Source organism: Dasypus novemcinctus, chromosome 8, assembly GCF_030445035.2.
Source record: "Dasypus novemcinctus isolate mDasNov1 chromosome 8, mDasNov1.1.hap2, whole genome shotgun sequence".
NCBI lineage: Eukaryota > Metazoa > Chordata > Mammalia > Cingulata > Dasypodidae > Dasypus > Dasypus novemcinctus.
The window spans coordinates 26,925,924-27,070,102 of NC_080680.1; the positions used below are offsets into that span (position 1 = coordinate 26,925,924).

At 41.8% G+C, this 144,179-nt stretch overlaps 1 protein-coding gene across 9 annotated transcripts; it reads left to right on the forward strand.

Annotated features, from left to right (window-relative positions):
- Window positions 1–20,952: 20,952 nt before the first annotated feature.
- On the forward strand, window positions 20,953–106,850 carry TLE1 (TLE family member 1, transcriptional corepressor). 9 transcript variants are annotated; one of them, XM_004477504.4, is made up of 20 exons: window positions 20,953–22,439; window positions 23,258–23,358; window positions 24,813–24,876; window positions 25,003–25,047; window positions 48,756–48,818; window positions 51,228–51,302; window positions 63,149–63,353; window positions 64,099–64,115; window positions 76,084–76,200; window positions 79,292–79,345; window positions 80,083–80,235; window positions 82,564–82,708; window positions 83,748–83,938; window positions 85,514–85,590; window positions 96,418–96,667; window positions 98,062–98,309; window positions 101,989–102,136; window positions 104,901–105,051; window positions 105,997–106,073; window positions 106,216–106,850. In XM_004477504.4, the coding sequence occupies exons 1-20, from the start codon at window positions 22,416–22,418 to the stop codon at window positions 106,321–106,323; spliced, it is 2,313 nt and encodes a 770-aa protein (XP_004477561.1). In that variant the 5' UTR covers window positions 20,953–22,415; the 3' UTR covers window positions 106,324–106,850. The 9 variants fall into 9 exon arrangements, with proteins under 9 accessions (XP_004477561.1, XP_004477559.1, XP_012374701.1 ...); XM_004477502.4 differs by having other exon boundaries at window positions 20,983–22,439; window positions 51,228–51,332; XM_012519247.3 differs by having other exon boundaries at window positions 20,987–22,439; window positions 63,152–63,353.
- Window positions 106,851–144,179: the final 37,329 nt, after the last annotated feature.

The window sequence follows — 144,179 nt, forward strand, 5'->3', positions numbered from 1 at the left end:
CCGCCTCTCGCCACCGGGGCCTGCACCGGCCGCGCCTGGCTCCGTATGCCGCCGCGGCCCGGCCCGCACACCACCGCGGTCGGGCTCGGCCCTGCTCGGCCCCGCCCGGCCCCGCCCTCTCTTAAGTATCCTAATATTTCTATCTGTTAGAGTTCCTCACACTGGGCCTTATAGCAGCAGTTCTCAAAGTGTGGTCCTAGGTCTAATAGCATCAATTACCTGGCACCTTACTAGAAATGTAAATTATAGGACCCAAACTAGGACCTCAAAAATCAGAAACTCTGGGACCCAGTAATCTGTGCTTTAACAAGCCTTCCAGGTGGTTCTGATACAAACTCAAATTTAAGAGCAAATGCCTGATAAGAGGTTTGGTTGTTTGTTTTTTAAGGAGGTACCAGGGATTGAACCCAGGACTTCGTATGTGGGAGGCAGGCACCCAACCCCTGAACTACATCAGTTCCCTGATAGGAAGATATTGCTTATTAAATTCTTGTTGATTCCTTGAGGAGGTAACTAGTTATTTGCAATCTGGAAAAGGCATAATCGAGGAAATGATACCTGAAGTTTTTATTAGGCTCGATTTTCTGACATGATATTTCAAACCTGTTTTAGAAAAGGCTCTCTTTCGTATGCATTTAAAAGCAAGATTGATTCTCTTTTGCCCAGGCTTAGGTGTGGTCTGGCTGAAGGGCAGAGGTTTGGACAAAATAACCTCACCAGTGCCTTTCAGCATTCAGATTCTCTGCTTCTAGAATATTATATATACTAGGAAAGAAATATAAGTTAGGCAGTAGGGCATTATTGCTCGGGGACTTTGGGCTTTCAACCCTCAAGGAAGTATATGCATTTTTCTCCTCCGAAGGTGACTCTTTGCCAGTCTATACTCATAAAAAGAGATGACCAGAACCTTTTGAGAAAGGTAATTGTTTGTTTTTAGGTCATAAAAATGAATCCTTGCTTTGTTTTCAAAAGAACACGCTCTTCACGCAATCTTTAAAAACTGAATGACAAGGAGGTGAGGTCCAAGATTGGAAAGATAAAACTTCATTTGTTGATTTTGGGCCTACAGCTGAAACAATGGGACAAAGGAGTGGCTTGTTGGGATAAGCTCTACAAAACACAATAATGTTAGTCATGTAAACAGAAGAAAACAGGAGAGGCTTAATGAGATAAATTACACCAAGTCACCACATTAGGGCTGAAAATATTCTGATTGAGCCAACACTAAACAATCCAGAAGAAAGGGTACAAGGAAGAGCGATAATTCAGATCCAGAAAACAATGGGTCTTTCTATCTCAACTGTTTAACAAGGGGAGATTTTAGAGGCTGCCTAGGCAGATTGTGAGTGCCCATTTAGATCCCACTTTCATCCAAAAAAAAAATCACCCTCTTCTCAAACCCCTGGCAGACAAAGCCAACACATTCCTTTCTTCTTTTCTTCCCTATTCTTTCTCCCCCCTACACAACCTCAGAACAATCTATTTTGCTATATAAGTCTGTGAAGGGAATAAAAGCACTCCAGGTTTCTAACTCTTCATTTGCATTCCCGAGATTTGTTGGCCTGACTTCCAGAATGTGACTCCGCCTCTCTTCTCAAGCAGAGGGGAAAAGAGCCAACTTATCAATGTTTAAGACTAGCCATGTACCTGTGTGAACAGTAACTTTTTCATAACTGCTTGTATAAGAACATTGGAACAACGGAAGGCTTACGTACAGATCTGTACTATTTAAACTAATAGTCACTGCCATGTCTTGAGTCAATACTATATATGTATATAGTTCTCTTCTTTAAAATATACATCTATAACTAGGAAGATATAAAACTTTTTCAAAACTTAGAATGTATAAACTCTCACTGGCTCACATATCCATAAACTTTTTGGCAATGGTGATGACCACAAGGCTGCCAAAGACCAGTGGGTATTTAAAAAAAAAAACCCAAAAATAATAACAACAAAACAACCAGGCTACCAGACCTCAAACCAGGTTACCAGCTGACAATCAGCCTGGCCATCAAAACTGAGCCTGGCTGGGAGCAGATGTGGCTCTAACAGTTGGGCATCTGTCTCCCACATGGGAGGTCTCAGGTTCGGTTTTCAGTGCCTCCTAAAGAAGAGGAGCAGAGACAACAAGCAGACACAATGAGCAGAGACAATGAGCAGAAACAAATAGCAGAAACAATGAGCAGACAACAAGCAGACAGATGAGGAAGCCATCTGTGGGAAGGGAAGCAAAATAAAAAAACAGTTGTGTTAGTTAAAAAAAAATAACTGAGCCTGTGAGTTTTAAAAATAAGTTTTTGCTGGTTTCCTTGTTTCTTTAAAAGTTATATTGGAAAATAGACTTGGCCCAGTGGCTAGGGTGTCCTTCTACCACATGGAAGGTCCGCGGTTCAAACCCTGGGCCTCCGTGTCTCGTGTGGACCTGGCCCATGTGCAGTGCTGATGCGTGCAGGGAGTGGCATGCCACGCAGGGGTGTCCCCCGGGTAGGGGAGCCCCACGTGCAAGGAGTACGCCCGGTAAGGAGAGCCGCCCAGTGCGAAAGAAAGTGCAGCCTGCCCAGGAATGGTGCCACCCACACGGAGAGCTGACACAGCAAGATGACGCAACAAAAACAAACACAGATTCCCGTTCCACTGACAACAACAGAAACGGACAAAGAAACAAGATGCAGGAAATAGACACAGAGAACAGACAACCGGGGTGGAGGGGGAGGGGGGAAGGGAGAGAAATAAATAATCTTAAAAAAAAATTATATCTATGCATTTGTTATGGCAAATATATAAAAATGCAAAAAATATTAAAGAAAAAAATTTAAACAGCCTGTGATCATATCACTTAAACCATTATTTCCTTCTAGGCTCTTTGTCTATGCTTATAGGAAAATATACACAAATAGAACTGTTATCAATGTCAATATCATACTGTATATATACCATCGTATAACCTACTTTTTTCATTTAGTGATTATAACATTTTCTTGGTGATACAAATTTTAAAGGAAAAATGGTACATTTTTGACCAACACAGTGTTTACCTGCATGCGGTTGAGGGGCTACAGATACCGAGAAAAGGGCCTGTGTTCGGTGGTTCACTGCATCAAGGGTTGCTCACTATTGTTCTCCTTCTGAGACTGTCAGTTATTATTTACAATTTCATTTGCACTGTCTTTATTGTTTTAATAACAGAATTAAGAGGGAAGTGAAATAATGCTTCTCTCCATGTCTCTGCATTCTGTCCAGCCTATGTCACTCCCTTCTGCTACTGCTCAACACTCAGGTTTAAAAGCTATTTTTGTTTGTTTGTTTGTTTGTTTGTTTGTTTGAGGTACTGGGGGCCAGGGATTGAACCCAGGACCTTGTACGTAGGAAGCCGGCACTTGACCACTGAGCCACATCGGCTTCCCTGAGTTGGTTTCCTCATTTGTTTTTGCTTGTTGTTCATTTTTTTGGTTTTCTTTTGTTTTTTTCAGGAGGCATGGGGCACTGAACTCAGGACCTCCCATGTGGAAGATGGGAGCTAAGCCGCTTGAGCCAGTTCAGCTCCCAGAGCCTTTTCCTAAAACCTGCTTTGTAAAGGCTTTAGAAAAATAGCATTATCCTACTATTATATAATTTATTTAACCGAACTTCTGCCATTGGACATCCAAGTTGTTTCAAGTCTGCTGATATTATCAATCAATATTATTGATTGATAAGTGTGAAAAGACACACTGGAAGGAGCATCTTTTTATGTGAATGGAAAAGATGACTTCCTAGAAGCAGACTTGCTTTGAAAAAGGGTAGGAATATTTTTAAAACTTTTGGTGTAGACTTCCAACTGCCTTTCAGAAAAGTTGAACCACATATGTTGCTACTAACAGTGGATGGCTTTGCTCTTTTCCCTGGTTCTCCATGCGGTAGTGTTACTCTGCTTTTAGGTAAAAGTATGTACCAGTTTGGGGAGATAAAACTGGCATTTCATTTATATTTTAATATCTATTTCATCTTCAATTTTGACAGACTGACAATAGTATTTTCTTTGGTAATGGTGTAGTCATGTGTTTGCGAAGTTTTCTTTTGAGGTAGTCACAGTTTTCTGAATGAATTATAGAAGCGCAACATATTAATGATATTAAACTTTACTTAATCACATATGGTGTAAGCTCTCCCCATAATTTCTCATGTTATTTAATATTTCCTAGCATTTTCTTTGATGTGCTTAAGTATTGAACATTAATGCAGTCAAATCTGGCAATAAATGTTTTCTTCCCAGGGTTTTAGGTTTACAACGTACTCTATCGTGTGATCAGGTATAAATGTACCTGTATTTTCCTCTTGTTCTTTCATGGCTTCCCTTTTTCCATTTAGCCTCTGTTATCCCTCTTGCCATCTCAGCAACGTTTCCCCCAGCTCTTGGTGAAACACTCCCCTGGCTATGGGCACCCTGTTCTCTTACTTTTCCTTCCCGAACTCTTCCCAATTTCCTATAGTGGCGCCTCCTATTTTCATTGTCCTTTAGATGAATATGTCTTAAATGAATGTGTTCCTTAAAAAAATCATTTGGGGAAGTTCTTTAAAATGCAGTTTCCTATTCACTGAGGTGGGTTCCAAAAAGTTGCAATTCAACAAGCATCTGAGAGAATCTTCTGCCAAGTCATGCGAGGACCTCTTCAGCCCTACTATCTGTGTGTGTTCTAGCTGCAGCACTGACGTTATCCACAGCTTCTTTACCACCTACATCTGGATCTGGATCCACATCCACACACAGGCCTGTAGCCACATCCAAGTCTACACAACACCCACTGAACCTCTCCCATCTCCTGGGTATTGCAAACTCAATCCAAAGCAGAATTCACTCTCTCTCCTTCCAGCTCTGTTCATCCTCTAAGCACGATTTGACTTTCTGACACACAAGAGGTTTCCCTGCCCCAGATCTGAATCAGCCATTTCTCCAAGGAGCCCTAGTATCTTTTAGTGGATAATGATATTTAAAGAGTAAGATCTGGGCACTAGGAATACTTATAATTATCTTGTCTTACTTTGAATTGTTTCCTCAGGATACAGTTCCAACGGTAGTATTACAGGATTACAGAAGATGAAATATTTTATGGCTATGGAGCCAATGTTGCCAAAGGTACGGTCAGCCTTTTCTTGGGCTCTGTTGGGCTGCTGTGTACTTCTGTCCACTCCTCCTCTAGCTAGCGTCAGCCATAGATGTTAAAGCAGTAGTATTACCTAACACTGTCCTCCTCCTATTAGAGTTTAGGCAAGCGTCTGGACGTTCAGCTCTCACTGCCTTTCTCCCCCCCAGTTTCCAGGGTTCTTTGCTGAAGAGGAGAACAGATATATTCCGGAAAAGAGCCAAACGGGGAAGAAAGAACCAGCTGGGCAAGTGCTCTCACTTCCATCCCGTTCCCAATCGGCACATCTCTGCGTCTTTTGTAGAGGAAGATGTAGCCAAGAGGCTTCCTACTTCTACCCTTCCTCACCATCAGAATATATATAAGAAAGGTTAGCTTGCTCCTTTAGGGAGTGACAAGAGAGAAAGAGGGAGCGTGGTTTCTGATCTTTATTGAACAGTAATGATACCTACCAATAAGCGTGGCCCAAGCCAGGACACTGTGGAGGGGGCTGGGGGATGGACGATGCTGAGGAAGGCAGCCAGGTCCAGAGCTAGGAAGAGGGCAGAAGCGGGAGCGTGGGACTCTCCTAGAGGCACCGCTTCTGATGGGGCAGAAGAAGTGTGCTCTCTTAGATCCTCGACCAGGCAAATGCTCCTGCCAGGCTCACACTCCCTTCTGGTGCTAAAGCCCACATCTGCCCACTTGAATTAACCCCTGACGTGACTGAAGGGGCCCTTGGAAGAAACAGGTCTTGCTCCAAGCTGTTTCAATTTCCTTAAGGACCAGAAGTGAAGAAGAAGATGCCGGGTAAAAATCAGTGCAGATATCGGTCCAGAACGTGCCAGTGTGATGCAGTTACTATCGCCCATGAACTCCTCTCTTCCTTCTGGGGCTTTAATGACGCTCCTGGGCAACAGGAGCTCCTAACACTTCCGAATTAGACTTTTCTAAATCCAACGCCTTCAGTTATAGCCAGAGGTTATGCCTTAGCTCACAGGAGTAGTCAGGCATCTACAGGAGAGGTGGCATGCATTCTGGCTAAGAATGCTGCTTCCGCAGTCGCTTTCGGGAGTGGAGGTGGTCAAGCGGTTGAGCATCTGCTTCCCACAGGGGAGGTCTGGGTTCAGTTCCTGGTGCCTCCTTAACTACAAAAACAAACAGCAAGCAAAACAGATGAAAAGGCCAACTCAGGGAAGTCAATGTGGCTCAGTGGTTGAGCACCGTCTTCCCACATATGAGGTCCTGGGTTCGATAAAAAGAAAAAAAAAAGAGTGGCTCTGCTTCTCGCTAGCTATGGGATTTGGGGCAAGCTGTTAACAATCTGTGCCTCAGTTTCTTCCATGTGTAAAATGGAGATAATAATAGTATTGATTTATAGAGTCATTGTGAGGATCGAATGAATCTATAATAAAGCACTGCAAACAGTGACCTCGGTAATGATGGCTAGAAAATGATGATGATGATGATAGAGGTACCAAAAAACACCTTACCTGCCAAAGTAATTGAACTTCTTTCCTCTGACCACTCCTTTAGTTTGAAAATGGCCTCCAAACTCGGCTTTAGGAGCTGGATCATTTATAGCTAAAATTTAACATTAGCTGCCTACCCCCACCCCCATTTCCCACCAACTGCAGACCAACTTTGTTAACAGATAGAATTTTTAAAATTTGAATATTCATCCATAAGTTGTTAAGCCTTTCGTGATGGTGAATATTGGCATGGGAAACAAATAGTATTGGAAAAACTCAGAAACAGCTATCTAGGACTAGCTCAATAGATTATTTTTCATGAACATACACTCCTTAGTTTTATTTGTATATGCAATAATAAACTATTTTGCTACTTGGTTGTGCTCCAGGGCTCGGTGCTTCCTGAACAAATCTGTGAGCTATCGAAGGCCTTCATGATATCATCTCCAGTCACAGGGTCCATTAACTCCTACAGGACTCACTGACCATAGTTCTCATTCACCCTTGACATATACAGACTTATAGTTTTTATTATTAGTCGTTATTCAAAGTATAAGTTTTGACTTCCTAGTTACACTCTATACTATTTGGAGTAAGGAATTAACTTTTATAGAGTTGCTTATGTCCTCAATGCCTAGAATAGAACTCTAGGCATGTGTATCTTGGTAGACCTCAATATACGTATTGGTTAATAATTTGTTACCTGGGAAAGCTGATATTTCAAGACTTTAACTTCCATTAACTCCTTTTCCCCCAATATGGGACATGGGGCAGCTAAGTCTTAATGCATAAGGACTTAGAAAATGTCCACCTACTAAGGACCTACACCGGAGGAGAATATGTCTTAGGTGGACAATGAGAGGTCCATTTCCAGAGCTTCCTGAGTAGAGCATTAGCCCCAGAACAGTTGATGGGGCTTATGAAAAAAGAGAGCTTCACCTAGAAATTCCACTCACTTAAGGCATGCTGGAGGCTATCCCTAGCAAATTGCAAACTATTAGCATCTTTCTGGGTTCCAAAGACAATTATTGAAGAGGATGCTTTACTACCGATTCCTTCTTGATGTGGAAGAATTACTTTTGCTTTCTACGTAGACCACTGAGCTAAACTCAGTGAAACTAAATCTAGCATGGATCCTTACTGGATTTTTGTTGAGACCGTGGAACTATACTTCTCTGATTAGAACGCTTTCCAAGAAATACGAATGATCGTGTTCACAGATGGAACAGATCAGACTCTTTTTTGCAACGGAAATAAAAATCCCCAACACCAACCTCTCCCACCCACTACCACCTCCCTCTCACCTGTCCTCAATACCATCTTGGCTACTATCCTCAAACAAAGAGGATGATGGTAAATGAGAATATTTCATTTCTATAAAAGCATTTTCCTAAGTCCTAGCCAAGTGTTAACTGTTACCTCCCACTCTACGCTGGTCCTAATGTGTACTAACGGATACTATAAGAACATGGCATATAGAAAAAGAGGGGTGTATTTTGAAGGCTTTTTTGAAGACAGTGGCTAGGTAGACTGCAAATTCTAGATCTGCCTCCCCATAGACCCTGAATTCCTATACTGTGTGAAATTTAGGAAGAATTAAGTACCCCCTTATTCTCCCTACCTTCACCCCTGGAGCTAGACACTCTTCCCGTCATAAAGATAGGCTTTGTTCTTTCTTCCCAAATAGAACTTTTCCTTAAATGACTGCAGGGTGGGAGGGGGAAATAGCTATGTAAACCCTGGTAGACTTGATTTATGTAGACAGTAATGCTGAGCATACAATGTGCCATAAATCTTGGGGCGGTGGGGGGGGGGGGGGAGCCTGCTCTGAGTAGCCAAGATTGTTAACTAATGTTCTAATTGTTCCTTATTAGAATTAAACCAAATCTAGAGAGAAAAATCCCTTCTCTTTTTCTCTCACTTTCCTCATAAATGAAGATTTTGTATTTCCTTTTTCCTTTTGCTTTTTTGGTCTTTCTAAAGCTGTCTTGATTTCAAATGAAAGATTTCAAATGAAGAAAGACATACAGAAGAGGTTCTAAAGAGTCTCTCGGTAGACAGAGGATTGTTGAATTTAAAGATAATTGAATTTGACTTCTACCATATAACAGCAACCCACAGCCATTAGGATTCTTATTTAACCAAGGCTCATCAATTTTCACTAAACCTTATTCGCAGATTTGAGACCTTGGCCATCACTAATAAAATACATGTTAAAGGAACGTCTCCGGGAGGAAAATGGAAGTTCCTGGTTCAGAAATAATCCTAGATCAGATCACATTCGCAAAGCTGATATCTAATTGACTTCCTAATTTCTCGATGTGTTTCACAAGGTCGCTCTAACACAGTTTCATATTCATTGGGTGAAATGGCATGACCTTCAAGAGAAGCATATTTGAGACTTAATTCCATTAATTTCTCACTGGTTAGTCACATTTTTTTCTTGTTATATCATCGAAATGGGGTATTCAGGGCATTCAGACACCAGAAAATAGCCGTTTTGTATTGGTCATTGTTTCATAACCTTCCTACCCTCAAATTGCATTTCTGTTTCCAAAAAGACTGTTACTTGTGCTATTTTATCATGAGTATGAAGCAGACTCTGAATGAGTGAGTGTGGGGGACAAAAACACTCAAGGGTGGTGACTCCTGCCTTTCCTTGACTGAGATGCATGTATCTTGCCCTTGAGAAACAGTGATGATCTATATCTTGGGCCCCAGAGTACACTCTGGGAATCTGTGTTGCTGTCAGATTTTCCATGTTGTAGAACAGGTGGTATTACCCCAGCTCTCAGTGACCTGGGGCAGGGCCTCCTCACACCCCCAGATCAAAAGGGAGGGGAACAAGTTCTTCAGGCCAAGCACTGGGTAAGTACTTTAAGTACTAGGTAATCTCTTCTGGTCCAGGCAACTACCTTGAGAGATCTGCTAATGTCCTAATGTGACACGTGAGGAAACAGCGCAGAGAGAAGTGTTGTGGCAGGTGGGGATTCTCTTTCAGGACTCTGCCTCTGAGGCTGGCGCTCTTTTCATTGTACTGCTGTAAGGTTGGGGTCTCTGTAAGGGCAGGGCAGTGGGATAAGGTGTGCCATGGGCAGCTGAGGGAAGGGCTGGGAGTACTAAGAGGGCAAGGGCAGAAAAAGCAAAAAAGGCAGAAAAGGGCTGGCAGAGAAGAAGGCAGCAAGAGAATTATTCAAGAAGTTATCTGAAGAACTTTCAATCTTCCTAATTTGGAAATTAGACATTGCAAAAACTGTAAAGGAAAGATGCTTTAATGTTATTCAGCAGACTCATGACGCCACTTTTCATGAGAACAGAGTTTGACGGACAATGATGTTTCTTAAGTCAAAGGCTAATAATTTGAATTGAAAAATTCTACAGTATCACTTAAAGCAGTGTGTGTGTGTTTAAATTGTGTGTTGCAACTTGTATACGTGTGTGTTAATGAGAACTGGGTTGAGATTTTAAAAATATATTTCTTACTATGATTAATGGTGAAAGGTGTAGGAAAGTCAATGCTCTCAAAAGGGCTTTGAAAGATAGAAACAAATGCATTACATTAAATAGACCAAATTATTACAGATGTGTAACCAGAACCAAGATTGCACACCTACTGTAGCCAGGGTCATCCAAAACCATTAGTTATATGTTTTCCCTTTTTTAAGAAATCATCTGTGAAATTAGCGATCAGGACAATTGCTTTTCTATCCTAGGTGAAATTAAAACTTGCCGACTCCCTCGCTCCTCTGCTTTGGCGGCCCTACAGAGTCCTTCCTTTATTTGCTAAACTGCTATTTTGGGGTCATAGGTCAGGAATGGCCAGAAAGCTCACTACTGAAGGTGACTGCATTTCTCTGGAAGAGGACACAATTCCAGAGCCCTGAGGCAGCTGTTAGCTCTGTTTGCTGGATTAGAAATTCCTAACCTAGCAACCTCCCCTCGGACATACAGTATGAAGAGAAATCTTATGTAGCTTGTGGGCAACATACATGCATATGTTTTTCTACCCCTAGATCAATGGTCATGTGATCTGGTGAGGCCAGAGTGAGAAATGGCACGCTAAAGGGTAACTAATTACTCACCAGTGGCTAGTGGCTGCTAGTGTGCTCTCTAAGTGCCTGGGTTCCAATCCCAGCCCCAGCCCCCTCACCTGTGGCCCTGGGCAGGTACTGGGGCTCAGGTTCCTTATCAATAAAGCAGGATGATAACAGTGCTTACTTAATAGAAATGCTGTGAAGTGAGGTAATGCAAACACATAAAGCACTTAGAACAGCATCTGGCACGGAACAAGTGCTCAGTCTCATAACAGGATGGTCAGTGATAAGAAATACACAGGATGAGAATCCACTATAAAACCAGTGCATAAAAAAAAGGGATCCTATTGGCTTTCTAACCTTTCTTTTTTTCTTTTTTAATTTTCAGCTGTTAAAGACTTAAGTATGATGGGATCCCCTCTCTCCAGCAAAGGCAAATAACTTGTCTAGAAATACTCAATTACTTGAAGATACCTGTCTCCACAGAAATGCTAATTGAAAAACCAGTTTTCTTAAGAAAGGTATTATTCCTTGAGGCAGGCTGTTTACATTAATCAACATTTCTCTAATACTTGTCAGTGTTTTGTAACACTTTTTCAAGTGCCAATTGTAGCTTGCCAGTTCTTCTGAAGTGTGCAGACTGTGAGTGGGGGAAGACAGAATGGTAACTGCATTCCCTTGGGGCTCTTTCTATCCTGGTGTAGTGGAAGTACTTTTTATCATTTATCATCTCATTTTACATAATCATTGGTTATGTGGGTGATGGCTACCAGTTCTAAACAGACTGATGAGTCACTGTGTGTAAAAGTCTTGGTTTCCCTTTATTTTCAGTTGCCTCATTTTAAGGCACTCAAGTTTTTCACTGAAAATTGTGGATTTAATCTTTCACATGCAAACTAGATTCTGCTTACCAATGTCACCATAATGTCTCCCTTCAATAAACATAATGGTGACAGGAGAAACAAAAACATGCTCAATAGCTATGATTAAAGGGGAATGGAAGGTCGGAGCACCCCAACTGTCAACCCTCAAATTATGCCTTGTCACTTTTCACAACTTCTCTGGAAAACTCTCTCTTTGTAGCATATGATGAATATGTGCCTCTGTGATTCTGGGCGAGCATCACATCAGTGTCCAAAATTTGTGCTATTTTCATTTCTTTTCAAGATTAACAATTAAAGTTAAGCACACAGACCTATAACCAGTTTCAACAATATATTCCAAATATTAAGGAAATTTAAAAATCAAACTACCTATTTATGGCTTTTTCAAGTACGTTCAAGTGACAAAAAGGCCAGCAGAACCATTATTCAGAATGGGAATGAAGAAATTAAAATAACATTTATTTGTTACTGTCTTATTCTTAACATATAAGCAGTTTTCCTCTTTATTTTATAATACATTTGCTTGTAATTCTGTGCTTGATGGCCCACGAAACGATGCATTAGAGGATTGCTAATGAAATGTCTTAGTTTATTTAAAGATTTCCATTTTATATTAAGTGATATCTAATGGACATTTAAGGATGCAGAAAAATGAACAAATAAAATAGCTTAAGTAAAATAAAATAACTTAAAAATCCTGATAAAAACACTGGGTAATAGTTTGGTTATCAGTGTGATAGATTTTCTGTGATCAGAAAAAATTTTTTATAAGCTCCACACTTTGCCCCTAAGTTCTACAACTTTTAACATTTTGCCAAATTTGCTTTCTCTTTCTCTCTCCACACACATAGCCACACTTTTTATTTGCAGTTTCAGATGTCATTTGAAGTTGCATGCTTCACCATGCTTCTTCTCAGAATTAGAACATCCTCTTGCATAACCACAATGTAATCACATTTAAAAAAATATATTCCCATATCACCTAATATCCAGTATACATTAAAACTGCCCCAAAAGTTACATGGAAAAAATATACCAAGTGTGCGCTATGGACCATAGTTAGTAATAATAGTCTGATCATGTTCTTTCATAATCTGTAACAAATGTTCCACAACAATGTAAGGTGTTGGTGGGGGAAGGATGTATAGGAATTCTGCATATTATGCAGGATTGTTTTGTAAGCTCACAACTTCTCTAATAAAAAAAATTGCCCCAAGAATGCCTTATCTAGGGTGTTTTTTTGTTTGTTTGTTTGTTTTTGATACAGGAGCCGGAAGTATCTCATATTGTATTTTCATTATCTTTGTTTTTATCTCAAACAGTCCTCCTCCTTCCCCGCCCCCCCCCCCCCCACACCGACTGTTTCAAAGGCCAAGGCCAGTTGTCTTGTGGAATGCCCCATATCCGGAATTTGTGTCATTTAACTTGTTCATCTAGGCCAAGACTTCATTTTAGAAACCCTGAAGGTATTTGCAATGTCTTCTAACTCTCCAACCCCAGAGCTGCTGTGTCCTCAACTAAGAAAATGACCCAGAGATTTTTGATGAGCGGAACTCAAGATTTAACCCTTCAGAGAAAGTGCTAGCTTAAGTGAGAAACAGTATATAAATGATACTGCTAAATCAAAAGCTTTTAATCTGAAAAGAATAGGTGTCTTTGTTTAATGTTGATTTCACAGCAAGCCTTGGGTCCACTGCCCAGAATATTAAGGAAAGGGTTTGCTCTTGTTAGGCAAACGTTAGGAAGCAGCATCAAAGGTGCTTCACCTAACTATGTTTTTCTTTTGTTACCTATGGTTGAGCTAAATGCTAAACTAAAGGAAGAAAAAAAAGTGTATTATATCAACTCTTATCAGACTTTAGAATGGGTTAAAAAAAAAAAAAAAGGAGGGAGTTGGGAGTGAGGTTGACTAAATTGACTGGGTCCCAAGATTATGGTCTGAGCTTCAGGCAGTAAAATTGAAGATGCCCCCAAAACACTGTCCTTGCTTTTCTAGGATATCTCACTGGCAGATGTTAAAAGCTCTCACAGAATCCTGCTCCGCTTGAACTGTTTCAAGGAAACTAATCATGAATCTATTCCATTGGTAAGAAAATCCCAAGTTAATCAGGCTTACGCATAGGAATGTGCCATCCATGTGTATGAAATGTAAGCAAGCTGATGAGGGGGTAGATAGAAGAATGTGCTACAATGGCATCTGTCCTTCCACTTTTATAATTGTTTATGAGCACATGCTATTTTGGATTAGAAACTGGAGTCAAAAAACAGACTCCCATCAGCAAAGGCTGGGCCCTGGGTAAACTGGTGTTCTTTGGCTGGCCCCTGAGGCAGTCTAGCATCTTTTTAAAAAAGTGATTGGCCGGGGAAGAAGTTTCTCCCGCTGGTGCCTCAAATTCTCAAACAGTTTATTTGAAAACAGAGTGAATGACTAATCTCCTACAAGTTTTTAGGCTTTACCAAGGTAAACAAATGAGTGGGCTGTGAAAGTAAACACTTCATTTCCTCCCCGGCTCATCCTTGTCTCCGAAATTCCTCTCCCTCCTTTCACTATCCTCAGCCTTCCTATTCCCAAGCTTGGATTCTTGAATCCTGTAAAAGTACTGAAATTGCAAAGGAGACATTTTTAATTATAAGTACTACAGTAATGAATTCAAGTACACTCGTTTATCATAAAGGGCTTCCCCATCTGTCTCTAAAGTATGCTTAAAAATGCTGTGTATTTGATAACATTAGCACCAAGCATCCTCCACATGGGAACGTTCAGCGTTTTAGAAGTTCACTGCCCCCTCCTCCCCCCAAGACAGCATGGAGGTGGCTCCAGAAAGCACATTTATCTCCGTGTTGGGGAGTGCCTGTGTGGTCTCTTTTCCTAATTTATTTGCACTGCAATCCCCGTAGGCAAAGGGAGATTAGGGAACTAGGCTGTCTACTTCTCCCCACCCTGACTGAGTGGGGAAAACAACTTCCCCAAGTCCCACAAGTTCTTCTGGCCACTATACAAATTGTTCTTGAGCATGGAGGGTTTCCAAAAGACCTAATTAGCAACTCACAGCAAACATTTCTTTGCATTAGCTAATGATCCGGCTACACTTGTAAGCAAACAGAACCAACATATCTAATCAATGCTGAAAAACCAACCAAATGCCTATTAAACATCTGGATGTAATTTTCCAGTTAGAACAAAATGAAAACACATGCAGGTTCTTTTGATCTGCATCTTAACAAAGAAATTGTTGATAAAAAAGCATACTGGCCAATGTGTCATTTTCATAAAGTCTGCTCATTTCTCTTCAAATGCTCTCAGTTTAATTTAGTTGGTTTCCTGCGATCTCTAATTTTACCATATTGTGTGAAACCGCAAGAGATTCTTTGGATGTGATTTTATTTGAGGTTTTACTGCTGCATGGATCTGCTACTGATTTTTTCCCCTTCTTTGCCTCCCCTTCCCCCATCTTTTCCTTTGGTAAATGGATGGGGAGAAAAAGGTTATAAAACAATGCTGGGGACAATCTTAGGTATAAATAAAACTCCCAGTTTAAAAAAAAGTAGTCAAATGAAATATCTAAGCAAGCCCTCAGGTAAAAGGGAGAGGATAATGACAAAAGTACTCTTTGAAAAAAATTGACGAGATTATTTAGTTTAAAAAATGTAATATATTTAAAAGAAGATGCAAAAACTCTATAATCAGCACCCACAATTTTTTTCTTTTGTACCTAGTACTCATATTATCTAACACCTAGTTTTTATAATTACTTCTGCTCTTGGTAACTTGAAAATTGGATCAGCAGCAACAAATGCATGGAAAGAAATTAACATACGCAGCAAATATAAAATAAATAGTCTGGATCCCACCCCCCAATCAAGATGGCAGGGCAAAATGCTTCAGGATTCCATCTCTGCACAGAAACTTTGAACAACCAGCAAGAACTGGCAGAAACACCTTTCTTAAAGCTCCAGAAAACAGTTAAACGACTGGAGTATCCGAGGGAGGCCCAAATCCAGAAAAAAGAAGGAGCTTGTGGTGCCCTGGCTGGCCCCTCAGCAGCTTGGCATGGAGCCAGCCCATACTCCCAGCACGGCTCCCTGGTGCTGGTTCCAGAGGAAGCAGAGTAGCCCTCGTGCACATTCTGGGAGCATGTATGTCTGGCCTGATCTGATTGCCCTGTGTGTAGGTGTCTCCCCAAACTCTCCTATAGAACACTGTGGGAGGCCGTCAAATTGGACCACTTTTGGCAAGGGATTGCTGGCTGTAAGATATACAGTGCAGAAGGAAATTATGAAAAGGAACCAAACAGAGCTGAAGACCACAGTAACAGAAAATAAAAACTCCCTAGAGGGGTTTAATAGCAGAATGGAGCAGGCAGAAGGAAGAATCAGAGAATCTGAAGACAAGACGTATGAAATCATTCAGTCTGAGGGGCAGAAAGAGGAAAGAAGAAGGAAAAATGAAGAGAGCCTGATGAAACTGTGGGAGTACCAGAAGAAAGAAAGAAGTAGAGAGAATATTCAAAGAAATAATGGCTGAAAACTTACCTAATTTAACTAAAGATGTAAGTATACATAGCCAAGATGCTTAATGAACTCCAAACAGGATGAGCCCAAATAGACTCATGTGGTAGCATATTTTAATATTTTAATTTTAATATTTTCAGGAGAGAATTCTAAAAGATGTAAGAGAAAAGAAACATGTAACATACAAAGGAAACATAATATGTGCTGATTTCTCATTGGAAACCACGGAGGCAAGAAGGCAGTGGCATGACATGTTTAGAGTGCTGACAGCAAAAAACTGCCACCCATAAATTCTGTAGCTGGCAAAACTGTCTTTCAAAAATGCAGGACAACTAAGCATTCGCCAGTAAAAAGTGGAGGGAATTTGTCAGCACTAGACAAGTATTACAAGAGATGCTAAAGAGAGTGCCACAGGTTGAAAGTAAAGGACAATGGACAACAGGTTGAAGCTGAATGAAGAAATAAAGGTATCTGGTTAGTGTAACATGAGTAAGTATAAATGCCAGTACTATTGTATTTTAGGTTTTTAGCTCCACTTTTTACTTCTAACAGGGTCTAAAAAGGCAAATCCATAAAAGGTAATGAAATATCAGTGGCTTTGGACTCATGATGCATAAACACGTAATTTGGGAGAAGTACAAAGGTGGGGAACAGAGGATATAGGAACATCGTTTGTTTATACTATCAAAATAAGTTGGCATCAAAGCAAATGACATTGTTAGAGATTTAGGATGTTAAATTTAAGTTATGTGATAACAACAACAAAGAAAATATCAGAGAATATGCAAACTTATAAGAGATAAAAATTAGAGTGCAGGTTGCCAGGATGGGGGACAGGGGAATAGGGAGTTGATTTATAATGGGTGTAAGATTTCTATTTGGGGAGATAGAATTTTAGTTTTATGGAAATTCATGGAGATTCTGCAATATTGTGAATGTGATTATTTTCTTTGAATGGTATGCTTGGGAGGAGTTGGGATGGGAAAGTTTATGTTGTATATATGTTCCTATAACTTTAAAAAAAGAGGGAGCTGATGTGACTCCTCTAAATAAATAAATAAATATGGGAAGGAAAGAGCAACTGCAGAGATAATGAGAATTAAAAGCAATACATGATCCTGGATGGGATCAAACAAGGGAGGAGAAAATGCTCATAGGACATTATTGAAGCACATGATAAAACTGGAATATAGACTATAAGCTTTAATATTAGTGTTAAATTTCTTGAACTTGTTGACTACGCTCAAGATGGTTACATAAGTGAATATCCTTGTTCTTAGGAAATGTACAGAGCACTATTAAGTGTTCAGAGGAGCAGATGTAGTTCAGGGGTTTAGTACCGGCTTCCCATGAAAAAAGTCCTGGGTTCAATCCTCAGTACCTCCTAAATATATATATTAAGTATTCAGGGGGAAGTGGACTTGACCCAATGGATAGGGCGTCTGCCTACCACATGGGAGGTCCACGGTTCAAACCCCGGGCCTCCTTGACCCGTGTGGAGCTGGCTCATGCGCAGTGCGGCTGCACGCAAGGAGTGCCGTGCCATGCAGGGGTGTCCCCTGCATAGTGGAGCCCCACACGCAAGGAGTGTGCCCCATAAGGAGAGCCGCCCAGCGCGAAAGAAAGTGCAGCCTGCCCAGGAATGGCACCACACACACGGAGAGCTGACACAGCAAGAAGACGCAACAAAAAGAAGCGCGGATTCCTGGTGCCCCTGATAAGGATAGAAGCCATCACAGAAGAACACACAGCAAATGGACACAGAGAACAGACAACTGGGGGGGAGGGGAGAGAAATAAATAAAAAATAAATCTTTAAAAAAAAAGTGTTCAGGGAACACAATATGTACAACCTATTCTCAAGTGTTCAGAAAATGGATTTTTGGATAGACACACAGAGGGAGAGAGGGGAGGGAGAGAAAGAGGGGGAGAGAAAAAGGGGGAAAGAGAGAGAGAATGAAAGCTGCTACAAATACAGCAAAATGTTAATATTGGTGGATCTGGTCATCTGGGGGTTGGGTAGGAGTATGTTGAAGTTCTCTGTATGAAGTCTGCATTATTTTTATAACTATCCAGTAGGTTTGAAAGTATTTCAAAATAAAATGTTGAAAAAAAAAAAGAAGAGTCTGGCAATCTTTGTTTTATTTGCAGAGGATAAAAAGAGTAGTTTTTTTTTTTCAGGGACAATTTCCTATGGAAGCAGCACACTTAACATTATTTCTTATAAAAACATTATCAACATATGAATATGTTGAAGGTAAAGAAGATTATGGTTAACAGACTTAAAATAGATGACTAAAATTACAAGAGTTCATGTGAAGGGCTATTTTAAATGGGCTGCAGACAATCTGCACATATATTATTTATTTAAAACATAAGATTAAAGCTACTTGATTGTTTAAACACCATCACTTGTAATGCAGTTTCATGAGAGTTTTGTGATATAATTGCTGCAGCATGACAATCGTGGAGAAAATATGACCTTGAAAATGGCAGAAACTTGTCCCTTTCTCAGGGAAGATGTCTGTATGATAGAAGTCACTAATAAGAAAAAAATATTTATGCACACAATTAAAGCCTTTCCAATTTAAAAATCACCATTCTTTTCTCCAGATATTACATTGTAAGGAAATCAGAAGGCCTGGTGATTCAAACTTCACTGGTAGTAAGGAAGCACTCCTCAAAAGAGAAATCCCCAATTTTCACCCAAACTGGGGAAAGATGGTGACCAGGTACGTTTTCTGTAACAGCTGTATTAGAGAACATTTAAAGATAATGTGTTAGAACTGATTTTGAAGGAAGTGGGTGGAAAGAGAAATAACACTTTTGCTCCTGCCCCTCAAAAAGCTGTTTTAATTTCTCTGCTTAAACTTTATTACCAGCATGTGCCTGTAAATTAAGGTACCCATCAGACAAGGCTGGATAAGCTAGTGCAATGTCTCTGCTGCCAGAGTTGTCCCAGCACCCACAGGCATTTTTGTGGCACAAGAGAACTTTCTATCCTGCCCTGGGGCTGATAATGGCATGAAGTAACTATAAGACAGGCATTATGTGGCCCAGCCACTAGATGAAGATTTTTAAAGAACACAGATTGCCAAAGGACAAAGCTTAGTTCTGCACACATCTGTTGCTGTCATTACCAAATTTAAGGACGAAAAGAGAGGTAGGACTTTCTTCCTTTTCATTCTCCATGTTAGCAAATGGATACTATAGCCTTCTCCCCAAATCCACTTAATGAGAGCACTGCAAAGTTACACTATGGAACTTGTTTAACAATTTACTATTGCCTTGCAGATTGGATAGAACTGCTCTTTATTTTTCATTTATAATTGATATTTGGGATTGATGCAGTTATAGACAAATCAATGTCATACATATTTCAAAACAACTGCAACCTGAACTGTATTATCTAAAATGATTCTTTCAGTAGTTCAAGAAAGAGAAATTAAAAGCAAATCTTTGAGGTAAATGCATTTATTCACATACGTGCCTTCCCATAAGTCTCTTAAAACTAAAGTAACGGGGATGTGGGAGTTATTAATACCAAAAACGTGTTAACAAGGCTCCAATATAAGATAAATGCTTGTCCTATAGGTTCCACGCATCACGTGGAAATAGCTTAACAAAGGAAGTGTAAATTTTTCTACTGTGAGGTGTATTTAGTGAGATAAAAACGGGAGTCTCTCAATATTAATTACATATTATGTCCCGTTTATTTAAATTTTTCAAAATCCCTTTTAACTCAACTGCATCGCATAAGAATTGCAGCCACGTCATTGACCCAAGTTTTCTCCTTTATTCCACACACATCTCAGCCCGGGGGTATCATCCAAACTACGGAGGTGGGGGTGGGCGGGACAGGTTTTTCAGGTCTCAGTGCTGGTTTATTCCATTGTCTCCCTTTGTTCCCAGGAATTGAAAACAGACTCATGCTCACGTTGCTGCGAGGCTCCTAAAACTCTACGACTCCCCCCCTTCCCCCCCAATCACAGCACACTCAGGACTTTTAAGACAAGGACCCGCGATTTCGCGCCCCAGGCTGAGTATGGCATCTGCGCCTTGGCACGCGCGTGCCTTTCCCTGGCGTACCCTTGGGAATCCTTCCCGCCAAACGAAGGCAGGCCGACCCTTTTGCAAAGTGGTTTGAGATCCTCCAATAAATTCCAAAGCCAACCACCTTGGGCGCAAAACGGAGTGGACATTATGGTCAAGTCTTCTGCGGCTGGCGTGCGTAAGCCTGCCAATGCGCTGATCATCACGCAGTTTCCACCCAATGCACAATCCACTCTTTTTCACGCCTCGGTGAAAAGGTAACTAGGAAAAAGACAAACCTCAGAGGAATTTTTGAGTGTGACCTCACCTTCAAAAGGGTAGCATTAAACAAGGAGCCTGCACCCAAAAGACGTGTTCGGCTCGAACTACCAAAGAGTACCCCAACAAGCAATGCGGTGCGTGCCTGAGTTACTTCCTTCGAGATCTGAGGGTTTTCATTAAAAAGTGAACAAGTGGCAGAATTTTTGCAAACTCGAACCCCAGTTCCGCGGTAGCACCCTCGCGGATCCTTCCCGCTCGCGCGCGACCGCGCGTTCCCTCGCCAGCCCCACGTTACTTTGATTGACAGCCGGGCCCAGCCGCTCTCCTTCCCACCGACCTTCCCATCGTCGGTGCCAATCTCTGCGTCTCGCCGCTTTCTATTGGCTGGCCCCGGCGTCCCGCGGCTCCTCCAGGAACACTTCCTCACTCAGCCCGGGAGGACGCGGCTGGGTGGAGGAGGGGCGGCGGCGGGGGAGACGAGGGAGACGGCGGAGATGGAAGCGAGCAGCATGGGAGGGGGGCGAGAGGGGGACAGGCTGGCCGGCGTCGCGCAGCCATAGGCTCCGGGGAAGCGTCGCGTCAGTGCCCCACGTTGGGCCCGGCGCGCGCGATTGGCTGGCGCGGGCCTCTCCGCTGTCCCTGCTCCGCTCGGGCCCACGTCCCCCGCCCGCTCCGCGCTCGCGTCCCCGCCCGTGCGGGGCTGGGCGGGGCCGGCGCTGGTTAGCTCCGGAGTGTGAAACCGCGTGTTAATGTAACCGGCGCGAGAGGCGCGGGCGGCGGCGGCGGCGGCGGCGGCGGGACCGGCGGCTGCTGGCGCAGCGACGGCGGATACCCCGTGCCTCGCGCCCCCCAGGCGGCCGACTGCACCACCGCCACCCCCTGCGAGGCCGGGCGGGATCGACGTCACCGGCCTGGACCTCCGTCGACCCGTCGTGGACCAAAGCCCCGCTGACCACCGGTGCCGCGACTACTCCAGACTCGCCCGCGGAGTTTGCCCGCCCGCCGGGGAGGGAGGCTGGGCGGCGCAGTGTCCTGCTCTTCTCCCGGCCGGCTCGTGGATGTCGTCCCCCGGGTCGTGAGAGAACTTTGCAGCGGGCTGGAGCGCCCTTTGCGGAGAGGCAACGCAGGAAAGGCCAGGGAGTACCGAGGAAGGGGCTTGGGGGAAGGGTCTGGAGTGGCTAGGCCGGCCCTTCTGGGCGATCTCGCGTGGGGCGCAGCGCCCTGATGCTGCCCGGTCTCGAGGAGCAGCGGATGGCTGCGGGGCTACCCTCCACGGAATAGCCCCATTGGACCAGGAGGGATTGTGCAGCCGCGGAGATACCGAGTGCCGGGTGCACGGGGCGTGCCGAGCCGCCTCCCGGCGCGCCCTCCGCACTTTCTCCGCCTCGGCGTCATCTGGCGCTCCCCGACTCGGGCTGAGGCTGCGCGTCGCCCGGCGCGGAGCCTGCGCCGCGGCCCGACACTCGCTCTCCGTTGCCTTCCGGGAGCCCGCAAAACACCCGGCTGAAAACTCAGCTCGGACCCGCGAGGGTCAGGCCCCGATCGCTGCCAGGTTTGTGTGGGGTTAACCGGAGTCGCCGCTCCACCTGCACTTCCTCGCCCCCGGCCGCCGCGGGCGTAATCCGGAAAGAGGTGGACTGGGGAAAAGCAAAGAAAAGCGGCCCGCCTGGATTTGCTGGCCCGGGACGGGCGCCGCGCACGCTGATCGCCGAGGGGAGCGCGACGGGACTCTCTGCGCCCCCCGCCTCCCCGCCTCCGGCGGCCGAGGCCCTTGGGTTGGAGCTTAGCCCTCGCGCCTCCTTCCCGGGCGCTGGCGTCGCCGCGCAGTTAATTGGAACTGCTGGGCACGGGGCGCTCCGCAATGTGGCCCTGAGCTCGGGAGCCCGCACCGGGGGGACGAGGAGTAGCTGCGGGCGCTGAGTGGCGGTGCGCCCAGCTGAGCGCGGCTGCGTGCGTGGCCGGCGCCCCCCGCCCCCGACCCCCTGCGCTCCCGCTTCTGCTTGGCTTCCTGGCTGAATTTTCCTCGTTGGGATTAAAGTTGGAAATTGAGCGAAGAATTGAGTTGCCCAGGAGCAGAGCCGCGGCCGCCGCCGGAGCTATGTTCCCGCAGAGCCGGCACCCGGTGAGGCGCGGCCCGGTTGGGGAGGGGGTAGGGGGTAGGGAGTGGGTTGGGGGGTAGGTGGCGGAGGCGCAGTTTCTGCTCCGTACAGAGACGGGCGATTGCTGCAACCTGGTGGGTCCCTTCGCCCCCAGGGGTGCAAGGCTGGGAAGGTCCTCGGCCCTGGTCCGCCGGGGTGCCGAGTGGCTGAAACTCGGAATCCTCCCCTTTCCTTTCGGCTCCCTCCCACTTGACGTCTAGACTGGGGGGTAGGGGGGGCGCCAGGGGAGGCTGGGGTTTCACTCCTGGCAGCCACAGTCTCCCCCTTCCCCGAGTCGGGCGTGGCGCCCCCCCCTTTGTGTCTTGTCTCGCTTATTTGCATGTCAATGCGACCCCCCGGTTCCGTCGCGCCCGGAGGTGGCCCCGGCGACTCTGGGAACCGGGAGCGTGAGGGAGTTGTTTTTCTTCTCCGATCCCGGGAGTCATTATCACTCCTGTGGGGGAGGGGGACAGCTACGGCGACGGCGGCGATCTGGCCAGGTCTTCCCCAGCCTTCGGGGAGCTGCTCCTTCCGCCAGCCGAGTGACTTGGGCGCACGTAATGTGACCCGCTCTGGAAGCTGGAAGAGGCTCCTTAGCCTCTTTCGAAGCTGGGGACCGGGGGAGTGTCCTCCTTCCCCCTCCCCAATGTGAAACGCAGAGGCGACTTCGGGGCTTCGTTTTCCGCTACTTCTAACTTTATTTTTTGTTTATGTCTCACCCGTTCCTCCCTCTTCTGATCTAACTGCTTTATGCGTCCACCCGCATTCCCCTGCCTCGGAACCCCTCGCCTGTCGCCACTAGACGCCGCATCAGGCTGCAGGCCAGCCCTTCAAGTTCACTATCCCGGAGTCCCTGGATCGGATCAAGGAAGAATTCCAGTTCCTCCAGGCACAGTATCACAGGTGCGTGCAGGGCCGGGCAGAACGAGTGGTTGTCGGGGTGCTGGTCTCTGGCGGCCGCGTGCTCCTCATTGCCCAGCCGGGTGGCGGCGGCTGTACTTAGTATTTGCGTCCAGGCGGTGGCGTGTGGAGTTGCAGTTAAGACCTGTCATTCACGTTCTTCTCTTTGCTGGCTCTTCCCGGGCCTCCTCTTGTCTCCTCCTCCTCCTCCCATTGTTTCCCTTTTGCCCGTTTGCTGCTGTTCCAAAGAATCCTTTTTCGTGTATTTAGGAGTTGCATGAGAACCGTCAATATTTGCACTTAACTTATTTATTTTGCAACAGGCTGAGCCTGAAACATTGATTCAATCGATGCCTCAGCCCTGGAGTGCGGGTTCATGTAGGCAAAACCAGTGTTGAAATCACTATTTGCCATACTTGGGAATCGGTTTGTCTGAGGCAAAGTCCATCGTGGAGGGCTGACTTTTAGGATACCATCATTGGTGTAGTGAGGTAGGGCGAAAGCTCATCTGCTTTGGTGTCATTCTGGGTAGGTTTGGGTAGGACATGTAATTGGAGTCACATTTCTGTCTATCTCAGCCTTAGTTTCCTCGTCTAATGACAGCTACCTCTCCACTGAAAGGATTTATAAATGAAAACTTTGCCAAGTATATGGCTCATTATAGACTTTCCGGAAATGTTGGTTCTTTCCTTTGCGCCTGTGAAGTCTTAGCTGATTGGAGCTAAGAAAACTGTGATATGATGATTTTTATTTTTACGGTTCTTGGGAAAAAGCGTGCAGATGAGGCTATAAGTGGCTTGGGGTGTGAATTTTCTTACTTTTCAGGGGCTTTCTGGTTATTGACCTTTTGTCTGCTTGTTGATTGTATCTTTAGAGCTTGAGGCATACCTGCATACATCGTGTTTACCCAGTCGGTTGAAGGGAGAAGATCAGCCGGCTTCATTGCAGTAGCTACTGGGCATACTTTGGCAGGAATTTCAAAACCAAAGGTTTCAAAAGGGGTCCAACAGTTGTAGAAGTAGCTTATGATACAGATTTCATACTGAGTTGGCAAAGATGGTTCATCCTATGTTTGAGACTGAAGATTGTGCAGAGGCCAGGTTTCGTGAAATCCAGAAAAGCAAACTTAGTTGCAGGGAAGTAGGAATGAACAGGTGACCAAGAGGAGGAGTCAGCCTTCTGGGTAAGTCAGAGGCTTTGACAAGTTTTTGGCAGTCTTGGCATCTGTGGTTAAGTGTGCACCAAGAAGAAAAAGGGTGGTAGCTGAAAGGATACCCTGTATGGTTCACCTTATAGCTTTTCCCTATTAAATGCAAGGACAAAGTTTTGAGTGTTTACCTAGATAGTTTATGGCTTTTCGAAATGGCTCTGTTTTTACCTGAAGTGCAAATATATGAGGCAGATGTTAAAACAACTGACATAATGTTTGCAATAAGTTGCCTGTTTTGCTTTTGTAGCCTTAAATTGGAATGTGAGAAACTGGCAAGTGAAAAGACAGAAATGCAGAGGCACTATGTGATGGTAGGTATCAAACATTGGACTTTTTTCCCTTTTCATCTGATAATAAGCAAATTCATGTTCTTAGCATTACCAAAACTTGAATTAAAAAAATGAATAAAATGCTTAATCCTTTTTTTCTCTTTACAGTATTATGAAATGTCATATGGATTAAACATTGAAATGCATAAACAGGTAAGCTTTGGTTAATCAAGCTGAACTGAGAAGCCAGTTCATTCTGATTTTATAATGCTGGCATTGTGTCCAGTAGTGGAGGGTTTGTAAACCATTTTTCTGCCTTGGTTTCCCTTTCTGTAAGTGGGTGGTAGTGCACTGCAGCAATGGGTGCTCCTTGACAATTATAGAATGTTAGGATGATTAGATAAGAGGTACTTTGGAAGTGTAAACCTGTCTGGTTATAGGCAGATAGCAATTCAGACCTGAACTTGTTTCCATCTAGATAAATGTATGTTCCTCTGGAATGATCCTGGGTATCTTATAGAGTTTCTGCATATCAGAATAGCTAATGTTTTTGTGCTGGTTTGGAAAAGAAGTATGGATCTGTGGGTGGGAGGGGAATATTCAAGTTTATTTAGTCCTGTGAAACAAGGTATAAGACTAACTCTGAGGTTAGTCTTTATGCTTTGAAGCTGTGTAAAGAGATCCTCAGGATCAGTGGCTTATTAGCAGACATCTTTTTGAAAAATTTCTCAGTTGATGCAGGTTGGGAGGTGAAAAAAAGCATCCTTTTATGGCCACAGCATATGTTGGGAGTTGCTTTGGTCCTAGTGGTTTTAAAAGCATGAAAAGATTAGTGACTGGAAAGCTCTAGCTATGACTATGAGTTTGCAAGTTCCCATAAAATTCACACTTATGGCTACTATAATGGTGTATAAAAAGAGTATTGAGCTGGAACAAGGCACTAAGGACCTCATAAGAGAAGAAAAGCTAAATGATTGCTCAGCCCAAAGGACCCTCGATTGAGTAGTCATTGTCTGCCAAAGAAAGCATTAATGGCAGGGTGTAAGTATTCTGGAGATATGCTGACATTCACTTTTTCATCAAGACGCTGGTACAATAAGTCTTTTAGAAATCGATTGCCTCTTAAAAAAATTATCATCAGATGAAGTTGCACAGTTGGACACGTTTCAAAGTGCAACAATACAATTCTTACTTGATGTATATGTGCTATTTCATCTGAAACCCTTGTTTCATTAAATTAAAGAGCATGGCTGACCGGCTGGGGCACAGTGGAGAAATTGATTAGTTCAGCCTTCAGATCTTTCTTATATTCAAAGACTTTCATTAAGCAAGTGTGTTTCAGAGTTGAATTCTGCTTTTGTAACTGCGTTCTTTGATTTTTAATTCATCATAGATTTCATAATGCTAAGGTTTGACGTACTTTAGATCTGTTCTCTGATACGTGTTTAGAAGGAGACAATTAGGTCCAGGGCCTTTTATTAATAATATAATTGGACCTTTTAAAAAAGCCAATTTTATTCTGATTTGCAGAAGTTGGTAACCTAGCTTGTGTTGGATTTACATCTTTGTTTTTGTGTGTTTAAATGACTAATGCCTTATTGAGGTATTTGTAACTTGTTGGTTTCTAGCATAGAAGATCTGTGGCTAGCCTTTGGTCATTTAAATGAATTATGAAAATAAATTTAGCTTAGGGGGTCTAACCTCTCCCTTTTAAAAAAAAAGTTCATCTAAAATGTGCATTTCCAGTAACGAGTATACTCGATGAGTAAGAGGAAATGAAGCTTTTTCTTAAACTCATAAACTCACAGGATTTAATAACGTCGCTGCCTCATATAAGGGAGTATCGCCTCTGTGTAATGTGTGCTGGTGCTGGATTTATTGGGGGAGCTAAAGGAGGTGTGTGGTTCTCCTGGGTTCTTACAGGTCATGTGGCTGGGCTACCTTTCCTTTTCTTTATTGAGTAGGAAGAAGGGGTGAAAAGGGTCAGAAGCCCCATGTTGGCAGAATGGAATGGTTTTCCGATGAGTTTCTCTATTCAAGGGGCATTTGTGGGTGTATGTTGTCTGCCCACGAAGCCCGTGCGCTTTAATAACGCACTGTGTGTAATTGGCTTAGTAATTTGAAAAATGTCCAAAGCCGAGAGACACCGTGTTCTTTACGGTAGGTTGTTAAGCCTTCTGAAATTTAGTTTATACTGTAAATGCTGACAGACCCTTAACTAGAGTGGTGCGCAAAGCAATGCTGTAATTCAGTGTAAAGTGGACTTACATTTGAAAAACATCCTTCCGAATGTCACGCATTAATAATAAGTTCTGAGGAGGCATTTGGTGCAGCTAGTAATCATAATTCTTATTAAAACTGGTGACGTCTGGCCCCCAGGGTGTAGCCAGGCTCAAATTGATGCTTTTTGCCGCCTGATCACCAGCATGGCCTAAGTGCTCATTATATTGTAGAGAGGGCCTTTGGAGCTCTCATTAGATTTGACAGGAATTCTCTCTAGGGGGAAACTGGGCATTAGCGAGACTCCTGACAGGCTGAAATTATTCCTGCTTTATGGCTTATAACCAAATGCTAGCAAGGCATCATCAGGGGACACAAAAAATTGTCATTTCTGACAACATCTTTGTTACTGAAAAAAAAATGCAGTGATGGGGAAACTTTCTGTGGAGAGAGAGCTTTAATGTTAAGATTTGTCTCCTCTGTGACTGCCCTCCCTTTCCACCTTTCGATTTTGTCGAGGAGCGAGTTTAGAGATTTCAGTGTCAAATCTCACCACCAAGTGTTCCGTCTGGAAGTATTAAAGGGGAAGTCCGTCCAAATCAAGAACAGTATAATTGTGGTTTCCTTACTTTGGTTTGATGCCCATGGTTCTCTGTGTTGTGTCAATACTTCCTGATAAGTCTTCCCCTCACTTTTTCATTGGTGGCTGGTTAGAGAAAAGTTAGCTGAACAGAAAGGCAAATAGATATTTAAATCTTTTTTTTAATTGCAACCTTAAGGCAATTTTTTTCTCTAGAGCTTTTCTTTTATACATGTCTGTTTGTCCATCTCTCTATATGTATAGATCTATAAACTCTTTTATCTCTATACAAGGGAGAGGTAGAGACTTCTTGTGTAGAAACTAAGACAGTTCTAACATGACCAGAGTGTTAGGGTGCATTACAAAATAGGAACCCGTTGAAAAGGTCTTTTTGTGCCTTATGTGTGTGGCAGCATGATCTTTAAATTTATTTTTCCATCATGTAGCTTGGTGTTTGCCTCATTCAGTCTTTTTGGGGAAGAAGATACACTGTACATGCGTGCATAAGCCTTACCCAGCTGTCTTTTCAGTATGCTAAAGAGTTGATGCACAAGTTGTCATTCAGTGGCTTAAACTTGTACACACTTAACACATTTCAAAAGCGAGGTGTCTCGTCATCCTGTGAAGTAGATGGGTAGATGGTTTGTTCTGCTCAGAGCTGTGAGCTTGTGTTCAGAGTCTGGGACCTGCTACTGACTCTTGAGCTTGGTCACCAGGCGCCCCAAATCCTGTGCTTCTATCCCGTGCTACCTCTGCTTACCCCTCCTGCTGCCCTCTGGAAGTGGGGCCAGTGGCAGAAGCCCTCTAGGTCACATGTGGAGTGACCAGCCCACTCCACTTAGCTAGCTGTCTCTCTCGTTCTTGCTCCACCTGTGCTGATCAACTTCACAATTTCTAAGAACTGTCAGGGCAGGGTGGGTGTTCTAAAAGTTTAGCATCAGCACTGTTGACTGGTCTGTGTCAGCCAGAAGCTGTGGATTGATAGAAAGTTGTAAACAGCTGAGAGATACTCTCCTCAGATTATAGTGAGTGTAAGAACAAAAGAAACTATTATGCTTAAAATTTTTGCTTAGGAGAAATTCTTGGGAAAAGAAATTGTTTTTGGTAGTTTTCTTTTTCTTTTTTTTCCTTTTTAAGTGTTTAGTGTCACCTGTGAGTTCATTGCTTAATTAGGATTGCCTTACTATTTGTCTGCAGGTTTAATCTTCTTAAATTTTTTAGCCATGTGTGTTTTCTGTCTATAATTTCTCACTTTGAGATTTTCTTCTAAGTCAGAATTTCAGACTGGGAAATGACTAGCTCTTGGAATATAGGCGCTTTGGAGTTAAGCTCCACCAGGTGTTAATAACCTTGTAATACAAAGAGGGTAGCTGTCATCAAGAATGGAGTGGTTTCCAACTTTATTTGCATCAGCCAGGCTGTCATTTAGAGGCATAAGTTAAAAAGAGATAAAACCCCTGCTTATTTAGAGCCTAGATTCTAAGGTGCAAGATAAGCTAACCTTTGTTTTATATCAGCAAGCGGAACGAATTCCTCACTGGCACAGGACACTCTCAGCAGTGGGCCAGTGGCTGGTTTCTGCCCTGGCTGTGGACTAGGGTGAGGCACTCACCTCTGTTGCCAAATTTGAGGGGATGGGGTTGTCCCCCATAACTCAGTAGTTGTTACATAATATTTTAATGGAACATTTAAAAAGTTCAAAATTAATGCAAAGACATCCACAGCAAACAGTAAAGACAGAATCCGGCAGGTCAGGATTAGGGTGAGATGAGAGAGGCCAGGCATCCTGTTTGTCTTTACAGAAGGACGAGGTTGAAATGTTGGAGAGATTGAAATGTTGGTCTCTCTGGAAGCTGCTGTGACCTGTCAGATCTGCCTTTGTGTAAAATCCTTCATTGAGATCATTCAGGGAAGGAGTTTAGTGACCCTGAGCAAGTCATGCACAAGTAACTAGGACCTCAGTTTTCCTTTCTGTTAAAGGAAGGGGGGTGGTCTAGACAGTTCCTCAAGTGTCCGTTTGCCCGTGGTAAGCTTCTGTTTTCATCTTACATGGTGGGACTCAGCCTGCCACACCCACCAGGCACCCTGGGTGACTTGAGGAGTTACAGAAGGCTCAGATGTTCCCCTAAACAGACACAGAGAAAATCTGTTCTTTAGTGAAGATTGAATTAAATCTTCTTGAGTGGTAAACTAAAGCAATATTCAGTTACTGTCTCATAGAGCCATTTTAAGTTTTCGTAGATCTGCATCTTTGCTATGTCCTGAACCTTTGTGACCTCCAGAAATGAATTAAGTAGGAGGAGACTAGGAAATTTACTTGGCTCTCTTGAAGGCTCTGATTGACTTGGTTCTACCCTCACATCCCCATGGCTTAATGCTACTCCAGATTTTTAAAAATTGACACTGGGATTCTCAGAACCAGTACCTTTAATGCAATAATTTTTAGATTGCTCTTGTTGGTTGGCTTATGTGACAAGATTAGGCATTTATGTCTTCAAAATAGTCCTCACTTAGGGAATTGGTGAGTTCTGTAGTAATAAAGTTGCTATAGACTTGTTCCAGGAATGTGGTTTGAGGTTTTAAGTAGAGCTCTTACATGGATGTGAGAGATTGTCAGATTTTTTTCCTGAGGTATGGTTTGATATGAGAAATTAATTTAGAACAAAATTCTAAAGTAAGTTATTCATGTGATGCCATTTATTTGATATAACAAAAAAAGGGTTTCTAAAGTTGTACAAGTATGGACGTTACAGGATAGCTCAGTTCGCAGACCACCCCACTTGCCATAAGGCTTTTTTGGAAAACTAAGACATGTTGACACTTGTCAATCAAAAACTTTCGTTATTTAATGTTTAAATTTTTAATAGTTATTGATTTTAATTTGGTTTATCTGCTATGAGGCAATATAAAATCATGACGGTGAACACAGTTGTTCTCCCCTCTTCCCCCTCACACTAGGAATAAAAAAACAATTTTTTGATTTTTCTTATAGTATTGTTTGCTGCTTAGCCTTTTTTTGACCACTGAATATTAGCAGAGAAAGGATGTGGTTAGGTTATGTTTGGAATAAAGGAAAAATTGGGAGGAGACAACAAATTCTAAAATTTTCTCCCCATTGAATTGAATAGAGAAAAACTGCTATTGTGTTTGATAGATGCATGCCACTGTGACTGGAAGGGGTAAAGTTTATCATATGACTTGCTGAGCTACACTGAAATCTATTTACACTATACTAATAGATACTTAGAGGATATTCACTTTCCAAAGGCTGAAGTGCAGTCAGTTGTTTTTGAGAATAGAGGTGCATTTGAACTTGCATGTCCAAATCCTATGACTTGAACTACCTAAATGCATGGAGTATTAGACTGGGTTTGTGGTCAGTGCTGTTATTGTCTTAACTAGATTATTCGTCTGTAGTAATTTGTGCAACCTGTCAGTAAACATTTTGAGCACATACCCCCAGTGTTGTTTACTTCTAAATTAAAAGTTATGTTACTGTACTAATATATTGCATATGTATGTAATAAATGGAATTTTTAACGGAGGGGTTAAAAGAAAAATTCCCATTCTCATGGCAGCCCATTGGATTGTCCTGTATGTCCATTAGGGTCACTCACTCTACTTTGGATCTCTAGTCCTGGAAGGAGTGCATCTTTAAGAGTGAATGCAAAGTATCTTTAGGGGCTTGGGTCTTTAGGGGTCTATCCTGTCTAATTTTGACTTTCAGTTCTTGTGGTTGCCTCTTTGCCCATCACTCAGAGCCCCCTCCCCCACCCCATTACTTCGCTCCACATTCTTCCTAGGCTACCTCATTTTTCTCTGCAATTCCTTTAGTCCAGCCAAATGGTTCTCTTCTTTGCGCCTGACATTTGTTTTCTTTATAGGAAATTACAGAATTTTTCGTCAGGCCTTCTTGCCTTTGGTCCTCCTCAGTATCCTTCAGACTCCAGGTCAACTGCTCTTCCCTGACCTCTCCAACAGGAAGCTGGATGCTGTTTTAATTTTTGCTCTGTTTTCTGTAATAAGTAGTACTTTTTATGGGCTCTTATTTCTCCAACGAGGTTGCTGTCTGCTTGAAGCTTGAATTGGAGGCTTACATCTATCTGCCCTTCTCAAAGCAGAGTCGATGAGTAGTGTGTTTAGTATGCTCCTCTGTAGAGTGGTAGTTGGAACCATTTTGGATCCTGAACTCACTTGAAAATCAAGTGAAAGCTATTTGACAAAAAAAAAAAAAAAAGAAAAGAAAAAAGAAAAAACTACACATTTTTACATGCAAATAAACAGATAGCTTTGCCTGACAATTTTGGCTATTTGTGGCATCTTGAGACCCTTTGGCAAGTCCCTGGAACCCAGATTAAAGCTGTGAATCAAGAATACCATCAAAAATTAAATTGATGCTAAATTAAAATTAAATATTTGTCATTTTACTTGATGTTTTACAGGATTTCAGTTTGGTTCTACTCATCTAGCCACTTTTCCTCAGTTGTCTTTCTTTTGAGAAAGTGATTTATGGTCAGAATATCCACTGAGGCTTCTTAATGGGGAGTTTTAGTTATAGTAATATTTAGGGCTGTATTAAAACAGAAAAAAACCCACAAAACTAGCCTGTTGCTAAGGCATGGGCTTGTGTGTGAGTTGAGTGTGTGTTGTATGTATGTATAACTTTCCTTAGAACACTGTTTTTCACCTAAGGACCACTTACAGATGCCAGGAGAGTTGTGGATAAGTTCAATTACAAACTTCTCTCAACTTGACTTAGTCACCAGGTTTTTTAATAATAATGATCATACCCATTGACTGTTTACTTTGAGTGTTTATATAATCCCATATTTTTTTAATGAAAAAATTCAAATATATAGAAAAGGAGAAAGAAATATACAGCAAACACCCATATACCTAACACTTGGAGTCTCTAACATTTTCTACCTATCGTAAAATAGAGCTTTTGTTCCCTCCAGTAAATAAATATGAAGAAATTGGAAGTGTTTGCAGACCTTTCTTTAGCTACCAACCTCGTTGTAGCCTGACATATGAAGGAAGGATTTTCACCTACTTTATATGAAGCCCATCTTAATATGTGCTCATAACATTGGTGTTTGGGGCATGGTTGTGTCACGTGATCCACCACTAAATGGGGCCTTCTCACTGTAACTTGAAAGAAGAGATTTGTCCTTTAAAAGAGCTGGACTCCCCTTCCCAAGCTCTCTTCCTTTTGGCCCTTTAGTGAAACTTGAAATACAGTGTCCCCATAACCTAAGATCAGGACGTTCTCTGACAGAAACCACTTCAGCATGAATTGGTTCCAGGGCATAACTGTGCAAAAGGATTCTGATTTTGAACTTGGTATATATGGAACCATCCTAGTAGAGAATTTAAGTCGGCTTCAGAGGTCTTGGGTGGTGCAAGGGGTGTGAAGTACTGGAAAACAAACCCTCTTTAAGGACCCCTGAGTGTGGAGCCTGGCGCTGGCTTTCCAGGGCTGTGGTCTCCAGGCCAGTCTCTGCTGGAGCGAAGCCTCTTGATGCCTTGAGCAAACAGCCGGTCAGGTCAGCACCACTTACAAGGAAGGTGACCAGTCAGTGTATTGACATGAACCGACACAATAGAAAACTGCATTAGGAGGCGAGCCATTGGGATTTGCAGTAAATATATTACAGAACACAAGTGACTTGCCGATACTGCTTGTTTAGCAGTTTGCAAGGGCAATGGCAGTATGGATTTTTGAATTAGAAGGGAAGGGCTGTTCTTTCTCTGTGCGGGAACATCTAGTTGATGGCTGGGGAGAAAATTGATTTAGAGAACAAAATGCAGCCTCCTTTATTTGTGCCGTTTGAAAGGCTTCTATGGATTAGTGAGTGAAAATGAAAAGGTCGCTTTCCGTGTAGGGAAGGGGTCTTAACATTTATCTACATCTCGGTCTGGCCTGTAAAGAATAAAGGCCGGGCCACCGGGATGGAGGGAGGAGAGCATCCGTGTAGCCTGCAGCTACATGTGTCGGCTCCGTTCTCAGGACAGGTGTCTTTTTTGGACTCTTGGTGTTTTTTTTTTGCGGAGTAAGCTTGTTCCAGTCCTTAGAGTAGTCCTAACCTGCATCGATTGAACCTCCACGGTGCTCCAGATTTGTTCTGTAGGGGCTCTCTGTAAATCCTCCCGGCCAGCCTTCTTTTGTGCGGATATTAATTACCCATTTTTACAAACGAGACAGCAGGTGAGTGGGGTTAGGGGATGGTAATGGCACCTGCCCCGCAGGGTTGTTAGGATTAAGTGAGTTCATATATGCAGGAGGAATTACAGCAGCACCTGACATGTATAGGTGCTCTGAAGGATAGCCCCAGCCATATCTAAACTTAGAAGCCAGAGCCCTTTAAAACTGGACCCTTGCCGCGGGATTTAGAGGCCATATATATATATGTGTGTGTGTGTGTGTATATATATATGTGTATATATATATTTTTTTCTCTCCCCAAGCCCAGCTTCTTTCCTCTCTGTACATCTGAATTATTCAGTTCTCACCTTCTCCTCCCCACCCCCTGCCTCAATTACAAAGCCTTTTACTGGTGTCCTTTTGAGGCCTTAAGTATTTTTTTTTAGGCTCAAAAGGGAATCCCTCCCTTTTCTTTCTCATAGGGCCCCTTTTGGCAGCCTCAGTGGTCCGAGGAATCTAGAGCAGGGGTTCTTAACCTTTTTTGTTCCACAAAACCCTTTGCCAGTCAGGTGAAAACCATGGACCCCTTACTAAGCCCAGACTCTACTGTGTATTATTTAATGAATAGACTTGCACCAACACGTCCCCACAAGAATAATGTTTTTTTTTTTAAATTTCAATTCAAGCTCATGGGCCCCTTGTTAAAGTTTAGAGAAATTCCGATGCCTTACTTAGGCCAAATAGCAAAATGTGTGCCTGGGAGACAGCCTTAAGCACTTAAAACAACTACCTGGGAGAATAAAGTTTGTATCATTTTCTTCATTTAAGAGAACAGATCAAGAACCAAGAGGTTTTGGTTCATTTTATTGGAGTGAGTTTTGGCCGGATAGTGTGAAATGTTTTAGAAATTTTTCTTTTTAATGTAACATGGAAAATCCAAGTCTTACCTTGTAAAGAAAATTCGTCACTTTGAAAATAAGGGGAGGGCGATGGATTGTAAGGTCAAGTTGGTGCTTTTATTAGGAAAGAGAAATCATGAGCCTCGATGGGATGTATGTGTGTGTTTTTTGGTATGAAAATTTATAAAGTACTATGCCAGTGATTGAGTAGAGTAATTGTGTTGTTACATTTCTTCATCTTCTCTATGGGCTTAATGGTATTGGGAGTGAAATTTTTGTTGGTTGTCACATTGATAGCTGCTGTTTTTGTTGCCAGTGTTTGGAGAAGCTGGAGTAAAACTCAGTAGGGAGAAGAGCCAGGGCCACTGGGATGGGACGTAACAGAAGTTCAGACTTTTGACTCCTACTGTCAAGCATGATGCAGTAGAAACTTCTTGCATTTGGGAGAGCAGAGCTAGCATGGTAGCCCTGTGTTCTGAGCAGGAGCTCCCGCAGCTGCTCTCCCACGTGTACAGGCTCAGCAGCCTGCTGACATGGCTGTGCTGAGAAGCCTCCATGTTAACATCTTTGTTGTTTAGGTTGAGCAGAGCTTCTGACATCCTATGTATCAGTAGGGGAAGCACTAGGTTCTTGACAATCCCCTCAGTCTGCCAGTTGGCCTGGGTTCTCGAGCCTTTTTCATTTGTAAGTGAGCTGGCTTCTGTACAGTGCCTGGCAGTGAGCTCCCATGGAGCCAATCTCCTGGCCCAGCTACCGAGAAGATTGGAACTGGACCATGGAAACGTATCCAATGTCTGTACTTTTTAGCTGACCGAAGGCCAAATCATACCAACTCAAGAGAATGGCTGACTTTTGAATCTTATTAGATATCTGTATTCCAAAATTGAAAACTCTGGATGCTGTGATATTTGGAATTAGAGGAAGTACAAAGAGGTGTCCAGTTTTGACTGTGTCCAGTTTTGACTATGTGGATTTTTCTAAAGCTACAGAGACCTGACTGTCATATCTATATTCTTTTTCTTTTTTTTTTTTTAAGATTTATTTATTTATTTACTCCCCTTCCTCCTACCACCCCAGTTGTCTGTTCTGTGTCTGTTTGCTGCCTGTTCTTTGTCCGCTTCTGTTGTTGTCAGCAGCATGGGAATCTGTGTTTCTTTTTGTTGTGTTATCTTGTTGTGTCAGCTCTCCGTGTGTGCAGTGCCATTCCTGGGCAGGCTGAACTTTTCTTTTGCGCTGGGTGTTTCTCTGTATGGGGTGCACTCCTTGTGTGTGGGGCTCCCCTGCACGGGGACACCCCTGCGTGGCACAGCACCCCTTACGCGCATCAGCACTGCACATGGGCCAGCTCCACACGGGTCAAGGAGGCCAGGGGTTTGAACCACGGACCTCCCATGTGGTAGACGGACACCCTAACCGCTGGGCCAAGTCCGCTTCCCATCTTTCTCATTTCTTAATGAATTATATATTAAGTATGGCTTACCTACCTAAAGTAAAGAGCTCTGAACAATGCAGTGCCACTACACTAGTAAAATCCTATGCAGCCATTATTTTGGTCCTTATTTTATCACAGAATTTGGTTCTTATTTTATCACAAGGTCAACTTTTTGAAAAAAACTATAGGGGAATGGATGTAGCTCAAGCAGTTGAGCATCTGCTTCCCACATGGTAGGTCCCAAGTTTGGTTCCTGGTGCCTCCGAAAAACAAATGAAGAAGAAGCAACAAGCAAACAAAAACCGAAAGGAAAAAAAAAACACTGTGATGTGGCTCAGTGGTTGAGCACCACCTTCCCACATACAAGGTCCTGGGATCAGTCCCTGGCCCCGGTACCTCAAAAAAAAATAAAAGTAAAAATAAACCTATAGTTTTCTAACTAGCTATCGGAGTTAGTCTTGTCAGTTTCCCTCAAAGTGCTAAAACTGGTCATAGTTTATATGGAATGGGTACCAATTTTTGTGCCTCAAATTAAAAGCAGTGTAAAAGGGCAGGGGTTTTGAGTAGACTTTGCACTGTGAGAATATTTGTATTGACACCATTTACAATTTGGAGTTTAGTTTGAAGACCAGATTCTACTGTTTGTTGCATACTGGTTAATATGGCTGTAAAGAGGAGATGAATGTGGCTACTTTTCCAACTCTATTACTCAGGAGGACTGTAAATTTGATTGGCTGTTACAATTCTAGCAGAATCATTCGATTTGAGAGCAATAGAAAGATAAGATATCCAATTACCCAAATGATTTGCAGGGTTAGCCAACGTTGTCATGGAGACACGGGTTGGAACAAATTAAATTTTAAGCAATAAAATAATCTTAAAGCCCGTCTGGGAACAAGAAAATTTGGCAGTGGCACTTACCTGAATTGAATCTTAGCTTGACACGATGTTGTTTGACATTGATATACTGCGAGGGCCTAAACTTACATATCGCACAACATTGCCCTGAAAAAAAGGAGCTTGGCCAAACCAGTAAAGTGGAGTTTTAGTATATGAAGTAGAAGGGTATGAATATTTATCCTATGGCCTAAATGATAATTAGGTTCTAAGTTCCCAGGAATATTTTGTATCTAAGATTGAAATGCCTTAATAATGATTAAGCAGCTTTAATTGGACACTTGAAAAAAATAAAGATTTACTTAGCAGCAACATACAGTTTTCCGAACTGCTGTTCCCTTCTGTGGATGTGTTAGCAGACGTAATAGAAGTCGGGTGGATGTCTTTTGGTGGGGGGTGGAGGTGTAAATGTGCATATATTTGCATGTACAAGTAAGTAGATTTTGGCACATGCCCCTGCATTGCAGATGATTCTCCGTGTTAGTTAAAATTTCTACTCTGCAGTACTGCTTGCAGACTGGAAAATTGTGTTCCAAACTTTAGATGATGACCTAAAACCTGAAAAAGCATCCGTCTCAGGCTTAGAAGGTTATTTCCTCTTATTAATGTATTGCTTAACTGATTCCTGGCTTGTGCGGTAGATTTGAAAACAGCCAAGTGGCCGCCCAGAAGGAGGGCGGGCTTTTTATCCACATGTCTATTAGACAGATGGAGATGAAAATTGGTCTGAGGTCAAGCCATTTGCAGTGTTCTCACAGCCTTCGATTTTCCTCTCATCCTCACCACAGATCATCTCAAATGATTCAGTAATGACCAAAAGTGCAACATTGACCTTTTTTCCCTCGTGGATTACTGTGTTTCACAGTCCAAATGGCAGGAAGTCTATTCTGTTCTTCCAGAAGGAGCTCAGCATTATTGAGCCAGCCTGGCCCTGAGGGAGCCAGCAAGTACAGGCCAGTGTAACAGAATATGTGGGTTCAATTTGGTTTCTGGTGCTCTGGGAAACAAGAATTGACATGTCCTGGAACCCACATAATTAATGGAAGAATACTGAGGATGCTTTCTAAAAACACACACATGAGCATATAAATTGATTTAGCCACTTGTGAAATACCTTGTGAATTATAGGAGTGGTAACTCCTGGTGGTGATGGGAAGTTAAATAAGATGGCCCCTGGTTTATAAATTGTCCTCACTTTCATCACCCTCAGTTGCTCTCCCCTTCTTGCTTAATACTTCCCCAGGGTATGTTAGATAATGCTAACGGTGTACTTTTAAAATTGTAAGTTGACATGACTGGGTAGAAGTAGACTTGGGTTTTTTTCCTTGAACACACTTTTAAAAATTACATGTATATATTTGGCAAATCCATGGAACCCTGAGAAGGTGATTTCTCATACAGCATACTTTTTCCTGAAAGTAGGTTGTTTGCTATCTTGGAGGAATGTGATTATTTTTCTCTTGCTTAGATTTCTCTGTGGGTTATATTGTGATGCGATAGTTGTTTTTTGTTAAGAAGTGATTTAAGTTGTACTTAAAATGTTATCCCTGTTTGCTTCCACACACATGGCTGAGTGAATATTCTGTGAAGCCTATGATCTGTGATCCTCCCTCTGATACTTAAAAGGTTTTCCATAGGTTATGTGTTGAAAACTCTTAGCCAGCATTACAGGTTTCATTTTAATCATGTCCTGAAAAGCAGCCATTGTGTTGTGGAACAGCTAAGAGAGGCAGGCCTTCTCCAGAGAAGATAATTTTTTTCTCACTGTTGACTTAAGGGTTCATGAGACATTTTTCTACCTCCATGGTTCCCAACCTTTAAAGCCCTGCACGCTTGAGGTATATAGGAGGTACGCTGCTCCTTGTGCCAATTTGAAATAGAGCTCTCCACCCTCACATGTCCCTCTTCTGGCTACTCTGAGGCCAGATTTCATTCTGAAGCTTTGCACGTTTCTTGGCTCATGGTGTTGATTGCAAAGAGAACCCCAGGGTCTACCTAGGAAGGCCAAGGAACCTTGTCTTCCTTTTCCAAGGACCACCTCTTCAGCCGAAGCCCAGTCTTACTGGGAGAGATAGTCTGGCCTGGGGATCCCAGACTGAGACATCTCTGCCGAATTTGGGGCTCCGGGGATGGATGGCTGTGGCTGAAGCCTCCCTAGGGCTTTAAGAGCACATACATATATCAAGCTTGTGGCCATTAGACCGCCTCGCAACGTGTCAGTATGGGCATAAGCTGCTTTTCCTAAGAAGGTCCGTGGGGGAAATGAATTACAGCTGTCATTCAGGTGTGTGTGTCCTTCACTTGTAGCCTGCTCTTAAAAGTCATGAACCATTGGCCCCTACTCACCTCATGCAGAAAATTTTTCACCCATCCTCTGGATTGGTCAGAGTTCAACCTGCTAGGGAAACCTTCACACCAAACTGCCTTTGCGGTGGTATCCAGACAAAATGTGGGGCGGGGTGGGGAATGGGAAATGCTAAATAAAACTAGTGATGAATTGGTGCTCTAGTTTGTTCAGTGGTCATTTGTTTTGTAGTGATCTAAGGCATGAGGATAGAGTCTGGAGGTCAGTTACCACCAGACACAAGTTACACGGGTCCATATGGTGGCCATAATTAAAAAGAAATGTTTTGCGTTTTATTGCAAGGGGAAAACAATATTACAAATTTTGCAAACAGAAAATTCTCATAAGGCCAGCTTTCAGAGGTAACCGGATTTTCATATATTTCTGTCCAGTCTTTTGTCTTTGTGCAGGTATATTTTGTTTTCACAATTGTACTTTTAGACTTCATTCGATGGTGTAATCTGCTCTTCCTCCCACTAATCCTGCTATTGTATGATAGTATCTAATTTCTCATGACTAAAACCTGGAAAGAGGGTGAAGGTGTAGGCCTGTTTGGGGTGTGTCTCAGAGTGAGGCTTGGTCTCTTTCCAGTCTGAGAACAATGTGTGGGGGGGTTCTTCACGTGTGGCCCCACAGAGTGTTTGAAACACCGTCTGTGGTGCAAGAGTGCTTTTTTCTTTAAGGCTACCAAAAGCTGTCTTTTTCCATCATGGGACAAGTCGATACGATTTCGTGTGAACAAGCACTTTCTGAACTGCGGAACAAGGGTTTCTGAAGAATGGAAATGTGCTATTTAGGAACTGAAACAGCTGCGATGCTTTTGTCAAGGATGCATCTTTACCAAAATGACAAATTAAAGCCCAAATGCTCTGCTTGGCAACAGTTGGGTCAAAACATTCAAGTCATTAATTAGAAGGAACTGAAGGGGGAAAAATTTACACAAATACACAGCATTGGAGACTCAACTTCATCTTGGAAAAGGCAACTGAATTCTTAAATTAAAAAAAAAAATGAGGGCAGCCCTCAAGTGGGGCCTGCCAAGCTTGTCATTTGCAAATAAATCAAAAGACCATCATTGCAGGAACAGAACCAATGAATAGCGTTGCTTTGTCACTCTTTGACGGCCCCACACTCAAGCCTGCTATTAAAAATGAATGCATTCAAGAGGCTCTGCATTAAGAACATAAACAATTAAGGGCACTTGAGTTGCTCTGCTGAGAGCTGCCGCAAAGATATGAGAGCTTTCTCCGGAGATGCAGGCCCCTGCAATCTGCCTGTAAGGAGCCAGAGAATGGGAGCAATTAGCGTTGCTATCTCGGCCCCTGCAGCTTTCAGCAGGTTTTTTTTTTCTTCTCTCTTTCCTTTCTTTGAACCCCTCCTTGTTTTCTGAGTAGCTGCGAGTGTGAAAGATGAGCAGTAAAAAGATAGTGACTGTGCCACATTGGAAGGGGTTCAGACCGAGAATGCTAGGAGCTGCCAAGGAAGGGGGAGATGGAACAGGAGAGTTATTTTCTGCCGGCAACGGGTGACTTAATGTTCTGATGAGTTGAGCCACTAAAGGGTTTCTGCCATCCTGTACTCTTTTGTTTTGCTTTAATCATAGGCTTTAAGAAGGGATGAGATTACATTGCCATGGGTGGAATAATTTAAGTGAATATGCCTGAGGTTTTCCTCAGTAGGCAAGTAAATGTGTTCCTCCAGCCCGGATTTGTCTTCTTGCAAAACAAGCCCTCTGCCAGGGTTGGGGAAAGACTGACCTCCCCACTTAACTTGTTTCTGACCTCAGACAAGTTATTTTAACCTTTGAGTCCCTTCTCACAGGGGACAAGGCGCTAATGGGGAGATTAGACAATAGTTGTAAGCAGGCCTGCCTTCCGCCAAGTAGTAGATGCCACAGCTGTTGTGGGTAATAGATGGCAGCGGTTCTCAAAGTGCGGTCCCAGTTCACCAGCCTCGGGGTCACCTGGGAGCTTGTTAGAAATACGTATTCTCAGGCTTGGACCTTTTGAATCAGAAACTCTAGGGTGGAAGCCAGCCGTCTGTTTTAACAAACCCTCCAGGTGGTTCTGAGGCAAGCTCAAGCATGAAAACCACTGATCTACTGTAAGAAGGTGTGCCTCAACTTAAAAGACACCCTACAGTTCTAAATTTTGGATTTCCCCCAAAAAGTGATTAATGATTTCTGTGGGTGTAACTATATTTTAAGCAGAACGCTACATTTGTGCATTAGGGTTTAAGGTGAATGCACATGCATTTATTCGCTAAAGCAAGGTAAGATGTGTGTGTGAAGCAAGGTGATAGAATGGGAAGGGAGTATATCTGGTGAATAGCAGAATAAAAGTGAAGGCACCTCTTCCCCTCCTATAAAAGGGAGGGGGACATTGGAAAATTATTTGCAGTGTTTTTCAAATTTAATCAGTTGGGGTACACAGTTTTTATCCAAACATCCTGAATTTTCTTTAGGTGTATCAGATGACTCTTCAGAAAAATAAGGAAGTATTTGTGGCTCTGCTAAGGGTGATGCACTAATTATATGCCCGAGAAGGAGAGCACTAAAGTGGAGTTTGGCTGCAAGTCCTTTATTTAAGATTTGCAATTTATACTTGAGGTCCCTTATAAAAATGTACCTTCTGCTCTGCAGACTGCTAATTTAAGGGGTTTGTTGGCTGAGACCCTGCCCTGTTCTGCAGTCCTGTTTGGACTGTGTGGCTATTTAACTGTGTTGTTTTTTCAAGCAAAGCTGAGTTGATCAGCTTAGTTTCTGGTCTTGAATATGTCCCACTTCTGCTTCCTGGAGAAAGAACTAGGCAGGGAATGTGGGTTCCAGTCTTGCTTTATGATCCTGGGCAAATCATTTCCTTTAGGTTTTGGTCTCTCCATGTGTGATTTGAGGAGAGATCCGGGATCCAAGTGATTTTCAGGGTTTGCTAGTATTGTTGCATTATTGTGACTAAATGCCACTGTTGATTGGAAGCACCATGGGCCTGATGGCTCTTCTGATTTAATAATAAATCTAAACAGTAAGTCAAGGGCAGTGTTCAAGGTCACTGGAGGAAAAAAAAAAACCCAGCCACCAATAATTGTACCACTCCACATAATCAGTGTTTTTATTTGGGGTATCAGCTTACCCAAATGCTTGGCTGCATAAATACGTTTTAAAAGAAATCACAGGTGTGCTAACATCACCTCATTGTTCCTCCCCTTCATTTTAGCCCATTATCATAAATAAGGCCTTAATAGTTAATTTCCCATGCCTGGGTTGGTGTTCTGTATTTACCTATTCTCTGGTATTAAGCAGCTGATTTATCAGGAAGGGGAAATGTTAAGTTTTCCAAAAACTCTGCAGATGGTTCTGATGTTGAACGGTTTTGGAAATGCTGTTAAATCTCTACCTGGCTTTTTCTCGTATGCTTTGAAACTAGCGCTGCAGTGAACAGCTTCATGCATGGAATGCTTTTCATTTGAACTATTTCCTTAGGATAAATTCCTAGCTGTGGGAAGCCTTTCCAAAGGGTTTGAATAATTTCATGCTCTTGAAACACATTGCCCAGTTGCTTTCCAAGACGATTGTACCAATTTACTCTGCCATCAGTAATGTGTGATTGTTCCAGTTTCCCTGCGGATTCATCGTCATTGGAGTTTATTAATTATTTTTTCCCCCATTTTTAACAAAACCTAACTGGAACATTTTGTTTGGTTGCTCCAGAGGTTGAATGTTTTTTTTTGTATTTAAGGCTGTCATTTCACAGATTCAGAAACTTCTAGTCAGAAGGGATCTAAAGGTTACCTGTTTATTTCCTTTTATGTGATTTGTTTCCATGTTCTTGCTCATTAATCTGTGGCCAGATACTGCTTACCATCAGTCCATTTGTCCTTTGGCTTCCTGCGTGGTTCAAGGAAATGGAAAGATGCATTTGCCAACACTCAGCGTAAGCACCATTTTTCGATACATCAGTTTGCAACTTGAGGATGGTGGAGCGTCCCCTCCCTAAGCTAACTTTGGGCAAGGAGCCATTGAACTGCTTTGAGACACGTGGGCAGTTCCTCTTAAGCAGTCCTCGCCCTGTGTCGAGCTCCAAACAACACTCATCATGTATTACTGCTCTGTGTAGTGGAGAAGCGGGCGGGTGTTGAGGAGTGGGTATAGGGCACATAAAAGGCAGAGAAACCAAGCTTTTAGGAATCATAGAATCCAAAACTCTTAAATTAAGGTGGCCTCAAGAACACGCCTACCGTTTTAAAAGCCCTGCAGAATATACCAGAGTTTGATTCATTGCTGGTCTTTGAGATAGCTGACCATATTTAACTCAGTTGAAATAACATCAATCTTACACCTACTGGCATCATTTCTTTAGGTAAAGAGAGCCTTATTTTGCCACTGCTTAGTAATGCTTTATCTGATCGTTATCTTGGTGATTGAGTTTAGGGGGGTGCACAGGAATTCAATTTGTGTTTGGTAGAGCATTACATTGAAAGCGAGCTGAATATGTACCTGTGATTAGTTTTAGTGGGGGAGGCTACATCGAGGGATTTATCAACGTACTTAGGAGCAGGAATCCTGATCTCATGATGCTTCGTACCTTGTAAAAGGAAGACCTAGATACAGGAAGCTGTGAGGAAACTGTCCAGAAGCTTTGCATAAGCTGTGATTTTGAGCACATGGGTTTAATTTGCCAAATAAACAGTAAATGCTGGAGATGATGTTGAAGGGACTAGTTTGTTGGTGTAGTGGTGGAAAGGCAGCATCCGAGTGAATCTGAGGTTGGTCTTGAAGGATTGAGATACTCTCATATTTGTACAGCACTTTGTAATTAATAGTGGATGTAATAATTTCCATATTAGCTCACTTGATTTTCATGGAATTCTGAGGTAGATTGGTGAGGCTCCTGTTACTCAGAGACCTCGGATACAGTGGTTGACATGACTTTATCCCATGGATGCTAGTACTAGTTTGCTGAGATGCAAACTCCACGTTTCTTGGATTTTCAGGGCCAATTCTATTATTGTTAAGCAAATCAGTAAGGGAAGTTGGTAAGGATAATTCTAGCAAGATTGCTCCAGAGGGCTTATTTGGACTCCCGCTCCTGGCTAACAGTGAAGTAAGGTTTGATGCTGGCTGTCATCCAGCTAGGTGAGTTTCTGGGCGTGAGGGTTCTGTTCAGGTCTGGTTTGGGTGGCGGGGGGTAGCTCTTGACCACCGACTTAGTGTTACTGTTACCCAGTATGATGTCAGAAATGCAGGCACAGGGAAGGTTTATTTCCAAACACTGTGACTCTTAGCAGGTAGCTATGATATATCTTCAGTCTTGGGGGCAGGGAAGAGATTTCTAGTGTGGAAAATGCAGTTAGCTTGCAATTTTTTTTTTGTCTTTATTTTTTTAATATTACATTAGCTTGCAGTTTTGACATTGGAATTGCCTAGCCTACAGAAGAGGTAGAAGGAAGCCTGAAAGGTTATAGAGTTCTCTTAATCAAGGTCAAATATCTAGTTTGACCTGTTTGCAGACTCTGTGGTCAGGAATAGAAGCATGGGCAGAAAACTACTGCCTTGGAATACCCATGCGTCGAAGCAAGAGACAACACTAAGAATCATTGTAGGTGGTTGTGCCGCCATCCAGATATTTTAAGAACGGGGAAAACTTTTGTGAGATCCTCCTGGGATGGTGGGGATGTTGCCTTAGCATTCCCAAAGCACTTTCCTATCGTACAGACTCGCTGTGTCTTCACAGAAGCACTGCCAGGAGGTAGGTGCTCTCCTTTGTGTGGTGCAGATGGAGAGGCTGGGGCAGCTCAGAGAACAGCAGTGCCTCATTCACAAGGCACCAACTTCTAAGAAGAGTTGAGACTTGAATTTGGGCTTCCTGGCTCAAAGTCAAGTAGTGTAGCATAGGGTTTGAAGAGTCGGTAGAGGGTTCAGAGAGCTTGGATAAGATCTTCCTCCTGTTGCTCTTTTCATTTTTCCTTCAGATGATTCGTTTAGAATTTTGAGGACATGTGGTGTGGTTTTTTGATGTTGCTTCATCAGTTTGAGCTTTGATCTTTAACCTTCTTCCTGCTAGTTCAGTCTTACTTAGTTCTACCTGTTTTATTGTTTAATCTAACTTAAATTGTCTTTCCTTTCATCTCTTCTTCTCTTTCTTTTATTTTACTTTTATTATTATTAACTGTCATTCCTTTTAGACTGGGTCTTACTATCCCCTGGTCATGTTTCAGTTCTACCTTGAAAACATTCTATGTAATAACATATAGCATTATTACTAATTAAAGATGAGAATGTCTTTTATAGTCTTGGGGTGTGCTAATCCTGACCCAAGGGCCAGGAACATAGGAAGAAAATTCTTTGGTGGGACCACAAAAAAATTTAAAGTTCTATACAGCAGAAAACCCTTATTAACAAGGTTGACAGACAAGAGGCAAGCTGGAACTATGACAAAGGGTTAATATTAATATGAAAAGAACTACAAAAAGACAGTGATGAATAAACATCAATGGAAAAGTAGACAAAAGAAAAATACAGTAGGCCAATAAATATATGAAAGGATGTTTAACTTCAGGAAGAATCCAAGTAATGCAAATAAAAATGAGATCATTTTTTAATCTTTTAAATGGGTAAAGATTTTTAAAAGGTCAACAAAACCCAATATTGACAATGGGTGAGAGAGCAAGCACCCTCCTACAGAGTTGGTGATAATGCAAATTGGTATAGCTTTCCTGCCGGACATTCTAGCAGCATGCACTGCAGTTTCAAATATGCATGCACTTTGACCCAGTAATTTTACTTCTAAGAATTCCTCTTCAAGATCTATGTAGAGGTTATTTGACACAGTTTATAATTGTAAAAAAAAATTAGGTGAAATGTAGTGTTGTCCACCAATGTCAGGAATAAACACCAGTGACTTTTGTTTAGTGGAATATGTTGGTGAGGTACTTATTTATATATGTATTGATATAGACTAGGAGAGTGACTGACGCTTTCGTTCTTTTTTTTTTTCTTTTTTCTTTCTCTGTGACACATTTTTGAGAGGAAAAAGCAGGCATATATATGAAGAGATCGTTAGTTCTCTGCTTAGTATATACTTCTGCATGTGTAGAATCACCAGAATGTTGCTTGGGCTTGTTTCTGGATGATGGATATAGGGTTATTTTAATTAAAAAAAAAAAAAAGATTTACTTATTTATTTATTTTTTTACTTATCCCTCCCCACCCCCACCCCCAGGCGGTCCTCTCATCTGTCTGATCATTGTTTGCTTGCTTTTTCCAGAAGGCACTGGGAACTGAACCCAGTACCTCCCACATGGGAGGTGAGTGCCCAACGGCCTGAGCCACACGTGCTCCCCGTGGGCTGGCTTGTGGCATCTGCTTGTTTAGGCATCTCTTCATTACAGCATCTAACTTGCTGTGGAGGGTGTGGTGTCTGCTTGTCTTTTTTAGTAGGTACCAGGACCTCCTGTGTGGTAGGCAGGCACCCAGCTGGTTGAGCCACATCCACTTCCCTTAACTTGCTTTTAAATTTATCTATCATCTGTGTGTGTGTTTCCAAAGTGAGCATATATCACTTTTTAAATATGGAAAACAACACGTGTGAATTTTGGAGGAGAAAGTACAGAGTACTGTTGGAATGTATGGCAGATATCCCGCGGGCCAAGGGCCTGTTGAAGAGTCCACAGTGGACATCCCTACCCTTTTACATATACCCACATATTTGGTGCAGATCTCTATTGCAATGGAAAGGGACACCTGTTTTTGCTTTTGAGGAGAGCCATGACCTTCAGTTAGCTTGAGTGTGTGGATGAGTGATCAGATGACCTGGGTGGGGCTGGCCCAGTTCTGTTTTCACACCTGGTACAGCTGCAGCCCTTTTTTGCATGTATCTCTTTACCCTGCCAGCTAAAGCAAGGTCATGGGTCTGATCTCTGTACTAGTCATTTCCCTTCTAATACACCTGTTTCTTAGTATGGTCTTTAGCCCTGTCTCATTGATGGTCGGGGAAAATTGGGTTGAGTTTGCTTAAGTCCAGTTCCATAAAACCCAAAGATCTTGTGGCTCATTTTCCTGGACAGGGATAGCTCTTTTATACATATTGTTTACAAAGCTTCTGGGGTTTCTCCTTTATCTTACCTGTTCAATTATTTCTCAAGGGCATTCACTCTATGATCTATAATTTTCTCCCTGTGATCATTTTCATTGTCTCATATGGTCATTGAGTCAGCATTAGTAAGCACTGACAGAAGATGATGAAATAAATAAAGGTCAACACTGGGTCTCTTTTAGAACCTGGCTCTTTTGTTCTTTTTTTTAAGTAGAACTGGTTGCTGGGAACTAGAGAGAGCTACTTTGCATTGCTGTAGGGTGATGGAGGTGGGACAGGTGCATACTGCCCTCTGCAGAAAGCAGAGCACACCATTCATTTCTTCCCTCCCTTGCTAATTTGTCCCTTGTATCGGAGAGCTGAGCTGAAAAGGGACTTCTGCTTTCTTTGAAGCAGCCTGTGCTGCAGGAACTCAAAACACATTTCTGTTCTGTTGACCCATGGGCCTCGTCCCTGAGCTCATTTGCAGGCTGTGCTGAATGATCGTGATACTTTACAAGCTCACAGGAACATTGCTTGGGACTTGAGTTCTGTTTCAGTTCTTGGCTTGTTAGGGTTTTTGAGACTTGGCGAAGGAGACGTCTCTAACATTAAAATTCTTTTCCAGGGGAGCAGATGTGCCTCAAGCAATTGAGCACCTGCTTTCCTCATGGAAGGTCCTGGGTTTGATTCCCAGTTCCTCCTTAAAAAAACACAACAAAGCAACAAGCAAAACAGATGGAAAAACCAATTCAGGGAACCCAGTGGTTGGGTGCCAGCTTCCCACATACGAGGTCCTGAGTTCAATCTCTGGCCCCTGGTACCTTATTAAAAAAATCCTTTTCTACTTGTGCAGGAATTGGAACAAGTGAGAAGGTGGTCCGTGGGTTTCTTCTGCTCTTTCACCTGAGACCTTACCTTTGAAAGCAAGACTATTTTGACAGTATTCCTGCCCCACTGGTTTCTGAAACCAGTATGAATGGACTTTCTGTAACTACGTACATGTGCCAAGGTGCATCATAATTGAATGAGTATATTAAGGGGTTTGCAGTCACCAGTTTAAAGTTATACAGCCTTAAACCTCATACCTTCTTAGACTCAAACTACCCGTTATGTCTTAAGTGACCACTAAAGTGTATGATTGTGTCTTACTTGGCAAGTGTGATTAATATCTTCTGTTTACCTCAAGATAAAGAAATCTTAGTAACAAAACCTGGGAAAACAGTTTTATGCCCTCAAGAGTACGATAGTGGAGGAATGAAGCATTTGGGGGTATGTTGTCATTCTCAACTGATGATGAGTATTCTAAACATTTGTATGGCTTTGTCTTTATAGACTGAAATCGCCAAGAGATTGAATACGATTTGTGCACAAGTCATCCCATTTCTGTCTCAGGAAGTAAGTAAAACTGTTCAGCTGTTAAAGTGCAATTATGTTGCTTCTGTTTGCAAATTAGCTAGTTTTAAGATGTTAATTTTATCACAAGGAACAAGTGTGAAGAACATCTGTTACAGCTGAAGTGTGTAAACCCCCTGCTATTCCATCTAGCAGATCCGAGGGCATGCTGCAGAGGTGGTGACAATAGCTCAACCTCAAATTAATTTTTTTTTTTCCTGTGGAAAACTGCAAAATGACTATCAAAGATGAAGCTTTTGTTTTCTTTGATGAGTAGAATAAGCTTGATAGCTACTGATGATTCAGGTGTCTTATATCTTTTAAGCAGAAAGTTTTTCCTTTTACTGAATTTTTAAATGGCTCCATGAGAATTGACTTTACCTGTAGGAACAGGTATTTCATTTATACTTATATGTGTATGTAAACAAGCTGGATTAAGTTTATGTTAAGGACTGCTTTGCTACCCATGGAAGGAGTGAATGATAGTCATAAGGATAAAATTCACATTGTTGTTGGAAAGTCATAGAGGCTTACGTTTTCTTTTTTTTAATAGATTTATTTTATTTGTTACTCTCCCCTTCTCCCCATTGTCTGCTTTCTGTGTCCATTCGCTGTGTGTTCTTCTGTGTCCACTTGCATTCTTGTCATGCGGCACGGGGAAACTGTCGCTTTTTTGTTGCATCATTTTGTTGTGTCAGCTCTCTGTGTCTTCGGCGCCACTCCTGGGCAGGCTGCACTCTTTTCACGCATGGTAGCTCTCTTTGCAGGACGCACTCCTTGCACGTGGGGCTCCCCTACGAGGGGAACACCCCTGCGTGGCACGGCACTCCTTGTACACAGCAGCGCTGTGCATGGGCCAGCTCACCACATGGGTCAGGAGGCCTTGGGTATAGAACCCTGGACCCTCCGTATGGTAGACGGACGCTCTATTGTTGAGCCACAACTGTTTCCCGAGGTTTATTTTTTTTTTTTTAGGTTGGGTGTGGGAGGGTTTCTGAGTAATCTGTGAAATTGACTCAAGACAATTTATATTTTAGCTTTGCTTTTAAGTTTTCCTTACTTTTGGATGTAGGCTAATACATGATCAAATGCTTTTTAAATGTGCACAGGATGAATGCATCTTGAGGCAGACTGAAAGTTTATTGGACTGGGAGTGGGAATACTTATTAATTTGACAGGTGCATTTCCTGGTTGGCATTTGTGTACGATGTGATGATGTGATGCAGAAAGTCACTTACCGTCTCTGCTATTATTGTAGCAGCCTCTGCCAGCATAACATTTGTCTGATATATTACAGTTTAGATCTGAGGCCTTTTGAATGTAGCTGTTGGCTAGTGATCTGGTTTCTGCTACAGTCTCATGCCTCCCAAAACAGACTTGTGGCTTTTTGTTTGTGGATGAAGATGGGAACTGTGCAGGGTGAGTTTCCAGCCTGAAATGAAACCTTATGGAAGGTGAAAAATAAAAAGGCCAAAGGAGAAGAATTCTCAAAGGTCCAGAAACTACTGGTGGGTTGAGATTTGTTGATCGGATGTTTAAATTTACATACTGAAATGGATGTTTAAAAATTGCTATAAACTTCATTTGCCAACTTTATCATAGGGAGGCAAACCTGTTCTGTGAACCAGGGTCATCTTCCAACCTGTACTATTTATTTGCTAAGGTTTCAAGTTAGTCTCTTTGAAGTCCTTTTTTTAAAAGATTTATTTATTTATTTATTTCTCTCCCCTCCCTCTCCCCCCCCCCCCCCCCCCCGCCCCAGTTTGTCTGTTCTCTGTGTCTATTTTGCTGCGTGTTCTTTGTCTGCTTCTGTTGTTGTCAGCAGCACGGGGATCTGTGTTTCTTTTTGTTGCATCATCTTGCTGTGTCAGCTCTCCGTGTGTGCGGTGCCATTCCTGGGCAGGCTGCACTTTCTTTTGCACTGGGCGGCTCTCCTTACGGGGTGCACTCCTTGCATGTAGGGCTCCCCTGCGCGGGGACACCCCTGTCTGGCAGGGCACTCCTTCCGCGCATCAGCACTGCACATGGGCCAGCTCCACATGGGTCAAGGAGGCCCGGAGTTTGAACCACGGACCTCCCATGTGGTAGATGGATGTCCTAACCACTGGGCCAAGTCCGCTTCCCTCTTTAAAGTCCTTTTTGTCTTTCTACCACTCCAAAGCAAAAGCAGAAATCATCCACAGAAATTAAGTGGTGATTGGTGTTGGTTAGAAATAAAGGAACCACTGTTCTCCATCTCCTTCCTGTTGAACCATGTGTTCTGGTCAGAAAGCTGCGTATTTAAATTTAAACTCTTATACGTTAATTGTGTTGCTTGTAGCATTTATCTTTGTGTTATTGTTCATTTAAGAAATCCCAAATGAAGTACTTATCTGCCTAGCTTAACACTTTTTCTTCTTCTTGTTTCCAAAGCATCAGCAACAGGTGGCCCAAGCTGTGGAACGGGCCAAGCAGGTGACCATGGCAGAGTTGAATGCCATCATCGGGGTACGTGGCCTACCAGGTCTACCTCCTACAGTGTGTATAACCCGCTTTCATTTCTTATTCATTTGATGGCTTAATATATATCCATAAATATATAATGTTGTGTAGCTTAACATTGACCCATTTGAATTTGATAAGGGCAGGTGGGCATTTGGGATATAGTGAGGTGTGTATGGGAACAGGGACTAGCATAGGGGAGGCGATAGGTCAAACATTTTAGGAGGGAAAGAATTTAGGCTCTTTTTTAATGGGAAAATAAACATAGTTTATCCCATGACCCTGAAACTATCCACGCTCCATTGGTTGAGTAAAAGCTTTCGATTAGAGTTCTACCCACCTTCCTGCCTTCTTTCTGACAACTTGAGATAGTAATTTCATTTTGTTGGCTTTGCTTTTGCGTTTGGCTTTGCTCTAGGGTATTAGAACCATATAACTGTTTCCCTTTCTCTTTCTTGCGCATCTTTCATGAATTTTTTAAGTCGCACACCAAGGAAAAGAATGGCCCTCTCGCCACTGGAGAGGTGTTAATTGTGCGGTAGTACTCTCCTAGCCTAAACCCCAGGTTTCTACTGTGCAAGTGGAGTTGGGTTAGTGCTCCTCGCTGGCTCTGGGTTGTCAATCACAATTCATCCGCTTTGCGTTAATGACCTGGTGAGCTGTGCTGTCTGTCCTCTGCATGAGTTCACTCCCCCCACGGCAGGATCCAGGACGGTTCTCATGTTTCCTGCCCTTCCAGACTGAGCGAAAGCTGGAATGAACCAAGGGACCTTCCTTTCTGATTTTATTCATATGTGAGTGCCTTGAGCGGATTCAAATTACTCATTTATCAATTTATGTTAATTGCTTGTGAGAAGATGCCCTGCTGGTCTTTATAGTTCCCTCAGACACTTTGTAATGATAATTAGACATGCTGCTGGACGGATTAAGAGGGCCATAGTCCAATGAGGGCCACAGACAATGGAACCAGTTAATCCATCAGGGCTTAAAATTACATCCCAACTGGAGATGGAGAAAAAACAGAAGAGCGAAGGAGGATTAAAGAATGAGCCTCAGCTTGAAAACTCGCCTTTCATCAGTTTCTCAATTGCAGATCTGTAGTCGGGTTGCCTGTTGTAAGCTATTGGCAGTCAATTAGGTGAAATAAACTGGGAGGTGACCTTCATTTCCTTTTAATAGCTTTTTCCTCCCTGAAATGGGGAGCTTCAGTGGATTTTCAGCTTAAATTTTATTCAGGCTGCTTTATTACACTTGACAGCTTAGCTCTGCATAAACAATTCTTCCCTCCTCCTCTTCCCTGGCTCCCCCCCCCCAGACCCAAGCCCTGCATTTTCCCCCTTTAGTATCACATTTTTGACTGTTACTTAGTGGGTTCTCTAATCACATTCAACAAAAAACACAATTGCACCTGCATTTGTCTGCTGCCTTCTCTACCCTTTTCTTGTGTAATGAATTGATTTATTTCAGCGATCAAATCAAATATTCACTGGTACTTTTGCATGTACAGTGTTTGATTAGCAAAGACTAATAGCGAATTGTACTTGTAACTCGAGCACAGAATTTTTTAACCCAAATGAATAAGGATAGAAAAGCCTGTTTTGATTAAAGGAAAACATATGCAAAGCACTTCTCAAGTACTCAGTTAAACTTTGTGGAACATGTTTGTTTTCTGGTAGGCTCTAACTTTTTACATATAAATTCTTGATGATAAAACTCTTTAAATTCTCAGAGGCACACTCCAAGTCCTTGTGAATTTCCTATTTTGAACCTGCAGTTTAGAAAGGAGGAAATGGTGTTAAACAGATGTTTATAGGTAATACTCACTTTCAGTTGAATCAGAAATAAAAATAGCAGGTCGTTTAGAAGGGCAAATGAATCACTAATTTTATGAGTGGCTTTAGTCCAGGAGAAATGTATTAAGATTAGAAAAGCAGATTAGCTATGATAGCACAGCAACAAGAACCGGAATCTGTGAATTGGGTCCAACACAAAACTGTCAATTGAATATCTTCAGCATTCTGGCATAGGCAGTTTTCATCATTGTAATTTTTGGATCAGTTTATTAATTTATGTCAGAAGGCTCTTTTAAAGTTTGTAGTGATCAGTAATTATCCCACACCGTAAGTTTCATGCTCTGGCATATGCTTGATTTTTGCTTGAAAGGAATTATGTGCGTCCTGGAAAAATGGAAGTAGCATAAAATTGGGTTGACAATTCAGTGGACCTTTGCACCCCTTGGTTGAACATGTAGCATGTCAACCTGTCTCCCCAGAGGGGAGGAGGTACGGCGAGGCTTTCTGTTCCTACAAGCGGCAGCTGCTCGCAGGGTAAATGCAGCGGGTTTGATAGCAGCTGTCAGTATTGTTGAGGGACTGACTTAGGGTAAAGAACAACGGGAGGGGCCCGGCTCTTCGTCTGCATTGACTTTCAGGCTAAGAAAAGAAATAGTAATTTAACGGTTTAGACATCTATTACAAGTGTGAAAGATCATGAAAGAGTACCCTTTAAAATGCAAATGAGCCGAAACCGTCTCCTTCCCTTTAAGGTACAATGGAGGAGCTAGCTCACTGCTTGCCTGACAGGGCTAAAGATATTTCTTTTTAGCAAACCCGGAAAAAGTTAAATCTTCTCAAAGACACCAGGCCTCTAGGCACACACTCAGCTGTGTCCTGGGCCTGTGGATGCTGTTTTAGGAGGAAGAAAGAGGTTATATTTTACTGCCCTTGCTGAGTGAACATCTTTCACCCACGTAGAAAATTTGGTTCTCATATCTGACAGAAAAGAGTGTATCTTTTCTACCACAGCACCTGCCTTCAAGTTACATAGATGACTGGTATTTAACAGAGAGAGGCTTACAGAGCTTCTTAGATATTTGATATTTGGAGGAACTATTGAAGTATTTTTGTTAGTTTTTATTTTTTTAATAGCTTTGACCGATAGTAAATTTTTTGACTGGCAGAATAATAACTGCAGCCCTATTTTATAAATTTTACTTTTACAAGCTTTTTTTGCTGTGTTCTTGTAACAATAAAAAGTTTTTAACAATGCACAGATCTTAATAGTCACAGGGTTTATTTGGTTTGACACAGTTCACTGGTGCTTTAGAGAAACAAGTTGTATTGTGTGAAGGCAAATTATTCATTTGAGAGCTTGTGTTTTTAGATCAGAATAGTCTCCACACTTTAAGCAACAATCCTTGGAAATGATTTGCTTTTAAAAATTTGGAATTCTGTAAGAACATTTAAAACAAAATAGATTATCATATGTTGTAATCTTTTATTTGTGGACTGGATAATGACTACCTAAAAGCAAGGAAAATTGTCTAAAAAGCTCTTTAGGACCACTTCCTGCTTTATTATTTGGGGAGTTTGGAACTAAAAGTGCTCCTCTACCTGCTCTGATACTTAATAATGGATTTATAATTGAGAGTAGGGTTCCAAATAATTACTATATACCCTTTTAATATGGGTTTACATTTTTTATAATTCACATCTCTTTATCTGTGCATATATGGATTTGGGTTTCATTATGTAATTTATATACAGTGCAATGCACAGAACTTAAATGCCCAGGCCGACCACTTTTGACAACGGCACTCCCGTGAAGGCACAGTTTATTACCCCAGGATGTTCCTTGCACCTCTTTTCACTTGACTTTGCCCATCCCTGAAGAAAGAGGGTTGGATTTTGGTTGAAAGGTAAAAGTAATCAGCAGAAAACCCCAAAACAGTTGTATATTCTATTTTCAACCAAGCACCTGCAGCCAACTTCATGGTATTTGTAATTTTTGAGTGTTTGCATCGTTAACCTTGGAAAAAACATAGGCCTAAAACTCAGACTGGCGAGGGTAGACCAGTAGGTGCTGCCATTTATAATTGGGACCTTGCACAATTGTTCAACTTCTATCAGTGTCCCCATCAACCAAAGTTCATAGTTTACATTAGGGTTTGGTCTTTGTGTTAGACGGTTCTATGGGGCTGTTTTGTTTGTAATTTTTGTTGTGGGAACATATCCTGAACTGCATTTTTGTCTGCCTGGCTTCACTAAGCGCCAGCAATAGATCCATCAGTCCTGTTAGCCTACTCTCGTGAGGGGTGGTTGCTCCCAGCAGCTGGTCACCTCCTTCCTTGTCTTATCTAGTGGTTGTGTGGATGTCGGTGTTTGACGTTTGACCTAGCCAGATGCTCTTTTCCTGCCATTAAGTTATCATGCGTGAATGACTTTTAATCAGAATGCAGCAGTGGAAAGCGCTCCCATTCAGCTTCTGATGAACAAACTTAAAAGTCAGATCTGAAGGGGGAAAGTTAAGTTTGGGCAACAGATGGAGAAAGAGAGTTGAGAAGCAAAGCTGTGAGAACAAGGCCCCATTGGCTTCCTCACACAACAGAAAGAGGAAGGGGCCTGCAGTGTCCTTGTTGGCTCCAAGGGGATATATGGACCATGGTGACAGAATGGGAAGGACGGAGAAAGACAGGAGAGAAGAGAAAGCCGGTGATAGGGGGCATTGACCATCCCATAGCAGATTCTGATTTCTTGGGTGTAAGAAAACTTGATCAGTTTCCCACAGTAATAATCCCTGGAATGTCAGGAACTCAAGAAATTGGGGGTTAGTGTAGGCAACCTTGTTTTCCTTTCTCACTTATTTGGACACAGTCTGACTTATTTTCGCTGAATATAACTGGCCAAGAGCTGTGGGTCAGATTTGTAAATATTCTGCTTGGTGAACAAATTTATAATTCTCTATGCTTTTAAAAAATTTGGTATGAAATACAAAAGGTCTAGGGCATTTTGTGAGGTCTGACTATAGGTGTGTGTGTAGGGGGGTGGCTTGTGCCCAAACTGCTGCTGTGTCTGAAAAAGGAACCTTTCGGGACCCAACTACCTTTGAGAGATTGAGTCATAGCCCTAAAGGGCTCTCCACTGTTGAGTGAGCTGATTGGTTTAAGAATTAGCAAAAAATTGGATTATATTTCTCCTTTGGCCTTTGCCATCAGCTATCTATCGGATTGTAGTGTGTGAAGTTTAAAAGGATGAGGTTAGCTTCTTATTCTTATGAGTATACAGCTAATCCCTGGAAAGCCCCTCAGTAACTGGGCTGTAAGTTTCTTTATAAAACAAATTTGCCCTAGAAGAATAATGCGTATCCTGCTACCAAGAGCAGAAGACTAAATGACTGCAAGGAGCATGTGACCTTCCAGCTCTGCTAACATATTATTGACACACTTTCTGCTTAAATACCAATAGACCAGCCTTTTATTATTAACTATCCAAAGGGGCAGGTGCAATATTGCAAACACTTCTTCCATACATCCTTCTCCTTTGGTGAGGTTAGTTTATTCCTGAGAGTACAACAGGATGTTGTGGACAAATGCTTGGATGTCTGGATTTTTCAGTATAAATGCTTTTTAGTTACTAGAAAAGTCACTGAAACATAGTTTGCTTTTTCAGACTAATTTTAGAGTTATTTCCCCACATATTTTCATACGATTTTTTGCATTTCTTTATTATATTTTCCTTTTTCAGAGGGAGTGACAAAAGTCTCAGTAGAAAGTAGAGTGCTCCATTTTAGGAGTTACACCTATGCGATATTTATTTATATTTTTAGTGAGATGTAACTTGCATATCATAAAAACTAACCTTTTAAATTGTTCAGTTCTGTGGTTTTTAGTATATTCACAGAGTTGTGCAACCATCACTGCTATGTAATTGCAGAACATCTTCATCACCCCAAAAAGAAATCCCTGGCTTATTAGCAGTCACCCTCCACTTCCCCTTCTCCCCAGCCTCTGGCAGCTAGCAGTCTCCTTTCTGTCTCTGCTAATCGACCTGCTCTGGACACTTCCTGAACCTTACACTAGCTGTTGTTTTGTGTTTTGCTTCGCTTACGTAGCCTGTTGCTTTCAAGGTTCATCCATGTTGGAGCATGAATCAATACTTCGTTCTTTTTGTTGACACGTAACTTCCCTTGTGTGAATTTACCATGTTTTTCTTCTTTGGTTATCGGACGTTTAGGTTGTTTCTGTGTTCTGGCTAATAGGAGAAATGCTGCCATGAACATTTGTGGAGAAGTGTTCGTGTGGACATATGTTCACTTCTGTTGGGACCATACCTAGAGTGAATTGTCAACTTTATGTTTAACTTTTTTTTTGAGCAGTGGTCAGACTGTTTTCCAGAGCGGCTGTACCACTTTCCATTTGCACCAGCAGTGTGTTCCAATTTCTCCAAGTCCTTGCCTGCACTGTTATTGTCTTTTTGATGATAGCCTTCCTAGTGGGTGTGAAGTGGCCTCTCCTTGTGGTTTTGATTTGCATTTTCCTGATGACTAACGATGTTGAGCATCTTTTCATGTGCACCTATGTGGATTATGAAGTGGCTCTACCTAAAGGTGGATTATTTAAATTTACTTTAATTCAGACCTCTAAATCCCAGGGCTCTGGTGTTTGTCATAACGGTAGCAGTCGTCCAGGGAAGGTGGGACAGGCAAGGCTGGGTGATCATGCTGCATGAGCTGACCTGTGCACCTAGCTGAAGTGCAGTCAGGATGAGTTCATCTCCATTTCTCAGGAGCTCTTTGCTCCCGGCTTCTGCCTGGTTATACGCCATCATTTTTACCTCCACATGTCATTTATGTGTGTGCTTCTGCATTGAGATGGGGCCTTTCAATGGGATATTATTTTTCCTTTTTTTATTACCGCTTTTGAGTGGTTTGAGAATTCTTGGCCCCAGTAAGCAGTTTCTGCCTGTTTATCACCGTTGCCCCTCTTGGCGCGAGAGACCATTCACATAATGGGAGGTTTTCAGATAGCTCCTGTAGCAGTGTCCTTGATGTCTGCCGCCCAGCCCTTTCCCACTTGTTTGCTGTAGCATACCAATTGTCTTTTTTCTGCAGTCTCCCAAGATAAGAACCAAGTGTTTTAAAGTGGGGAAATAGCAGAAATCAAGGAAGAATGACTTGGAGAGAACAGTCAACAAATGCTACTTTTCTTTTCTTTTTTTTTCCCTTTAAAAGTGTTTAAATACCAAATGCTGTAAATGCCATTTACTGTCATTTTTTTAGCACTAGAGATGCCATTTTGGGGCATGGATTTTAATTCTGTTAAGATTGAGATCTTTGTGACGTCAGTTTCCTAATGTTGTATGGTGGATTAAATTTCAGAAATTAACGTTTGATGCCATGAATGGCGAAGTGGAGTTTAGCATCTAGTAAGGATAAGGCTGGCATCGGCCTTCATTTTCACAGTGGGTGTCCTCGCTTATATAGGCAGCTCTGTGGTGATAAATCTCGTGCTTCACCTGTGTTTTAGAAACAAAAATGTAGAAATCACCACACCATTACATTAAAGCTGTGAATGTAAACAGCAAAGTCAATTTCATTATAGTAACATAATTGACCCAAGCTGTACTAGGTAAAATGTGAATTAAAATTCTAAATGCATGGCTGTTGTTTGACATGGATGAGGTTACTGTATGCCTTGTGGGTTTTAGGTATCATTAACTCAGGGTTTGGTGTTTGTTTTACTTGTCTCGCTCCTGTTCAGATTGTTTGGGCAAGAGTAAGTGCAATTAACTCCTTATTCCCAAATCTAAACCTGTCCATACCCCCGTTTTAGGCACTGGAACAGCGCTCTGTAAAAGTTCCCTGTGTAGTTCTTTCCCAAATTTTGTAAAGTAAGATTTTTAGAAAAACTGTTAGTCCTAGAAAGCAGATGCTAATATTTTTGAGTTGTGACAGGATGCTTGGATGGTGATAATGGACAGGGAACACTTGAATGTTGAGACGTATTTTTATTTTTTAAATAATTTGGCAAGTTGCTTGATACACAACAACATGAATTCTTAATGTAATGGGAGAGAATTCCAGCTCCGTTCTAGACCAGAGATTCCCAGCCTTGGCACTGCTGACATCTTGGGCGGGTTAATTCTTTGTTATGGGGGGGTGGGGAAGGTTTTAGCGGCATCCACTTGATGCCACTCCCTAGTTGTGACAGCCGTAAATGCCTCCACAGTGCCAAATGCCCCCGGTGGAGGGGGTGGCACGATTTCCCTGTTTGGGAACCACTGTTCTACATTGCTAAAACCTACTGCTGCTCACCAAAGATGCTTTTTCTAATGGCTTTACAAACCGGCATGTGTGTTCTGTCCTGTCTCAGTCTGCAAGCATTAACTTTAAAAACAAAACAAACAACTAATTAATAAACTACTGAGTGGATAGAAGGTTGGATTTCCCTACCCTGCTGTCATATTGAAAAACACTTTATAGTATCCCAAGTGATCTGTACAGCTTTGGTCTACAGAGAGCAGATACTTGTGAATTTCTTTAATTGGCAGAACCTCTGGGGTTTTGGTTTGAGTCTTTTGCTCAATAGGTAGCAGTGTCAATATTTCTTTTGTTTTGCAGTATGTTTTTAAATAGCATTCATACCTTTTCCTTTTGCGAAATTGGTGGGTACTCCTCAGTTAAGTTTCATTGAAAGAAAATGTCCTTCCAAGGACAGGTGGGCTGCCCTGTTGGAGTGGACTCTTTCATCCTCTGGATGTGCATCCTCTGTTCAATTCAATAAATGTTTTATCCTGAAAAAGACACTTTTTGTTTGTGGAGCATCTGGTTGTAAGAGAAGCCGCAGCAGTCTGTTTAGGCAGTGGTCTTGCTTCCAGTTTCTTCCTTGGAAGAGAGATGGAAGCCAATGGCATCATCATTTTTCAAATGTAGGGGTAGACTCTGGGAAGGTAGGACTAGAGATGGCTCTGCTGTCCTCCGCAGTAAACGGAAGAACAGACGCCCATCTGTCACTGCCCAGTAAGGCAGATGGTGAGGCCGGGTTGTCTCTGGGTGAGTGGTGCTGTGTGCACTCAAGAGCTCCTTGCCCCCAGGCAGCTAGGGGCTCAGTGGAGGAGGTGGTGGCTGGTGCTCTTCTGGTGCTGGGGAACACTGAATCCTTAACTCCTGGTCTGGGCTGTGCAGGGTCCTGGGAGAAGTGGTGTTCCAGGAAACCAATGACTGCCTAGTCCTCCGCCTGGCCATGAGCCGCTCAGCAAGCCTCTTGGCTTTGGGCCTGCCTGTCATCTGTGGAATGGGGGCAGCGGCGCCCACCTCCCCATCTTGGGTGTGTTCTGAGCTCCAGTCAGATGATGGACTTGAAAATACTGTCTGTGTACCCCGTGTTGGGCAGCATCAAGGAGGACAAGGGAAGGGGATCCATGTTTCCTGGAACCACGGCATCTTAATATTGGGATCCATCCTGGACCCCTTCCAGTTTGGCCTTTTAAAAAAGAAAAGTGTGCAAGAAGGCCAAGCTCAGGATGGGAGAGCCCAGTTGCTTTAGTAACGGACTGTGAGCTATTTCCTCAAGGGGCCTGGCAAGCAGAGCAGGGTAGAAGTGGGAGTTACCCGTGGCCATTTAGGCTGTTGGACATCCCTGTTGATAGTCATTAGCCTAAATGTTGCTTTAACCGCGTAGGCCTGCTTCACAGCTGTGGTGAAGGCCCTTCATTATGTGCGCTAGCCTCACTTTGCAGTGATGCATTAGAGTCTGTTTTCCTGCTCATCCTTCCACAAGCTGACTTGCTTTTGGGGGGAACTCTCTACTTCCCATCTTGGGTATCCAAATATTACCTGAGTATATGTTTTGCTCTGACATAACACTCCGGCTCTGAAGTCTTCTGGTGACCATTCTGGATATTTTGAGGGGCTGGATGATAGTGTGGCATCCTCTACCCGGTGGTTAAATTCCTTCCCTTCTACTTAGCCTCTCTCATCTTCTTTTAATCATTGTCGTGCTTAATTACCCTGCTGCACTCGTTTGTGTATGCATCGTTGCTTTTTTCTCTCCCCACCCAAGCCGGACATAGCTCTTACTCTCCAAGTAATGATAGTAATTGCTGGTAGGCAGACCTGTTCCTCATCCTTCTCCGCGCACATTTCTTATGGCAGGTGTCTGGTTTCTAATTAAGTGCTAATGAGCATGCCTAGTGGTCCGTGATGCTGCCACCGGCTTCCAGTTTTATGTCGCTATTGCTGAGCTCTTAAAAAGGTGACAGAGCAAGAATTAGCATCTTCGGGATGACAGGAAGGTGATTTTATGCTTAAAGAAATTGTTATTATGATCTTGAATGGTGAATAAGTAGTTTACTTTCAAGGATACTATTAACGCTGCCTGCTCTGACCTCACCCCCTTTTCCATTTTTCCTTTAACTGGAACTATGGTCCCTGGGATGAAAGCAAATTTAAAAAGATTAGGTTGGCTCCTAAGGTTTTTTTTTTTTAAGATAAGAGTGTCTGAAAATTTACTGCAAAATTACCATAGGCACTAATTTCTGGTTTTGCGCGATCACTGGTTTTTCTTACTCATGAGGGTGGGAAGAATCTTTTGCATTCCATTGAAAGATGAGTGGTCCAGATGAAAATTACTTAAGATCTGGTGTGAAGACTTCATATATTTGGTACATGCAAAGGTGTAATAAATAAAATGCATAATTGAGTCCCAGAGAAGTGAGCCCAAATCAGAATATTAAGAATTTTCTCACACTACACCTTAGAAATTGAACTTTAATCGTTTTTATTGTCTCATCAAAAATGAGTTTTATGTTGGACAGCTGAAATACGGCCAGATTTATGGTGCAGGGGCCATTTCTTGGATACTTTTTCATTTCCTACCACATGCTATTAAATATAATATATGAGAGCAACGATACTTTTCAGTGTGAACAGATTTATAACGTCTGGAATGGGTTCAGGGATGGTGGCAACATGGTGCCTTGGAAGAGGTACCTGGGCACGAGGGCTTGCGTGGGACGCCAGCCGTGGTGACCCAGGTCGCCATGGTTACCCGACTGGTTAAAACTGCTTTCCTGCAAGGCCCCCTGGTGTCGTTGTTGGCATCTGTGTGGTAGAAAGGGTGGGGTTGAGGTCGGGCTTAGGAAAAACGAAGGGACTAGCAGGATCTTATCGTTGAGGTTTCTCCCAGCTGTCGCAAGCGCAGTCCTCTGAGATGATGGCTGTTAGAAGTTCTGAGGTAGAGGAGAGCAGCTTCGCCGGCCGTTGCCTCCTTGACTCCGCAGCCTCCTCCCTAGCGGGAGCACCTCAGCAGTGTATCCATCATCTTTGAGCCTTGGGTTCCTTCTGTGAAATGGGAATGTCGGCACTTCCTTCCAGTTCTTAGAGTTTAATGAAGAAGGGTACATACCAGTGCTTGTGTGGAGCCTGCTGGGTATTAAGATGCTTTCTTAATGTCTTTCTGCATTCTCTTAACTTCAAAGGGAATCTTTTACATAAATATTTTAGTTTTGTCTCCTAACGATTGCAGTAAATTAATGCAAGACTGTAGGTGTAAAGTGGAGCCACCTAAGATACAGTGACTAGCTGAGAGTGTGACTACTCTTTTTTTAGGATGCGTCCACCCCTGCCCCCAGCTCCACACACACTTTAACCTCTTGGATGAGTCTTAAATTTATTGGCATCTTAGATTCAGTGACATGCTAGATTTCATCCCTAGAGGCACTTCGAGATGGAACTAACCTTTGAGTGCTTTATAACTGAGCCAGGTTTCCTACTAATAAACAGCTACACTCCTAGGAGGTAAATTATGCCAGAAAGTTACAGGGTCGATCTGAGGACTCTATTTTGGGAAGCTGGGAAGAGGGAACCGAGTAGGTGAAAGCTTGTGATGAACTGAAAGTGCTAATCACGTTTTCTCCCTTCCCCCCCTCTGTTTCTCTCTGCACCCCCCTTGTCCGTATGTTTGTGCTGTCCCCCTCATCCTCCCATGCCCTCCCCTTTCCCCGGATGCCTTCACCGCCACCACCATCCACCACCTCTTGCTCCTCCTCCTCCTCTCTCATCACCACCACCGACAGCAGCAGCAGTTGCAAGCTCAGCATCTCTCTCACGGCCACGGACCCCCCGTACCCCTCACGCCCCACCCATCGGGACTTCAGCCTCCTGGAATCCCCCCCCTCGGGGGCAGTGCTGGCCTTCTCGCGCTGTCTAGTGCTCTGAGTGGGCAGTCTCACTTGGCAATAAAAGATGACAAGAAGCACCACGAGGCAGAGCACCACAGAGGTGAGAGGCCGGGCAAGCCAGATTAGGACTTGGTCCTAATGCCCATACAGTGCTGCAAAATTGTGCGCGTCGCTAACGAGAGCCCCACCCTATACAGAGAGAAAACAATGAGCTAAAAGAGGAACTGTCGCAGAGCCTTGCCACTGACACACAGTTCACCCTGGGCGTTTTCAGGGTTGGACGTGGGGATCTGTAGATCTCTCCATCTCTATTTAGGTGGCAGGCATCTTGACATCTTGGCAACTGCTTAAGTTAATGCCAGTGGCCTGTACCATATTATGGAAAACTGTTAACTGCTTAATTGGGTAATTTTCAAAGAAAGTAATGTTGTTAAATGGGGCGAAATAAGAAGTTAAATTTGAAAGTGAATGTGTTCAAATGAAAGGTTTGATAATTGCATCTGTTACTACTTAGTTTCATAGGCTTTAATTCTAGTATGCATTAAATATTGGGCAAAATTGCACTTGACTAATTTTTTGAAGAAAAGTAATTTATTCTGTCAAGAAATAAAAAAAAATATAGGCTTTCGTGTATGGTTAAACTGTAAATCTTATGTTTACAAAATACTGTAATTTTCAGGAAATCACTGTATTAGGAATGTGCAATGACTTATATAAATAAAAGCCATCTTTAAAACTGTTTGGGGCTTGTGTTCTAATTATTCCCCCCTTTTTTTTATTTCTGTTCTTGCCTCTGTGTCTGAACGGGCATGTCTGTGCGTTTCTTGGTAACCTCCTCGGAGCAGACAGAGAGCCGGGCACAGTAAGTACCGAACGCCTGCTGCACACAAACACTCCTGCGGTGCTTTCCCAAGTTGCCTCTCTTAAACACAGGCCCAGGCGTGCGTGCTTTCCTCTGCTGGTTTCCTTTTTGTATGACTATTTCCTCCCCTCTTGTCTCTAAAACTTGGGTGGGCTAGGTGAGAGGGACAGGATTTGGGATGCAACTCTTAGCAACAATTACTTGGGAGTTCATTTGGGTAGGTACGCATCCCAGACCCACTTGAAAAAAAACACGCTTATCATTGCACTCCGATTCCAGGTTACCTGTCATTGAAAAGTGTATTCCTTTTTCTCTTAAATCAGTTTTACGGGCAAGACGGGGTCACCATTACTTATGTGATGTTGGTTAGTGATGTGTTACTTCTGCCTAAACTCTTATGTGCAAAAACGTCTTGGTTGCTAGGTTTCCATATCTAGATTTCCTTCCATAAATGTCCTGGGGGTGTGACCTTGAATTTAAATTTGTTTAGGCCAAAGAGCTGGATATAGGAATAAGTTCTTAAAACAAGGAAATTCTGTGTATGGAGCTGTGTGCTTACTGGGTTCATCTTTTCACCATCCTAAATTGTACCCGTTTTATGTGTTGCACATTTCATCTGTACATTTAACTATCTACCAGCTAGTGTATGTGGGAGATCCATATCTTAAATACATTTCTCAAGTTCTGTGAAGCACATAGAGCGAGGATTTTGCCTCCTTTGAGCTAGGAGAACCTTATTGTTTTTGGGTTTTTTATTTAAAAAAAAAAAAATATTTTACCTCCTCTCTCCTCCCTCCTTTTCTTCTTCTGATCATGGAAGTATTTTGACCATGTTAAGTCTAATTAGGTTTTTAAAAAATGGGATACTGAACTTTTGCATCCTTCTGATACTTTTAAGAGTTTGGGGTAAGATGTGTAAATATTTTTCATTTGAAAAGTTTTGCTTTTTTTTCTCTTCTATTACCCAGGAAATAGCTACTTTTGAAAGTCTCTTTGAGACAGATCTTAGTGGACTTCACATGTCTGGATGTGTTAGGAGGAGCGGGTGATGGTCAAAGGAGGGGTTGCTAATTTGTTTTTAAAATCTTTTACTACAAGTTTCTTCTGGATATTCTCTGTCAGAGAAAAGAGGAAACAAATTACATCCAGGAAGTAAAATATTCTACTCACAAGGTATAAACTTAAGTAAACTGACTTTGGCTTATGGAGGTGACCTTTATGTTTTGCTTTTTCTGTATCTCTGTAGCTCATTATCTTCCTGCCATGTCCATTCAGTAGTGTACAACCTGGACCAGAGAATAGACATGTGGCAGAAGATATGTCAGGATAGCTTGTGCCTGTTGTTTGCTGCATGTTTTTTTAATATCCTGAACTTATTCTAGGTTTGGGACTTTATTTTGAGTTTAAACTTCCTTGTCCCAGCACAATTGTATTTCACCTTAAATTGCTGTATATTTATAGAGTGCTTACTATATGTAAGGCAATCCTGGAAATGTGTCTGTATCTGTAGTTTGGATGTGTTGTATGCACACATGTTCAAACCCTTTCTCTTAAGAACCAAGGAGAGGAGACAAAAATGTTAGAAGATAACTACGGTAGAACAAGTCAGCCCAGTTTCTAAACAGTTGTAGAAGTGACACTATAGTAACTATTAAGATGTGTTTCTCATAGCTTCTGTATGTCTATTTCTGAGTGTGTGTCTAATAGCCTCATATTTTATTTTTGGCTGGAAAATGTAAGCATGGACTTAATTCTTTGAGGGACTAGAGTGGGCTAGATGAAAGGTGATGATTTGTACCCTTGAAAGAAGACTATTTTGTACATAGTCCTTGAATTTTAAGCAGTTACATAGGTTGTTTTAAAGTCCACATGTGTTAGAGTTAGCAGTCAATGAACTTTCAAGTAAAAAGGTGGTAGTTATATTGCATGAAACAGAATATAAAATAACCGGCAACTTGTGTTTTCTGCGTGTGTCCTTTCCATACCAAATATTTGGCCAGTCTTTTTGATATTTTAGTGAGTATTTTCAGAATTGGTAAGTGTATAGTATTTCCTGCTGAATTACCACAGAACACTGTTTTGTTACTGATATAAAAATGGGAGCAGCACACTAATTTGTAACCTAAACATTTAATTCAGTCTGTAGAGAGGAATTAAATTACTCACTGTCCATATAAGTGGTATTTTGCTGCAGTTAAATAAAATTAAGTAGCTCTTTAAACTTTGTGTAAAACTGAATATGGGAAGCAATGGGTAATGAGATGATGTGGACTATTAGTGCCTAAAATACTATCTACTTAATAAAGTGACTTGAATTATGAAATCTGACATTAATTTCGCAGGTCTGCAGCACTGTTGGGATTGTTGTCTTATTTTGTTTTGTTTTTAACACCACTGAAGGGATTGAGAGCATTTACTACAGGACAACGGTTTTCAAACTTCTTTGACCTCAGGATATTTATACTTTTAAAAATTAAGAACTCCAAAGAATTTTGTTTATGGCGGTTATGTATTTTAGTGTTTAGTGTTATCAGAAATAGAACAAATTTTAACACAGATAAAATAATTTAAAATGGCTTAAAAATAATGATAAAACCATTACATACTTACATAGATAGCATTGTTAATGAGAAGTAAATATGTCCTTTAAAAAAAACTGAATTACAAGAATGGCATTGAAATGTGCACAAATCTCTTTAATGTCTGACTTTGAGTAGATAGCTGATTTCTCATCTGCTTCTGCATTTGATTTTTTGTGCTATGTTTTTGTTTGAAGTATGTGAAGAAAATCTGGCTCCATAGAGAGATATGCATGGGTCTCTGGGACCTTCAGTGGTCCTTGGGAAAAACCCAGAGAACCACTGCCTTAAGAGGCTATCAGTCTGGAATGATTCAGAAATCCCTAGTCTTGTTTATTCCCTGTTCTTTCTATATTGAATAAATTAACATCAAGTGCAAACATCAGAGACTTCTGTAGATCCAAAGGGAATGTTGGGTGTATATGGTGTTTCATCTGTGAGCCTAAACCTGGCTGGCAGGTAGTTCATGTTTGTTTATTTTCAATGACAAAATTATTCGGTTTTCTAGTGGAAAAATAAATGAGCCTTGTTGAAACCTGTTTTAATGTAAAGCCCAGGAAGTGAAAGTACTTAGAGGAGTGACAATATAATATGGATACTACTTCTAAATTTCTTATTTCTGAAAGGGTTGACACATAAAGCTAGTAACTCTTTTAAGAGGTTTATTTTGTTTTTAAACAGCTTTGAGTACTCTTTCTAGTTCTCAAGATACTCTCCTTTTTAAAACATGTTTACTTATCAGTGCTACTATTTAGCAAGGAAATACATGATTTAACTTATGAAATAACCTAATAAAGGCCTATATTTTTTCAGTAGTACTTAGTTGTAATAAGAACTTAACTTCAGATACTTCAGTTTAAGACTGTATTAAATTTTGGCTGAAGGGAATATCATTTAAATAAGTCTGCTTGAAAGAAATGGAATTACTTTGTTGACATACAGTTGCAGGGCTTTTAAAAAGATGATAGAACCTGTGTTTAAATGCCTTGGTTCATTTTGCATACTCATTGAGCACTTACTATGGGCCAAGCAAATTTTTTTTTTTTTTTTTTTTGAGGCACCAAGTACTTGCTGCCATTTTTCCGTGATCTCTCTTAATGTCACAGTTAAGTATTTGCAGAAATGAATGAAAAACCCTGGCACCTAACTCATGTGTTCACAGCTTAGATCATTTGGTAAAGGGAGGAGACTGTGCAATCTGGGGGAACCTCAGAGCAGAGGGTTTGGGACTCAGGCAGGGTTCATGGATAGGGTTTGGAAGGTCCCTGAGTCCCTCTGAAATTGTATGCAGGACACTGGGTCTGTGCTTTTGTGGATAACTCTGGGGAGAGATTATAACTTTTATCAAACTCCCATAAGGAGGTCCTGACCCATAAAGTTCTAAGCATCGCCATCTGTCTTGGAGGTCATATGATGCAAGACTATCGTTTTATCAGTAAGACCACAGGCTCCTGGAGGTGCAGTGCCTGAGGTCACATAGCTACTTAGTTAAGGAGGTCAAGATTTAGGTCATGTCTTACTGAGGATCTGCGGTGACGTTCCCATAACTGACTTACCGGGTTACCGGGGGTTCATGTTTAGAATTTATTTAAAGGTAGTTATGGCAACCAGCACTTTACTTAATCTAGGGCGGGGAGAGGGTCTTGATTTTATTTTTCTTCTCAGTCTTCATGGCTCACTGCTAAATAAATGGCAGAGCCAGGACCAGATTCATAATTGCATTGTTTTTTGTCAGCTGGACACTTAAGCATTGTAGAGGACAAGGAGGAAATAAGATACTTTACTGTTGGTCTTTCTCTGAAAATAAAACTATCACATTAGTTCCCAGTGGCTCTTAGCTCACTGTGGCACCATGGGGAGTAAAAGAAAATGAGTTTTGGACAAAGGCGGACCTGAGTGGGATCCTGGCTGTATAGGCGAGTGTTTTTCCATCCTTCTCTAGCTTCCCAGTCTCATCTGTAAAATGGTGATAACCTCTTCCCTGGGAAGCAGCCGCTGTTAAGAGGACACACAAGGGAAAGCACTTTCTCCCCCTTCACCTGCAGAGAAGCAAGGCAATAAAAAAAGAATTATGAGTCACACTTAGTGTAATTGCGTATGATTTCCTCTTATTATTATTTAATACAAATTGGGGGAGGTGGTTGTAGACAAATGTGGCACTCACTGCTTCTCAGTAAGCCAGACCCATGAAACCGATCCCATTCTCTTTAACTTTGTCAGGTTTGCGATACTTAATTTTGTCAAAGGTAAACGGAATAGGAGGAGGTGTTTTTGCCTATATATTCATAAATCAATCTTGACCTGACTCAAGAAATTACCTGGAAATAAAGGCTAAAACTGAGATGAGTCACCTAACATTTCAAAATTTCGGCATAGTGGGACATGCTTAAGTTTTCTTAGAATAGTTGCCTCAACTGGTTTTCTTCGGCAGAATTTTAAATTCTGCGCTTAAAAAATATATATATATATATATATATACACCTCCTCTTGGGAAAACAGACATCACTCCCCTGAACAAAGGAAAGCCTTGGTTTCAGATGGTTTCCCAACCTGGCTGTGTGCCCCTGCAGCCAGGTGGAGGTGTCCATTTGCTATGGATGGGGTAACTCACCGGGTGGATATTGAACCTGCCTGTTCAGGTTTTATTATAATAAAAATAGGACATCTTTACTCTGAAACACTAAAAGGTAGGTGGAGAACATCGCCCCATGACCCCAAAAACTTTTTTTAAGATTCCTGCTTGGGCTGTGTGGATAGGAAACTTAATTACATCCTTAGCATCCTTATCACTCTGTCCCGAATGTGGGTAGGTGACAAACTCTGTGTCCTCATCTGGCAGATGGGGAGGTGTGCATGTAAGTGGAGGGAGGTATACAAATAACTCATATTCAAGCGCTAGCCCGATGCTGACTCGCGTCAGGGCCTTTCCTGGCATTAGAATGTATCTCATGAGGGGCTGGAGAACCAAGAGGGACAGTAACAGCTCAGTAGCTCTTATAAGACATGTTTTTTAAAAAAATCTCTTCAAATGTGTTTGATTTTGCTATGACAGCAGGGTTCCCACAAGAATGAAGGTGTAACAGGGGCATATGAACATTATTTTGAAATGATGTCTAGGGCCAGCTCCGGGGTTTTTATTCTTTTGCATTGTCCAGAGAAGGAGAGGTTAAGGGCAAGCTGGGGGCATGGGAGTGGGGCGGAAGAAGGCATCCGAGGCGAGGCGCAGTCTGCCTTCCAGCCCTACCGTTCTCGTCCTCTCCCACACTACTGCATTCCTGTCCTGGTGACTGAGCCACCCGTCAGTAACCGCATGCATTCCAACAAAGCCGCGTCCCTAGGCCGAGCTGCAAAAACGCACTGGTTCTTTCCTGTATTTCACATTTAACCAATGTGAAATATAGATGTGTACCATTCAGACCACCTGCCCAGCCAGGGCACCTATTTCATTTCACTTCCTCCATGTTATTGACAAGTGGGGATCCCGTCAGTTTTATGGGTTTTAAAAGAAGGCATTTGTTGCAATGGGCAAACTCTATCACTGCCCAATTGGACTGCAGCAAAAAGCACAGCACGGACCGGGTGAGGGCTTAATTGGCCACAGGTGTAGATGGGGCAGGCACACAGATGTGCTGGGGTGTGTAGTTCCCTAATTGTTTTAATGTTCACTGAGAAGTTAATTGTCAGTATAGAGTGTGCTAGCAAATTAGGTTCCCACAGTCTTAGTGTAACTGAGGATAAATGAGGTGTCATGAGTTTCCAATCTGTACCTCTGACACAAACACTTTTCCTGCGGGGAGGAGAAAGTTCCCAAGGGGAATCAGTGTGGCAGCTAAAGAGATCCATTTGAATAATGTGCGTTATTTTCACATGAGGGAAACCTGTCGTCTAGCTTTTGCTGCACCCACGAGTGGGTTTTCCTTTCAGATTTGCAGCTGATGGTTTTCGATTCCAACTTGGCTGGCAGAAGAGTTGCTCTGTGGTCCCAGGATCTTTCAGGCTCTGTAACTAGTGTTCCTGTAACACTGACAGCGTAATGTTTCGTGAAACATGCTCTCCTTCCTATTTTTTGGAGTTACCTCCAAAATACATTAGTATTTGTGAACAGCCGTCATGGTTAAATTGCTAAAAAGTAGAAATGTAGGAATAAGATATGAAGACTGATTTTTAAAACTCTTTGTTGCAGTTGCTGGGTCTTTGCTCCCTCAGTCTTGAGTGGGTGTTCAGAGCATGGGTTTAGAAGAAATCATTGTCCAGAATGGTCAGGAGATGCGTAAATACAGGTCCAAATCTTGACGTTTTATTTTGACTAAGCTGGATACTCTGAGATTCAGTAGGCCTTTGTTTACACATAATTTCTTATATGAAAATATCAGTAAATAACGATTCTCTTGTAAGAGAGTTTATTGGCCACTTCTCCGTACTGAGCTCATACACTTTGCCAAAAACTAGGTAACTTTCATGCATTTAACTGCAGCCGGGAAAGGCCCTGGTGTGTGCTTCTATAAAGTATGGTTCGCGCAGCTACGAACTTGTGCTGCAGAGCTCGATTCTGGATTTGACTACTCAGGGCGGAAGACAGGTTGTAATATGGGGAGATCTGCCACTTTTTCTTTGTTGTTTCGATTAGCTCTCTTGCTTCCTGTCAGTAACTGTCCTTAACCTTACTACCACTGTTAGTACAAATAGAAGTGACCCTCAGGAAGCTTATATTCATTCTATGGAACAATTCATTTTTTGTCAGTGAAGATGCCCATTGAGGTTTTATGTTCTCAAAGAATTTCATATTTTCTTAAGGAGTGTTCCTCCCTCATTGTGGAGCTGGTTTCTTGTAGCTCATCTAGTCATCCATGCACAGTATCTACATGTAATGGAGCAAAAAATCGTACCAGTTGAGCTAAAGGATCTTTTGGGTCCTCTTTCTGTCTCCAGAACAGAATGTTCTCAGGGGATGTTTTTTTTTTAGAGACTTGTCAGGTAGTATTTCCCCTTTATCCTTTTGCTTGAATCTGTACCCATAAGTGTGTGCAACACATAAGGTATAGGAAATCATTATGGCATTGTTCAAGGATGGAATTTTAGTTTGTTTTGAGAACATAATGTGTTTTCAGATCTTGATTTGCTCAGACTGGTAATATCCCCTATGGGTTACATGACTTCTATTTTGAGTTCTTGTAGAAGGTAAATAAGATGATTTTATTTAGTTTTTAACACAGTTTTAAAATAAAGGGAGAGTTATATACAGTCTGGAAATCCCAGTCCTCAGAACATTTGTAAGAAAAGTTTGCCCACTATTTAACAGGTTTGAAAAATTCTGGCAGACTCTTCCATTTTACCAGCTGGAACGTGAACTTAAAACATCAGGTTTCTTGGCTGGAATTAGAATATATCGATCAACGTGGTTAAATGAGTTCTCATGCTGATCAAAATCCTGATTCATGATTAAATATTTATTTGGCAAATAAATATTTGGAAATGGAATTTTACTGGATGATTGCTGTTTGCTGGATTGAAATCTTTCGTTGTATGGATTCTGGGGAGAGAAGGCTGGAGGCGAATAGATCTGTAGAACTACCCTCCTCACTGGCTGTCATTACCTGGATCCTGAGCTGTCTGTAACGTGCACTGCAATGTTATGTACCTGGATTTCTTTCTTTGTTGCTCTCTGTGGCGGACTTTTTAAAATCTTAATCTTGGGTTATGTATGCCAGGACTCAGGAGCAGAAACTGTAGGCATTTGAGGCTATTCTCAGGTTATTTTAAAGTAGGCAATAAAATGTGTTTGGTTTTTTTAATGTGTTCACATTTTGGGGGTGTTAGGCATACAACGAGATAAATCAAGGCTTGTGTGTATGTGTGCATGCGCGTACAACTAGTTAGAATGAGGGAGGAACAGAGAAAACGTGCGCTAGATATTACAATGTCACAGCTTAATAAGTTCACTGTGGATTTTCATTGATAAGTATTTGGAGGCCAAGTATTCTTTGTACATAAGCTGAGTTTGAAAAATCACTCTTGTGGGGAGTGGATGTAGCTTGAGTGGTTGAGCATCTGTTTCCCATAAATGAGGTCCTGGGTTTGATTCCCAGTCCCTCCTTAAAACAAAACAAAACAAAACAAAAAAACAACTCTGTTGGGGAGTGAATGCAGCTCAGTGATTGAGTGCCTGCTTCCCATGTATAAGGTCCAGGGTTCAGTCACCAGTGCCTCCTAAAAAGTGCCCTCTTAGGGAGGGAAGGGACTTGGACATAATGGAATCAGAGTATGGTGAGCAAATAATTTTCCCTCTCTGGACCCCACAGTGCTCCAGAGGAAACGAGGGGAACGGGGACCTTGAAGGATACAGCTTCAATTGCTTTTGGCCTCTTCATTTCATTTTGATCATCTTCTGAGTTTAGAATGTATGACATTTTAAAATAATTTAAAGCAAAGCAACCTTCATTTCTTTCTTTGCAAAGCATCTTTTCTTAAATGTTGCATTGGTTCATTACATCTGGAGTAGGACAAAATAGAATCCTAAATTTTGAAGGGTCAAAAGGATACGCAGTCAATACCCAGGTATTATCTCTTAATTCTTAAAACATGGATCACGTGGCTCATACATCGGCCACCACACTGACCGTAGTCCATGTCTGACCCACAAGAAACATTAGATGGTGCCCGAGTAGAAATTATTTAACCGTTTTAAATGCCAGGCACCCACTGATAACCACTGAGAGTTACTGTTGGATTTCGGGGAGCAAATGAGGGAACCAGGAAGAGTAGGGGCACTTTGGCAGCAGTGAAAACCCAAAGCGGTTGCGGTTACTGCCAATGAAGGTCATTAGGCTGGAACTGTTTGCTTATATCAAGAACAACAATGAAAACAGTGTTAGGGTTTGGTGAAGTCAGGAGCAATTACACACAGAAAACTGGGTTCGTGGGAAAAAGGGTGAAGGGCCAGTGGTACGTGTTTGCTGGGGCCGCCCGTAAGTAGAACAGCCGGTGGGCTGCAGCGGGGGCCGGGAATTCCCGGGCTCCAGACCTGGACTCTCCCAGCATTTTCTAGCCTACAGTCTTTGCAGCCCTGTTTTCAATCAATTTTATAGCATGAAAGGTATGATGAAACATTTTGTTTCGTAACTTGTTGAAATCTGCCAGTTGAATGTGGCCAATTTTCAGATAAGCAGGGGTGCTAATTACCAACCCTTTCCAAATTTAGAGGAACTTGTAGAGCTTTTCAAAACCCATTCGGATTATAGGCCCCATTTACGCTGTTCAAGGGGGAATTAGCGATGGTAATTCATAACACGTAGACTGGTAGGCCTCAGAATTTGATGGTCTTAAAAGTCCAGCCAACTTCGAATGGATTGTATGCTTTATTAATATGTATCAGTAATACTGATTTGTTAAAAAAAAGTCCAGCTTGTAGAAAGGTTTCTAACAGGAATTGTATTATTCCTAACAGAAAGGCAGTTTATATTTACATTTGCAATACCACTGGGCATCATTGAAAAATAAGACATTAAAAATAAGCTTGGCACAGTCGAAGAGTTTGGACCAGTTCTCAGCACGGAGAGACCCTGTGCACAGATACTTTAACCTCACAATTGCCATTAAACACAGACTCAGTAAATGCCACCATGTTCTGCTGGACTCTGGGACGGATGTAAAGTTGACTAAGATACAGCCTTGCCCTTGACATGTCCACTTGAGTCTCATGGAAGACACTAACGTAATCTAGAACAGAGACAGGTGTATTTAAATTCTTGTGACAGAGCAGAGCAAGCTGCCGGCTCCCCCATGGCTCGGCTCTTCCTGGAGGGCATGTTAGCATTTCCCAGGATTTTTAAGTCTCGGGCGTCCTCTGTCAGGCAGTGGGGTCGGAGGGGTGAGTTCTTAGCAGACATTTATCAAGGTAATTAGTTCAGTGATCCAACAAGCTCACCCTTCAGCCCCCAAACACTGTGGTGAAGACATTACTTTGAACCGCTTTATATTGAATTGCCTTGGTTCCTCCCATCCTCTTTTTTGTAAGCCTCCTGGCATTTGCTTAGCTTGAATGGTCATGAATAAAAGAGCTCAGAGCTCACTTTGGAGTTGGCCCCTGAAGTGGGCAAAAGAGGTTTCAGATTGCCTTCTGGTCCCCAGTTTTGATTCCCTCCCCCGCTTGGCTGAGCCAGGAACGCCCCCCGCCCCTACGGCAGTGCCCCTGCTTTCCACTGGGGAGCATTTGGAGCCAGCCAGCCGGGCTGTGGGCAGCCTCATTAGTTCTTCTGGCCAACAGTCTGATTAGACTTTTAAACGTACCATAAAACCTTTGCTTCTGGTCGGGTACCAGTTGCGTTAGAAGTGGCCTAGTTTAAAGGTTCCCCCCCCCTCCCATTTTAAATTGTGGCCAAGCAAGGTAACATAAATGCCTGCTGGCCTTGTATGCCCAGCTCTTAGTTCTCAAACATCTTTCAGAAATTGGGGTTATCTGGGCTTTGTGAAAGGAGATTTTTGCACAGCTCATTCAGCATTGTTCAAGGCAGTAACACATCACTGAACAAATTGCCCCCTTGCATATGCTAATCCTGCGTTTAAAAGAACTCATTGTAACATGTGCTGATGCTTTAGCCTGAGGGGAGATGGGAATTGAAGGGATGTCAGATCCTGTCATGTGACCCCAGAATATCTAAAATGCCTGTTTGCTTTGGGTCACCAGTTTGCGCTCCGCATATGCCAATGAAAGTATCATGTGCGGTTTGAGGAGATTAGTCCTTGCTCCCTCTTTTATGGGGACTTGGGGATGGGGAACCCGCCCCCCCCTCCATTGAAGCATCAGTTCCCACTTTGGGACTTAAATTTCAGAGCGATTGGAGAACACCACCAATTCTTATTTTCACTGATAAATGAAAAGAACTCAAAAGAGTTGCTTCATTGTTGCTGTGGAAAATGCGATTTGCCTTTTAGGAAACCGTGCTGTTAATCCCACCCTTTTAGCACGGTGCACGTTGACTCTTAACAGTTTATAGAACGTGTCTAATAGAATGATCTCAGGTTTTGCTCATGCCATTCCTATTCCTAACCAGGAAGTCACGGGCAGTGCGGGGGTGTGGATCCACATATAAGCAGCAAGCTCCTGATCCTCTAACAGTAAATAGAACGGAAGAACATTTTGAATGAACAGGGCCTGAAGGATCCACCAGGCTGTGGACAGTTTGATTGCAAAGTCCGGGTTGTCCTTTTAAGTGCATAAACCTCTATCCATGCTTGCCATCCAAGTCTTTTGATGAGACAAATTAAATGGAATGAAAGCCTGTGTCAGTATCACATTTCTAAAACAGTGATTACATCCAGCTTGGGTTTTCATGTGTACAGAGACCTGGGAAGAAATCTTTGACTGCCTTTTTTTTTTTTTTGTCTCGCAGAGTAATTCCCTCTTGGTACCTGACAGTCTAAGAGGCACAGATAAACGCAGAAATGGGCCTGAATTTTCCAACGACATCAAAAAAAGAAAGGTAGATGATAAAGACTCCAGCCACTATGTAAGTAAATAAAGGGCTTCAAATAATAATTGTTCGCTTACTTGCCTTCCAAATGAGTATACAGCATACACCAGGATATTGGTGATAATTCCATATTGCTTGAAGTAAGACGATAACGAGGATAGATTCTTATGTGGTGGGATATTATTTTTCTTTAGGGCAAAAATTATGCTTCTGCCAAGCTCAGTGTTACTTTTAGGTTTTCTGCCTTAGTTACTTAGCAAAGGGGACACTAAAGTGTGGCACAGCTTCATGGATGTGCCACCTGCTGGGGATTTGAACAGGCTCCCGCTCTTAGAAGGACACCAGCCCACACTTGGTTTAATGTTCTGTTCTCACTGCCTTTGGATGCTCATTTTTTGAACAAGGCGCTTTGCATTTCATTTTGTCCCGGGCCCTGCAAATTTTGTAGTGAGCCCTGCTAAGATAATCACGGTAGAAGGTTTGGTGCTATGAAATCCCATTTTTGGAGGCTAGCCTCATGATCACTTCAAGCTCAGTTAGGTCTTAAAAGGAGTTCATCCTCTTCTTCAGTGATCAGTTGAGTGATGTTAGACCATGGTGGCAGGGGAAAAAGGTGGAGGCCTGTAGTTCAAACCCTACAAATGAGATTCCACGCCTGGCTGCTGACACAGCTCTCCCAGCTAAAGCTGCATTTGAGAGGAGCGCAAACCAAGCCAAGAAACTACTGGCTCTGGTCTCAGGGTCGTGGACATTGCAGCTGTGACATATGACTTGGAGTTTCCTTGTGTGTCCCTGGGTGTCTCTTTTGGGATCGATGTATTCTCAGGACCGATATGAGAGTAGAATGCTGCATTGGGCCACTTTGCTGTTGCTCTTGGAGGGAGAGGTGTTTCCCTCAGCCTTGCTGCCACGTGGGCTATGTGGCGTTTAAATGCTATGTCTCTCTCTTGTGCCTGGCTCAGGCCTATTGGGAGCATTTCTTGTGCATCCATTCAGGACCACGTGCTTTTTTAGATAGTTGATTTCATTTTACTGTTACAACAACGCTGTGAGTTTGGTAACCATCACCTCCATTTCAAAGATAAACTGAAGTGCAGATCTTTAAAGTGATTTGCCGGAGGTCACAGGGTAAAAGCAGAGCCTGGAGGCAGCCCTGCTCCACAATCTGAGCTCTTAATCACTCTGCTGAGATTCCAGAACTGAGGACTTACGACTGCATATCTTGCTTTAGAGGTCCTCAAGTCAGTCCACACTCTGCACTCTAGTTTAAAAGCATCCTAAGAACCAAAGTTGTCGGTTCTCCCCACCCAGTGCAAGCCTTTTTATTTTTAGCACATCCTCATTTTCCTTTATCTGTTGTCTAGAGCTGATCCTATATATATATAGTTTTATTGTGATGTCATCTATTAATTAGAAAGTCAGAAGGTCCATAACACGCAGAAACTTGCCCAATTGAGGCTTCTCCTAGACCAACAAATTATTTAGTCACGAGTGATGAAGAATCAATATAAACTGTGTATCCAGGTATGTGCGGTTGGGGGGATGTATGGAGAGGTTTTACTTGCAAAGGCTTTTAGCCTTAGATGACAGGAGTATACCGGACCATGAAAGTTTGTATTTGCAGAAGGATCCCCTACAAAGCTGAGATTTAAATTACAGAATATTTAAGGACTCACTTCATAGTTCTATTATAAAACGTTAATTGTTCATTATTTTTTGCCAGTTTGGTTTAGTTACCACCTTAGCCATTCTGACAATTTTTTTCCTCAAAGGGAACCTTTTTCACTTTATATTCCCTTCCCTACCATCTTCTCCCATGCCCCTTGGGTTCTTAAAATCTGAAAACATTTATGCTTTTTTGTGAGGTTTGCTAAGAAGAAACGACTTTTCTTTAGCATTCACTTTTTCCTTTATTTAATGAAAATATTTCTTTCAAAACATTTCTAGCTTGGATTACTCAGGCTTCCTCACTGGTTGTAACACTTCATTGAAGTAAGCCAGTTGGGTCTCCCCCACGTGAGGCTCTAATTACTGTTAGGAAAACAAACAAACATTTAAGGCATAAATTTAAAGTTAAGGGTAAACTTTTTAGTCTGGACTTGGCAACCCACAGAGGGCCAGTGTGAGTAGTGTGTTTGTACTAATATTCTCAACATTATTTGTGTATTCTTATTTGACAGTGATCTCAGTACAAAGGACTGTTGAGATCATATACTAGGGGCCTACTCCTTTTTGAGAATTTGGACCCATTATAGTGCCTTACTCTTTGCACATTTCGCATTACTGTGCATTAGAAGACCTAATGCCTTTTGGCTAAGAAAGGAGAGTCTTTCATCCTGCCCTGAACTTGTGATGTAGGACTCATTTCATCATACTGAACTGCTTTTCTGAATCTTTTCCAAGTGTCACCTTGGCATTTCCTCATTAGCAAATTTTATGGCTTTATGAAAAGAGAAAATGCTATTGCGGGTTGCCAGGGCCCTCCAAAATTTGCCATGGTAGCTTCCTTCCATTTCTCCAGAAATATTGCAAGCTGATTGCTGAAGAGGTTTATTCTTAACACGTGGCTGGGTCTTGGTTCCTTATCCCAGCCTGCAGCTAGCTTTGTAGTTTTCCGGTTTGTTTTTCTAAAGTAACTAGTTGTCCTGTTGGGAACATGGGTCTGACTTATTTTTCTCTCTCTAATTATGAATTGTCCTTGAGCATGAAGTTGGTTGTCTTCAGGGTGATAACACAGAGAAGTGTTGTAGCTCATTGGAAATCACATAGGAAAAGAGCTCTGATGCTATGGGAATGCGCGGGTCTCAGACCACAAGCTGTTCAGCTATTGCAGACATTTATTGAGCCCTTGTTATGTTATCTGCAACTTGCCATCTCCTGTATGCATGTTGTAATCGTGTAGCTGGTATGCAACTGCGACAGAGTTCCTGCCTGGGGCTTTGTGGAGCCCCAAGTCAGATGAGAAAAGGGGGAAGGTGGTATCAGTTACCAGGGCTGGCAATCTGGAAGGGTCTGCGGGCACATTCCAGGTCACTGCCTGCTGCCAAGGGCTATAGAAAGAAATTCTCCTGGATCTCAAATCCTTTCTGAGCCCTTTACTGAGTGGAATTAAACTTTTTCTTCCCAGGACAGTGATGGTGACAAGAGCGATGACAATTTAGTTGTGGATGTATCTAATGAGGTAACCTTTCTTTTGATGAGCCTTTGTCTTGTGAGTGACCTGAATAGTATCATGTGAAAAATCCATCAATGAATGAATAAGGCAGAGCCATGGTGTGGTGACCTTTTGTATCTTAAAAAAAAAAAAAAAATTTTTATTGTAGTAACATATGTATGTATATAATTTAGAATTTCCCATTTTTACCACTTTCAAGTGTACAATTCAGTGGTAGCAATTATATTTACTATGTTGTGCTACCATCACCTACATCTATTACCCCAGCTTTTTCATTCCCTCAAACAGAAGCTCTGCACCCATTAGGCAATACCTTGCATCTTTTTACATTAAGAACTTAACGGTTGTTCATGAGCAGAGCCATAGTGTTCTTAATTGACATGCATGTTTATTTCCTTTAAAAAAAAATCTTTACTTAATCATCTTGGAATCCTAAATTGGGTGTCTGGTCCCCCTTTCCTTTCAGTGGGCCAAGTACTCCAGCATGAGCAGGGGGATAATTAATTGATTGCTGGTTTTTGTGTTGTTCTTTGTGGTGTCTTCATTGGGTATGTTTGCAAACAGCAGCCTGTTAATTATAATAGCATTGTTGGTCTTTTGTTTGGATGTTTACATCTCCAAAGCTAAAGGACCGTCAGTGTTCTCCTTTAATTTAGAAAATTAACGTGGAAGTAGAGGATGTAAGAGAAAAGGTCTTTCTATTATAAGCCTCAATCATGGCATCTTTGATTGTGCTCTTTGAGGACCCTTCTTCTCCACGGGCAAGCCCAGCCCATTCACCCCGGGAAAATGGAATCGACAAAAACCGCCTTCTAAAGAAAGATGCTTCCAGCAGTCCAGCGTCCACAGCCTCCTCGGGAAGTTCCACTTCTTTGAAATCCAAAGAAATGAGCTTGGTATGTAATGAGAATTGCCCTGAAATGGAAAGTTTTACTCATTAAAGATTGTGTTTTTAAGTGTTTCAAACTGAAACTCATTCTTCTGCTGTTTGCCCTCCCGTGGATTTTACAATATATCTTACGTCTCGGTCGTCTGTCTGTATTGTGCCACAGTTAGAGAATACGCTTCCTTGTCCATTACCTTCTTAGGTCCGTGACACAAAGCCCTCTGAAACTCCCCAGGTGGAAAAAAAGTTCAGACCTCTTGGGTTCTAAGGAGTTTTCATTTTCTAAAGCTGTCCATTTTATTTGGTGTTAGGCTGAACTGTAATGGGGGGCACGTGGAAATTAGGGAGCTGGTCAGAACAGTGGCATCCACAAGGCTCTGGGCATAGCCTGGAATTCAGGGCCCTGTTCACACATTCATTCATTCAACCAACTTGTGGAGTGTGTCCTTTCTTTCACTCTCATGGTAACTGGCCAAGAAAACCCTGCAGTTAATCTTTATGCAGACCCCCAGGCATTAGCCCATTTCACAGATGGGGAACTTCTACATTTCCTAGGGCTGCTGCAACGTCAGACCTCAAACCGGGTGGTTTAAAAGAACAGAAATTCTCTCACAGTCCTGGAGGCTGGAAGCCTGAAATCCAGATGTCGGCAGGGCTGTGCTGCCTCTGAAGGTTGCAGGGCAGAATCCTTCCCTGCCTCTTCCTAGAGGTTGCTGGCCATCCAGGCGTTCCTTGGCCTTGTGGCCCCATCACCCCAAATCCTGCCTCTGCCTTCACATGGTCCTCGTCCTTTCCGTCTGTGTGTCCTCTCCTCTTCTTATAGGGGCACCAGTCCATCTAGATAAATGCAAGTACCCGAAATCTGTTGACTTTTAAAAAGGGTATTTATTCAGGGGTAAAAGCTTACATTTTCAAGACCCTGAAGAGTCCAACTCAAGGTTCGTTTCTCACCGAAGTCAGTGCTATGTGTTGAAGCAAGGCGGTCGCTGACCTCTTTCTGGGCTCTCCGTCCTGGGCTTCCTCTTCCTTTTGAGGCTCGGTGGGCCCAGCTTCTCACTGATCTCAGCTGCAGCCCGGCAGGTCTCTCAGGGCTTCCTTTATCAGTCTCCTCTCTCTTCCCAAGGTCAGCTGCAAACTATCAGGCAAATGGCTCATCTCTCCTGGGGCCCAGGATTAAAAATGACAGAGCGCTCTCTCTTCCCCTTCTTTAAATCAGCCCACAGAGGGGGTGGGGACTCAACCTGAGTCATCCTTACTGACATAGCCCTATCAAAAGCCCTAAATTGATTTTATCAGGCAAACTTAATCAGAGACCCCTCACCTGAATCCAATCTAATCAAAAGGGTGTCATACCCAGAAGAATAGATGAGTTTGCAAACATAATCGTTCTCTTTTTGGGATTCATAAAAATACTCTCAAACCGTCACACCATCCTAATTTAATATAACCTTATCTTAGCTTGATTACATTGGCCAAGACCCTTTTTCCAAATAAAGTCACATTCATAGGTACTGGGGGTTAGAACTGTGCAGTATATCTTTTGGGGAGATACAAATTCAACCCTCAACAGAGAGGAAGCCCTAAGTAGTTTGCCAATCTAGACGGTTCATCAGATCCAAGACCAGAGAGAGCCGGGGTCTCTCTAGTCCATGTTCTTTCCTATAAAGTGCTTCTTGGACTGTGTTTAAAAGAGGCAGAAGAAGATGCTGTGTAACCCTGTACCTTTCTCGACTCCTGCAGGGCCCCTCACTGATGTCAGGTCTCTGGTCTGCCCTGGCAGATGCTACACTTGTCACGTAGGCATATTAGGCAGTGCCACTTCACTCCAAAGGGTTATTTTCCTTAGGCGTGTTTCAAACAAAATGATAAGACTAGTTCTAGGACTTGTGCCTCTAAGGTGCTTCTCGTAAAATTGACGGTCCTGCCGTCTCCCGCCATTATTTTCAATCCCCCCCCTGCTACGAAAAGGCAAGATTAGAAACGGGTCTTCCCTCGGACATTCCCGGTGGCTGAGGCATTTGTTTCTGTGTGGCCGTCTTCTAACTTGGCATGGCTCCAACGTCCACAAGCCTGGTGGAAAATACTTTTTAAAATAAAATCTGCGGAGGAAGACGTGTGATCATGTTCTGCATCTCTAGCGGAGCTTTAATTCTGGCAGGAAGAGGAAAGGTCAACATTTCTCGCTCGCAAGTTAATGCTGTCAACATTGCGTGGATTTATGAGAATTGGCTGAGGGAGTAGCTAGAAGGTGCCCAGTGTCCCAGCTGCTGTTGTGATAAATTGTGTAATATGGCTTGGATTAAAAATAATACTCATTTAATTTGTTTAATGATACCAGCATGAAAAAGCCAGCACGCCCGTCCTGAAATCCAGCACACCGACGCCTCGGAGCGACATGCCAACACCGGGCACCAGTGCCGCTCCAGGCCTCCGTCCAGGCCTTGGCAAGCCTCCAGCCATGGACCCCCTCGTTAACCAAGCTGGTAGAGCAGTGCCACTTATTTCGCTTTGCTGTGTTTCTCCCTTTCCCGGCTTGACTGTCTTCTGTTAACCTTGTGACGCAAGTTCCCCGTGAATATTAAATGCACTTATGGCCACCCTCCTTCCTATCTCTGTAAGCCACGATAAGAAACAGATGTTTGTCCTGGGGTTTCAGCAGCTGCACTCCGTTCTGTCTCCTGACTGTTTACGTTTGGCTTTTCTTTTCTTTCCAAATAATCCAAATGCTGGCTGGGGACTTCAGTAAAGTTTCTGATAATTATGCCAAAAGTAAGCTCCTTACCAAACCATCATGGTGTGTCTGAGTTAGCTAATATTGACCAAAATGGCTGGCTCGGCCGGCCCAAGAGTGCTCCTTGCTTACTTTAGTTGGCTGGTTTTCTGTCAGTAGGGCCCTGAGGAATCAGTGGTTCCTCCTTCTGCGGAAACTGGGAGCATTTCCCTGAGACTCCAGCCCGTGAATAAACTCATAACTTTCAACTTTATCTTCTTCCTTGGGAAAGGCAAAAAAAGTACCAGCTTGGGCTCGGAGGATAATAGGCACTGGCATATTCCTCCTAAACCCGCACTTTGATTTACGTAAATCCAGGATTGGGTTTTCATTTGGAATTAGTACCGGGAAATGGAAAGTTTGGACAGAAGGAGAAATCTTGGAATTTATCAGGAAAATCTTCTTTTGACATTAAGTCGGGTAAACACTTAGTGCCTGTGCCTTTGTTTGCCCTCTGTAATTTGGGTATATAATAAGCCTGCTTAATTCCCCTGATTTCCCATGCTGCCATGTAGAGCCATGAGAAAATGTGTGGGTAGGGCTTCCCCTGGGATCTTTTCTTTCCTGGAGATGAATTCACCTCTGAGAAAGAATGGCTCCTCTCTATAAATCTGAGGTAATTTTTCTCACAAAGCTTTCCTTTTTTCTCCCTCCCCCTAATGAACAACTCCAAAAAATGATACTGAAATTGCTGGTCAGGTTTGAATTTGAACATGTGCATTGAGTCACGGGCTGCTTGCGTTTCCTTTCAGCAGCTGGTTTGAGGACGCCCCTGGCAGTGCCCGGCCCGTACCCCGCTCCGTTTGGAATGGTCCCCCACGCTGGCATGAACGGCGAGCTGACCAGCCCAGGCGCAGCGTATGCGAGTTTACACAACATGTCTCCCCAGATGAGTGCCGCTGCCGCTGCCGCCGCCGTGGTGGCCTACGGGAGATCCCCAATGGTAGGCCGCACGCTGCTCCGTCTCTGTCATATGGGCTTTGGTTCGGTTAGAAAAGCTGCATGCTTCATTTAGCGCTGTCAGGCTCCTGGGCTCAGGCATAGCCGGTGAGCGAAGGCCGCCTCCGTGGCCTCTCCGCGCTCTGTGGGCAAGAACAGCAAACCAGTGCACCTCACAAACAAAGGCGCCCAGTGTCCCGGCACTGGCGGTTGCCTTCCTCTTGTCAGCCTTCATCAACATGCTGGTTCATTAAGTCAGGGCCAAGCGTTTTTTGTTTTACTGTTTTTGTGGATGAAAAAGGGCAGTGTTTAGAAGCTACTTCAGTGGTTCAAGGGACATCTGGTTTTCTCCCACCAAAGAAGATTTTTTTCCTGAAGGCGATGAAATGATTCAAGTAGCTCACAGACGTCTTTTCATTCGTTTTCTTGAGCCTTTTTTTTTCTTTCTTTACACCTTAGAAAAAATATATTCGAGAAGCCCAGGCTCTTTCTTTCCATGCCTCTACAATTCTTTAAACCCAATAGCCTGCCTTATGTGTAAGGAGTGATCTCAGTACTACAGGAACAGATATGAAGGGTCTGTGAAACCACAGGGCCGGGTTTTCTGTCTCTCTCTACTGCCTTCTGCCACTATGTAAATAGCCTAATTTTTGACCAAGAAAATTTTCAAACCACAGCTGAAGGGTAAAATTGACTGTAACCATGGATTAGGAAGAGGGAATAGATTGTGACCCATAAGGAGCAAATATAAGGCCCTAAATCATTTCTCTTGGCATTTGGAATAGATCATGTGCATTTCTTGCCTTTCCCTTCTTTAGAAAGCATGACTTCTAATAATTTGGGTAGTTATTCAGTTTCTTTTCTTTTCCCCTCTTGCTTGGACTATAGGGAAGGCTGTGCAGTGGAGGGCCAGGTGGGCAGCGGGGGAAGCAGATGGCAGCATTAGGATCCACAGAGTTGGTCATCCGTAGAGGAATCCTCAAGCCTTAGCTCAGACCAGTGTATCTCCACCCGGAGTGACTTTCCCTCCTTCCCTCCTGGCAATAATATCTGGAGACAGTTTTGGTTGTCACAACTGGAGTACAGTGAGTGTGCTTCTAGCACTGAGAAAGGCCAGGGAAGACACTAAATGTCACACAGTGCCCAGGACAGCCCCACCACAAAGAATTAGCTGTCCCAAAATGCTCATAGAAAAAGAGTTAGTAGAGAAATTGAGAAAGCCTGACTTAAATGACATTGCTGTCTGCTCTTGGACAAGGGAGAAGATCCTTAGACTGTGGGAAATATTTACCGTGGGAAGCTGGCTCTCAATACACAAATAGATCGCGTCCATACCCTCCTGAAAAATACGTGTCCCACAGGGTTTTAGAGGTGATGGTATTACTTCTAGCCTTTAAGTTTTTTTCTTTTGAAAACAAAAATGCTAGGAAATGCTACTGTTCTCATTTGTATTTTGCTTTGGTGGGTGGAAAAGGAATTTCTGATGAAAAGGAATTTCTGAGGAAGAGTGTTTAGAATTTTAGCAAATTACCTATCTTGACATAAACTTGAGTCCATGCTGCTTTCTTTTTGCTTCCAGGTTGGGTTTGATCCTCCCCCTCACATGAGAGTACCTACCATCCCTCCTAACCTGGCAGGAATCCCTGGGGGGAAGCCGTAAGTACCTCTAATTCTTTGGTTTTCTGTTAAAGGCAGTTTCTTGGTCATTGGTATTAGCAGACTAGAATTCCAACAGGAGCAGAGGCTTGGGTGTTTCCAAGGAGATTTCTAGTGTCTTTTCCTGAGGAGTATTAACACTTTCTATAAATAGGCAACTTGTAGGTGTCATGCCTCTGACTTCTCATGTTGGTGATCTCATGCATGTAGTTATTTCTGGAGAGAAGCTGTTGGAGATGGGGACGAGGAGGGAGGAAAGAACTGGAGGTGGTTGCCCCTCCTTGCTGGACCCTCCTTCAGAAAGCTGCTTTGCTTTGCTGTTTATTTAGCGCATAGCCCCTGGACGTTTGCAGCCATTGTGGGCAGTAAGGTGCCATGAACTCTTGAAATCTCAGAAACTTGAAATGTGTTGTCTTTTTGTCCAGTTCAATGCCACCTTTTCCTTATAGTGGTAAAGAGAGTTGTTTGAAGGGTCGATCCTATTGGATGCCATCCTCCTAGGTTGATCCCCAAATAAAGTTTTGATGAATGCCTTATTCTGACATGTCTAAAATTATATGTGTATATATGCAAAGTGGCTTTGTGGGAAAACAAGAAAGATAGGCAAAGGACTATAAAAAAGTATCTATAATTTGAAAACCCTAGTTGATTATTCTCCCTGGGTCACTTAAAAAACCACTTGCTTTCCATAATGTTAGTACTTAGAAATGTGATTTAAAGGGTTTCTGGAGATTCTCAAATTTTGTTTACAAAGTAAAATTGAAATACAAGGGCTTGTCTTCCCAGCAAACACTCTGCCTATCCCTAACTTAGGAGATGGCACAAAGCCTTTTCAAATTTTGTTAATTTTCTAAGTCGAGATTCTTATGTCACATGTCTTAGGCCTTCAGTTTTTGTTGGACTTTATAATGATGTCATTCCTTTATGCTTTTATCTATGCTTTTGCACATTGCACTATTGCATTATTTTGAATGGTCCATTCAAATAACCTGTCATCCTTGTGTGGTTTTGATTGGAGTCTTGTTTCAAATGAATCACCAGCATGAGGAAAAATTGAATTTCTTACCCCATCACCTGCTCTTAGGGAAGCAGATTCCCCTTGCTCCAGTTTTCATACGTTACAATAGCCATGTCCTGGTAGTTTGATTCGTGATGAAATGAGGCTTTTGTCTCTACTGGGAATTATTAGAGATTTTAAGAATTTAAGGTGGCATGTAGGTGAAGAGAAGAATTGGGGGATGGGGCAGTATTGCGAAATGCTTCTCATTCAGTTGGACAGCCATGGCAACTAGTTTGTGTGTTTTCTTGGGAACACCTCCTTCCTTCCAGTCTGGGTTGTCGCCAGGGCACTTACCCGGTTTCCTCTCTGTGGTTTTGGTGCTTTGTGAAGAAGGATGGCCTTCGGATCAGTGAGTGGATAAAGTGGAAATTAGTAACATCATGATAGGGAATCAGTAATCATAGTAATTGAGGGATCTTTGGGGGAAATAATAGGCCAGATTGAGCTCACAGTTGGGGAGCACCAGCTTCAAGACCCAGAGATGGAGGTGTGTCCAGCTGCCAAGACCCTACCTTGAGTGCGACATGTGAGGGGTGGGAAGGGTGGGCGGAGCCGTGAGCCGCAGTGCTGGCGTGGAAGGCTAGAGGGTTACGCAGACCCGTGCCTGTTGTTGTGTTGGTATTGTGTGTGTGAACAACGTGACCTAGGAGCTATCCGCATTAGGCACAAAAGTTCAACCCTTCAATGAATGGCAGAAGGGGTGCAATGCTTATTAGAGCCAAGCTAAAATATTCATGTTCCTTGGCATGTGGGTACCTTGGATTTCTTTGTGTTCCAAGCTTTGTATGCAAAGCTATGACAATAGCACCTAGGGAAAAGGACAGTGGACACAGCGGCAAAGTTGGGAGACTTGCGGGAAGAGGCTTCCTTACCTTGGCCAGTATAACCATTGGTCTCTGGTTCTGAGCAGCACTGTTCTTTCAAAAACAGTTAAAAGTTTTTTGTTTGCTTTTTGTTTTTTTCAAGATTCTCTTTCAAGTTTGAGCTCAGCCACAGAATGTGAGGAAAATGGAATTAATTAGTATCAGGGAAAAATAATTTTCCCATTGTCCACGGGCTGTAACTACTCGTCTTACTCCCCATATGAATCCATTAATTAGTACAAGAGGTTTTCCTCTTCTGATCTTTCAGTAAAGTGAAATTGTCTGGGGCAGTACTTCTCAAGCTATCCAGGGTGACAGACCAATATTTTCCAGTCCGTCAAAGATGGACGCTTTTGCAGCATGCAACAGGAATGAATTGCTAGAAAAACGAAGAGAGTGGGAAAGGAAAGTACAAGCCTCGGTTTTTTGTTACAGGAGTCGGCGGTCATAAATAGACTTTGTCAAGTTGCTGCATCAGATGTCTTGAGGCTTCCTCTCAATTGCTGGTCTCCTCCTATTGCGGACCAGCAGCAAACACTGCGTACCACACTGGAGGCACTCTGGTGTGAGGCACTTAAGAGCAATGGCAATAAATCAGTAGGTCCAGGGTCGGGCTTAAACGGTAGTTTTCAAAAGGCCATTTTCTGAGAAATACCAGTTGAAAAAATGTTTCTTAGAAAAGAGAGTTGAGTGCGGTAGATGGAAGGCGTGACGGCCACCCATGGACTCCTTTGAGTGGAAGTTGTGTCAACTTTGTGCTAGGTGCTGGACCTGCTGCAGGAAACACAGTGGACACGGCTTCCATGCCTTGGGTGCCTGAGGAGGTGGTAGGAACGTTAAAAACTCCTACTGTGGTTAAGTTTCTGGTAAGAGCTATGAAGGAAAAATGTGTGACAAGAACACATGTAAGGAGATTACCAAAGTTAGCCTAGGAAGGAGTTGACCAGGGAAGAAGGGCAGAGGATGGTGGACCGTGGCAGGGACGCCCCGCCTCAGTGCCCCGAGCACGGGAGCGCGAGGGATTCATGTGACGTGGAGTGCCTATCAGCAGTGCGAGAACCAGAAGGACTCACTTGGGGTTAGAGGGACCTTAAAGCCCCATCAGTGTAAATGCTTATCTGCGGTTCACATCCCTGTGATGTCCCCACCAAGGGACTGTGCCTCTGCTTGACTGTGTCCAGAGACAGGGCCTTGCTGCAGCCCGGAGCAATCCATTTTTCCATGGCTGTGCAAAAGTTCTTCCAAGGCTGGAGCCGAAGCCTGTCACCTTGGAACTTTCACCCCTCCATGCAGGTTCTTTTCTACCCTGTGAGTACACAGTGCACTGCTAATCCGTCATCCTCAGGACAGCTCTTCAGACACTTGGAAACCACCCTTTAGCCACCCGAGACTTCTCTTTTGCTTCAGCCTTATCTTACAGAATGTGGCTTCTGGTTCCCACATCATCTGCTTACTAAAGTCCAGGCACACTCACCTCCTTCCGGTCTTCCCTGCCACAGACATTCATGGACGTCTACCGGGCAGGCACAGGGCACACCATGGGGAGCTCACAGTCTAGTGATGGGAGACAACGTTAATCAGTCACACAATGAAATGCAAAATGATAACGGAGCTGGGAACTATGATAGACAAGATTATTGTCTGTGATGGTGGGAAGGGATCGGGGACGAAGCCCCTGCAGAAATATATTCTGAGCTGCATTAACCTGACAGGGGCAGGGAGTGAGCCTGTAGGCAAAATGACCATCATGCGCCAAGGCCCCGTGGCCCCACGTCGTTTTTATCAAAATGGACTGAGCAAGGTGATTCATAGTGCCACCGTTCTAGCCTCTTGTTTCTGGTGTTAAAGGGCCTATGCTCTCAATAGGTTTTTCCCCGCCAACCTAACCTGATCATTTTCCCTCCCTTCCACCCACACCAGCTCTCCCTAACTTTCTGTCTTTGTTAAAAGTTTCATCCTTGTTCTAAGACCTGGGTCCAAAACATCAGCCTTTGTTTCTCCCATGTTAATGCCTATCTTACCCAGTCTTATTCTTTGTTAAACTTCTCACCTTTTCATACCCACTTCTGCCAATAAGCATCCTTTTGTCCACACCCCTGCCCCCCCAATTTTAATCAAATCACTGTCTGCTTATTTATCTGATATGGTCTGTTTCTTGCTCAGAGATCTTCAGAGCTGAATATAAACTGATGGGGCAGTCAAGTCCCTCTAGTAAGATCACCCAGCCTGCTCTTCTAGCCTCCTGACCTGAGTTCTTTACATGCCGTGTGCTCAGGCCAGGTGGACGGCACCCTATTCCCAGGTGGCTCCTTGCTCCTTCTACCTAGAGCCACTTCCCTTCTCACCAATCTTTGCCTCTTCCTGTTGAAATATTTCCTATTGCTGCCTTCCTCATGAAGTCTTGTTTGATTCCTTCCATCATGTATAATCTCCAGTCCCACCTTATAGCATCATATGACACCTTCACACTTTGGCTTTGGATTATAATCATGTGGACAAGCCCTATTTCTGGTTCCCCCATCAGAATCGAAGGTCCTGGCAGCCCCTTGTCCCTTGCGCACAGCTGCCCAGTCAACAAATGTTTGTTGCATTGCCTAGGTGAGAGATGAATCCGGGGTTGCCAAGTCCTCTCAAGCCGCAAGAACCTGTGATTAATCCTTTTGGAAAGGAGATTTACACTTGGCATTTTAGAATGAAGTGGTGCTGATTTACAAGAAGTAACCCTGACTTTTGTTGTCAAGCCCTTCAAGCTAGATTTAATTGGAATTGATGGTCAGCTTAACTTAAACTCATTTTTAGTGAGAGGAAATTATTCCCTGAGCTCTTTGGAGCTCACTGGCCACAGAAACCTCCAACTTTAGGTAGATCAGCCTCTCTTGGTTATGTGTCACACCCTTTTCCTCCAACACCTGTTTCCTGGCCCCATAGCACTGCTTCTCTCCCTAGCGACTGCACTCTGCCTGCCTGTATAGAAGCATCTAGAGTTCAGTATTAACTCAGACCAATAATAGTTTGGCTTCAGACTCCAGGTTACTTCCACGTCCCTTCACCTTGTGTTTTGATGCCAGACATGTAATTCAGAAATCACCCACCCACTTGTTTAGTGTTTAAATAAATCTTAAAGTACCTTTTGGGCTTGGGATCCTAAAGGGAAAAGAAAATCGTGGCTACATTTGGGGCAAAATTGCCTCTTAGGGAAACATGTTTTGCAGCAGTAAAAAGAGACCCTTCCCAGGCTTCTAGCCCTGAAGGCGTGCCTGTGGCAGGGAGCTCCCTGCCCCTCGTGCCCGATCCCCAGTGCTTCTGGTTCCTCCGTGAAGAGTCCACCGCTGATTTATTTAGTGGATTTGAAAATTAATTCAGCCCCCTTTCTACCTGACACGATATGTGGGTGTTTTGTTTTGTTTTTGGTCTACTAAAAGTAACATGCCTGTTCTGTGCCTTATTATGGGCCTGTGGGTTTTAGTTGAACTTCTGTTTTTCACTTGCTACTGCAATTGCTTTTTGTTTTGGTCTAAACCAGCTCTCTAGGGACTGCTCCCCCGCCCCTCCTTGGGAAAGTTGATGCTTTCTTTTAGTGACACTTGGCATGACTGCTAGAAATTCTGGAGGGATGGCATGATGCAGACGGTTAGAGGACAATATCGCCTTCTTGTTTCTTTTATCTTTTTTTCCCTTGCCAGGGCGACCTTTCAGATGATGTTGATTTATATGCGATTAGATAGCAGTGGACAGTTACTGTGTTTAGGTCCATTTATTAAGCGCCAGCTGAGTCCCACCTGTCCCTGAAGAACTCCGTAGTGGTAGACAGACATGGAAACAGGTGTAAAGGTACCTAATGTGGAAAGTGCTAGAGTAGAGATTTATAACAGAAAAGGTCACGGCAGGCTGAGGGGAAGGCAGAAGTGACATGTGCTGAGGAGGGAGGCGGTGCTATTTGCGGCAGGAGGGAGCAGTTTACACATGACTCGAATGCGACAGCATGCCATATTTTGGGAAACTGGCCCATTGTCCCACATGGCTGGAAATTTAGGGTACAGGACAGTCAGTCCATCATATAAAATGATGTTTGTTGGTGCCAAATTGTGGGGGGCCTTGTGTGCCCTGAAAAGCCTCAAGACTGAGTGAAGGTTTTCAGCAGGATCAGATTTGTGATATCTGTTAATGAAGCATGAAATTTCACATCAGGAATGCTGAGTTCACCACCGCTCGGGTCTTGGCCACGGCCATTATCTCCAGGGTCTGCGGCTCTTCATTATTGTTTACTTGGTTTTGCCACTGCAGTTCCTTTCTATTTCTAGCAAACCAGCAATTCTGTAAACACCTGTTTTTCTTTGGCCGCAGAACACAGCATCGTTTTATTAACAGTAGCTGGTCTGCTAGGAAGACATACACAGCTTCCTCAGAACACAGTCTTGTTTGCTAGTCTGCCGCTGATGCGAGAATTCCCAGTGGGGACTCTTTCTTTTTAGTTTCTTCTCCTTCTCTGTGCACCCAGTAAATGGAAAGTCCCTTGCTCCTAACTAGTTTAGATTTCATTTTGTTTTTAAATCTGCAACTTCTAGTGGACTTTATTCTTTTAAATTCTACATCCAGATTTCAGAAATTACACACAATCCTGATCCATAGCTGCTTGATTTGAGAGGCAGGGATGGGGGCAGAAGGTGGGGAATCAAACTGCTTAATGGAGTTTCTGTTTGAGGTGATGAAAAATTTTGGAATTAGATATTGGTGATGGCAGTGTGCCACTGGGAATGTAATTCACACCACTGATTTATACACTGAAAAATTGGTTGAAATGTCAAATTTGTGTTACATGTTTTACCACAATAAAAGAAGAACCTGGGTGGGAGCTGGGGATCAGTTCCCTGAGGCTGTCTCAGATGAGAGTGAACAGAGCAGAATGGTCCTCAAAAAGGGCCTTTAATTTGATGGGATCTACATCTTTTAAGTATCCCTATCCTGGGACAAGAGATTTTGCTTTCTGGAAGAGTTTAAATGGCAGTTTTTATAGGGACTCTTCTTACCCTTTGATTATCAAATGTTATTGTAAATATATTTTGAAATCTTCATTCCATGTTAATAAAGTTTTCCTGATGATGGTTAAGGGGGGTGGTGATTGTTTCGTATTTGCCATAATCCTATCCAAATATCCTTCTCTCCTCTTGGACATGTGCTTAAACTTCTGCCCAGTGCCCATTTCCCCACCACACCTTTTATTTCCCTCATGCTTGTCTGATTCCCATTCCTTTCCCACACCCCTGAGCCGCACACCTATGCCCACCGGTTGAGTGAAGAGCCCTGGATTCATCACCTGCTCACTGCCCCGTGTTTGAAATCCACGGTGGTTTAAATAGTGACCTTCATTTTCTGAAGGCTCGCTGCAGGTGTCAAGTATGGGTTTTAGGTGCTTTGCACCTCTTATCACTCTTGAATGTGTACAGCAACCCCTGTGACCCTTCCATTATATTACGATTATTTCTATCTTACGGACCAGGAAGCTGATGGGTAACAGGCAGCAGGGGGGTTAGGTGGGTAAGACCAGTCAGTCAGGCCAGGCTCCCGACTCAGCCGTGGTGCTATCTAATTGGTCAGTGAGCTAGGAGTTCTCCCCTTGACTTTTTCTGGACTGACTAGATGAACCTTAAGCCGTTTTTACTGAGGTATAAGTTATGCACAGAAAAGTACACAACGTAAGTGGGTAGCCAGTGGCTTCACCAAGTGCCCACCCCTGGGCAGCGAGCCCCGAAACCGCTTTTGTGCCCCTTTCCAGATTCCAGGGGCAACCACTGTCCTGGCCCTCAGTGCCATAGGTTAACGTCGTCTGTGTGTGAGCTTCTGTACGTGGAATCATAGCGTGTACGTTCTTCCTGAAGTCAGGTTTGAGAGAGATTTATAAATACTCAGTGTCTGTGTACAGTCTCCCTCTCCTTCCTGGTGAGTTTTACTTTTCCTAGGCAGTCCCTCAGTCAGTTGGGTAGGCTCATTTCCTTCTGGGGGTTCACGTGGCCTTTTCTTGGCGACCCTGGTGTTCCCGTCCCTGGGGACCTAATTCTGCCGTCTTGTTGGCTCCTCAGGTTTCTTCCTCCTGGTTGATCCCTCCCTCGTGGAGACCCGTCAGTCCCTTGCCTTGTTTGGCTTTAGCACGGGGAGCGCAGCTTCCTCCCCGCCCCCTGGAACTGATGTATTCTGTTCAGGTCCCTGCTTCTGGCAGCAGCTTGCTGCCCTGTGAATCAATTTCACATTGCCTCGGCATGATGATGGCAGACCTCCCATGCAGTGTAAAGCACAGGACTCCTGGGAGGGAAGTGGGTGTCATCCAGCCACATGCACACATGTCTCCCAATTGTCCTCTCTGGTTCTATTTTAATCTGAGACATCGAAATCTGTAATAAGCACGGTTTCCAGTTGAAGCAAGATAAAATTTCTTCCCTTGAAACCTGGAGTTGTTAGAAGGGCGCCTGGTGGAAACTGACCACCTGTAGTTGCCCATCCCGACTGATGACAAACGAAGGAAAACTAATCTCATGTTTCTGTCCTCTCACAGCACAGAGAACTTTGAGAAACAGGTTCTCTCCTTGCCTTTACCACCGTTCTTACGAAATATATTCAACTCGATTGTTTTATGGTGTGAAAACATACTCGACATTTTTCTAGTGTCACCTGGATTTTTGAGAGTCACATTGAGTATTTGGGCCAACTAGCCATTTCATATTAATTATCTGAAACCAATTTACCAAGAGAAAAAAATGGGCATCTAAATTTGTTTCCTTGGGTTGGAGGGAGGGGAAGTTTTTTTCACAAGTCTTCATATAGTTGATATTTTGCTTTTATGGAGGGGAAATAATGGCATATATTTTTTTCAAGCTAAGGAAGTACGTAGGTTTTAGGTACAGGCTAGTAGAGATCCCATATCTTGTATGAGTTTTCAGTTCTGTGCTTGCTAAGTTATTTTACAAAATTTGAGTTAGCAGCAAAATGAAAATGGTATACATGTTTTAGATCTGTAAAGGGACTGCAAGGTGCCAGTGAAAAGTTCCAGGAAGGACCCACATTATACCAGAGGATTACGAGGAGGAGGAAACTACACATGCTTCATTTATTGTTCACGCTGGAAAAGGCTTAATTAATGTCGAACTTGTCGTTCAATCTTAGTGTTGCCCTACATAAGAAAGTAAAAGCAGTGGTCTTTAGGCGTGAGGTATGCATACTTCCCTCAGTTGAATTGTGGTGTGAAAATATTAGCACTTCTATTTCTTCCATCTTCTAAACTGTTTATTCTTTGTGCATGTTTTGTAATGTTAATAATATATTAGTACCAGGAGTTTAAATAATGAGCTACATTGGCAGAAAAAAATATCTGCTCTAAGATATTGGTGTTAGAAACTGAAGTGTGTACTAGGATTGAGTTCAGCTGTATTTAACAGGGAGCAAAAAGAGTAACTTAAATAACAGGACTTTATTTCTTACTCCCATAAAAGATAATTGGTATTCAGTGCCCAAGGCAGGTATCTGTACTCCACAGTATTTTCAGGGCCTCTGGATCCTGTCTTTCTGCTCTACCTTCCTTAGCACTTGGTTTCCATCTTCAAAGTCACCTTGTGGTCCAAAAGTTTGGCTGTTGGAGCTTCAGGCATCTTCTCATAGTTCATACAACCAGAAGGAGGAAGAGAAAAAGAGGACACTTCCTCTTCCTTTAAGTTAAGAGCTTCCTCCAAGTGCCACCCAGCAGCTTCTGTCTCTCCCTTGTTGGCCAGAGTGCCAGCACTCTTGCCAAAGGGAAGCTAGGAAAAGTGATCTTGTACCTGGGAGCTTCACTGCCTTAAAGAAAGCTGGGGTTCCATGACCAAGATAGAGGAGGTGGTTTATTGAGGAGGAAACTTGGAATCTCCATCCCAAAGCTGTTTGACAAAAGAGAAACTCTTTATTATCTCTTGGTTGTGCGAAAGGGAGTTTAAGTGCAGGCCTTACAGGGTGGTATGTTTAGAAAGCTGTTTTTGCTTGTTAGTGTTGAAACAGACTGTGCTGTGTATTATAATCACGGGGTCTTTGAGGCTTTGTCTTAAGCTTCGAAAATAATTTTAAATTATAGTAAGAAATCATACAACCATATAAGGTATGTGGAAGGATGCATTGTGTGTTAATTTAGTAGCACATTGAGTATTTTGATTGAATTTGAGGAATGCTTTTTGGAATGCATAAGCACAATTTTTAAATCTTAATTTAGCAAAAGGCAGTTTAGTATCTTCCATTTTCAGTGCACTCTTCATTTTTTTTAAGCAGTTTTACTGAGGTACATTGATATACCATACAATCCATCCAAGGTGTATAAACAGTGACTTTTACTATAATCACAGAGTTGTGCCTTCATCACCACAATCAACTTTAGAACATTTTCATTACTCTAAGAAGAAAAACCCCACACCCCTTAGCTGTCACCCCTCAATCCCTCTAACCGCCCCAGCCCTACATAACCACTAATCTAATTCTGTCTCTGTTAATTTATTTATATTTACTTTTTATACAGATGGACTCATACCATATGTAGTACTTCGTGTCTGGTTTTTCTCACTTGGTGTAGTGTTCGTTTTTTTAATTATTGTAATTTTTTTAATGAGCAAAGTTGTAGGTTTATATAAAAGGTTTACCTTAGCCCCTAGTTTGCATTAGGTGTATTTTTCCCATATAGCATCCTCTTATTAACACTTGTATGCACCCTAGATTTCTGCTATTACTTATCTTAAATTTGTTCCATCAGTAAATTTTCCAGTTCCTACTGATTTCAGAAGGCAGCCGTTCCATGAAGGCAGTGCAGAGTCTTTCATTTTCTAATGACAGATTCCTTTTGATGAATGCTTTTTCTGCCTCCTCTCTTCTTTCGCCCCCCCCATCGTCCCCGCCAAGCGCATACTCCTTCCACGTGACTGCAGATGGTCAGATGCAGCCTGTCCCGTTCCCCCCCGACGCCCTCATCGGACCCGGCATCCCCCGGCACGCTCGCCAGATCAACACCCTCAACCACGGCGAGGTGGTGTGCGCGGTGACCATCAGCAACCCCACGAGGCACGTGTACACGGGGGGCAAGGGCTGCGTCAAGGTCTGGGACATCAGCCAGCCTGGCAACAAGAGCCCCGTCTCTCAGCTCGACTGTCTGGTGAGTGAGCAGGAACCAGGGCGCACTGTGATTGCTCCCTGGAGACCGAGTAAGGAAATAACTGCCCGGCCTGGGTTTTATTTCTATTAGGAGGAAATGGAAGCCCATTCTGTTTCCTTTGTTAGCCATTTAGCTTCCCCACCCGGTTCCCTTAAATGAGAAGGGTTCGTTTATTGCTGTTTTCATTGTTTAAAACCCAGGGTTGATGGATTTCTTTTTTTTTTTTTTTAATAATAGTTGGTAGTAGCTTAGGGAAGCTCTCCTTGTTTGGAGATGTATTATAAAGGGGGTTTCCCATTTAATGGCTGAGGGTGCAGCCAGACCTGGACTTTGATCCCTGCCACACGCTCGACTTTAATTTCCCTGCAGCCTTCAGATAAACACTGAATGGTAAACATTTGACAACGTGGCGTAAAAACCGTTCTGAACAGGGCCCATGGTTTCAGCGAGACGTGGGAGAGCTGGTTTCGTTTTAATTCCCCACTTTCAGGAAAGGGTTCATTGAGCTCATGGTAAAGGACTTGCTTCGGGTGTCAGCTAAACGTGCTTTCCCAAGCCACTCAGTCTACCTTCACTTCTGTGGGAGCAGTTTGCATTTTGCAGGGATTCAGAATAGCTGGGACGTGTCCCACCTCTATCCTGTAACCCCAGGATTTACAGACCCCAGTGCCATTTGCTAAAGTGAACCAAAGGCTGAGCCGCTCTGGCGCTGGGGTGTGAGCCTCTGCAGTTGCTGCTGCCCCCCCCCCCCCACTGCCACCCACTTTCTGGAAAGGGTACTACTTGCTTGCAGGGTTGTGAGGCATGAAGGCATGGACTTTTTCTTTTCTTTTTTAAATCAAATGACTTGAAATACCTGGTGGCCCAACATTCTGTAGTAGCAGGACTGTTCTCTAACAACTTGAGACAGTGGCTGTGTTAAATTCTGAGAAAGGGCTCCATCTGACTCCTGGAGACACAGCACAAACACGAGGGAGAGCCTTAGGAAGAAAATCAAAACCTAGGCGTGGGTCTGTAGTTTCCAAATAGTGAACAGTGGAGGGTGATGAGGTGGGAGACTTATCAACAAGCTCGGACAGCTGGTTGCTGCGTAGAGAAATTATGTGTACCCCTCCCGATAACTTCAACCCTGTCTATTAGGCAGGAAATCAGACATCAGGAACGGCTGTGGGAGCTGTCACACATGCCTGCGCAATCCTCAGAGCGTGTTTTGTTTATTATTTTGAAGGAGATATATTTGTGGTTGGATCCCATATTTGCTCCAGATCCCTCGCTTTGGTACAATGTCCGTGAAATTCAGGTTTTCAAGTCAAAAACCAAGATAGCAGCTAGAGCACATGGCGTTATTATTGCTCGGCGATGCATTATCGTAATTGAATTATGTCCCTTTGCAGAATAGAGATAATTATATCCGTTCCTGTAAACTGCTCCCTGATGGCTGCACTCTCATAGTGGGAGGCGAAGCCAGTACTTTGTCCATTTGGGACCTGGCGGCTCCAACTCCGCGGATCAAGGCAGAGTTGACGTCGTCGGCCCCCGCCTGCTATGCCCTGGCCATCAGCCCCGACTCCAAGGTCTGCTTCTCGTGCTGCAGCGACGGCAATATCGCCGTGTGGGATCTGCACAACCAGACGCTGGTGAGGTGAGCAAGAATGGTTTGCCAAGGGGCGAGCAGGTACCCTTCTTGCAGCCTGGCCGGAAGGTTTCATGGCGCCTCTGCTTCTCTTCAGCTGTCCCCAGGCTCTCAGGCCCCCCCACACTAAGAGGCAGGAGCTAGTTGCTGGGGTACAAAGACCACACTGCAGAGCTCTGCAAGACCTTTTATCCCACTGTGTTCCCATTCTTCAGCCCACATGCAGATGCTAAACATGTTTAAAGACTGTTGCTGGCTTCCGCCAAGGGAAGGCATAATGTGGGTTGCATGGTACTGCGTCAGGTCCTCGGTACTCGATGCTTTTGACTGTGTTTAGAACCTGGTTCAGGCAAACAGAGGTTGACTGATAAAGTACATCAGGAAATCAACAGAAGGTCCTTAGAAGAAGTGACTCTGTGAATTTTCCCCACAAGATGTTTTTATTTTTATTTTTCAGGAGGTACTAGGGATTAAACCCGGGCCTCATACCACTGAACTACATCCACTCCCCAGTGGGAGCTGGTTTTTTCGTTTGTTTATTTTGTTTTTAGGAGGTACCGGTGATCGAATCAGGGACCTCGTACGTGGGAAGTTAAGTACTAGGTACTCAACCACTTGAGTCACATCCACTCCCCAAGATGGTTTTAAGTATACATATTTTAACAGCGACTAGGTAAGGACTGCCCTGGGGTCATGCACCCAGGAGCTAAGAGGGCTCTCCTTCGTTTCCTGGAAACTGCTCCTAGCCCGAGCGATGGCCGCAGCTCAGCTCCCTTCGTGTCTCTGTGGCCCCTGATGTTTCACCCCTCTCCTCCCGTCAGCCTCTATGGTGCTCACAGCAGAGATGCTAAAGAAGAGTCTCTTTAGAAAGTAAGCACTCATTAGACATCAAAGGTAAAACTAGCCTTGTTTCACTTTTCCTCTTCGTGTGGAACCCATCTTTGTTTATGGGTAGGCTGGAGGCTTACTTCCCAGGCTCCCTGTAAACGCTTTCAGGCCCAAGTACCAGAGAGCAGGAACCTGTACGAATCACCTGGGCAGCACATTCTCCCTGTAAACTCCTCCCTGAGAGGAGCCTGCTGTGTCCTGTGTGCGTGTGGGGTAGCAGTCATTTTTCTCTTACCACTCACCAGGCAACTCAGAACTAGCGAAGTGGGCTACTAGAGCTGGTGTAAAGGCACTTTCACAGTAATTCTCAGCTCTTTAAATGTATTGATTTATTTAGTCCTCCTAACATCTGCACTGCTATTGTCCCCACTTTACAGACAAGGAAGCTGAGCCACAAAATGGCTGCCTAGCCTGGCACGGAGTTGCCGAGCTGGAGCCCAGGCATTCTGCCCTCTCTTCTGGCTCACAGCCCCTACTTTCTGCCAGTTCCCATGGAGTGAAATCCTATTGTTTATGAGGGAGAGGGTTTTACAAATTTCTTCCTCAACTGGGATAGGCCACATTTCAGGTGCTCAAGTGCACATGTGGTTAGTGGCTACTAGAAGAGACAAGGCAGGAGAGCGTCCATCTTGGTATCTCCTATGATGCAGTGCACACTGGGCAGTCACAGGCCCTGCCTCCCGGGAGCGGGAGACGAACGCCAAGGTGTCTAGATTTGGGGTGTGGGGTGCAGGAACACCGGGCAAGCACTGTGAGCCAGCAGAGAAAGACGTTTTTAGCCTTTAAGGAGTTATAGAGGTTAGAAGTCACCAGGTGAAGCCAAGAGGAGGTCCCTGGTTTTCAAGAGCTCTTTGAGGAAAGGAAAGTGGCACTTTTTAAAAGTTTAAGTAGGGACTGCTTCGGGCCTGGGGTGAACATGTGGTGGGGAAGTCTCCGAGGCCAGCTGGGAACAATTGAGGGAAACATGCGTGGGGCCAGAGGAGGGACAGAGTGGGCGTGCATGTGGGAAAGGACCGGGAGAGGAGCCTGGGAGCTGGACGGGAGGCTGAGTGTGGACGTTTGGAATGGCTTGCTGAGGAAAGATGTTTGAAGTAAAGGGTCACGTCTTGTGTCACGATTCTTCCCTTTAAGTTCCAGGCTGAGCCTTAAACGTTTGGAGCTCTGTGAGAGTAACAAGGAAGGGAGGCCTAGAGGAAGAAAAGGCATGGAACCCCCTCTTGCTGACCTGGCTGGACCAGTTCTTTCATGGATCCTGCCTGGTTCCCCCCAGTGATTGGGCCTTGGAGGAGGGGGTCCAGGCAGCCCTCATCTCTTCAGGTCACTCTCTTCCCAGCTCCCTCTTGGCATGCAAACTGAGTCCAATGCCCCTTCTCCACAAACGGCCAGCCCTCCAACGAGCCAGGCGGTTGTCTCGCCTGGCGGCGGTGCACAGCCCGTCCCTGGTGGCGGGTTGCTTTTGGTGTGGGCTTTGCGTGAAGCACGAGGTCCCTCTTTAAGAGAGCAGCCTTGGAGGCTTGGTCTTGCAGTTTAGCTTTATCTTTGCCCGACACCTCTGAGGTCAGGAGGCCAGGATGACCCTTCGTTTCTAGGAGTTCAGATTTCCCAACGCAGGTCTCTTTCTAATGCAGAAAGCAAGGTTGAGTAAATACTGAGCTCATGCTTTCAGGCATGAAGGGCCCTGCGGTGTTAATTCATGCATGGGATTGTGGAAGCTTCTGCGTGCTATGTTTGTTAGGCAGCCACCTCTTTCTCTCTCTGATGTGGGTCTTGACACGTGAAGGGGATGGGCCTTCATCTTTCTTTAAGGAATATACCTGAGATTTTATGTATTTGGATTTTTTTTTTTTGAGGGAAGGGGCAGATCAAAAGCCTAGGATTAAATTATCAACTGATGCCAAACCCAAGAGTCCTCTACTATTATGCCTCCTGCAAAGGCAACAAATGTTAACTACAGTAACAAAGATTATTTCCCTGATAATCCACTGAGCTCTAAATAAAGGCCTTCATATTTATCAATAAGAACAAATTGCCTAACATGAAGTTTTAGTCATTTCCGGCCAAACAGCAGTTTTTTCAGTTTTGGTTTGGTTGACCTCAGAATTGTTTTTTGTTTTTTAATTAGAGAAGTTGAAAACGCAGAATTCTCATATACCACCCTATTATTAACACCTTGCATTACTGTGGTACATTTGTTACAATTGTTGAATGAACAGTTTTATAATAGTACTAATATTAACTATACTCCATGGGCTACATTAGGGTTTGCTGTCTGTATTGTACAGTCCTGTACTGGTTTTTTGTTTTATTTTACTTTATTTTATTTTAGTAACATATATACAACCCAAAATTTCCCCTTTTAGCCATATTCAAATACGTAGTTCAGCGCTATTAATTACATTCACGATATTGTGCCACCGTCATCACCATCCTTTACCAAAACTTTTCCATCAACGCAGCTAGAAACTGCGTACAATTTCAACATTAACTCCTGGGAGGAATTTTACTTTCCAGGCGTATTTGTAAGAAAAGTAGAGGAGCGTGTTTAGCTGCTCCTGCTCAGTGACCTAAAACAGCATTCCACTTCTTTAGAACTTGGATCAGGAAAAAAGAAAAAGGAAGTCTGCAGGTGTTCTTTCATACCCTCCTCAGGGGAAGGTTAGTGGGATCTTGCACATCAGCGGACACCGAGGAGATCACATACACACACACACACACACACACAGTCCAGAACCAGCAACACAACAGTGTTTACCCTGAACTCTGGCAGGAAATCATTATTCAATCTGGTTTGTTTTATCAGGCAATTCCAGGGCCACACAGACGGAGCCAGCTGTATTGACATTTCCAACGATGGCACCAAGCTCTGGACCGGCGGTTTGGACAACACGGTCAGGTCTTGGGACCTGCGCGAGGGGCGGCAGCTGCAGCAGCACGACTTCACCTCACAGGTGACCAGCCCTCCCCGCCCTCAGCCTGGCAGTGATGTTGTATGGGCTGTTGTCCCACTCTTCCTACTTCCCTGACTAAGAGTGGCTAGACAGTTAAATTTGAGATACTGCTTTAAAAGGCAAAACAAAAAACCCCCTGAAACTCTTATTGTGGTTTGCAAAATCCTATAGGTTAAGACATGTGAGCAGCTTTATTTATTTAAGGAGCTCATGCCGTGAAGAATGTACAGTTTTCTTTCAGTGGTGTTTGATCTGTTGCACTTACTCTCACCCTCCGTTGTGGGGGGTGAGAGATTATTATTTGATTCCTATATAAATAGAGCTTGAAAAATATGCAGGGATGTCACCAGGAGTAGAGAAAAATCACAACAGCCCTGAAAGTTAATTCATTTCCCTTGCATCGGGGAGCTTGAAAAAATGCAGGGGATCTCAGTCAGTGCCCATTTTATTACTCATCTCTTAAAAGATGGATTCATGGCTGACTAGATTTATGGCATTTTGGAATAATATAAAAATGGCAACAGTGATTTTTGGATTGTGAAATTTAGATGTCGTGCCTGAATCTCAGTTTGTTTTGGGAAAGACAGTGCTTGCCATTCTAAGTGTTTTCTAATGGTGGAATTGTTCCTTTGATCATTATTGTGTGTTTATTTACTTTATTTAGAATAAAAATAATCCCACTTGAGAAATAGGATAAAAGTGGGAAACAACTATACATTCTACTAAATGCCATACGTCTGTTAACAGTTTTTGTTAAGTTTCTTGTAGTCTTCCCTCTTCTGCCCCTTTCCCAACATAAGCGGGATACTATTTTTGTTTTGCTTTATTTATTTTTTTTAGAGGTAAGGCCATTGTTTTATTAATTTTTTAGGAGGTACGAGGAATTGAACCCGGGAATCCATATATGGGAAGCAGACTCTCAACCACTGAGCTACATCCACACCCTATTTTTTAAAAACATTTTATGGAAAACTTCAAATAGATATAAAAGTATTGAAACTGTTCAAGCATATATGAGCAGATTCAGAGAATTGTACAGTAAATCTCATGTGCCCATCACTTAGCTTCAGTATTATCAGTGCATGGCCAATCTAGTTTTATCTAGTCTATAGGCTCCCAAACACTGGATTATTTTAAAGTAAATCCTAGACCTCATATCATTTTCATCTGTGAATATTTTACTTAATATCTCTTAAAGATAAGGGCTCTTTAAAACTCTCACACCAATACCGCTATTTAAGAATAATTTATTATCATGTATGATGTAAGTTATCAGATTTTTCCAATTGTTGTATAAAGGTTGTTTAACAGTTGGGTCTTTTGGTTTGAGTTGCTTGTCCTGTAAAGTTTCCCACAGTCTGGATTTTGCCGATTGCATCCCACCCCCATTTATTTTCTTCCGTTCTCGCTCTCTTTTCTTTTAACCATTAAAATTTTCATTGTGGTAAAATATATATAACATGAACTTGCCATTTTACCTTTTCTTAAAATTTTTTTAAAGGAAGGACCTTGTATATAGAAAGCAGGTGCTCAAACCACCAAGCTACATCCTCTCTCTCCCATTTTTAAAATATACAATTCACTGGAATTACTTACCTTCCCAGTGTTGTGCAACCACCAGCTCTAGCTCCAAAACTTTTTTTTATCACCCCAAACAGAACCTATACCCATTAAGCAATAAAGGAATAGCTCCTTATGCTACCCTCCTGTCCTGCCTTGGCAACCTCTGATCTACTTTCTGTCTTGATGACTATGTTTAATCTAGCTGTTTCATATATAAGTAGAATCATATTTGTCCTTTTGTCTGGCTTGCTTCACCTAGCATAATTATATTAGTCAGCCAAAGGGGTGCTGATGCAAAATACCAGAAATTGGTTGGTTTTTATAAAGGGTATTTATTTGGGGTAGATACTTAGAGATACCAGACCATAAGCACAAGCTACTGCCCTCACCAAAGACTGTTTTCACATATTGGAGCAAGATGGCTGCCAACATTTGTGAGGGTTCAGGTTCCCCGGGTTCCTCTCTTCCAGGGTCTTGCTTCTCTCTGGGTTCATGGTCCCTCTCTTCCTGGGGCTTGCTTTTTCCTGGGCTCAGGGTTCCTCTCTTCTTGGGGCTTGCTTCTGTTTCCTCTGTGAGCTTACTTCCCAGGGCTCCAGCTTAAGGCTTCAGCATCAAATTCCAACATCAAAACTCCAAAATCAAAAAATCCTCAACTCTGTCCTTTGCCATGCCTTTTATCTGAGAGTCCCCACCCACCAAGGGGTGGCGACTCAATGCCCTAATTACGTGGCCTAGTCAAAGTCCTAATCATAACTTAATCATGCCCAGGTACAGACCAGATTACAAACATAATCCAATATCTATTTTTAGAATTCATAATTATGTCAAACTGCTACAGTAATGTTTTCAAGGCTTACCCACATTGTTGCATGCATCAGGACTTCATTTCTTTTTATAGCTGAATAATATTCCATTGCATAAACCTATTTTTAATCATTTGCTGCTCACTTGGGTTGTATTCTGCTGTTGAACATTAGTGTATACGGTATCTTTTTGAGTCCCTGCTTTGAGGTCTTTTGGATGCATACCTAGATGTGGAATTGCTGGGTCAAGTGGTACATCTGTGTTTAAATTTTTGAGGGACCGTCAACCTTTTTCTCCCCATACCCCCATCCTTGCTCCTTTTTCTCTCTCTTGTTGCCTTTTCACTTCCTTTGTTTGTTGGACAAACTGCTTAGTGAATCTGTCCTGTTCTTTATAGATATTCTCCCTTGGATACTGCCCCACTGGAGAATGGCTCGCTGTGGGCATGGAGAGCAGCAATGTGGAAGTTCTACACGTAAACAAGCCTGACAAGTACCAGTTGCATCTCCACGAGAGCTGTGTGCTGTCTCTGAAATTCGCTTATTGTGGTGAGTTCAGCTACACAGAAACTGGAAGACTTTGATGGCCTAAATGGAAAATACTTCTTAAAAAATATGGTAGAGATCATATCTGGAACAAAAACGTTGTTCTCTGAGCAGCTGGATGCAATAATTCTGTTGCCTGAATATGTCTCTCAGAGGATAGTAATGCCTGTTTCAGGCTGTTTTGCTGTTTTGAGAAAAGTCAGCCAGGTTATGAAATTGCCTGAGAAAATGTTTTGACACACACACACACACACACACAAATATATTTTTAGTGGGGAGAGTCTGGGGTGGGAGTAGGGGAGCTGTTAGTTGCCACTGTAAAGCAGGGTGGGTGGGTATGTTTAGAAATTGGGGTAGGGACAATGGAAGTCTCCAGGCACTGACCAGGGCAAAGAGCTCAGGGTAGAAGAAGGAAATCCTTAGCTGTACCCAGACTTTTACACTCTGGCATGAGGACAAAGAGAAGTTCATCTTGAAAGTATTCTTGTGCCTTGCGGGTGATCAGACATTTGATCACAGAATGGTTAGGTGAGTAGCTGTCCACGTATTGAGCACATTCTCTGTGCCATAGCCTGGCATTGTACTTAAATGAGTCATTTAATCCTTACTAAGCCCATTTTATGGTGCAGATGCTGACTAAAGGGGAGCGATTCATTTATTCAGTATTTGAGGACCCATCCATGCTGGTTGTGAGGCTGCATGTCATGAGTAAAGTGGCTAATGGTGCTGACATAGGGTCCCTGCCACCCCTGGGGGTAGACACAGAGAGTAGCTCCCAGGGGAGCCCAGATTTAAAACCTCTGCTCTTTCCACTCATGTCATCAACCCCTTGGGAGTGGTCATTCATGCATTTAAAAAACGATCTGAGTTTGATTACGTCCAAGTGGCTAATACTATAGTAGGAATTTTCATCTTGTTCCAACGGCATGTTCCTTTGCTCAATTCCAGGTAAATGGTTTGTGAGTACTGGAAAAGATAACCTCCTCAATGCCTGGCGGACCCCATATGGAGCCAGTATATTCCAGGTAAGCGTGTGCTCCTCACTGAGGTTGGCGTTTTGATCATGGTGTACCCGAGGAAGCCAGAAGTGAAGATGGCTTGGGGGGAGCAGGGCCCCCACATCTTCCTCTTCCACATTAAACACACGCCCCTTGTTTTCTCTTCCAGTCCAAAGAGTCCTCTTCCGTGCTTAGCTGTGACATCTCTGTGGACGATAAATACATAGTCACTGGCTCAGGGGACAAGAAGGCTACAGTCTATGAAGTCATCTACTGAAAACATGTGGTTTAATGTCTATAGTTGAATCGGGCCAAAATGTTTTGAATTTGTAGAAATAGAAAAGTTGTGACTTTATAAGAAAAAAACACAGAAACCTGTTTCCGAACCCTGACACAGCACTACGTTGAGTCTACAAAGAGGAGGCCACAAGTCCATCTACTGAAGGTCACCTACCTGCCTAGACCAAATGGAGCACCGAGGTAAAGTGGACAGAGGGGCCAAGGGCTGTAGGATCGAGGAACGGAATCGGCTGACCCCCCGTTGGCGCCCGTCGTTTTCTCTCCACGTGACCTCCTGCTGCTCGATCACGCGTTGCCCGAGTGTGAGATTACCTTTCTCTTCCTTGCAGTTCGCCTCACCTTCCGTCCTTTGTAGAGCAGTGGTGTCTCCAATGAACTTGTTTCCTGGTTTTGCATCTTGTGAAATGTTTCTTTGTTTTTCTGTTTTGTATTTTTGTTGAAGGTTAAACATTTGTATAAATTGTAAATATATTTGGTTTATTACAGTAAAGGCTTTAGTACCAATAAGTGTTTTTTCTTTTCATTCTTTATTGTTTTTATCAAAGCTTTGGGATTATGGATGTGGGTTTTATAAGTAAAGTCCAAACATTTGTAGAGGCAGTTTTAAAATGCACGTCTTATTTTATTGCATATATATGCATATATCGCTACCCTAGAACCTAATCTATCTAGCACTTCTGTTACCAGAAACTCATGACTAGGAATTATGATGAACTGAAGCTATCGCAAGTGCAGTTTTATTTGGGAAGCTTTATTTCATCAAGATTCATTCTTTTGTTATGATAGTCTTGTGATGCAAGGTCACAAATTAAAGCTCTCTTTTTCTCGGTGATTCATTGAAAGACAGAATATTCTTTTCTCCAAGAAGGCCCAGTCCTTTCAAATCTGTATTCTCTCTCTTCACAAGCTTCACATTTCAAGAAATTTAGGTGACTTATATTTTGTGATAAGATTTATGTTGCACACAAAGCTGTAGAGTTCATTAACTTGTAAAAGAAAGGTGGGAAGTCAGTGGTTTTGTCTTCTTGTCTTCATTAGTACTTATTTGATCTATTATATTAATTTTCTTAAGCCAACTGCACTCAACACTTAGCTCTGTTCTTCTCATTAAGGCTATTCCCACCACCATTGCTATCTATCATTAGGTTTTGGTCTTTGTCTTTGTTGACAGATTTTTACTAATTTGGTTGTAACTCTGGGCTTCTAATAAGTTACCATGCATGTTTCCTCATGAAGAAGGCTATGTGACTCATTCTTTATACATCTTTTATTTACTGTAATATTTTAGAAAATAATTGTTCATAATTTTAAGACAAATTTCCTGATTGTTATAAAAATACCACTTAATGAATTTTTAATGTTCTTGTTTTCTTATGATCCAGCAAGTTGTTGGCAGTTTGTCTTAATATTTTTCATCCATTATCTACTCCTTGTTTTTATACATTCAAAAACATTAATTTGTTTGCTCTCCACCCCAAAATTGTTTATATAGAGAGTTTGTTAAATGTTTTCATTTCTCATGAAGTGAGTGGCAAGCCCTTAATCACTAAAGCTGATTTTTCTCACCCCTTCCTGGTATAAAGAAGTAGGTTCCTCGATTATAGATTGGGGGCTTATTAACTGCTTACCTTTTTTCCGTCCTCCTTTCCTACCTTCTCTCTTTTCTGTGATAGTAGGGTAGAGGTTAAGACGCTGTAACAGTAACGCAGCAACAGAGTGGCTTAAAGACCACAGGGCTTCGTCCCTCTCCCACCTGAGACCCAGGGCCAGGCCAGCAGAGCAGCTTGTTGCTTCCAAAGTTGCTTCTACGTTCACTTCCAGCCCACGAGGGGAGAAGAGTGGAAGTCCAGGGCAAGGGATGTGCTTTTACGCAAGCGACTAGGAATTTGTCACTTTACTTCCCCTGCCAGTCCTTGGGCACAGACTTCACCATGTGGCACACCTGGCCACGAGGGAAAATGGGAAATGTGGTCTTTTGGTAGACACACATGGAGAAGGGGATGTGCATTTGGAGGGATTCTGGGTTAAAGAAACAGTCCTGTTTTCTGTTGGTGGATTTTCTCCCTTCATTCTTTATCATTTCCTAACCTTATATTTTTTCTCTAATGGGATTTTCTGAGGATCTAAGCCTTACCAACTTGTTAGTTATCTTGAGTCTGATGAAGCCACTTTCATTTATTTGATTTTTGGGTGACACACTGGTATGGTGCAGAGTTCTGGAAGAGCTCCAGTGCTCAATGGCTTTGGAATCTTGCAAAACTGCCTAGACGGTTGTTTCCCCACTTGTAAAATGGGAATGATAAAACCATGCCATGCCTGCCTTTCAGAAATGGGTATGTAAAGCAGCATTGTAATGGAAACTGTGTCACAAATGGAAGGTGTTAATTAGTGGGAGAATGATTTCTTCCTTTCTTTTCCCAAAGAGATTGGAATCATGTGATGGTTGAAACCTGGGTAAACCAAATGTTTGTATACCTTTTGGCCTTGACCATGGATTACAAAGTAGGGTTCAACAGATTCAGATCCAGTAAAATATTTATTGATCACCTATTTGTGCCAAGAGCTGTGCTAGGCAGAGTCACATAATGAAGGTGTTGGGAGGTGCTTGGCAATATGATCCTATCTAAGTAGGCAAGGTTCGGGGATGCTGTGTGCCCACAGCCTCACAGTGGGCAGAGCCAGATCCAGATTTTACTCTAAGGCCTGTCTGTGTTCTAAAATCTTAGAGTGGGCTGTGTTTTTTTCCTAATTTCCTAACTTTCTAATTTATTCTGTTTTTTTTAATTTATTTTTTAGAACAACTGTAGTTTATTAAAAAACACAGACTATACAGAGTTCCTGTAACAACTCCCATCTCCATATACACACACACATACATACACAGTCTTCTCTATTATTAACAGTTTGCATTAGTGTGGAACATGTGTTACAACTGCTGCACCAGTATTAATATATTATTAGCTAAAGACCATGTTATAGTAGGGGGGTACTCTTCATTCCATATTAAATATTAACTATTTACACAATTCCCTTAGATATCACTCTTTTTATCATTTCAAGATTTATTTATTTACCCCCCACACACACACACATTGTTTTTTGCACTTGCTGTCTGCTCTCTCTGCCCATTCGCTGTGTGTTCTTCTGTGTTTGCTTGTCTTCTCTTTAGGCAGCACTGAAAACTGATCCTGGGACCTTCCAGAGTGGGAGAGAGGCACTCTGTCTCTTGTGCCACCTCAGCTCCTTGGTCTGCTGCGTCTCTTATTTTCTCTCCTCTGTGTCTCTTTTCGTTGCGTCATCTTGCTGCGCCGGCCCTCTCTGTGGGCCAGCACTCCTGTGCAGGCCAGCTTGGCTTCACCAGGAGGCCCTGGGACTCGAACCCTGGACCTCCCATATGGTAGATGGGAACCTAAATTGCTTGAACCATATCCCCTTCCCAGATATCACTCTTAAGTATGTAAATAGGTTTGTGTTTGCTGAATTAGAAATGAATTCATGAAAATTATTATTTTTCTGATTCTTTTTATCAAGAAATTACATCTTATTTATATTTAATATTAATTAAAAAAAAAATAACTCCGATCTTATTTACACCTGTGTGTAGTTTTCTACTCTGCGGCTTTTGTATGGAATCACCATTCTTTGGGTCAGAATGAAGTCTTGTGACCATTGGTTTGGTAGTGCCTTCTTCATAACCAGATGTTTCTAGCACTTATCTAAGATTCTTTTATTTGCCAGGTGATAGGGAAGTTGCTTCACATATATTATAAGAGAACCCCCTCCCCCCAGTGGCTGAGAGATGGGGCCTGTAAACCAGCAGTTCTGGGATTCAAGCCGAGGATCTCCAGAGCCACAGAGTATTCAAGCAGGGATTTCAAAACTTGTACTTTTGCTAACAGCACCCTGAGGTTGTGCCTTTCTCTAAGTTCTCCTACAAACTGGAAAAGGATCCAAGTCTTCATTCCAGCATCCTGGGTAGTGCTGTCAGGAGGCTGTTGCCCCTGTCATCACAGGAGGGAGTTTCGCTGGTGACATTTCAAACCCTTTGCCCATGACTTGTTTGCTTCTCAAGGATGTCATCTCTTCACTCTTTGCTCAGCAAGGAAATCATCAGATGGGCAGTTTCAGGCTTTCTGAGCAAGATAAAGCTGGTGGAAAGGTCTTTATCTGCCCCAGGAAACTTCCCCTCCAGGCACCAAAGCCTCCTGAACCACACAATTTGTCCTAGCACTTAAACGCGTCAATGATTTGTTCTTAATTCAGTTCAGTTCGCAACTTTCTAGAGAGGTTGTCCTCAAACTGTAGTATTGGCCAGATTAAATTCGGATTTCTAGCCCCAGTTTCTGATTGAGTCGGTCTGAGTGGGGCCTGAGCATCTGCATTTCTAACAAGCAACCAGCTGATGCTGTTGCAGCTCTTTGGGGTCCGTGCTCTGAGATCCGCTGTTCTAGAAGAATAATCTTTCAGTAGGGAACTATCAATGTAATCAAATCCTATTTGAGCATATTCATATTCTCTGAAGACTGGAAATCCAATTTTAGACTTTTGGGCTGAAGTTTAAAAAGTAAAATGAAAAAATGTAAGGCACACTGTTGTTTGTTGTTGTTGTGTTTTCCACCCCCCAGAGATTGCTCCCTCGTCTGTTTGCTCATTTTTTGCTAATTTTTTTTTCTTGCTCGTTGTTCGTGCTCATTGCTCATTTTTTTGGCTCATTGTCTTTTTTCTTTAAGAGGCATCAGGACAGTGGCCATGGGAGTTGCTGAAGGCAGGGAGAGGGAAAAAGAGGTGCGATATGGGGCATTTTTGGGACTTGGAGTTGTCCTGAATGATATTGCAGGGACAGATGCAGGACATTATATATCCTGCCATAACCCACTGAATGGACTGGGAGAGAGTGCAAACTACAATGTAAACTATAACCCATGCAGTGTAGCTGTCCTCCAAAATGTACTCATCAAATGCAATGAATGAGTCACACTAATGAAAGAAGTTGTTGATGTGGGAGGAGTGGGGGGTGTGGGGAGTGGGGTATATGGGAACCTCTTATATTTTTTAATGTAACATTTTGTGTGATCTATATATCTTTTTAAAAAAGATAATTTTTTAAAATTTATCAAAATTTTTAAAAAGAGGCATCCAAAACCGAACCCAGGACCTCCCATGTGGGAGGCAGGTGCTCAACTACTTGAGCCACCTCTGCCTCCAGGCATACCGTTTCAAAGTTACTTGACAACTTTTCTTCAGACAGTGGCTGTTCCCTGGATTAACTTGAATATTATAATAAATCTAACACAAACTTGTGTTTAAAAAGTTGTGTTTTTACTAAGATGCAACTCAAAACATTGTGAATCTAAGGTTTGGAAGACTTAAAACGATATAATATAGAAGAGGCCTCAAAAATGTATACAGATTTTAATTTTTAGCAGCAATGTGTAATTAAATGGAATCCTTTGAAATTGGAAATGTGTATGTGTAAAACGGTAAACTGCTGACTTTATAGAATGTTTGTATGCTTTAGATGGTCATATATGGTTCAGTCAACCAACCAGCATTTACTGAGGACGTCATCTCAGCATGTGGCCAAGTGGCCACTGGACTGGAGAGGGAGGTGGAATTATTCCAGTGAGGGACCTGGAGAAGACTGCTGAGGGTAATGCAGAAGGGATGGGGAAGAGGTGCTGCCTTATGAAACCAACAGTAATGGATAGACAGGCAGCTCTCAACAGTTTTGGTTATGGATTACCAATTTTACATTGACTTGTCCTTGGCTAGGACGCCCAATGGTTCCATTCCAGCAAGTGTTTTGAATATCTCTCTAGTGCCAGGCACTGTGCCAGGGATTTCCATATGTTCTCTCATTTAATTGCGTTTAATTACATGTACCCATGTGGTAAGAAAAACTGTCCCCTTTTATTGATAATTTTCTTTAAATCATAAAAGTGTCATATACCACTGTTTTTTGGTTTGGAAAATATGGCAAGTTTCAAAGAAGAAAATTAAAAACCCATGATGGCACCATCTAGAATATTTACTGGTATTTTTCCTGCCAATCATGTCAAATATTAATATATATCATTATTAGTAATAGTTAATGTTTGTTGAGTATTATTTATGTGTGTTATCTCACTGAATCCTTATAAAAGCCCTTTTGGGTTCATATTCATTTAACAGATGAGGGAACTAAGGCAAGCAGGGATTCAGTAACTAGTTTGAGATCGCATAGCTATTGTTGGTAGAGTTAGATTTTTACTGACGAGGTCAGACTCCGAAGGCTGTTCTCCTTACTCTTCTATCTCCTCATCTATGTGGTTTTGTAAGCTATTTCTTACCTCATTTTTCCCTCTAATTAAAAATTATTCAGAAACATCTTTTGGTTATACTGAAATTTGCCCATTTCTCATTTGTTAGTTTTGTAGGCTGTTTCTAACATTGAACTATATTCCTTGGGAAGAAAATGTTCATATGTAATATTTTCTCTTTATTTCTGTTCCTTTCATTAGAATTGCTTCCTAGAAGTGGCATTACTGCATCAAAAGAATAAGATAGAAAGATATTCCACATCTTTCATGGCATACACTGCCAAATAGTTTTCCAGAAATATTGGGCCCATTTAAACTATCCCTAGCAAAGCATAGCAATGCTAGCTTCTCTCAGCTCAACCTCATCGATATTCTTACTCTAAAAAAGCATTTGCTAATAATAGGCCATGAATGATAAATCATTTTCCCATTTAGTTTTGCTCTAGTTTAGATTCATTGAAAGGATCCTAAAGCAAGCAGCTCAGTGACCGTTCCATTCTCAACTGGAATAAACCTCAGCCATTTAAGGAAGACAGATGTTTGTTCAATTCTTGGAAAGCTTTCACAGATCCCTGATATTTCTTTAAGACATATAAAATGGATGTCCAGTTTTCTCAAGATAGGTTTCTGGTTGTATATACTGTGTCTTTGATTTTCAATATTAAGAATCTATAGTTTTTGGAATTATTAAGTTCTTTTAATTAATAATTAATTAGCTAATAATGAAAAGGTTTGGTATAGTTGCACGAGTAAGAGCCTACATGTAATGAGAATGTAAGCTAGAGATAGCCCACTTGGGCATTTGTGTGTTTGGAAGAACATGGTGTACAGATCCCGGGTGTGATAGATATTTATTATTAGTGTACAGGCTTGGGCAAGTTGCATAGTTTCAAAATATTTAGTTGCTAGACAAATAAAAATACCCACCTTACAGGGTTGTTGATGGTATTAAATGAGATACCCTACTGAAAATTTAGTGTACTGGTCATGCTTTTCTTTGAGAAGTTACTCCTTTAGGCCCAGTTTGAGCCTTGACCACTGAACTTAGTAGCTGATCCTTACTTGTGATTGCCTTGGGCAGTAATTAGACTTTAACAAAAGACTGCACATTACACAACTGGTGCCAGCAGGGACTCTTTTTTTTTTTTAGGGACTCTTATTTAGTCTGTTTAGGGGCATCGGTGGTTCTTTTAAATGTTTGTTTGTTTGTTTATTCCCACCTCCTCATTATTTGCACTTGCTGTGTGCTGTGTCTTTAGAGACACTGGGAACTTAACCCAGGACCTCCAATTTAGAAGGGAGGCACCTAATCACTTGAGCCACCGCCATTCCCTGCTTTGTTGTGTCTCTCATTACGTTTTCCTTCTTTTGTCTTGTGTTGCATAATCTTGTGTCAGCTTGCCGCACCTGCCCGTCATGGCAGCTCGCTGTCTTCCTTAGGAGGCACCAGGAACTGAACCATGAACCTCCCATGTGGTAGGCAGTTGCTCAGTCACCTGAGCCACCGGTTTCCCAAATGTTCCCTTCTGAAAGGGTAATTTCTAAAGAAATTTGTGATCATTTTATAGCAGGCACAGATTGTAGGGATATGGCAGACTTGTTTCAATCCTGTTGTACTGACACCATTAGTTTACAACTGGTGTTTGTACATTCTGAGCATAGCATAACTCAGCCCTGGGGAAAGATGCTGGTGCTGTCAGGAAGTGGATTAGGTTAGGAGGGAACTCTTCATTTCTAAGAGCACTGATCATTCAACAGTTTTACCCAGGAGAAGAATGTATATTTCAATATCTCTTAGAGTTTGGGTGGCATTTACCTATAGTAAAATTTTTTAACTTGGTATTCTGCAGTAATTTCAAACTTACAGAACAGTTGCAAAAATAATACAAAACCCATAGAGAGAACTCCAACATAATTCCTATCCAGATACCCAGATCCAACATTATGCTGCATTTAACAGTTTTTAATCTTCTCTCCCTCCTTCCCTTCTTCCCTCCCTCCCTCCCTCTCCCCTCTCTTCCTTCCTTCCTGCCTTCCTTCCTGCCTTCCTCCATTCCTGCCTTCCTGCCTTCCTCCCTCCCTATATCCAAAATATCTATTTTCTAAACCTTTAGAGCAGGTTATATATGTCATGTTTGTTGAACACTTAATACTTTCAGGTACCTTTCCAAAGAACAGGGTATTCACTTATTTAATCACTTAAGTACAATGTTATCAGTTTTAAACAATTTAACATTGATACAAAGCTTACAGTCTATTCCACTTTTTTCCTATGTTCCAATAATGTCCTTTTGGACATTTTCTCCTCCATTCTTTCATCCAGTCTAATATCATACATACCTTTAATTTTCATTATCTCTCGTTTTTTAAAAAATTGGGGAAACATATATACAACATAAACTTTCTCATCTTATCTGCTCCTAGGCATACTGCTAATCACGCCGTCCATTACCAGGACTTCCCCATCCATGCACTAACTCCCCTTATCTCTTGTAATTTTAAAGCATATACTATTCATTTCTCTACACAGGAATGAGCTATCAGACCTGCACGGTTTTCACCTATTCCATTAATTGTCAGTTTCACAAGGTTTTTGTTCCAAGTGCCCATTGCTCATGGTTGGAGTGGGGCATGCTATTATTTCTTTATTCAGTTTTCCTCATGCTAGGTCTACTTGGAGAAGTAGCCAGTGTAGCAACCTAATTTTACTATTCTCTGTGAGACTGATGTGGTAAGCGATAGCCAGCATGCACAGCTACTTGAAAGAGCAAGTCAGAGTATTTCAGCTAACCAAGAGAGCAGCTTAAGACACTCTAGGGAGCTGTCCCCCAGCAGAATATTTGAACAACTAGAGAAACGGGCAGATCCATCTTCATCAAAACTCTCAGAAACAGAGAGTTGCAGTAACTGGGCAAGTGCTGAACCACGAAAACAGCTTTAAAAACAGTAGGAGAAGCTTGTGGCACACTTGCAATCCCCTCCTCCGTACCGTCCCTGGTCCAGTGTGGAGCCAGCCTGTGCACCCATTGTGGGTCCTTGATTCTGTTTGAAAGTGTTTTTCATAGTGACTCGAGTGGACAGTCATATTCTTGTAATTGAAGGAATTGCCAGGGTCACAAGGAAGCACAAACCCAGGATAAGAAGCAGAACCAGAAAAGATGGAGAGGAACCAGCACTTTGCACTTGGCTCTGCCTGTCTTTCTTGATAAGAGAGCTAAACTCTGAAGAAGAGTACCAGCATATGCAAGCCAACTTGAAAAGGGTGAAATATATTTTTGCCTGGTTTGCTTGTTTTTGTTATCTCCTGGCACTTAAGGAAACTTCTGACATATTGCTATTGATACAAACTTAAGCAGCAGACAGTGGATGCACTAAATCCCAGCTACCATTTTAAAATATTAAAATGTACAGTGTGCAACAAAAGATTATAAGACAAAGAAACAGAAAATGATGGCCCATCAAAAGAACAAGATGAAAATCCAGAAACCATCAGGGAAGAATGCCAGACTTTGAACATACTTGAAAAGGACTTTTTCAAGATAAAAGGAAACTCAGAGAAAAAAACTAGAGGATATCAGGAAAACATGAATGAACAATATGAGAATCTCAATAAAGAGAGAAATTTTAAAAAGGAACCAAACAAAAGTACTAGAGTTGAAGACCGCAATAACTGAAATGAAAAATTGCCTAGAGCGTTTCATCTGGAGCTAGCAAAAGGAAGAATCAGTGAAGTTGAAGACTAGAGAATTAAAATGATTCAACATAGGGAGTCAAAGAAAAAAGAAAAAAAAAGAAAAAAGAAAGCAAACATAGCATAAGAGATATGTAGGACACCATAAAGAAGGGACAGGAGGAATGTTCATAAAATAATGACAGAAAACATCCCAAATCTAATGAAAGACATGGATATGCACATTCAAGATGTCCAGTAAAACCTAAAGAAAATAAACTCATTGAGAACCATGCCTAGACACATAATAGTCAAACACTTAAATGGCAAGGATAAAGAGAGTTCTGAAAGCCACAAGAAAAAAGTATGTTGTGTACAAGGGTGTCTCAGTAAGATTGAGTGCTGAGGGACAAAATATTTGAAGTGCTGAAAGAAAACAATTGCCAACCAATAATTTTGTGTCCAGAGCAACTGTCTTTCAAATACGTAAAGGATGAGGAGTTTGTCACCACTAGAAAACTCTAAAGACTGAAAGGAAGGGGCACTAGAGAGTGAATAAAAATGGTCTAAAGAAATAAAGACCTCCAGGAAAGGTAACTGTATGGGTATTATAAACACCAGTACTATTGATTATTTTTTAGTATGACACCACTTTTTACTTCTTACAGGTTCTATAATGCAGATGCATAAAAAAGTAATGGCATATCTATAGTTTTGTATATACCGTATATAATGATATAATTTGTAATATACAGCAAAAGGGGGAGAACAGAGAAGTGTAGGAATAATGTATGTGTATGCTAATTGAAGTTAAGTAGTATCAAACATGAATGTTATTTATTTAGGATGTTAAATTTTAGCCCTGTTTTGGTTTGCTAAAGCTGCTTTGAGCAATATATTAGAGGTGTGCCTGCTTTTACAATGGGGATTTATTAGGTTAAAAGCTTGCAGTTCTGAGGCTGTGAAAGTGTCCAAATCAAGGCATTATCAAGAGATCCTTTCTCAGAGCTGCAGCTGTGGGTGATCAGGCACATGGCAGTATCTGCTTCTCTCTCCCCTCCCTTCCAGGCCTCATTGCTTTCAGCTTGTGGCTAAAGCAGCTTCCTCTCAGTCTCTGTGATCTACTGATTTCATTTTAGTCAAAAGGTCCCATCTCAGAAGGTTTACATGCACAAGAATGGATTTGGTTTAAGAACAGGTCTTCCTGGGGTCCACAAAAGCCTCAAACTGCCACAAACCCCTTGGTAAGCACAAAGAAAACATGAAAAAAATACATGCAGAAAGAAATGAGAACTCAAAATGGTACAGTAAGAATATAAAAAAATGGCAGAAAAAAGTTGGGTATTATCAGTAGTTAAATGTAAATGGATTAAACTCTCCCTTCAAAAGGCAGAGATTGGCAGAATGGATAAAAAGCATGACTGAAATATATGCTGTTTGTAAGAGACTAACATTAAATTCTAAGACACAAGTTGGTTGAAAGTAAAAGGATGCAAAACATCATACCATGTAGATAGTAACCAAAAAAGAGCTATGATAGTTATACTAACATCAGATAAAAAAGACTTTAAGTGAAAAACTGTCATGAAGGTGACTATATACTGATAAAGGAGTCTACTCAATAAGAACATGGAATGATTTTACATGTACCTAATGGCAGAGCCTAAAATACCTGAAGCAAATATTGACAGATTTTAAGGGAGAAATAATTCTATATTAATAATAAGAGACTTCAATATACAGCTTCAAATAATGGATAGAATATCTAGATAGAAGATAAATAAGGAAATAGATTACTTGAACAATACTATGAACAAACTAGACCTAATACACAGAACACTTCCCCCAACAGCCACAGGATATACATTCTTTTCTAGTGCACGTTAGGATAGACCATATGTTAGGTCACCAAACAAGCCTCATTAAATTAAAAAACACTGAAATCATACAAGGTACCTTCTCCAACCACAATGGAGTGAAGCTTGAAACCAATAACAGAGGGAGAACTGGGAAATTTGCAAATACGTGGAAATTAAACAGTGCATGTTATACAACTATTGAGTCAAAGAAGAAATCACAAGAGAAATTAGGAAATATCTTGAGGCAAATGAAAATGAAAACACAACATACCAAAACTTAAAGGATGCAACAAAGGCAATTCTGAGAGGAACAGTGATAGCTCTAAATGCTTATGTTAAAAAAGATGTAAGATCTCAAATGAGACTTACCGTCTCAATGGAGGATCTAGAAAAATAGAAGAGCTACTGAATCCAATGTGAGCAGAAGCAAATAACAAAGATTAGAGCAGAGATATAAAATATAAAATAATAATAATTTCTTAAAAACCAATAGAACCAAAGCCCACAAAGGGAAAACAAATGTAGGAGAGAATGTGGAGAAATAAGGAACACTTGTTCATTGTAAGTAGAAATGTAAAATGATGCAGCTACTGTGGAAAACAGTTTGGTGGTTCCTCAGAAAGTTAAGTTTAGAAATACCATATGACTTAGCAATCCCACTTGTAAGGATATACCACGAAGTAGTGAAAGCAGGAACTTGAACAGGTATTTTCACACTGATATTCATAACAGCATTATTCACAGTTACCGAAAGTAGAAGCAATCCAAGTGTCCATCAACAGATGAATGTGAATATATTCAGTGGAATATTATTCAGCCATAAAAAGAAATGAAGTTTTCTCACATGCAACAACATAAATGAACCTCGAAGACATGTTGAGGGAAATAACCCAGACACAGAAGGACAAGTATCATATGATCTCACTGTTATGAAATAATTAGAATAAATGAATTCATTGAGTCAAAACCATAAAACAGGTTCCCAAGGGCCAGGGTGGGAGTAGAGAATGGGGAGTTAATGGTTAATTGGTAGAGTTTCTATTGTGGGTAATAGAAAAGATTTGGTAATGGATGCTGATAATAGCAAAACTTTGTGAATGTAATTAATACCACTAATTATATATTAGAATGTGGGTAAAAGGGATAATTTCAGGTTGTGTATGTGTTACTAGAATAAAAATTTTTAAGAAAAAGGAGGTGTCCAAAAATTGAATTACTGCCTTATTTTTCATTGAAGGAAGGGAGTTATAAGCCATTAAAAAAAATCAATAAACTTCATCCTAATAATTCTGTTATATTTCCCATAAGTCTGTTTCTACATGTACACACACAAAAACACAACACATTCCATTTTGTATTCTGCTTTTTCTCATTAAGTACTCCAAGTCTTTTCCCCCAAATTTCTTCCTTGTCTTCGGTGTTTCTTTTCACTGACTCTATCACATAATATATCACCATTTATTAAACTACTTCTGCAACATTGCATTTTTTAACTGCATTTGAACCCTCATAACTAATACTGCCTTCAACAGGATATAAACATAAAATCTCCAGAGCATTTTTCTTCTTCTTTTGATTTATGTCCTTGGAATAATCTCAGGAATGGGATTGCTAGATCACAGGATGTGAACATATTATAAGCCTATTTTTAATTTCTATAGTGGGCTTTCTTGTTTGCTAAAAAACAAAATCTGTTACATCCACCTAACACAAGCATCTCAATGAAGAGTTTTATTTTTATCAAGCATTGTGGGTGTCACCTTTCATGGGAGTGTTTTATATGGCAAAATTAAAGAAGAGGAATAAAGCGTTTCCCTTTCTGTAACACAGACCATCAGCACCCATGTGAGGTCTATTTGCTGAAGTCTATGCCCTTCTATTTTTCCTTCTGATATTGTATGAAGTGACCCATATCCTACCTCGGCATAAAAGACAGTTGATGAGAAAGATAAAGCTCTTGTTCTTTGGGTGAGTGATTCATTGGCTGATTGCACAGAGTCCTCCACTTGGGAGCAAATGCCTTCTGTGGTTTCCAGAGCTTGGAAGAGACATTAGTTTGCTTTTCAATTTACATGGCCATTCTACTGAATCCACTACATAGCACTCTGCAATTGTAATAGCCCTGATACATACCTTCATATTTGGAATGAAAAGTGCTAAACCATTCTTATTAGTTTAGCTTAACGGCCACTCTTTTCTTTCCCCTAAGGTTTCTTTAGTATTAATATTATTATTATTATTTTAAGCAGACAACCATTTTTTGCCGCCACATTCTCCATTTAACAAACGCTCTCCAGCGAAAATCCTTTTAAAAACAATTATAGTCCCTTGGAAAGAAAATCACTCAGTATGCGAGAACACTGATCTATGGGAAAAATGGACCCAGTGAGCCCCTTTCTGGAATTATTTTTTTCTTCTTTTCCCTTTAAGGAAAGTGAGCGAAATGCATAAGAAAATGCATAAACTGGTGGTGTGAACTGTGGCGAGAGGAGCCTGGTAGAGCAGCAGGATTAAGTAGTCATCTGATCCAAGGGCAGCTTTTAAGGACTGTGACAGATCCTTACCACCTGGATATTTGCCTTGCTTGAATGGCTAGATTCTGAAATAAAGGAAACCTTGTTTTCTTTTTTTTTTAATCTGCTAATGTAGTTTTAGGACACTTCAAATTCCTTTTCCCTTTTTTTCCTTACCACCCTTCTGCTCATTCAATGGATGTTTGCCTGTGCTGCCTCTTCATCAGTTCTGTCTTCTAAGATCAGCAAAGGAAGAGTTCCTGCTCTCTGCTCTTGGGGGGCAACATCCCTGATTCCGTTGCCAGGGAAACCAGTTTCAGATGGGTGCAAAGAAAGTGAAAGGTTCAAACATCTTATTTGAAATAATGAAATAAAACGCAACCCGTAACTATCCTCCCCCCAACCTATCTAATGCCAATTTCCATGGAAACAGGATCAGAAAGGCCGCTGACAGCCAGCAGCTGACAGTAAACTCACGCAGCTCCCTAGGTGGCAGACATCCTTTTGATATCTGCAAATGCCAATTTGTACAATCCCATGACATATCGTTAGGCTGGAAAGACTTCCATATGAAGAGCGAGTGAAATAGAATCTATCTAGCCAAGATGCCTGTCCCTCTAACATTTTAATTATCAAACAAATTGTGATTCAGGAATATGCTTGAGATGATTATTGCTGCTTTCCATGATACCTGCTTTGTCAATGAGCAATGAGTCTATCATTTTTGCCTTTAATTTCTGGACTAATACTGAGCAACATGGTAACGATCTCCTCTGAGCTATAATTTAGAATTATATTGGGTGTTTTGACTTTTGGAAGACACTTCCCCTCTGTATCTTCAGTATATAGAAAGTAAATGAGCAGTTTTATTTCTTGAAATCTTTTCATTAGTGCATAAAACTCGGTCTAAAAATCTGCTAATTTATATCCATTTTAGATGATTTCACTTCTAGAAAACTTGGCCTCTTAGGATGTAATGAGTTGGAAATCTTAATGTACAGTCTTAACATATACAAGCTCTATGCTGCCCTTAGCTTTAAAGGAATTTCAAATATCCTCCCCCTCTCCATCCCCTACCGCCCTTTACCCTATACAGATACTGGATCACTAATGTTACGTATTTAGCCTTTCCAGTCTATTTTTTGTTAAAATAAAAAAACAATCCAGCATTGCCATCTACTTTGGACTCCTCTACTAATATTAGACTTAAATTATTCAAATTTAATTTATTATCATTTGTTTAAATTTTAAACTCAATGAATTATTTGCACTTAATACCAATCGCTACCCGTTAATGGTGGTGCAAAATATGTAAATGTTTCGATTTTCTTAGCACTGAACTGCCTGTCTGATAAAGCAGATCTGTAAAGCGATGTCCACGTATGAGGAGCTCAGCACTGTGGCTGCGTTGTCCTGTAATCCACGTCCCTCTTTGCTTCAGCAGCCGAGGGACGCTTTCATGTTTGCCACAACTCAACACGTATTCTGAGGGAGAGGTGATGAAGAGTTGGTTGGGTGAACGACTCACACGGGAAAAGTGCTGAAATGGATTTTGGAGCTGGCCTTTCTCCCCGCTCCTGGGGACTGAAAAACATTAAGATAAATCACCAGTTAGCTAACATTATCACAAGCTAAAAAAATATTAAACCTACCACTTTCCTTCCCCTCCTCTTCTATCTTTCCTCAAATTGACCGTGAAATGGTCTAAGCTGACCTTGGATTGACTAAAATCCTCAGTGCACATTCTTTGAGTTAGGCTGGAAGATACACAAATGTGTGCAAATTAGCCTTTTGTTTCATTTAAACAGAAATTTCACTGTACCTTGTGTGTGGTTCTTTATGTTGGCAATTGACAGCTATTAAAAAGCAGGTTATTAAATGGCCTGGCTTGCATAACTGTGAGACCTTTTGGCCTAGCTGCTTGGCATAGTCACAAAAATATCAGTGACTATCCTGTTGAAATGGGGAATTTTTTCTTGGCATTTCCACAGGCTGTTTTACAAGGTTCTCTTATCATCATTGCCTAAATTCTGAAGTACTGTACTTCATGGCTATTTCAATTTTAGGAATTGCAATTCTGTAATTTGTCAGTAATTGGAATATTTTAAGTCATTCAGCTCAATATTTCGGCAATCATAGAATGTGAGGAAAATCATAGAGGAAATAAATGCTGATCAAATACAACTAGAGGTAATAATATTGGACCAAACCCCAAAATCAGTACTGAATTGTAAATTTTTTTTTTTTCTTTTTTACTTTAAATAGAAAATAACCACACAGACATATTGTTTTGTGTAAGGGCTGCCAACTGGTGCACTTTTCATTAAAACATAATGTTATTTTAATTGCCCAGAATCCCAGGGGCAAATGCATATCCTCATCCTACTTCTTAACAAGAAAGGCAAAGGAAACTGGTTTTCTTCCAGGCTTAATAGAACGTCTTTGTATTTCTCTACCTAGGCCGAGTGGAAACATTTGCTACAGAAAAGCACAAGACTTGACTTTTAAAAAATGCAACCTTTGAAATGTTAGACGTGTAAGGCAATAGCAGTGAGAATACAAAGATATAGACAGGCCCCAAATACCAAATTTGCTCAGCCTGACAAAACAGGCAACGAAGCGTCTTTTAAAATAGGTGCAAGGTAAGAAGAGGATATTTCAAGTTTATAAAAAGCTACTCCCTCATTCAATAAACATTTGTCACATGCAGGTAATCTGGTAGTTGCTGTTTGAGGGCTTTATAATAGTAATTACTCTGATTAACATTTATTGAGCTCTTGTCTATGCCAGGCATTTAGCGAAGTACTTCTACTTGCCCTATCTCATTTTACAATAACAACCAAAAAAGACATGGTTTCTGTCCCGGAAGGAGCGAAATCCAGAGCTCCAGTTAGGGCTCTTGGCTTCCTCTTGACCTGTCCTGGAGTGGCGATTCCTGAGCAGGGGTCTTTGCTCACACACAGCAACCAGGAAGAGAGACACTAACACACACGTGTGGCTTACTGATTGGATTGTCATCTCCCTCCTCCCTGCTCTCTCCAGGCCAAGACTGCAAACCTAAGTATAACCCTGTTCTAGACAAGGCTGCTGAGCTCCAGAGGACAGGAGCCCTGCAAGGGAGAGAGCAGGGCTCACGAGGAGCCTGGAGCCCTGCGAGGAGGAGTTGGGAAGAAAGCAAAAGACCTAGACTGACGCCCCCACCCCGTTTTCAGTTTTATTGTGGGGGGTGGGATGTGTCCAGCCGCAGGCTCAGACCAGCCTCTAGGTTCCACACCACTGCTCAGGAGTCTACCTACTTGGGAGTTGAAGCCAAAGTGGGTGGGCTTCCCTTTAACACAGAGAAACATCATCACTTGGATCTAGGGCATCTTCCAAAATGCAAGCCTGGCTTTCATGGCCCGCTCCTGCACTAGCTGTACTCTTGTAAGATATCCATCAAATGTCCCCTTCAGTACAGGGAAACCGTTGCCTGGGGTTCCCAACAGACTTTTATATCATCCTAATCAAGTAGGCATTTAGCATTTTTGTGCCATTCCTCGCCCTCTCAATTCAGGTGCAGCTGAATTGACTTTGGACTCCCCCTCAATGTTATTGTTTTTTGTTTTCTTTTTAATTAGAGAAGTTGTAGGTTTACAGAAAAATCGTGCATAAAATACAGAATTCCCATACACCCCCCTATTATTAATACCTTGTATTGGTCCCGCTCAGTGTTTTTCAATCAGTATCTCCCAACTTTCTTCAGGTCCTGGCACATACAGAAAAGGAAAATATTCATAAGATACAACTGGGGAAAACGGAGGCGACTGCTACTACTGCTACGACTGTGACTATCAATCCCTCCTGCCAAGGGGATTTTGGAGTTTCCCCAGGGTGCCTCAGGGCAACAGGTGCAAGGTCTGGCTGTTTGTTTTTTATATAAAGCCTCTCTTTATGGCATTATCTTTAATTAAATGGAAGTTGACTTTATTTCAATAACCTGTAGGAAAATTTTCAATACCCCGTGAGGCCGCTCGAAACACCACAGGTCGAGGAAAGCTGGGGCTGTAAGTCTCTGCTCCAAACCATATTTAATTACTAAACTCTCAGTAGGAATAAGCAGAAGGGTTTAAGAAAAGAGACAAATCTACATCAATGAGAATTTAAAATGTATGTTTAAAAAAAAAGATTGCAACATCGCTTCTATAAACTCAACAAATTGGAGACTAAAGTGTAAATAGCTAGTAATGGGTTGAGAAGAGCTAACAAAAGAACCACAATTCCCAATTAAATCAGGAACAAATATATCCCAAGTTGTCAAATTAGCTGTCTCAAATTAGTTGGGTCTAAATAATATTCAGTCAAAAGAGGAAGGATGAGAACTGCATTTATTGAGTGACTGCTAAGTTCCACAGACCTATATTTTACCTCAATCCCTTAAGCACGCATGCAGGCTCTACTATCTCCCATCTTAAAACCAAAACCCAAAGCCAAATCAACATAAAAAATATTCCTTAACTCCATGCTCCTCCCAGCGGTCCCCCATCTATCTTCTCCTTATCATATCAAATCTCTTCAGAATGATTCTGTAACAGTTGCCTCTACATCTTTACCTCCCAGCCTCAATCCAAGGCATTCATTAGGCTTTTATCCTAACCATGCCACTGAAACTTCTCTTGACAATGCTCTCCTTGCCAAATCCATTGGCCAATTCTTTGTATTCTTACTCAACCTCTCAGCAACTTTGAAAACAGTCAGTTATTCTGTTTTTTTCTGAAAAACTTTGTTTGCTTGGCTTTGGAGACATTGAATTCTTCCAGTTTGCCTACAAGTTCTCTGGACGCTGATTTCCTCACTGGTACTCTCCTGTTTCTTTCCTTCCCTCCAGCCACACTTGCCTTCTTTCTGAAACATGCCAACCTCATTCTTTTTTCTCAGTGCCTTTGCACAAACCGTTTCCTCTGGTTGGTTGTCATATCAAGGTTCTTTCTCATCATTCAGTGCAAATATCATTAGCTCAGAGAGTCCGGGAACTCCTTATCTAAAGACATTCTCCACACTGCCCCTGTAGCAGTTTGATATTGTTTAATAATTCCAAAAACAGATATTGGATTATGTTTGTAAACTGGTTTGTTCCTCTGGGCAGATTAGATTATATTGGATTCAGAGGTTTCACTTTTACTTGATTAAATAATGATTGAGGCTTTGATTGGATCATGTCAGTAGGACGTTAAGTCCCTGCCACCAAGGGGGCAGGGACTCACAGAGAAACTGCACTGCAGAGATGGAGTTTGGAGTTTTGATCCTGGAGCATGGGAAATTACATGTAGAAAAGCAAATATGTGGAAAAGGAGAGAAGGCTCAACTGGACACAGCAGAGGCCCCCGGGAAGAGAGATGAGCTATTTGCCTGATGGTCTACAGTTGGCCTTGTGGGGAGCGCACAGGAGCTGAGCCCAGAGGGAAATGAGCCCTGGGAAGAGAGGAACCCAGGAAACCTTCAGGCTTCAAAGTGAATTCACATCTGTCACGCAGCCTATTAGTAGGTATTTATTGAGCACATGCTGTGTGGCAAACACTGTGCTAAACTGGAGATATACAGCTGAAAAGGAAGGCATGGATCCTGCTTGCAAGTAGCTCTTGATATAGTATGGAAGACAAAATAAGGCTCTTGATATAGTTTGGGAGACAAATAAGAGCATGTAATAGTTAATGATATGAAGCAGAAATTTAAGGGAAGATGATTTCAGAGAAAGGGAAGAGATCTTAGGGTTTTCTTTTTTTTTTAAAGATTTATTTATTTATTTCTCTCCCCTTCCCCCGCCAACCTGGTTGTCTGTTCTCTGTGTCTATTTGCTGCGTCTTCTTTGTCAGCTTCTGTTGTCGTCAGCGGTATGGGAATCTGTGTTTCTTTTTGTTGCGTCATCTTGTTGTGTCAGCTCTCTGTGTGTGCGGCGCCATTCCTGGGCAGGCTGTACTTTCTTTCGCGCTGGGCAGCTCTCCTTACAGGGCGCACTCCTTGCACGTGGGACTCCCCTAAGCGGGGGACACCCCTGCGTGGCAGGGCACTCCTTGTGCGCATCAGCACTGTGCATGGGCCAGCTCCACACGGGTCAAGGAGGCCCTGGGTTTGAACTGCGGATCTCCCATGTGGTAGACGGACGCCCTAACCACTGGACCAAGTCTGCCGCCTTAGGGTTTTCTTAAGATGATTAATTTTCATGGTAGATGCAGGGCTAGCCTATATGAAAACAGAGTCTAGATCTAGAAGATTCTTGATTTTCAAACTTCGGAGTGAATCAAAGTCATCTGGGGAATGTCTTAAAACACAGATTTTTGGGCCCTATCCCCAGAGATTCTGATTCCATCAAACTGGGGTAAGGTTTAAGAATTTGCATGCCTAACAAGATCCCAAATGATGCTGACGCTGGTTCAGGAACAGCATTGAAGGTTCCTAGAGAAGCCCTCCTCTAGAGCTCTGTGCCCACACTAGCCATAGCAGTACCACGGAACCTTATTAGAAATGGATACTCTTAGGCCCACCCCAGACCTACCGAGTCAGAATCTACATGTTCACAAGATTCCTATGTCATTCATGTACAGATTAAAGCGTGAGAAGAAAGACAGGTTTATGCTCTCATCAGCAAGCTGTGAAAGCACTGAGTGCATCTAAGGTCAGGCATGGCCTATGTATAAGAGAATTCTCTATGGTCAGTCCATTTCGGTTTCATTGATTTTTTTCAGGCAGGCCATTATTTTTCCTCATTGAATTTTGCTGCAGTTTGAGTCTTCCTCCACAAATCTCTGTAGGTAATTTCAAATTATTTTGATTCATTTCTTCATCAGCTTCACAATTCTCCATTGGTATCTGGCACTACAAATAATTGTGCTTGCCTGCAAGAGTCTAGATATGACACAAGCAGGGAGGACTGCAAAAGGTACAGGGGATACTACCTCATACTAAAGCGGAGGGTCCTGGATGCTTTCTGCAAAGTAGGACATTTGAAAGTGGGCCAGGCTTGGGTGCCCAGTGATGTTTGTACTCTTTGCTAAATGAAAAGCAGGGGATAAAATGAGCATGTCTGTGGCAGTGCTTTGAACACAACTGAAAAAATTCTATCCTAACTCGAGGTGAAATGAGCAGGTTTCCACTAGTGTTTATGAGACAGATATGATGCCATCAGCTGCCCCAATGTTTTCAACCCAAGGAATTTCATCTGTGCTCACAGTAAAGCCACGCCACTTCCATGAGCAGAAGAGAATATTGTGTCTGCCCTGTCATGTTAGCGCACAGGGAAAGCCCCATTGTGCAAATCTTCCTATCCCCAATTTTCCTTTCTTCCTCTTCTTCTCTTGTAGATTTTCATACTTTATCCCATTGACTGAAATCACACATTAGCTACATTCTTCTGGGAGTAACAATTTCCCTCTTTAAAAAGGCATTTCCCCTGCTTTTGTTTAGCAGTCATTTAGCAGATACTCCCTGTCTTGGGAAAGACAAAGATGAGTAAGATAATCTCTTTCCTCTGGGAGGGGAGACCAGCTGTTTTTCTTTTCTTTTCTTTTTTTATTTGATTCTTTCCCATTATGCTATTATTTCTTTTTTAAAAATTTTTTTAAAATTTAATTGCCTTTTTAAAAAAGATACATACATCACAAAAAATCTGTTCTTTTTAATTAGAGAATTTGCATGTTTACAGAAAACTCATGCAGAAAACACAGTTTCCATACACCTGTCCCCCTTTATTAACACCTTTCATTAATTGGTCCATTTGTTACAACTGATGAAAGAATACTGTTATATTTGCACTATTAAATGTAGTCTCTGGTTTACATTAGGGTTCAATGTTCGTGTTGTATAATCTATGATTTGTTCTAAGGATTTTATCCTAGTAATATATATACAACCTAAAATGTCCCCTTTTATCCACATTTACATTTATAATTCAGTGCTGTTAATTTTGTTCACAATGTTGTCTGCCATCAACACCATCCATTACCAAAACTCTTCCATCACCCCAAATAGAAACTCTGAGATTTAAGCATTGACTCCCCATTCCCTACCCCCTTCCCAGCCCCTGATAGCCTATGTTCTAGATTCTGACTCCATGCATTTGCTTATTCTAATTATTTCAGTTCAGTAGGTCATACAATATTTGTCCTTGTGTGTCTGGCTTATTTCTCTCAACATGATGTCTTCAAAGTTCATCCATGTTGTTGCATGTCTCAGAACTTCATTCCTTTTTATGGCTGTGTAATATTCCATTGCATGAATATACCACATTTTGTTTATCCATTCATTGGTTGATAGACATTTGGGTTGCGTCCATCTTTTGGAAATTGTGACTTTTTAAAAGATAGTAATAGATTTTAGTTTTAGAGCAGTTTTGTGTCTACAGAAAGATTGTACAGAAAATACAGAGTTCTGATATATACCTCTTTTTCCCACCCCTGCCCACAGTTTCTTCTATTCTTAATATCTTACATTATTGTAATACGTTTGTTATCACTCATAAGCCAATACTGATACATAATTATTAACTAAAGCCCATAGTCTACATTAGGATTCACTCTTTGTGTTGTATAGTTCTATGAGTTGTGACAATATCATAACATACATACATGTGCATAGTATCATGTATCTGCAATTACAGCACCATACAGAATAGTTTCACTGCCCTAAAAATGCCCCATGCTCCACCTGTTCATCCCTCCCGCTGAACCCTGGCAACCACTGGTCTTTTTACTGTCTCTATAGATTCGCCTTTTCCACAAGGTCATACGGTTGAAATCATATAGTATGTAGTCTCTTCAACATGGCTTCTTTTACTTATCAATGTGTGCTGAATGCTCCTCCATGTCTAACCATAGCTTGATAGTTCATTTCTACTTAGTGTTGAATAATATTCCATTGTATGGATACACCACATTTTGTTTATCCATGGCCCTATTGAAGGACATCTTGATTACTTCTAAATTTTGGCAATTATGGATAAAACTAGTATAAACATTCATGGGCAAGTTTTTAGGTAGACCTCAGTTTTCAAGAAGGGTAAATACAAGGAGCATGATAGCTAGATCCTATGAAAATCTTCGTTTAGCTTTGTAAGAAATTCCCAGACTATTTTCCAAAGTGTTTGTACCATTTAGCATTCCCACGAGCAATGAATGAGAGTTCCTTTTTGCTCTACATCCTCATCTACATTTAGTGTTGTCAATGTTTTAGGTGCTAGCCATACTAACAGGGAGTGTTTTGAAATTGTTGTTTTAATCTGCAATTTCCTAATAATAAATGTTACTTAGCATATTTTTACATGTTTTTTTTGCCATCTGTTTATCTTTCTTGGTGGTGTATCAGTTCAGATCTTTTGCCCATTTTGTAATTGGGTTGTTGGCTTACTTATTGTTGAGTTTTGAGTGTTCTTTGTATATTTGGGATACAAGTCTGTTATCAGATAAGTGTTTAAAAAAATATTTTCTCCCAGTCTGTGGCTTGTCTTCTAACAATGTCATTTGCACAGTTTAATTTTAATGAAGTTCAGGTTATCAATTTTTTCTTTCATGGATCTTGCTTTTGGTTTTGTGTCTAAAAAGTAATTGCCAAACCAACAGAATCTAGATTTTCTCCTAAGTTATCTTCTTGAAGTTTTATAGTTTTGCATTTCACATTTAGATCTATGATTCATTTTTTATTATTTATTTTTCAATTAAAGTTATTAGATCACAAGGAATGTTACATTAAAAAACATAAAAAAAACATAAGAGGTTCCCATATAAGCCACTCCCCACCCCCCACTACATCATTTTTGTAAATTGTAGTTTTTTGAAGATAAATACTTCACACAAAAAAATGTTACATTAAAAAACATGAGGTTCCTGTATACCCCACCCCCACCCCACTCCTCCCACACTAACAACGTCCCTCATCATTGTGGCACACTCATCCCATTCGGTGAACACATTTGGGGGCACTGCTGCACTACGCAGATAATAGTTTACCCTGTAGTTCGCACTCTCCCCCAGTACATTCAGTGGGTTATGGCAAGATATATAAAGTCCAGCATCTGACACTGCAATATCATTTAGGACAACTCAAAATCCCAAAAATGCCCCCACATCACATCTCTTCTACCCTCTCCCTGCCCTCAGTAACTACGGTGGCCACTTTCTCCACCTCGATGCTAAAATTTCTCCTATTACTCATCACAATAGTTTTATAGTAGAATATCAGTAAGTCCACTCTAGTCCATAATTTATTCCTCCATTCTGTGGACTCTGGGATGGTGATGTCCATTCCACCTCTGGATCAAGAGGGGGATTAGATTCCACATGGATGGTGAATGCAATTCCTCTGCTTGTAGTTGTTGACACTCTTGATTCCCTGGTGTAGTGGTTGACCATCTTTACCTCCCTGTTAGCTGACCTGGGTAAGACCAATGAACCAGAGAGTAGGAGTTGTAAGTCTGCTGAGGCTCAGGGCCCAACTGGCACATGGGCAGTCCAGAGATTCAAGTCTCCTGAGTATGGACCATCCCTAGCACCAACCACAGGTTCAGTAAAAGTGACAGAAGAGGCATGTGTAGAAAAGTCACATCTGAGTCCAGCTCCATCACACTCAGGAGCACAAATTCCAAAGTAGGGCCCTCTGACATGTCACAGAGCTTCATATCCATCTGCCACGACTATATACCCTGTGGATCTCTGTAGCCTTCAGGAAAACCAATACCTAGGGTTGTATCTACTTTGGCTTCTTCTGGGGTCCTGCTGAGGTGTGCATAAGTGCGACCCCTCTCATGACCTCCTGACACTTTTTGGAAGATGCTTAGCCATATCAACTCATTTGTTTTTGCCATTTCCCACTTTTATTCAAAGTCAAAGAGCAGTTTTTAACACTTGATCTAGCATGTAGGTTGAGATATTCTGCTGGTCTGAGTTGACTCTTCTATTTGAGGTCTCTTTCTAGTTGCTTCTCCAGTTAGTGATTGGTAGTAATCCCTCGGCACTGGGGAGGCTCATCCCCAGGAGTCATGTCCCACGTTGGGGGGAAAGTAATGCATTTACATGCTGAGTTTGGCTTAGAGATGGCCACATTTAAGCAACACGGAGGCTTTCAGGAGGTAACTCTTAGGCACCCTGCAGCTCTAGGCCTAGGTCATGTTTCAGGCACACAGGTTCCTAAGCATAGTCATTAGTATCAAGGGCTCATTATTGGACCATCCTTCCTTGTTGATCTTTGCTGTTTTACTTGGGGGTTTATTGTTGTTCCATTGGGGAATGTGACAGAGCTCCCCAGGGTGGGAACTCAGCACTCCCTCAGTTGATGTTTGTAACTGTAACTACTATAAAAATACCCAACATATTTATATTCCCTATATACATGCCCTGGAGAACTCCTCCCCACCCTTGTGCCCGCCTCAATAACACCCCTCACCAGCATTCCTACCCTGCCATAGTTGAACTCTCTGTGGTTCAAAACTTCTTCAACAATGAATCCTAATATATTGCCAAATTCAATTAAAAGGAAATTGAAATACAGTGATAGGTTTAAAGTTTAGAAATAGAATACATAGTAATTTAGAAATACTAAAATAAAGTAAAAATAAATTAGTGTATTAATAAAATGAAAAATATTATAGAGCTTTGTTTCTAACATTTTGCCTTTCATCACTATAATAGGTGCTGCCCTGTACGTACAGTGGCAAAGTACTTTCGTTTCTTCCTCAGTGTCTACATCCTTTCTTTCTTTTTTTCCCCTAATTTTTAATTTTGTCTTCAAAAAAGTTTTAGATCACAGTAATTCACATACACAATATAGGTACTCCCAGATATCCAACATCAAACCCTTTCTCCCTTTCTCCAGCAAGGATCTCTTTACATGTTCATGTTATATTTGCTGCAGCTGATGTACAAATTTTGAAACATAGTTATCAAGCATGGTTCCATTTTGGTTTACATTATTGCTTATATTTTAGACTGTACAAATTTCTAAAATATAAATTTCCTTATGTTTTACATTATAGTTTACATTTTAGTTTTATAGATTTTTATACGTTTTAGATGTAAGTTGACATGCCCATCATTGCACGATCTTGTGGAGCACTTCCATTTCCCCCCAGTTGCCCTGCTTCCATCCATGCTATACCTCTCTCCCCCTCCCCTCAGGGCACACTGTGATCTCAATCTTCACTACTTGAGGAACCAGATTTACAGATACTGCTACAATGCTGAGGACTTGACATACTAGACTGCCCTAAAAAAACTGGGAGCCAGCGATCCTCTCAAGAGACACAATTCCCTCTCTTTGGGAACATCAGTTCTCTCCAGGATGTGGGTATACCTTCACACTCATTGTATGGGTCTCCACCCAATGATATAACACATTATGACAAAATGAGCACTCACATACTCCCTAGAAGCTTGCCCCTGTACCAGATGCCCCCCCGCTTAAGCACCTTAAATACGTGATCCTTCCTTATTATATTTTCTAAAGAGTTTTCTCAACAGTCTAGTTCCAACCATATACCTGACATTCTCCCATATTCACCGGGCCCCCAGCCCTCCTGCCAATTCCTTGGGTCATCTGACCCATCCTCCCAACCCTAGTCCCCCTCATGTCCACAAAGCCCCACCCAAAGGTATCCCTATATCCCCATCTTATCCCTTCCCCATAAAAATACTTACCTCCAGCTTATTGTAGACTTCACCCATTAGGAGTCAGCTCGCAACCTTCTTCTCCCCCCCCAAATTGCTTTAGGGCTATCTTCTAGTCTTTACCTCTCTGACACAGCTCAGTTTGCTTGTTTCATAGCAGAGAGGTCATGTAGTATTTGTCTTTCAATGCCTGGCTTACTTCACTCAACATAATGTCCTCAAGATTTATCCATGTTATCACATGTGTTTGTACCATATTCCTTCTTATAGCTGAGTAGTATTCCATCGTATGTATATTCCACATTTTATTTATCCATTCATCCACTGATGGGCATGTGGGTTGATTCCAACTTTTGGCAATAGTGTATAATGCTGCTATGAACATTGGTGTACATATATCAATTTGTGTCCTTATTTTCAGAACTTCTGGGTATATACCTAGCAGTGGAATTGCTGGGTCATATGGCAAATCTATAACTAACTTTTTGAGAAACTGCCAAACAGTCCTCCAGAATGGCTGGATCCTTCTGCATTCCCACCAGCAGTGGATGAGTGTTCCCATTCCTCCACATCCCCTCTAGCACTTGCACTCTTCTGTTTTTTAGATAGCTGGCAGTCTTATGGGAGTAAGATGGTATCTCATTGTTGTTTTGATTTGCATTTCCCTAATGGGTAGTGATTTTGAGCATTTTTTCATGTGCTTTTAAGCCATTTGTATTTCTTCTTTGAAGAAGCATCTGTTCAAATCTTTTCCCCATTTTTTAAATGGTTTGTTTGTCTTTTTATTTTCAAGATATAGGAGTTCTTTATGTATGCAGGATATAAGTGTCCTATCAGATAAATGGTTACCAAATATTTTCTTCCATTGGGTAGGCTCTTTTCACTTTCATGACAAACTCCTTTGAGGTGCAAAAGGCTTTAATTTAGAGGAAGTCCCATTTATCTATTTATTCTTTTGCTGCTCGTACTTTGAGTGTGAATTTCATGAAGCCATTTCCTATTACAAGTTCCTGTAGATGCTTCCCTACATTGTTTTCCAAGGTCTTTATGGTCTTGGCTCTTACATTTAGGTCTTTGATTCATCTTGAGTTGATTTTTGTATAAGGTGTGAGATGGTAATCCTCTTTCCTTTTTTTGCATATGGATATCCAATTCTCTAGACATCATTTGTTGAAGAGGCCTTTCTCTCCCAGTTGAATGGACTTGGTGGCCTTGTTGAATATCATATGACTGTATATATGAGGATCTATATCAGAATTCTCAATTCAGTTCCATTGGTCAGTATGTCTATCCTTGAGCCAATACCATGCCATTTTCACTCCTGTAACTTTGTAGTATGTTTTGAAGTTCAGTAGTGTGATTCCTCCAGTTTCATTTTTCTTTTTCAATATGTCTTTGGCTATTCAGGGCTCTTTCCTTTCCAAATAAATTTCATAGCTAGTTTTTCTAGTTCCTTAAAGAATGCTGTGTTGATTTTTATTGGGATTGCATTGAATGTGTAGATCAGTTTTGGTAGTATAGACATCTTAATAATATTTAACCTTCCTATCCATGAACAGGGAAGATTCTTCCATTTATTTAGGTCTCCTTTGATTTCCTTCAACAGTGTTGTGTAGTTTTCTGTGTATAACTCTTTTACATCTTTAGTTAAATTTATTCTTAGGTATTTGACTTTTTTATTTACTATTGTAAATGGTTTTTGTTTCTTGATTTCCTCCTCTGATTGCTCATTAATGGTGTACAGGAATGCTACTGATATTTGTGCATTGATCTTATACCCTGTGACTTTACTGAACTCATTTATAAATTCTAGAAGCTTTGCCGTAGACTTCTCAGGGCTTTCTATGTATAGGATCATGTCATCTGCAAATTGTGAAATTTTGACTTCTTTCTTTCCTATTTGAAATCCTTTTATATCTGGACCTTGCCTCAGCGCTCAAGTAAGTACTTCTAACACAATGTTAAATAGAAGGGGTGATAGTGGGCATCCTTGTCTTGTTCCTGATATTAGAGGGAAAGATTTTAGGATTTCACCATTGTAAATGATGTTACCAGTGGGTTTTTCATATATACGCTTTATTATGCTCAGAATGTTTCCTTATATTCCTATCTTTTGCCATGTTTTTACCAAGAAAGGGTGCTATATTTTGTCAAATGCTTTTTCTGCATCTATAGATATGATCATGGGATTTTTTTCCTTCAGTCTGTTTATGTGGTGTATTACATTAATTGATTTTCTCATGTTGAACCATTCTTGCATACCAGGAATGAAGCCCACTTGGTTGTGGTGTATAATATGTTTAATGTGTTGTTGAATACAATTAGCAAGTATTTTGTTGAGGATTTTTGCATCTAGGTTCTTTAGAGAGATTGGTCTGTAATTTTCCTTTCTTGTGGTGTCTTTGTTTGGCTTTGGTATTAGGGTAATGTTGGCATCATAAAATGAATTAGTCAATGTTCCCTCTATTTCAATTTTTTGGAAGAGTTTAAGCAAAATTGGTATTACTTCTTCCTGGAATGTTTGGTAGAATTCTCCTCTGAAGACATCTGGCCCAGGGCTCTTCTTAGTTGGAAGGTTTTTAATGACTGATTCTACCTCTTTACTTGTGATTGGTTTGTTGAGATCATCGATTTCTTCTTTTGTCAATGTAGGCTGCTTATGTGTTTCTAGGAATTTGTCCATTTCCTCTAAATTGTCTTTCTTGTTGGCATACAGTTTTTCAAAGTATGATATGTCTTTATTTTTATGATAGTCTTTATTTCAGTGGGGTCAGTGGTGATATCACCCTTCTCATTTCTTATTTTGTGTATTTGCATCTTCTCTCTTTTTTTCTTTGTTAGTCTAGCTAAGGGTTTGTCAGTTTTATTGAACTCAAAGAACCAGCTATTTGTTTTGTTAATTTTTTTCAAGTGCTTTCCTATTTTCTATTTCATTTAGTTCTGCTCTGATCTTTGTTATTTTTTTCTTTCTTCTTTCTTTGGGGTTAGTTTGTTGTTGTTTTTTACTAATTCCTCCAATTGTTCAGTTCTTCAATTTTAGCTGTTTCTTTTTTCTTTGATGTATGAATTTGTGGCTATGAATTTCCCTCTCAGTACAGCTTTTGCTGCATCCCATAAGTTTTGTTATATTGTGTTATTTTCATTAGTTTCAAGGTCATTATTGATTTCTGTTGAGATTTCCTCCTTGACCCACTGTTATTCTAAAAATGTGTTGTTTAACTTCCTTATCTTGGTGCCAAATCTGGGCCTCTGGCCCTTGCAGATTTCCAGCTTCACTCCACTGTGGTCAGAGAAATTGTTTTGTATGATTTTGATCTTTCTGAATTCATTGAGATTTTCTTTGTGGCCTAACATGTGGTCTATCTTGGAGAATGATCCATGTGCACTTGAGAAAAATGTATATCCTGTTGTATTTGGGTGTAATGTTCTTCATATGTCTATTAGGTCCAGATCCTCTGATATATTATTCAAAGTCTTTGTTTCTTTATTGATTCTCTTTTGAGATGTTCTGTCCACTGGTGATAGTGGTGTGTTAATGTCCCCCACTCTAACTGTAGACGCATCTATTCCTTCACTTAGTTTCTCCAGTATTTGCCTCATGTATTGGAGGCGCCCTTGTTAGGGGCATAAATGTTTATGATTGTTCTTTCTTCTTGAACGATTATCCCTTTCACTAATATGTAGTGTCCATCTTTGTCTCTCACAACAGTTTTGCATTTAAAATCTATTTTGTCTGATATTAATATGGCTACTCCTTCCCATTTTTGGTTATTGTTTGCCTGAAAGATTAATTTCCAGCCATTCACTTTCAATCTTCTTGAATCCCTGGGTCTAAGATGAGTTTCTTGTAGACAACATATACATGGATCATATTCCAATCTGTGTCTCTTAACCAGTGAGTTTAATCTATTGACATTTAGTGTTATTACTTTCAAGGAATTACTTATATTAGTCATATTTTCTTTGGATTTGTGTTTCTCTTATGTTGTTTGATTTTTTTTTTCTCTTTTTGTAGTTTTAGTTTTTCTTCCATTCTCCTCCAACTCTGTCTCTCCTGTTTTTTTCTTTCCTCCTGCAGGTCCCCCTTGAGTATTTCTTGAAGGGCAGGTTTCTTGTTGGCATACTCTCCTAGTTTCTGATTATTTGTAAATATTTTGAACTCTCCATCATTTTTTAATGCCAGCTTTGCTGGATAGAGTATTCTTGGTTGGAAACTTTTTTCTTTTAGTACCTTGACTATGTCATACCACTGCCTTCTTGCCTCCACGGTTTTAGATGAGAGATCAGCACTTAATCTTATGGAGCCTCCCTTGTATGTGATGGTTCTCTTTTCTCTTGCTGCTTTTAGTATTTCTCTTTGTCTTGTGCATTGAATAATTTGACAAAGTATATGTCTTGGGGTAGGTCTGTTGGGATTTATGCTGTTTTTGGGTGTGTTGTGCTTCCTGGACATGAACATGCATCTCCCTCAATATGTATGGGAAGTTTTCAGCCATTATTTCCTCCAACACCCCTTCTGCCCCCTTTCCCTTCTCTTCTCCTTCTGGGATGCTTATAATGTGTATGTTTGTGCATTTTGTGTTGTCATTCAGGTCGCTAAGTCCCTGCTGGATTTTTTCTATCTTTTTTATCAATTAATTCTACTATCTGTTTGATTTCAGATGTACTATCTTCCAGATCACTAATTCGTTCCTCTATCTCTTCAAATCTGCTGTTATTTACTGAGAGTGTATTTTTGATTTCTTGGATTGTGCTATTGATCCCCATCATATCTGTGATCTTTTTGTGTACGATCACAATTTCTCCTGTATGCTCTCCAAGTGTTTTCTTAATATACTTAATCTCTTTATTCACTTCATTGAATTAGTCCATGAAACATGTTTTGAGAGCTTGTATTACTTGATGTTCCACTTCTTTTCCTGGTTTTTAGTTTGTTCCTTGGATTGGGCCATGTTTTCCTGATTATTGATATGGTCTGTAGTTTTTTGTTGCTGTCTGGTCATCATTTTATCTTGTTGGGTTTATTCTGTTGATTATCTTCTTCATCTAGTCTTGTGATTTAATTAGTTTTTTTTGTGTGTGCATGTTAAGTTTTCTCTTGGTCACTTTTTTTCTTCTTATTCTATTTCCTTGTTGTTGGCTAAGTTCCCTTGAAGGAAAATATTAGGTCCAGAGAAAGCAAAAGGGATAAGAAAAGAAAAATATAATAGTAGTATTGATAATGAATTTTAGCCGAAGAATCTTGTGAGATCTAGGAGAATGGATATAGAACTCATGTTAGCTGTTTATAATTACAACCATAAAAAAGTGGAGTACCTATAATGAGATAGTATACTGAATATGGGGAGGAATATACTATGATTTAAAAGGTCAGTGTGGTCAGGAGAGAGGGAAAAAGAAAAGAGAGGACAGTAATAAAAAGAGTGAATATATGATAGAAAACAGATTATTAGGGATAAAAATAGAGGTATTGGGGGAAAAAAGTCAGAAATATTTGGGGCTAAACAGAGAGAGGTGGAATGTAAAAGAAACAATAAATGATGGAGGAGAGAATGATGTAAAGAAAAGGGGATAGCATTGGTAGCCAAAATCAGTACACACAGAAAAGAGAAAATTGAGGATGAGGGAGCACAGCAAATAAGAAACATTGCCTGCAGCACTAATATAAAAAAAGAAAAAGAAAAAAAAAGAAATAGAAAGAGAGAAGAAAAAAAGCAGAGCAAGAAAAATAGAAGGGAGAAAGAATAAAAATTTCTTTAAAAGGGCAGTGGGGGAGGGGGGAGATAAAGAGGAAGAAAAAACAAGAAAACAAACCAACAAAAAATACCAGACAAGGCCTCAGGCAAAGAATCCTCTTTGTAATTGAATAAATGGCTTAGAGTCTGACCTTCCCCCTTTCTCCCTCCCTCACTTCCCTCTCCCCCAAGGCAGCAGGAAGGCTGCATGAGGGCTCCTGTAGGAAATTCAAATGGGTTGCTGGTGAACCAACTCACCTGAGAAAATAATGTCTCTTAATTTCTTGAGAGAGCACCCACCCCTTGCCAGGAACCCTAAATATGCTATTGGAAGCCTGCAAAGCACATTCTACTGTCCTTTTCCCTTAGGTGTGCTACAAGGGGGCTAGTTAATTTTCTGGCTCCACCTTCTCCCAGACCAAGTTTCCTAAAAAGGTAAATTTGGCTCTCTCACCAGATTCACCTCTCTTCTCTTCCTAAGCTCTCCCCAAGTCAGCTGATATGCTCCTCCAAACTCAAAAAAAGGGGAGACCAGAAAATTGAACCTGCACTCCTTGGCCCCTCTGTACCTCCCACCTAAACTCTCCCACTCCCGGAGTTAGTCCGCGACTGGAGGGGTAGGGCAGTGCCGGATTTCCAGGAGTGCTGGGCTCAGGAAACAGAGGCCCAGGAGAATGTGGACTCAGGGTACGTAGGTCTGTGAAACATGGGCCATGGAGGTTCAGAGGACACAGGCTTGGGGTTCATGCATTTGGGGAACTCAGGGTTTGGAAAGTCCTTCCCACAACTGGCAGTTCTCAGTGAACGCTGCGGCTCTTAGCCCTCGGGGAGAAGGGATTTATGCTCCCACAGCTTCTGAGTTCAGTGTTAGAGACCTGTAGTTCTATCTTGAACAAACACCGATTCTGCTGCAGTCTCACCAGATTGATGACCAGACACCTCCTGCCCTGCAGGTTCGCGAAACAGCCTGCTCCAGCAGGACTCTGCCACCACACAGCTGGTCCTTTTAAGAGAGATGATGATGGTATACTTACTCAGACGCCATCTTTGCCCCATCTCCTATGATTCATTTTTGAGTTAGTTGTTTTTGAAAAGTATAAGGTTTGTGTTTCGATTCTCTTTTTTTTTGCATGTAAATATCTAGTTGTTTCAGCAAAAATTTCTTGAATAGACTATCCTTTCTCCATTGTATTGTCACAGATAATTGACTATATTTGCGTGGGTCTGTTTCTGGGTCCTCTATTCTGTTTTGCTGATCTATTTTTCTGTTCTTTCACTAGTACCACGTTGCCTTGATCACTGTAGTTTTATTGTATAGTCTTGAAGTTCAGTAGTGTCAGTCCTCCACCTTTGTTCTTCAGTATTGTGTTGGTTATTTTGGGTCTTTCACTTTTCTGTATCAACTTTAGACTGAGTTTATCTATATATGCAGAATAACTTCCTGGGATTTTGATTGGGATTGTGTTGAATATACAGAGCAATTTGAGAAGAACTGACACTTTGACAATATTGAGTCTTCCTCTTTATGAACATGGAATATCTCTCCATTTTTTTAGATCTTTGATTTCTGTCATTAGAGTTTTGAGGTTTTCTTTATATAGATCTTGTACATGTTCTCTCAGACTTATACCTAAGTATTACATTTTTTTGGTGCTAATATAAATGAATGTGAATGGTGCTGTGTTTTTTTCCTTCCCCAAAGATGGCTTCTGGCTCCCTTGTCTGCTTGCTCATTGTTTTTGCTCACTGTTTGTGCTCATTTTCTGCTTGTTGTTGGGTTTGTTTGTTTGTTTGTTTGTTGCTTGCTTGTTGTCTGCTCATTGTCTGTTTTTGTTTTTTGTTTTTTCTTTAGTAGGCACCGGGAACCAAACCTGGGATCTCCCGTTTGGGAGGTGGGAGGTCAACTGCTTGAGTCATATCCATGCCCTGATCATTTTTGGTTTTGCTTGTTGTCTACTTCCTTGTCTGCTAATGTCTGCTACTTGTTTCTTCTCATTGTCTATTCATTGTTTTTGCTCAATGTCTGCTTGTTGTCTGCTCACTGTTTGTTTGTCTTCTTTAAGAGGGACTGGGAACCAAACACAGGACCTCCCATGTGGGAGGCAGGTGCTCAACTGCACAAGCCATATACATTCTCCCAGTACTGTTTTTTATTTCAAATTCCAGTTGTTCATTGCTGGTCTATAGGAAAGTAATTGACTTTATATATTAAACTTGTATCTTACAACCTTGCTGTAACTACTTATTAGTTCCAGTAGTTCTTTGTTTATGTTCTTGTTTGTCTAAGATTTTCTACATAGACATCATGTCACCTGTGAACAAAGACAGTTTTTTTTTTCTTTCTTCACTATCTGTATTATACCTTTATTTCATTTTCTTGCCTTATTGTATTAGCTAGAACTTACAGTATGATATTGAATCGGAGTGGTAGAAGGAAAATCCTTTTCTTGTTCATAGTCTTGGCAGGAAAGCATCTAGTTTCTCACAATTAAGTATGCTATTGGCTGATGGATTTTAGCAGATGTTCTTTTTAAGTTGGGAAAGTTCCCCTCTATTCCTGCTTTGTTGAGAGTTTTTATCATGAATGGTGTTCAATTTTCTCAAACACTTTAACTGCAACTAATGATAGGATCATATGATTTTCTTCTTTAGCCTGTTAATGTGATAAATTACACTAATTTTTGAATGTTGAACCATCCAATGGAATACATTACAGTTGGTCATGGTGTATACTTTTTTCTATACATTCCATTGTTGGATTCAATTTGCTAAATTTTTTTGAGAATTTTTGCATCCATGTTCATGAGATCTATGGGTCTGTAATCTTCCTTCCTAGTAACATCTTTCTCTAGTTTTGTTATTTGGGTAATACTTGCCTCATAAAATGAATTAGGAATGTGCCTTCAGCTTCTATTTTCTGGAAGAAAGTGTAGAAAATTGGCATAATTTCTTCTTTAAAAGTTTGGTAGAACTCACCAGAGAAGACATCTTGGTCTGGTGCTTTCTGTTTTAGAAAGTGAGTTGTTGCTATTTCTTTAATAGACAGGCCTATTCAGATAAACAATTTCTACTTGTGTGAGTTTTGATTGATTGTGTCTTTCAAGGAATGGGTCCATTCCATCCACATTATCAAATTTGTGGAGATATAGCTATTCATAATATTCCTTGTTTAATCCTTTTAATGTCCATGGGCACAGTTATGATGTCTCTTCTTTCATTTCTGATATTAGTAATTTGTGTCTTATCTCACTTTTTCTTGGCTTGCTTGGCTAGAGGTTTATCAATTGTATTGATCTTTTCAAAGAACCATCTTTTGGTTTTGTTGATTTTTCTCTATTAATTTCCTGCTTTAATATTATTGACTTCTGCTCTGATTTTCATTATCTCTTTTCTTCTGTTTACTTAAGATTTATTTTGCACTTCTTTTTCAAGTGTCCTAGGGGTGGAAGCGTAGATTTTTTATTTTAGATCTTCAATCTTTCCTAATATAAGCATTCAATTCTATAAATAATCTTCTAAGCACTGCTTTTGCTGCATCACACCAATTCCAATAAGTTATAATTTCATTTTCATTTAGTTCAAGATATCTCTTTAATTTATCTTGAGGCTACTTCTTTGGCTGATGTGTAATTTAGGAGTGTGTTGTTTGATTTCCAAATATTTCAGTATTTTCCATTTGTCTTTCTGCTGTTGATTTTTAATATAATTCCATTGCATTCTGAGAGCATGCTTTGTATGATTTCTATTATTTTAAATTTATAAAGGTGTGTTTTATGGCCTGGAATGTGGTTTATCTTGGTGAAATGTTCCTTGTGAGCCTGAGAAGAATGCATATTCTGCTGTTGTTTGATGGAGAGTTCTATAAACGTCAGTTACATCCAGAAAATTGATGAATGCCACGTGCTGTTCTGTTCAATTATAGCCTTACTGATTTTCTGCCTCCTGGATCTGTTAATTACTGAAGGAAGAGTATTAAAGTCTCCAAATAAAATAGCAGATTTGCCTATTTTTTCTTTGCAGTTCTATGTGTTGTTATCTCATGTATTTTGATGCTCTGTTCCTAGGTGCATATATATTAAGGATGTTTATAGAGAATTGCCCTCTTTGTTTATATGCAATTCCCCTCTTTATCCTTAATGATTTTCCTTGTACTGAAATCTGCTTTGATTGAAATTCATATAATAGTGTTAGCATGGTAGGCCTTTCTCCATCTCTTTCCTTTTATCCTACCTCTTTATATTTAAAGTGGGTTTCTTGTAGACAACATATAATCAGATCTTTTTTTAATGCACTCAGATAGACTCTGATTTACATTAAAATGATTATTAATATAGTTGAATTAATAATTTTGAGGCTACTTCTTTGATCAATGTGTTATTTCGAAGTGTATTATTTGGGGAAGTGGATAGAGCATCTACCTACCACATGGGAGGTCCAAGGTTCAAACCCAGGGCCTCCTCACCCATGTGATGAAGATGGCCCAAGTGCAGTGCTGATACATGCAAGGAGTGCCGTGCCATACAGGGGTGTCCCCCGTGTAGGAAAGCCCCATGTGCAAGGAGCACGTCCTATAAGGAGAACCGCCCCATGTGAGAAAAGTGCAGCCTGCCCAGGAGTGGGGTCGCACACAAGGAGAGCTGACACAATAAGATGACACAACAAAAAGAAACACAGATTCCTGGTGCTGCTGACAAGAATAGAAGTGGACACAAAAGAACACACAGTGTATGGACACAGAAAGCAGACAACTGGGGGGGAGGGGAAGGGGAGAGAAATAAATAAAAAAATAAATCTTAAGAAAAAAAAGTGTATTGTTTGATCTCCACACATATTTGTAACTGTTTCTCATCATTATCCTTGATCTTTGTTTCTTTTTCTGTCTTGCTTTCTCTGTTTTCTTTAGTTTTAATTGAGCATTTTATATGGTTCCATTTTTTTCCTTTTTTAGCATATCAGTTATAATTCTTTAAAAAATTTTAAAGGTTGTCCTAGAGTTTGCAATATATCTTTACAACTAATCTAAATCCACTTTCAAATAATGCTATACCACTTCACAGGTAGTGTAAGTACCTTATAACAGATTATTCTTAATCATTCCCTCCTGCCTATTATATTGTCATGTATTTCACTT

Coding starts and splice junctions, on each gene's coding strand:
- TLE1 (XM_004477502.4), top strand. CDS start 22,416: ATGTTCCCGCAGAGCCGGCACCCG. Junction 48,819..51,227: donor TCCCATTTCTGTCTCAGGAA/GTAAGTAAAACT, acceptor TTGTTTCCAAAG/CATCAGCAACAGGTGGCCCA. Junction 105,052..105,996: donor TCTGAAATTCGCTTATTGTG/GTGAGTTCAGCT, acceptor GCTCAATTCCAG/GTAAATGGTTTGTGAGTACT.